Source organism: Strix aluco, chromosome 21 (genome assembly GCF_031877795.1).
Source record: "Strix aluco isolate bStrAlu1 chromosome 21, bStrAlu1.hap1, whole genome shotgun sequence".
Classification (NCBI taxonomy): Eukaryota; Metazoa; Chordata; class Aves; order Strigiformes; family Strigidae; genus Strix; species Strix aluco.
In genome coordinates this window covers 215,517-330,332 of record NC_133951.1, presented here as the reverse complement: position 1 = coordinate 330,332, position 114,816 = coordinate 215,517, and the positions used below count along the sequence as shown (strand labels likewise).

General features: G+C 52.4%; 3 protein-coding genes, 3 long non-coding RNA genes and 1 other non-coding gene across 18 annotated transcripts; 4 read left to right on the top strand and 3 right to left on the bottom strand.

Annotated features, from left to right (window-relative positions):
* The first annotated feature begins 402 nt into the window (after window positions 1-402).
* On the top strand, window positions 403-29,965 carry MXRA7 (matrix remodeling associated 7). Of its 3 annotated transcripts, XM_074846950.1 has the most exons (6): window positions 405-918; window positions 8,223-8,318; window positions 10,661-10,721; window positions 14,765-14,864; window positions 17,369-17,449; window positions 24,160-25,855. In XM_074846950.1, exons 1-5 carry the CDS (start codon window positions 502-504, stop codon window positions 17,400-17,402), a joined length of 708 nt encoding a protein of 235 aa, XP_074703051.1. In that variant the 5' UTR covers window positions 405-501; the 3' UTR covers window positions 17,403-17,449; window positions 24,160-25,855. The 3 variants fall into 3 exon arrangements, with proteins under 3 accessions (XP_074703049.1, XP_074703051.1, XP_074703050.1); XM_074846948.1 differs by lacking the exons at window positions 17,369-17,449; window positions 24,160-25,855 and adding an exon at window positions 28,953-29,965 and having other exon boundaries at window positions 403-918; XM_074846949.1 differs by lacking the exon at window positions 17,369-17,449 and having other exon boundaries at window positions 407-918.
* Window positions 29,966-31,871: 1,906 nt separating this feature from the next.
* On the top strand, window positions 31,872-61,770 carry ST6GALNAC1 (ST6 N-acetylgalactosaminide alpha-2,6-sialyltransferase 1). 8 transcript variants are annotated; one of them, XM_074847468.1, is made up of 13 exons: window positions 32,013-32,122; window positions 40,466-40,566; window positions 41,395-41,597; window positions 45,821-45,948; window positions 48,519-48,554; window positions 51,719-52,529; window positions 56,639-56,807; window positions 57,004-57,175; window positions 57,554-57,692; window positions 58,059-58,162; window positions 58,711-58,800; window positions 60,065-60,164; window positions 60,590-61,770. In XM_074847468.1, the coding sequence occupies exons 4-13, from the start codon at window positions 45,878-45,880 to the stop codon at window positions 60,758-60,760; spliced, it is 1,863 nt and encodes a 620-aa protein (XP_074703569.1). In that variant the 5' UTR covers window positions 32,013-32,122; window positions 40,466-40,566; window positions 41,395-41,597; window positions 45,821-45,877; the 3' UTR covers window positions 60,761-61,770. The 8 variants fall into 8 exon arrangements, with proteins under 8 accessions (XP_074703571.1, XP_074703569.1, XP_074703568.1 ...); XM_074847469.1 differs by having other exon boundaries at window positions 32,034-32,076; XM_074847472.1 differs by lacking the exon at window positions 32,013-32,122 and adding an exon at window positions 40,206-40,359.
* A 7,443-nt stretch (window positions 61,771-69,213) lies between these two features.
* ST6GALNAC2 (ST6 N-acetylgalactosaminide alpha-2,6-sialyltransferase 2) lies at window positions 69,214-80,920 on the top strand. 3 transcript variants are annotated; one of them, XM_074846892.1, is made up of 10 exons: window positions 69,214-69,752; window positions 75,367-75,459; window positions 75,582-75,639; window positions 76,293-76,467; window positions 77,275-77,440; window positions 77,525-77,663; window positions 77,830-77,933; window positions 78,094-78,177; window positions 78,779-78,878; window positions 79,057-80,920. In XM_074846892.1, exons 1-10 carry the CDS (start codon window positions 69,628-69,630, stop codon window positions 79,222-79,224), a joined length of 1,212 nt encoding a protein of 403 aa, XP_074702993.1. In that variant the 5' UTR covers window positions 69,214-69,627; the 3' UTR covers window positions 79,225-80,920. The 3 variants fall into 3 exon arrangements, 2 of the variants coding, with proteins under 2 accessions (XP_074702993.1, XP_074702992.1); XR_012625923.1 differs by lacking the exon at window positions 69,214-69,752 and having other exon boundaries at window positions 74,999-75,459; window positions 79,057-80,200; window positions 80,299-80,920; XM_074846891.1 differs by lacking the exon at window positions 69,214-69,752 and having other exon boundaries at window positions 74,999-75,459.
* Window positions 80,921-82,085: 1,165 nt separating this feature from the next.
* LOC141932791 (uncharacterized) lies at window positions 82,086-85,487 on the bottom strand. Its single transcript, XR_012625924.1, has 6 exons — window positions 85,442-85,487; window positions 84,631-84,728; window positions 83,529-83,618; window positions 82,720-82,790; window positions 82,328-82,445; window positions 82,086-82,165 (listed from the first exon to the last, which is right to left on the bottom strand). It is a non-coding gene; the product is annotated as an uncharacterized LOC141932791 (long non-coding RNA).
* Window positions 84,798-84,872, bottom strand: LOC141933283 (small nucleolar RNA R38). The gene has a single exon (XR_012626053.1). It is a non-coding gene; the product is annotated as a small nucleolar RNA R38 (small nucleolar RNA).
* A 73-nt stretch (window positions 85,488-85,560) lies between the features above and the next one.
* On the top strand, window positions 85,561-90,192 carry LOC141932894 (uncharacterized). The gene is made up of 4 exons (XR_012625954.1): window positions 85,561-85,670; window positions 87,466-87,548; window positions 87,693-87,760; window positions 88,673-90,192. It is a non-coding gene; the product is annotated as an uncharacterized LOC141932894 (long non-coding RNA).
* A 16,263-nt stretch (window positions 90,193-106,455) lies between these two features.
* Window positions 106,456-113,925, bottom strand: LOC141933033 (uncharacterized). Its single transcript, XR_012625980.1, has 4 exons — window positions 113,537-113,925; window positions 107,635-107,718; window positions 107,108-107,163; window positions 106,456-106,819 (listed from the first exon to the last, which is right to left on the bottom strand). It is a non-coding gene; the product is annotated as an uncharacterized LOC141933033 (long non-coding RNA).
* Window positions 113,926-114,816: the final 891 nt, after the last annotated feature.

Sequence of the window (114,816 nt, the reverse complement as noted above, 5' to 3'; positions counted from 1 at the left end):
AAGGCCAGCTGACACCCCAACCTGCACAGAGCTGCAATCCTGCTGAGCTCAGCGAGCTGGGGGCGCCTGTCTGTCCCCGGCGAGCATCCCAGGGGACCGGCGAGGAGACAGAGACCGTCCAAGTCAAAGAGTTACGAATGATGCGTGCGCAGAGCGGTTTGGGAACGGCTTTTGGGGTACAGGGCAGTGTCTAAGGAAGGACCCTCCCGTCCCGAGCCGGGCTGCTTGCAGCGCAAACCTTCCTCGCCCGCTCCCCCCTTGCCCAAATGCCACCCGGGGGCGCGGGGGGGTGCGGGGGGACGGCTCCGGCCGCCGGCTCCGTGCGGGAGGGGGGTGCCGAGGCCGGGGAGGGGGGGCCGGGGCTGTGGGCAGGGCCCAGGCAGATGACGCCGGGTAAAGCCGGCTGAGAGCCTGCCCAGCCCCGCCGCAGGCCGAGCGGGCTGGCCGCGCACCCTCCGCGGCCGCGCAGTCGGGTCGGGCGGGCTCCGGCAGCAGGGCAGGATGGACGTGGCCTTGGACTTGTACCTGGCCGTCCCGCTGCTCTTCACCGTCCTGGCCCTCGTCCTCGCCTCCGTCTTCGTGAGGCTGCGGAGGGGCGAGGGGGAGCGGGCGGCGGAGCGGCCCCGGGAGCCGGCAGCGGCCGAGCCGGCCCGGGAGGGCGGCCCCGGGGCCGAGGCGGCGGCGCCGGAGGGAGCGGGACCGGCCGCGGGCGAGGGGCCGGAGGACGAGGGGGGCCGGGTGCCGGTGGAGGAGGTCGGGGCGGGCGAGGAGGGGAAGGAGGCGGCTGCCGAGCAGCGGGAGGCGGCGGCGGAGCCGGGCCCGGCGGCCGAGCCCAGCCCCGCGGCGGCCGAGAGCATCCCCCGGCAGCCGCCCGCCGAGCGCCGGGAGCCCGAGCAGCGGGAGGATGCGGAGAGCAAGGTAAGGCCGGCTCCCTGCGGAGCGTCTCCCCGTCCCCCGGCACCGCCGGGGTCCCCGCAGCCGCTGTCGTGTCGTGTCCCGCTGCCTCCGTCCCCGCGGGTGGCGGAGCGGGTGCGCAGCGCCCGGGCTTTGCCTCTCGAACAAGAGCGGTCCCGACAAAAGCCGGGCTTATGCCCTCGGGTGGGGACAAGCCCGTTGTCCCCGAGGGCGGGGGGTGTTTCGGGCTCCTTTCCACCGCCGCCCCCTTCAAAATAATCAAGATGGTGCAGATAGAAAGGAAGAGAAGCGTATGGCGGTGTGAGCCTCTCCTGGCTGCACATCCAGCCCCTGTGAGCCTTCTCCTTCCCCCCAGAGCTAATCCAGGTGCTGGGGGGCGGGGGGCAGTGGGGGTGTTTATTCTTCCCGTCTACATCCTTTTTCTGGGGGTTGCAGCAAACTGTCCCCTTGCCAGCGCGGGGTTGCCTTACACTGTCCCCAGCAGCCTGTCCTTGCCTGCTCCGGGGGGGGTTTCCCCCTCCCTCCCAACCCAGCAGGACGCTGGCCCCGAGGTCTGACCACTGGCTGAACTGGGGGGGCTGGTGGGGGCAGCGATGCCTATAAACGCCCAGTAAATCCCCCTCCAGCACCAGATCTTGTTTAGAAATAAAAGGGTGACCCAGCATCCATGGAAAGAGCTTGCTCTGCTCTCTCCTGGCTGGGATGGGACTCGGTGACAAGTCCCTGCGTTGGTGGCTTTCTCCCAGGGCGGCTCCTTGTCCCAATGGGGGGAAGTGAGTAATGGGGTGGCTCAGAAATCCAGGAGCGATGCGTCGTCTGTGTGCAGGCAGCGTGTTTCAGCTGGGGAGCGCAGGCCTGGGGCCCAGGCGCCTGCTGGCTATTATTAGCAGCATTTGTAATCCTCAGCGACTGTATCCAGGCTGCCGGGCAGTGCGCAGACAGCCCTCGCCTTGGAAAGCATCACCACTGACTCACTGGACGGCCTTGGGCAAGTCCCAGGGGGTCGGTTGCGCACTCCCCTCTGTACCATGGTGCTCTGCAACGCCCAGGGGTGAGCCTGGAGCCCCTCCTGGGGCTGGGATGTGGGTCTGCCTCCCTGTGCTCCTCCTCACCTCCCCTTGTTGTTTCTGAGCCTCGGAGCTCTCCCCTTCCCAGCACCCCTTGGCCATGGGTACGGCTCTCGAGCAGCCCCCTCCCTCACCCCAGTGTCCTGGGAGCCACATCTGTCCCTCTGCCATGTGGTTTATTGGTGCCCTTGAGCAGCAGGATCTCTATCAAGCTGGAGAGCCCCTGGGCTGCCGTTAGCCAGCTGGGTCCTGGCTGGGCTAGCTCAGTACCAAAGCTGGCCACCCAGCTGGAGCTTCTGGGGGGCCTGGGGCGCACCCAGTGCTCTCTGATGAAGTGCAGCTCCCCGTCGGGACAGATGGCCGTATGCAGGGCTGCCAGAGCTCACGGGTTCATCTGCTGTCTCACTAGCTTGAGTCTTCTCAGGAATGTTTCTCCTCCCCTCTGGCTGCTCTTCAGTCCGGTTTCTTTGAACAGGCGCTGCTGCAATGCTTGTCGCCTTCAGAGATGGGCTCAGCACCTTAATTCCCACTCAGGCAGAGGTGTGGTAACAGGGTTTTGCGTGCCTGGAAAGAAGCCCTGACTCAAGGCACAGGGAGTCTTGTGTCCTCCAGAAGCCTGTCTGGGCCCTGTGGGACCGGGGTCTCTGTGGCGCCACCCTTACAGCAGAGCAAAGGGGACACCGGGGCTGAGCAGGGTCCTGGCCAGTTTTTCCTCCTGGGAAACTGTCACCACGCTGTAGGAGCAAGGCAGGACAAGTTGCCCTGGACCTGAGCAGCATCTCTTCAGGAAGGACAGGGAGCAGGCGGTGGCTGTGATCTGGGGGGTGGTGGAGAGCAGCGGGAAGGGGGAGGGATGCTTCTCGCTGCTGAGTAAGTGTTTGGGAGCGCTGGCCCGCGTGTGATCTCGCGGCTGCCAGGACTGCTGGGCGCAGGCTGCCTGGCCGGTGCTGGGTGGCACAGCGGAGGGAGGACGTGTGTTTCCAGCAGGCACCGCACACGTGTGAGAGGGGAGCAGCGCCTGGGCTGCTGATCCTGAGGGTGGAGGGGGAGAGACCATCCGCAGCTCTGCAGAGTCTCCCCTGGGTTCCCTGCTTTTGCTCCCTGCGTATATCCTCCAAGTTGCTTCCTCCTCATCTAGCACTGCTTAGGCCAAAGCCCAGCAGACATTACAGGCAGGGATGGGACTGGCCTTGGGCAGAGCAGCAAGTGCTTTGCAGGCGGCTGCTGGGGGGGACGTGCCCTCTCAAACCCCTCTTGGCTCGGCGGGCTGCGCTCCCCTGACGTGACTCAGCAGACGAGGCTCCCCGATGCTGTCCGCTCGGCTGCGGGCTCCCGGTAGCCTCCTGCAGGCTCAGGGCTTCTCGGTACATCAGCAAGCAGAGGGCTGTGCTCGGCACTTGGAGAGCTTTCTTTCTTTCCTTTTTTTTTTTTTTTTCCCCCCTCTCTCTGCCTCCTGTTTGCTCAGCAGGTACTGCGCCAGGCTGGTTCGGATTCACTGCAGCCATTAACCGCTCGACCAAAATGCTGATGGATGAACCCGTTTGGGGACAGCAGCCTTGGTGTGTTTAACGGCTGGCTGGAGCCGTGCACCCCGCTGCCTCCTTCCTTCCCTTCTCCCAGCCTCTGCAAACCAGTATCTGCTGGGGCAGCTGTGTGGCTCAGCCGCCCTGCTGCTCCCACCTCCTGCGAGGGCAGCCTGCAGTGTGAAGCCAGCTGGTAAAATCAGGGTGGGTCGAGGCTTCCCTGCCCCTCTCTGGGAGGAACGGACCGTCACAGCATTGTCCCCACAGTTATAAAATGAAGCAGTGGCAGAGCAGGGAAAGGACCCCAGGAGTCCCTGTCTCCATTAACTGCTGGTAGTGGTTCCCCTTGTCTCTGCTGGCTCCCATCACTGAAAAAAAGTTAATTAGTGTGTCGCTGTCTGTTCTCATCCCCATCCCCAGCTTGTTAATGCATGAGGCAGCGCTGTCAAAGCGATCCCCTAATGAAAAGCTGTTGGTAGGGAACCTCAGCATGCTGGAGCTGCTGAGTCTGGTTCTTGGGAGAAACAGTCAGAAAAATTCAATTCTGTAATGAGTATTTCTGTCTTGGGAATGGCAGGTGGCAGAGACAGGGCAGGGTTTTCCATGGTGGTCCCAAGCCACCACCGGGATGCCATCCTGGCCAGGATGCTCGGGAGATAGGGAGGGTGGGCGGGCAGTGCCAGGCTGTCTGCCAAACATGGCAGCCTGGCTGGTTTGCCAAGGGTTAACCACAGCTGGTGGCTTCAAACAGAGCAGGGTCAAGTGGGTGACAGTGGAGAGAGAGGGGACAGCTTTGGAGGTGACCCCGCAAGGGGAGTCATGCAAACCCTGCCTGACCGTGGCAGCGTGGGGTGCTGTCACTGGGATAGCAAAGGCACGAAGGGGATGTCACCTGCCTCCTCCACAAAGCTCCCAGTGCCTTTCCCCTGCGCCCCCACCCCGCTCTGTGCCTTCCTGGGGGCTCCCAGTGCCTCTGGATGCACCAGGCAGCAGAGGCACAAACCACCCAGCTCCCAGCAGGGACCCTCTTTAAATTTAAGAAGTCAGCATCTCCCCCTCTAATACCTTCTGCTTGCCTTGCCCATGCTGGAGAGGAGAGGGTGCTAATTAGTCTGGCTCTAATTGGCAGCTGTGCAGGCTGGGGCAGGAGCTGTCCCGCGGGGAGGGACGTGGCAATGTGCTACCCCTCATTGCAGCCTTGGCAGCTGTGCAGGCCCCTGCCAGTGGGATGTGGGGCTCTCTGGTCGGACCCATAACTGGTTGGATGTGCCCCAGCTCTCACCCAGTGCAGTCTGTGCCGATAACAAATGCATCATCTCTTGCAGTGGCTGCGAACTGGGAAGTGAGGCAGGACGTGTGTCACCCCCTCCAGGGAGCCTGTGCACGTGTTGTGCCCTCCCCTGCATCCCAGCTGAGGGGTTGGAGCACAGGGCTGGTGCTGGGACGTGCTGTGGGGCACGGTGTGGGGCATGGTGTGGGGCACAGTTGCATCAGGGCTTTACACTGTGTCCCCTACATGGGTCTGGGAGGTCGGGCTGCTGCCCAGTTGCTTCGGGGCTGGGTACAACCCCTGGAGCCTGCCCGGAGCCAGTACGCTGCTGGAGCAGAGGCCACCAGGACTCTTTGCCTCCTGAAGTGGCCACCCATGTGAACAGCCACCGGGTAGGCCTTCGAGGCGAGGGCAGGCCTTGCCTGCCCCTGCTCCCTGCCCAAAGATGCCACTTGGCTCGTCTGTGGCAGCAAGAGCTGTCCCGGTGTTGGTGCCTGTGGTGTTCGCTTGCCAGAGGCTGGAGCAAAAAGGGGAGAAGAGCAGCAGCTGGGTGCGATGCTGGGGGTGCTGCACCCGGGTGTGATGGGGCCTGCAGGGGTGGGTGCTGCTGAGCTGGGACTCCTCACCCCGCCGTGAGATGCGCCGGGTGTTTTCCTCATCAGATCTGGCGCTGCCTGACCCCTCGCCAAGGGCTGGCTGGCACCGGAGCTTCGGCAGAGCTCTGGCTGCTCTGTGGCTCGTCCTTGCCTGCAGCGGTGACAGGGACTAGCGGGAGCAGATGCTCCCCACGCTTTGGTAGGGGGGTCAGACCCACAAAGTGCTGCCTCCGTGTGAGGCACGTCCCCGCTGGGCACCCTGGGGCTGGTAGGACCATCACCTGGGGCAGGAAACTGCTCTCATTCTGTAGCAGCTGCTTCTCTGGCTGGTGGGAGGATGGAGAGCTGAAAGGGAACTGTCGACGTAGCAGCTGCTTTGCTTTGCTAAACTTTGCCCAAAATTATTATTTATTATTTTTTTTTTTTTAAAGGCTTCTTCCTTCCCCTTTTCCTCCTGGCTTTTCTCTTTCTGGCTGGCTGTCTCCTGTCTGCTTTCTTTCCCTCTTGCAATGTCTTGCATCAGGCTTGGAGCAGAAAGTGCAGCCATAAATGGCAACGCGCAGGGCCCAGGAGTTTAATCCAAGACAATTTTGTCCCCCTGCTTTACAGCTTGGGATATTTCCTTTTCCTGGAGCTGGAGTGAGGCGCTCATTTGTTCCCCTCGTACCCATAGACGCCAGGGTTGTCCCTATGACAGGGAGAGGGACACGCCAGCTCCACAGCCTCCTCGTGTCCCTTCTGAGAAGGGAAGCCCATTGCTCAGAGGGGTTTGCGCCAGGGATGGAGGAAGCAGGGAGGAAATGGCCAGAAATGAGCTGAAAACCAGATGATGCTGTGATGGGGAGCCCAACCTCCACCTCCCGTAGGGCTGGGAGAGGGCTCGCGTGATGGCGAAGCCACAAAGGGGGGATTTTGGGGACACGATGCCAAGCTCCTGTGTCTGAGCCATCTTCCCCTGGGAGACTCGGGCTGTCTGTGGTCAGTGCTGCCTGTGCCCAAAATGTCCCTAGAGGTCTCGTCCTTGCTCCTGCTTTGGTCCAAAGCCTCCGCTGCCAGTCAGCTTCAGGCGTGGGCGCCTCGCTCCTTGCCCATGGAAACTAAAGGGCAAAAACAAGTTTGATGATCCAACAAATGCTTCAGCTCTAAAGCCAAGAGCTGCCAAAAGCCAAGACAGATGTATTGCTGCATTGTTATTTAAGGTAAATGACTTGCTGGATTTTAACCCTGCGGTGGCAGGTGCTGGGCTTTCCAGAGCCCCTGGCAAGCTGTGCAGATTCAGACGTAAGCAGGCGCGGGACGTGCCATGGAGTGGGCTGGGTCCGTCCCCCCCGCAAGCAGGAGCAGGCAGGGAGCGTTTCCAGCCCTGCGTGGCCTTGGGACCAGGCAGCTGCCGCCGAGCGCGTCCCCTCGCCGATGCCGGTGGCAATGCGACCTTTGTTTGCCGCAGCAGCTGGCCTGGGCAGCCCGTGTCAAGTCTCCTCCAGATGCTCCCAGATAATAACATGCGTGGTCTCCCTGCAGTGCTTCTTGTTGCCTTTTTTTTTCCTGCGGGGAGGCTTTTTTGGTCAGCATGCAACTGTGGAGAGCTGCTGGCTTGCGGGCTGGTGGCCGGAACACTTGGGTCCCTGCTTCTCCAGCAGCTCCTGCTGCCATCTGGCCCTGGTCCATACTTCCCTCGCTCCCCACTGCTCCAGAGTCTCCTTGCATTGCCCCTGGGCTGTGCTGCTTATAGAAGAGCAGTGCCACAGTGTCCTCGTTGGTTGTCAAACCTCCCAGCGTTGCCCTAACACCTTCCCCCTCCATTTTTTGGCTGCAGGATACTGCCCTCCTCTCGCAGAGCATCCCATGGCCGGGGCACGGCAGCCCCTGGCTCAGCTGCTCTTGCCCCACGGCCGTGAGGGAGCCAGCACAGCAGCACCCACCAGCCCTGGCAGGGCTGAGGAGCCCTGAAATTTGGGGACAGGCTTCCTGGAGGTGTTGGGATGCTCCAGGCAGGGAGGGCTCTTCCCTCCACCCCCGCTGGCAGGGACTGCAGGCACAGCCAGGCTCGGGGTGGGGGTTTTGTTCCTGCTGACAGATTTTCAAGCCAGCCCAGAGGCTGCTCCCAGCCCGGCGCTGGTATTTCACTGCAAGGCCAACGGACGCGATGTCCCTGCTCCCTGCCCACGCGTATCCTCCTCCACATAGTGGGGAAAGGCTCAGCTGGGAACTGTTTGAGCAGGGAGAGGGCAGGGGAAGGGAGGCTTTGCACGGGGGTCGGGGCCATTCTGTGTTCAAAGCGGATGTGGGGCTAAGAAGACAGCGAAGCCCCAGCTCTGAGATTGCAGCGGGGGGATGGGAGGGTTTCAAGGGGGTATTACCTTGCCATGGAGAAGACAGCTGGCAGAGCAGGCCCTGCAAGTGTTAATGAGCTGAGAATATTGTGCTGTTCCTCTCCTCTCCCCTCCTGCTAGCCCCAATCTGCTGCATCAGCATCCCGGGCAGCTGCTTCCAGCCTGGCCAGGACCCCTGGGCAGCCAAGCCCGGTGCTGACCGATCTGCTCCCCCTCGCCGATGGCTCCTTGCAAGGATCCCGGTCCCGCGGGCGGGGGCTGCCGCAGAGGACAGCTCACGAGCTCCAAACCCTGGCTCCAGAGCTGGGCCCTGAAGGTCTCTGGTGTTCCTCGCTCCAGCAGCCGTGCCGTGGCTTGGCGCACGGATCGGAGGCAGCATGGGCTCGGGCACCAGGGCATGGTGGGCTGGTGGTCACAGCTGGAGATTCATCCCCGTGTGCTGATGCTGCCAGGGCTGGTTGGTTGAGCACAGGGAGGGCTCGGGGGCGTTTGTGCTCAAAGCTTTTGCTTCTTTCCAGATACTGCCTTTGGGTGCCTCACCTGGGTCCGGCCTCGGGCACGCGGGACAAGCGGAGGATGGATACGGCCACGCAGCACTTTCCAGCAAGGCAGAGGTGTGTGGGAGGGAGAACCAGCCTGGGGAGAGGGGCACAGCCAGCGGGGTGCTGGTGTCCCTGCATGGTCCCAGGGTAGCGGTGACCATGGTGGGGGTGGGCAGAGTTTGCCTGCTGCGCTCCCCCAAGGGGGTTTGGGTGGGCTTTCAATGGTTTGGTCCATTTAAAGCAAAGAGAAACAGTGCTCCAGGTGCAAATGTGCTTCTTGGATGTGCAGGGAGCGATGTCTGGCTCCTGGCAGGGGCGTCAGCGAGTGGGGTCATGCCAGGGCAGCCGGGGGTGCTCTGGCAGTGGGGCAGTGACGGGTGCGAGGGAGCGAGCAGCCCTGGCGAGGCGGACGGATGGGGATGGTGAGGCTGGGGCCGTTGCATGGGGGAAGGGACGTGTTGGCATCTGCCTCTAAGCCATCCAAGCAGAAAAATATTGTGCTGCAGAGAGCTACTGCCTGCCACAAGCAGGGGGTTCCCAGCACAGCCACGGCGTGTTGCTGTCGCCTGCCAGCCCCGGCTGCTCCCTCTCTGCTCCCATCAAATGTTTCTTCCTCTGCCTTGGAGCAGAGATATTTTCCTTCCTTGGAGGTTTGGCACCCAAATTTCCTTCCACTGTTAAATGCTCAGAAATGAGGCATTTCCCTGACACCTGGGCAGGGAACAGGCTAAAATATCCCTTCTTGTGCTGGCTCCTGGAGTGTTGGGTCTCCCTGGGGCATCCCAGCTCGCAGGGAGAGGCAGATGTGATGGGGAACTGCTGCCCTGGGCCCCTGGCCGAGTCCCCAGGGCGAGGGCTGAGCTTTCCCTCCCTGCACCCTCTCCAAGGCCATTCCTTTGGGTGCTTCCCCGCTCCCAGCTGTCCCCAGGGGAAGCCCAGGTGTCCGGCGGGAAGTGCCCATGTTGGGAAGCCTGGCCCAAAATAGCTGGGGGGGGGGGGGCGGGTCTTGACGGCATGTCCTTCTGGGGAGCCTGAGAGCAGTGTGGCCAGAAGAAGCCAAATGGCTGTGAATAATGCACATTCCTCACCGATGACAAACTAACCTAGTTCAGGGTCGGGGCTGCATACCACACTCCAGCAGTTTATCTAAAGCCCTGCACTGCAAAGCCAGTGCTCGGCTCTGCACAGGTTCCTTCTTGGATCATCTTTGTTTCCCTTGGGTCTCCTTCACCCTGACTTTTTCTGTGTCCCCCTCGATAGCGTGGTGGCTCACCAGGCTCCCTCCATGCTCCCTCCCTGCTCTCCCATGTGCTTTGTCCCTTGCACACCAGCCCTGTTACTTCAGGTGAGATGCACAGGGCTGGGGAGGATGCAGGAGGATGCTCCAGGGCTGGGCTCACAGGGGTTTGCAGCCGGGATGCTGGGTGCTGAGCTCTGCGGGGGGAAGGCACGTATGCAGTGGCATTGCCATTGCCATGTCTCCCTGTCTTATATCCAGAGCTGGAGCACTCCTCTCCCTCCCTGCTTGCAGTTTGCATGACTTTCTGCAAGGGGAAGGAATCTGAGCTTGATAAAGCTTGTCGTAGCTTGTAGGAGGCAACCCCCAAAACTTCCAAAATTGTTTTGTATTTAAAAAAAAAATAAAAGTGCTGTTGCTGCTCCTGTCTGTGCTCCAGAGATGATCTGTGCCATCACAGCATGTGTGGGCAGGCCTGTCCTGGAGGAGCGAGGGGCTGGGGGTCCATGGGTGGGACCCAGCAGTGGTTTTGGGGGCTGCTGCCAGGCGAGACTGGGAGGGATCCCAGTACGAACCCCCCAGTGCTGGCTTTGACCACTGGTCCCAGCTGGTGAGTGCTCCTGTGCTTTGGAGCAGCTGCTGGGCCCGTGGCTGCAAGGTGGCTTTTTGTGGGGACCCACCTTTTCCTAGCGCTGGGACAGTCTGCCCAAGCCAGGCCTGGGCGCATACAGGAGAAGTCCCTGCGACTTGTGGCTCAGTCTCCTGCACATCCCTGGGCAGGGTGGGGAGTGCAGGGGGTGCTGGCGGAGGGGTGCCAGCCCAGGAGGGTGCTCAGGCACAAGGCTGTGCCTGGGGACACTGAGATCGCAGGTTCTTCTTAAAAACCTTAATATCCCCTCAGTTATGGGGAGGCACTTGCAGTTCGCAGCCTTTGGGTGGGACTGCAGTAAGCAAGGCCAAATCCCCCCACGCTGACTAGCGAGAGGAAAGCAGACTAACGACCCTTGCTCATGAGCGAGTATCCTTTTGGCCTCTTCTGTGAAGGAGGCAGGGAAGGGGTACCCAGCCCTCGCCACAGGAGCTCCGGTCTCTGCTGCCCTGCCCTGCAGGCTCTGCCACCCCAGTCATTCGGCACAGCACCTTCTCCTCACAGCTTCTCTGTTTTTAACTCCTCCAGGAGGAAGATCCGGACTCAGAAAACGAGAAGCTGGTGGTGAGAGAGCCAGAGGATGAGGATGGTGAGTGCCAAGCAAGCCAGCAGCCTGCGGGGAGGGGTCTGAGGCGCTGAAGCCCTGAGTGCTTGGGGGTGGTCTCCTTCCTCCAGGAAATGTAGAGGAAATTCCTACTGCCCCTGTTTGCTTCCCCAGATGCCCTTGGGCTGTTTGCCACAGGGTAGCTTTGTGATGCAGCTGCTCCAAAAGCTCCTTGCTCACATCCAGGACAATCTCCAAGGGCTTTAGTTAGAGCCATGTTTAACTGATTAACCAATTAGTTGATTGGAAAATGATTAATTGACTAATTGGGGTGACAACTGCTGTGGTGGTAAGAAAATGAAACAGATGGTACCAAGGAAGAGTGTGTGTGTGTGTGTGTGTGTGTGAAGGGGACTCTGCACTCCTGAGCAGCCCTGGAGATGCTGGGATGTCCCCAGGAGCCCCTGCCCAGGGTGGCTGGGGGCAGCAGGAGAGCTTGGGGTGTTCCCCCTTCCCTGCCCCACTTTCTGCTTGCCCTTTTTAAGGCGCTGTGTGGCAATCCGCCGGCTCGGGAGGATTACGCCTAATGCCACAGAGAATCAAATTTTAATCCTGGTGCTGTGCCCGCAAGGTGGGGGAAGTGCCTTTGGAGATGGGGTTCCCAAAAGACACTTATTCCACCCTGTTAGGCTTCCTCGCAGCACTGGTGGTCAGAGATGTTACCCTGCGGGAGACCTGGTTTGAGGAATGGTGGATGTATCCTGCCAAATGGATGCTCAGTTACACTGCTCTGCCAGGGTCTCTCTCCTTCAGTTCAGCTCGGTTTCAGGGCTGCTCTGGCACCACTGTGCATCACCCCGAAGTGGTTGTGGCTTGGGATCAGAAGGCAATGACAGTCCCTGGCTGTGAGTCATGGCTAGCCCAGCATTCTACCTAAGCATCTCCTGCAGACAGCCACCGACTCCGCTCCTGAATTATTTACTCCATTTCTGAAATATTTTATAACGGGACTGGGTAGAGTGATGGCTCAGCCTGGTGATGAGGCAGGTGGAGCGCAGCTGGGGATAACGGCAGTGCCCTGGCTTTGCTGGGGAGCAACCTCGCTCCTTCCTTCACCGTCTCTCCTGCGCATCGCTTTGTCCTGGCCCAACTCAAGCTGCTGAGCTGCTGCCTGGCAAGCCTGCCAGCAGAGATTCCCCTTGGGCCTGTGGGGATCGTGCAGGCAGTCTGTCACCAGCCCGGGATGCTGCCGCAGTGGCCAAAACCACCAGAGCAGCCATCTCCCCGCTTCGGGCAGCGAGGGGCGCAGGGAGCACACGCGGAGCGCGCCAGAGCGAGCCTGTTAGGGGGAGAGGTGTGCTCTTGGGGCTGCTTTCACCCTGCCAGCCCAGGGTCACGGCTCTGGCAACGCAAGGACATGGAGATGAAAGACAAATGTTTTCTTTGATACAAACTTGTGGAGGCTCTGAGTAAGTAGGTCACCTCATATTTCTGTAGTGTTTTTGCTGTTCATGTGAAAACCCAGCCTCCCCTTTTCTGTGTGTTTCCTGAAGTTTGTTTTCGGTCTGCAAAGAAAGTTCCTCAGCTCAGAAAACAGCCGGTGGTTTCCAAAAGCCACACGCTGGCTCCTTTTTAAACCACAACATGTGGGCAGGGAGATGGTTAGCTTCCTCGCCTCCCTCTTTCCTTATTCTTTTCTGGCAGGGTGGCAATTAAACTGCCCTTTTTGGGAGAGGCAAAATCCCAAATCTCAATTTACTTGGCAGAAAACCACATGAGGGAAATGATATTAATTGTCCTTGAAATCAGGCGAGCTATACAAAGGTAATGAAACAGCTCCTGCTCTGCATCAGGGTAAGAAACAGGATGTTACACCCTCTTTATTTTTTTTCTTTCTCTTGATATCTCCCAAAGCAGCAGCCAGCTGAATTTTCTTTCCATGCACTTCTATGGCCACCTGAAGGGCTGATAAGCTGTTACTGCTTGTTTCCAGCTGGCCAGACTTGTTTGCCCGTTCAGAGGGTTTTCCTACTGAGAGAAGTGGGATGTAGCCAAGCTGAATGTTTGGGGCTGTGGGACCGGAGCATCGGGTGCTTGTGTTTGGACATTTGTGAAGATGCTAGGGAAAGGGTTTGCCTCGTGGTTTCCCCGAGAACCCCGATGGTGTTTTGGGGTTAGGGAAACACTCTGTATCAGTAACTGCGCAGTAATCCACCAGGACTTTCCAGGGAAGCTCCCCAGGATCAGGGACGTGGAGATGTAGAGATGGGAAGAAACGTAAATATCTGCAGGGAGGAGGTTTCTGCCAAATTCCCAGCCCACCGCCACCGCTCCAGGCACGCTCCCTACGCTAGCGGCAGTGACCTCGCGGTGGTCAGCACGCTCGGTCCTGTACCTGCCTGCGCAGCCTTGCACAGCTTGTTTTTGAGATTTCAGGTTTCTCCATCTACAAAATAAGGCTCTGTCTTGTCTTTTGCTTGGGGGTCCCTGAGGTCTGCGAGAGCTCTGGCAGCGGCTGAGTGTGTGCGTGAGCTTGGGCTTGGAGAAATCGCTAAATCAAGCAGCTGACCTTGAACACAGGGAGAAAATCCTTAAGGGCAGTATTGACTGGAAAATAGAGGGAAGCTGCTGATGCTGAATCCTTCCGGGTGTGAGGAAGGGAAGAGAGGAGCTGTGGTGTGTTTTTAATTTGGGCAGGCGGAGGAGGAGAGATTTTCATGAATGTGGTGCCTGCAATAGCAGCAGCGAGGATTGGAAGGAGCTTCCTAGGTGGCTGGGGACAGCGGATGGGTCCATGGGTTATATACAAGTTGGGGATTTCTGTCCTGCCACAGAAGTTGGGGGAGTTTCACCACTTTTGGGGTCTTGCTGGTGCCAGGAGGTATCATCCTGCATATTTCATTTGTGGATAATATGCAAATGTTCAGGGACTTGCTGATGACATAATAACATCTTCCTTTTGTGGACCCCTAAGAAGTATCCCCAGGGCTCTGAGGGTCAGTGGAAGCAGCAGATGTTTCTGGGTGGATGTGGAAACAGCAATGCTGGATGGCTTGACGTGAAGCAGCAGAGTCCTGCAGTCCTTGGGAGATAAAGGCTCGCAGATAAACAGCCCACAGACTAACCAATAAAGGCAACTACCCAAAGCAGCCACTCTTCCTGGGCTGCCCTTTGGATTGACCTCCACTCCTGTTGTTTTCTCCCATCTGTAGGAAGATAAAGCAAGGGAGAGGTTTTTAAAAGCAAATAGTGCTCGAACAAAATCCGATTGAAAAAGGATCGGCTTTGGCTCAGAGTCCGTGAGCTTCGGTGCTCTAATTAGCACAGGGCTGAGGCCGCTGAGCGGGTAGGAGAGCACAGGCCTGGAGAAGGAGCCTTCACTTTCCTGTTCAGGTCTGTTGGCTGGTGACAGAGGGACTTGGACCCAGCTGTGCTGGTGCTCCTGGGGCCGCCTTGGCTCAGCTCCAGGATTTGCAGTGTGGCACCTCCTTTTTTCACAGGCTTTGTCGAGGGCTGCAGGAGAGCTGCTGGGCTGTGTGGCCTGGGACAGCTCTGCTTGTGGCACTGTCCCTGAACCCCAAGCATGGGAAAGGGCCCCTGGACGAGGAGAGCGAGGGAGGAGGAATGCAGGTCTGGAGAGGAGAAATGGAAAATGCTGTGAGCTAATCAGGGCAGGATTAGCATGTCTTGATAAGCCAAGATGGGGCTGCAAGGCTTTGAATCCAGGGAGAGCAATAGCATATGGTTCCTGTGCTGTAGGATTTACTTGTATCTGCTGCCAAGCAGGGCTGCTCGCTTGCAGCATTCCCTGCTGTTTCCAGAGCTAGCTGCAGCTGCCCTCTGGCCAGCAAAACCTTGGCTCTCCACTGCAACCCACACAGCTTCCCTGACACTGCCCAGGCCTTCTGGAGACGAGCTGACTGAGGAAGAGTGTTTTGGGGTGGCCACAGTGTTTGGGGTTTGTGTGCAGGAGCAGGGGTCAGCAAGCATCTCAAGGGAACAAGCCCACTGCTGTTGACTGTTGTTCTTGGGAGGTCTCTGCCTCACGTGACCTCTTGCTCTTTGTCTCTCCCTCTCCCACTCTCCAGCTGCAGATGAGACGTTCTCTTTTAAATATAGTCCTGGAAAGCTGAGGGGGAACCAGTACAAGTCAATGATGACCAAAGAAGAACTCGAGGAAGAACAAAGGTAAGTTGAGTTTCCTTTTTCTTCTTGCCCAAAGCTATCTGGTTGGCATCCTCTTGAAGCAAGCTGGGTGTGTTCAACATCTCATTGCCCCGTGGTCCAGATCCCTCCCGCCTGGGAAGACATGAGAATAAATAAAGTCATGCTGATTTGGGAGATGGAGACCCTGTGGCCGTATGTACCTTTGGAGCTGTTCAAGCTCCTTCTCTGGATGCTTAGACCAAGTTTTCCAGCTGATGCAAGCTGGTGTAGTTCCCCTGATCCCATTAGCACCATGTCGATCTACATCTGTTGAAGACCTGATCTCTAGCTACTTCCCCTCCCTTTACCCTGTGGGTGGCCTCCAAAATGAGGACATGGGCATAGCCTAGAAATCATGGAGCAAAGCGAGCGAGTGTGGAGCTTTAGAGTTCCCTGTGATGGGGCTGAGACTGGAAACATCCATACCCAGGGCTGGCTCCTCCACTGCCATGTAGTGGGCCTGGTAGAGATGGAGAGTTGTCCATCTTGCACTTTTTGCTAAAGTTTCCTCCTGAGCCTGAGCCCTGCATGAAGAAAGCAAGAGCCTGTCCTGTTACTGAAAATGAGCTTTCTAGCTCAAGATTTCCCAGCCTATGCAAGGGAAATAAACCCCAACCTTGCACCTCGAGTTGCAAAATCCTATCCAAAGCCAGTCTGTGCTGTCAGTGTGAAGTCCCTGTCCACATGCAGAGGGAGTTCTTCAGCCTACGGGCACACAGAGCCCATGCTAAACCAGAGATGTCAAACCCCATAGCCAAGGGCTTTGCCCTACAAGCAGGCTCCGTGGCAGGCTGCTTCCTCAGATGTGTGCAGCTCATACCCCTTCCCTCTTGGGTGAGCTGCAGGGAACTGATTTCTCAGTGGTGGCTCAACGAGCCTGGGAGATGTTGTTCTCTCCATTGCTGTCCCAAGGGCTGTGGGACCCAATTCTCCACCTAGGGTGTGCACCTCCTAGAATGATTTGGGGGAATTTGTCACCCCTTGCCTGTGATGCTGTGGTCTAAGTACCACCACAACTGGCATGGTGTAAAGGCCTGACACAGGCCAAGTGGAAACTTGAGCGCAGCAGAGAAGGCAAAGATGGAAGGATCGCACCTTGCCCCTGGGTCAGGCGTGCTCCCTTCCTCGAGGCCCTTGGCCAATGTCTTTATGTTGCCAGTGACTGGACTGGCTGAGGTTTGTCTCCATGACGTGAGCAGGGCACTATGGTAGGCAGAGTAAGTCCAAAGACCTGCCCAAGGGCTGGCACTGACACACTCACTCTGGTCCTGGGAAAGACTCAGGTGGTGCACGGGGCTCTTGTACCTTCACTAGCCAAGCCTGCAGCCATTCTTTCCACATCAAACCCAACCTTCCCAACAAGAGATGTCTTCCCTTTCTCTCCTGGCTTCTGGGCTCCCAGTTGTCCTCAGATCTTGGGCTCTACCTGCCTTATGGCACTGCCAGAAGCTAAGATCTGCAAGGGCTCTGAGCTCTGGGGTCAGCAACAGAAATAAACTCCAGTTTCCTCTAGCATGAGATTGATTCTGCGTTGGTGGCATCAGGAAAAATGTCGTTTGCTTTCTTCCTTTTGTTATATCTTTATTGTGCCTGAAGCCCTCAACCTGAAAATGTTAAGCAGGTCTGTTAGTGTCACTGTTTTTTTCATTTGGGGAGGGTGGTGGTGGAAAGAACTGAGTGAATGTGAGAGAAACCCGTGGGGCTTAATGGGAATTGCTATTCAGGATCCTGCTAAGCACCAATGCAAAAATCTACCTGCAGCAGGCAAATGCAAACCCTTTTCACCAGCAGCTCCATCCAAACGAGCTGAGCAATAGCTGCTCAGGTTTTCAGGGCCAGGAGTCCTACAGGGCCTTGGGCTGGTTCCTCTGTGGCAACAAATGCTCCTGCTGTCACCTGGGGACACTGAGGGGTCATTGCCTACAGACAGCAGTGGCATGGAGGTTTTGTACTCAGGACTGTAGACGAGGCTCCAGGGGGTGATGGACCTTCCCAGGGCATGTGGGACCTCCCAGGCATTGCTGCTCACGTCCGTCTGGAGCAGTCCCAGGGCAGGACAGTGCTCCTAGAACTGATGGACAGTGCCTGGGCAGCAGCTCTCTTGGAGGCTCTCAGCAGCCTTCCACACTGAGAGCCATCGGCAGATGTGTTTTTCCTACTGCTCCTTTATTTTCTTCTCTTCCATATTTGTGTTGTTCATTTCCTTAAGGCAGCTTTGTGAAAATTTTTGTCTTGCTTTGTTGCTGGCTTACTTTCCCCCCACCCCAAATCTTCACTGCGGCATCAGCAGCTTTTCATTTCAGGCCTCGCAGGTGGTGTGAGGGGGCAGGGCTGCTGCCAGGTAAGCTCCTGGGCGAGCTGGGCGCAGCGCTCAGCCCAGTCCTGCATCCTTCTCCCTCGGCAGTCCCATTCCTCTCCCTGACTCCATGCACCCCAACCATGCTGCTGATCTGCTGTGACCCAGGTTTGCCACCTTTATGTTGCAGGATTGAGCTGACCTCTGATCTCACATCTCTGTAGCAAGTACCTTAGGTCCTCGGCCACAAACATTCTTGCAAATCTTTTTGGTAAGGACGCACTGTTTCTTAGAAGTAGTGGTACCACTGATAACATCTGCTAATGTGGGTTTTTTTACTTTTGGGTCTCATTTTCTGGGAGAGGGTTTGTTTCTTGAGTTGCAGTTGACTGCCTGTCCCACCTCCCTCCCCACTTCCCTCCCCCTTCCCTCCTCATAACAGATTAATGAGTCCACTCCCCTCTACCTCCATCTCGATTTCCATGAGTGCTCCAGGGGGGATGAGGGCTCTCACGTTTGGATGCTCACCTCTTCTGTCCTGGATGCCTGAAGCTGGACATCCCACAACCACTTCTGTTTACCAATTTGGAAAATTAGGGCTGCTGAGTGAGTGGGTAGTTAGTCCTAAGGTGTGTTGCCAAAGCTGAGACAGGCTTAGTCTTTGCTTTTAGCCCTGTCACTCCTACAGTTTTCCCATGGACCAACAGGTTCCCATGTGAAGCAGCTTGTAAGCAACATCCCAAAAATGCAAGTGGGTCCCCCAGACCCCCCTGAGGCTACTTGTTGTGTTGATCACTAGTCCGAGTCTTAATTTAGGAACCCCTCATTTTGGATGTGCCATTGAAAGAATTACTTGCCTTTTCCAGGAAGAGCTATAGGACTGCAGACAGGAGAGGACAGGCATGCAGTAGATTGGGTTATTTAACCAAAAACCCACTTCTGCTCTAACCTGCATCACTCCAGAAGTTGTGGTTGTCTTGCCTAGTATTCACTTGAGTTTTGTGGCTTCAAACTGGTGCTAAATCTAGACTAAAAGGGGAAGGAATGTGACCTTTACTGAGTGATGCAACTTCCTGCTTCTTGTTACTTCAGTCCTAAGAAAATAGAGGGACTGTTCAGTGAGGGAGGAGGACAGTAAATCTAGTTGGCAAATACATCTGCGGGTGGTGTCTGTGTGTGATCACACCTGATGGGTCACTAGTACTTCTAGAACAGAAACACGTAGCATTCTCTCCCCTGGGGGGGAAAAATAGGAAGGGGAAGAGAGCAGGGGAAGGATGCAGCCCTTAATCAAGCCAACACAGTGTATTTCCCAAATCCTTCTCTTCTGCACCCGAGGCTTTTGGCCGTCTATTGCCAGTTGTAGCTGCCATGGTGCAAAGCACTAGTTCAGGCTGAGAAATATTACTCGTAGCTGTGCAGCTTGCCCCCTGGGCTTTTGTGTAGGCATGAGACACAGCCCACAAGGGCTGACTGGTAGGTGTTGCTATCTTGGCTGGACACCTCGTGCAGACAAGGGAGGAAGAGGAAGGGCTCCCCAGTGTGCCTTCAGGGCCTGGCTCGCATGGATGGATTGAATTGGTCTCTGCCAGCTGCTCTTCAAACCGCCCTTGAGGTTGAAAGAGGTTAGTGGGTTTTTTTTTCCAGTTAGAAAGGAGTATGATCAGGACTCTAAGCATTGAGAGCTGCAACAAGGCTCCACTCATAATAAAGGAGAAAACAATCAGGACAAACAACTCCCTTGGGTCTTTGCTTTCAGTTCTCTCTTTCCATGAGGCAGAGCAGGTCCCAGCCAAGTCTTGGTTGGCCTCGGTGATGCTGAGGGGATTGAGCTGTCTGTGCTCTGTCCTTTCCACTCTTTGCTAGGTGTGTTGGCTGGAGAAGGGAGAGCAGATGCCATCTGACAGGCCATGGAAAGGTCTCTCCTCTCTGTCCTCTCTCTTGTTTCTGGGTTTTAGGAAGAGGTGGGGGTGGAGAGCCAGAAGCTGCCCAAGGGGGGCCCTCTGCTAAGGCACCCTTGCAGGCTCCTTGAGCAGGGTCCAAGTGAATGGCACCAAACTGCTCAGACACACTCTGCTGTCTGCAGGTGCACTCAGGGATGGAGCAGGTGACACCCCAGACCACAGTCCAGTCTCTGTAAGACTGAGGAGAAGGTAGGGATGGCTGCCCAGTTTCCCTGGCTAATGGGCTCAGTTCCCATAGCCAGGTGACCCATTCTAGGAGCAAATTCTTCTCTGAATAACACTGGGCTTGGACCCCGAAGTTTCAGCAAGGCAGGATGCCCTGGATGTGCACCCTGGCTCTAGGGAATGGCAGAGAGGAGAGACCTTTCCCTGCTCTGCCAGACACCCCGGATCAAAGTGGGGATGCAGCTGTGGCTTGAGGGAGAACTGTGCCAAATTTTGGTTTTGAACGAGACAATGCTTGTGATGACAACTCTGGAGCACATAAGGGCAGGAAGCAGCTGCAGGGGCTTAATGACTGTGTTGACAGACCTTGACCTATTTCGAACATCTCCACTACTGCCCCTCCAAAAATAAGTGGGTGGACTGGGCTGGGGGAGGTTGCATTTCAGGAGAGCTCTCCATTGACATCTGTCCCTGTTCACCCCCTGCATTGCCATCACACAGCCCTGCCTTGCTTGCTTGCTCCCACTCTGTATAGCATGGGATCTGGGCCTCTTTCTCCGCCCTTCTCTTTTGCCAACCTTCACCCCCAACCCAGTGGCTTTGCTGTCCTGTCCTGTCCAGCATGGTGCTTCTTTTGGATGAGGGAAGCTGGTAAGTTTGGGCTTTCTTTGGGGTTTTATTATTTGTTTACTTTTCATCTTCTGCAGCACGATAGTCGTCCTGGGCTGAGGGAGGAGGAGTAGCAGCAGGAGGAGTTTGCAGCAGGACTGCAAAGCCTGGGGCCATGGGACTGTTCAGGGCAGGCGGGTCACTGGCACCAACCATGGGCAAGGCTGCTTTCAGCCACAAAACACCCAGCATATGAGGCACGTTTCCTTCCTACCTGCCCCTTGTAGAAAAGGGGCACTGGGTGTCTGGGGGTCCCTGCTGAGCTCCTCCTGCTCTGATATTCCCTCTGTAGGTGCCAGACTCTGCTTGTATGAGGAGGGAGTCTCGTGGTGGCTCAGTGCTGATCCCTGCCTCCACCATATCCCCGGGGAAAATGTCCTTTGACCTATGAGATGTCAGTGGACTTAAGCTCCGGCCCTATTTATAGAGCATCTGGTTGAGTCATGAGTCCCCAGCAGCTTTAAAAACTGAGCAACTCAGGATGCCTCCCTCAGAAGCCCAGAGAAGGGGAGGCCAGGAAGCCCCTTCCCCGTCTCCTCCTCTCCTGTCCCAGAGAGGAAACTTTTGCAAGCTCCCCCGTAGCCTTTGCAGGGTGTGAGTCTCTGACCCTGCCCTGACGTGAGATTTCAGATCAGACAGAAACTCTGCTTGAGCTCCTGGGTTTTTTCTTTTGGCTCAGGTCCTGAATTGTCCTAGCTTGTGGCTGCTTCTCCGTGTCTCCCTCACCCAATGCTCACAACTTGTCTTCATCTGCTTTTGCTTAATCCTGCGTGGCACGGGCAGCTTGCCGTTCTCTATCTCCTAACACTCTGGGAGCCTGGCTCTGCCTCTCCTGTGGCTCCCCTGCGGCCGGGGGAGACCGAGGGCTGCGGGGAATTGGGGCATCACACCAGGCTGGGTGCAAATTCGTAGACAGCAAGCTGGAACAACAAACACTGAGTGATGGAGGAAAGCACAGGCTGGCCCATCCAGCTTTCCCCACTGCTGTGGCGTTGGCTGGGGGGGTCAGGAGCATTGCAAGGGGATGGGGAGATGACTGCAGGAGGCGATTGTGGCCTCTCAGCTTGAGCCACCTTCCTGGCTGGGCTCTGACCTTTTTGGTTGTTGCTGCTGTGGCTAGGAAACATGGGAGGCTTCCGCCTTGAAACAGCAGTGGGCAAGGTCCGCTCAGGGGTGACACAGTCCCCGACCCCACCGACTCCTCACCGGCCCCTGTCCTAAAGGCAGTGGGACTTGTGCTCCCTGGTCGCGCAGGCTTCAGCAGCCTCCACTGCTTTCCTGGTGTTCCTGAGGAGCAGTAGGTATTTCCTGAGGTCGAGTGCACCTTTCAACTTTTCTGTCCCACTGGAGGAATTTCAGATTTGTGTTGATAGAAGTTCCCTTTGGTACCTCTCACTCTGCTGCCCTTCTCTTTTCTAAGCACTGACTGTCTCTCTCTGTTCTGTGTTTTACCTATTGGCTGAAGCAACTGGCCCACACTTTTGAGACCACTGAGAAAGCTAAGATTTAGTATGTCATTCTTCATATTCTTCCTGCGATACCCCAGTCCTGGACAAGACTACGTTATGGTCACTACCAAAAATGAGATGATAGCTGTCCCCACGGTAAAGAAATGGGAAGCAGTGCTGATGGGACCATCCCCAGCAGTGAGATGGGAGGGAACTGCCTGGGGAGTGCTCGACCACTCATTGCCAGATCTGCCCAGGGCCCTCCTTCACTGCTTTTGATCCTCAAGGGGATCCTAGCCTGTCTGGAGTGAGGAGAGTCTGGAGCCAGATTGCTATCTGCCCTTCTTGCCAGGATTTCAGACCAGAGGACTGTTGGTCCCAACAAGGCAAGCACCTTCTCCCTCTTCCAGGAAAAGGAGCTGGGAATGCTCTGCATTTCTGAAAATCAGCTTTCTGAATGAAAGTATTCCTGAAAAAGGCACAAGCAATTATCAGAGGTGGTTACAGCAAGATGCTCTGAGATTTCCTTAGAGTGGGTCAGGACTCCTTTGGATGGGCTACAGGATTTCCTGACCTGCTGCAGATTTTGCACACATGAGGGATAAACGCTCATGGGACTGCCACCAGCCCACCCCGTTTGTCAGTGCTGGGATCCTGTCTGCTCTCAAAGGCAAGAAGCCTTGTGCCAATGCCATGGCTGAGTTGGAGTGAGGGGAATGCTTCTGAGGCCACCAGAAGGACACCCAGTTTCCATGCTTCAGGAGAAGAATAGTCTTTTGAGTACCTGAGCCTCCCTCATAATCCAGGACTTGCTCTTGTCTGAGCTCCTTGTTCTCCAGGTGTTCCTTGCACAGAACCATGTCCAGCTGACAAATCATACCATTCACTGACTTGGCCCGCAACTTGGGCGAGAGCAGAGATATTTGGATAACCTATATCTGAAGAAAGGACACAGGCTTCCAGCAAAAGAAGACCCTAACCTGTTTTGATTGATGTGCTGCTGGGGGACAGCGTGCTGATCAGGTTGATTTCGTCATCCAAGGTGAATGGAGAGGAGGGAGGAGCCAAGGATAAGCAGTGGCTCAAAGCTGTCAGCCTCCACCCCCATCTAATTAAGTCTTTCCGGCTCCATGGCAGCAATGCCAGAGCTTCTCAGCCTTTATATGGTTATATGGTCCTGAAGTCCCCAGAGTTAGACTGCCTCATGCTCTTTAGTCTAATCCCCCTCACAGCTTGCTCCAGGTATCCCCGTTGTGCAGATGGGGAATTTATGGCTCTGACAGACATCCTCCATTAAGTTCATGCTTAATTTAAGATCTTTGCACCCCAGCTATTGGCCTCGCCCTGTCCTGGAGGTGAGTAACCCTGTGAGGGGCTGCAGGCTGCACCTGAGCCTCATCCACCCTCCCTGACATACTCCATCCCTTGTTGCTCCAACTGTGGCATGCTGGAGGGGGCCTCTTCTTCTGGGCCCCTGTGGCAACAAGCTTATGCCCTCACGCGTGAAATCTGATTATGCTTGCGTGACTTGAGCAGGATGATCCGATTCTCAGCACTGTGAATCCCACAGAGCGATTATCCACTCCGGAGAATTTCTTTTCTTTGTCCTAATGGGTTGGCCACTGAGCCTCCACAGCATTGCTTGAGTAACCCGGGTCCCACGTGATGCTTCACGCTGCATCTCCCATCCGGGATCTGGGTCACCAGCTGCACTTGTGAAGCCGCTGGAGAAGGCGACCTTTGGCAGAAGAGTGGGGAAGAGATGAGGCTGTAACTTGCCTTCATGCTGTGGCTGGCAGGAGCAGGGGACTTTCAAATGGGGTTCAGGTGTTACGGACAGTGAACCCTGGTGAATTCAGGAGGAATTAGGCTGAGGTGCATCTGCGTGTGTTTGTAAGTGCCCATATAACATGTGTTATGACTTCCCTCTAGCTTAGTGCAGGTCTCTGTGCCTCGGCAGCTGCCCAGCCCTCTGCCAGGTGTTTCCCACGGTGGATGGTGAGCCATGGGAGGTGCTGGGGCAGTAAGGGCAGAGTGTCTGAAGGGGTCAAGCTGAGAACAAGGGACCACACAGTTCAGCCCTGGCTCTGCTAACAACATGCTGCAAGACCTCAGGGAATGCCTGGATGTCCCTACCCATAAAACACCTAATCATCTCACCCTCTTTCCTCAGGACACTGGGAGAGCTTCCCATCAAAAGGAAGCCCTGTGACCTGCAGAAAGTCTTGGGTTTTTTTTCTCCTTCCCTTGAACAGAAACATCTGTAGGAAGATTGAGAAAGGTCAACCTGTTCAGGCACACTGCCCTGTGAAACTGGTACTTGTTCCCAGCTCACCTGGCTGCAGGTGGGAAGAGGGATCCGGGTTGGACCAGGGTGCCAGCAGCCCAGGGAGGCTCTGCACAGGACAGTGAGGCAGTAACCCCTGGAGCTAACAAAGGCCTCCAATTAGCTGGGCTTCTCCTGGGGTTGTAACTTAGATTGGTGCCAGACGAGAGATTTACACTTCTGATTGCTGATTTCAACTATCCTGCTGCAGGTGATGAAGCAATGTGCCTCCTTCTTAGAAGTGTGAGGTTTGCAAACAGCAGCTTGTTCTGCCCTGAGGTGGGAAGTTGCCTTGCCTTCCCCACAACACGCACACTGAGTTTTCCCCCTGCTCGTTTATGTGAATAATAATGAACCACCTGAGGGGTGAAATGACTGAAATGATTTCTCTCCCTGTTTCTCTTTGCAGAACTGAAGACTATATGAAGTTGTCCCTAGCCTCCTCCTAAAGGCATCCCTTGGCATCTTTAAAGGCTTGAGAGAAATACCAAAACCAACCAAACACACCCATAAGAGAAATCCATAAACCCTCAAAACTTGGGATCCCCTTTTGGTCTGAAGTTGAGTTCTTCAAAAACTCCTGTGGTGTGAAGTTTGAGGAGATCCTGTTGTGTGGCTCCATGGACTGGGGCTCGGCCCAAGCAGTGACTTGAGTTGTGTTTGGGGGGCTGGGATGAACCTTCCTCCCTCTCCCTCAAACAGAACCCAAATTGGACACTAAATATGCAGCAAGTCTACTAGTTGTGTTCATTACCATGTATTAGGCCTGCCATGAAATCTGTGTTGTTCCTTTACTGGGGTGGGTGAACCATAGCTCTTCTCCCAGACCAGCCTGGACTATCAAGTTGTTTCTTCTTGGGGCCAAACTCCTCTTTCCTGCTGGGGGCTGGGAACTGCCTGTGATTTCAAATGTTGTACAACGCTGCTTTATTCTGAGGGGTGGAGGGACAAAGTGGGGTCCAAGTGAGGAATGGCAGATGGTAGCTGGACTGACTCAAATCTTGCTTCTGTAGTTATTTTAGCAGAGAGCTGATTCTGTAGGTAGACAGAAGACTCAAGAGGTGACAAAGATTGATAGTTTAGCTGTTCTGCTTGTGGTGGAGGTTTAGGAGACCACACTTCAGCTGCTGTTGATATCTGAATTCTCACTTCCCCCTAATCCAGTTCCCAAGAGGAGAGACCCAAGGAGGTAGCTATGGCATCAGAGATTCCCTCTGGCTCAGGATGAGATTAATGGGGGTCCTGGAAGAGACACCCTCCCCATTCCTCTGCCTGCTTGCTGTTCCAGTGCCCTCTTCTCTTGGTAGCCCTGTGGCTTGTCCACTGGAGCCAGAGTTGGGTGTGTGTACCTGCTTGAGACATAGCAGGTTTCAAATCAAACCCAGCTGGTTTGTGAGAGTGAGAAGAGGGTCCGAGTCCTCTAGCGATGTTGTAGAAGCACCAGGCTGGGTGGCGATGTGTCCTTCAAAGTTTTGCTTTCACTGCCGACAACTGCCTCTTGGCTAACGCTGCAAACATATCAGAAACACAACAGGCTGCTTTTTTCCCCCCTCCTTTTAATTCCTATGCAGACAATACTTGAAACCTTGTACACAGTTGTCCTTTCCAGCGCCTGGGGTCGGCAAACTCTTAATAAAAGGGCTCATTTAAGGAACAGCAGGAGGCTTCAGCTTTAGAAGAGGCTGGGCTGCCCCTTCCCAGCCGACAACTGCAAGTGTGTTCAGTGGTTTGCATATGAATTTAGGCACATCTGGACCCTCTGCTTCAACACCCGCTGGTACAGCCGCTGTCTCCCCTCGGTGCTGGCTGGCTGACTGTGTCCCAAGCACCCAACTATGCAAAGAATGCCTTATATACATTGTGTTTAAGTTACATGGCAATATGTACATCGAGCAAAGTCTATAGTTGAGTCCAGATTTTTGCTAGTGGCAGCGAGTCAAACTATTTCTTCAACTCAAATGGCTGTCTGGGTATTTTTTACTTTTGTCTGTTTTGTTTGTTTGTTTTGTATCTGATGGTGGCTCTTAATCAAAGGACTGTAATTCTAGTGGCTTGAATCTGTAAAAATTGCCTTTGTTTGGTCCAATAAACCTTTGAATAGTTTATTTGGTTTGTGCTTGTCCTCCCTGCCTCCAGCAGCTTGTAACTTCTTTCTCAAGAGATTTGTGTTGAAAATCTGGATTTTAGGTTAGAGGTACATTCTGCCCTCCTATGCCTTTTACTCCATAAATGATTCCACTGGCTTCCTTAACGATAGTCAGACCAGTGGCAAAAGTCAGGGATTTTCCCTTATTTCTGCTGAAGCAACACAGTGTCGCAGCAGGATCCTGGTCTTGTTTGGCTGCAGAGCAATTAGCAACATTCCCAAGGCAGAGCTCTGCCCAGGATTTCAGCCGCTGTGAACACGGGTGCGTAGCAGTCCCTGAAACCGAGATCTCCTTTAACATACCTATGGCTCACTGCCTCAAACCTCCAGTTAACTGTAAAAGTCTTGGACTGCAATGTCTAAAAAGAGCCTAAGGGAGTTAAGTATGCAAATTCAATTGCCTATCAAGAAGAATTAGGCTGCTTTGAAAACCCTTAATTAATCTATTTTGTCAGCAATAAGTAAAATCCTGTTTGACCTGCTGAATCCAAATAGTTTTGAGGACAGCACTTATGGGTTGAGAGAATGATTTTACTTGTGAATGGGGTAGGTTTGATCTGAAATCATCAAAAACAACTCAACTTGGAGCACTACAAAGTTGTTTTGCAAGGTCGCCTTTGATAGGAGAAGCTCCTTTTTGAAATCAGTTTCGTATTTTTGATGCCTTACTCTTCCTTCCCAGACTCTTTTCTCTCTTTATCTTTGTTTTGCTCTCCCTTTGTTGTAGATCATGTAGTGCAAAGAAGTAACTGCAGTAACAGCTCTTTTTTATTTCTGTTTTTCAAATGCACAGTCATATTTAAAGTTGAGGGGAGAGCTAAAATGCATTGATGTTGCACTAAAAAAAATAGAGTGAATATTGTCTGTGATCTTGATTTTGGAGGTTTGGAGACAAGGAAACAGGCCTTTGGGGAGGTTTCAGCAGTGTTAATGTCTGTGAAATAACGAGCGAGGGATGCAGACCTGTGTGGAGCACTCCCAGCTGGCATGCATTTCTGACATGTGAGGCAAAGCTGTGTATTGAATTTCTCCACACCAGACTGGAAATATGCCCTCTGGTGCTCAGTGGTGATCTAAAATAAAATATTGATCACTAACGACTGTGCTTTCCTTCCTCTCCTCTGGAAAGGGCAGTTGGATGCTATTCATCTGAGCACAAAAAATTACAGAAGAGACAGACAGATCCAGGCGCTTGACAGCCTGTGGCCAGAGCTTTCATAACCAAAAGATCCCACATCATTATTGGGTTCTGTTTGGCCTTGGGACAATTGCATTTTAATTGCAATAGAAAAGAATTGGCAAATGAGCTTTCTTTTGCCAGGATCTGCTTTTTTCCTGCCCTGCCTGTTGCAGTGGTGCTGGGAGGACAGCCTGCTGCTCCTGCTTCTGCTGGGGCTTAGTCCAGGAGACAGGAAAATGCAGAGCCTGACTCGGGAGGAGCTCAGCATGCAAAGGCTCCTCTGCTCATTCCTGTCTGTCTCCTTCCATTGATCTTGTCCTTGGTGAGGTTGCTTCTGGCATCCTCTCTTCTTTCAAGCAAAGATTGTGTCCTGGTTTTGCATGTCAAGAGGTATTTCTACCCCTCTTGTTACTGGGACAGCTAATAGCTTGTCCACACAGGACTTGCAGGAAGACTACCCTACCTTAACTAATGGCGTGCATTTAAATGGATTAATTACAGTGTAATTAATCCAGTGTATTAAAACCCTGTGCAGAAAGCTGGCTGTAATGGGGACAGAGGACTCTTGACAGGGTGACTATGTGGAAGCAAAGGCCAGAGTCTGTCTTTCTAGCGCACGGGAGGTCTAAGGATGCTAAACAACCAGGAGGAGCTGGGATTGCGGCAGCTCTGTGCTCTGAGCTGCTGAGCGGTCGCTGAATTCTGGCTCCACGGTCACATAGGGGCAAAATGAGCCTTGAAGTAATGGAAACTGCATCTCCACAACCTCATTAGTTCTTTTAATCTCACACAGGAGTCAGGCATGGGGTGTGCTAGGCAATACTGCAATCTGATCCCAGTCAGGTAGGAGTCTGGCAATGAGAATGCACCAGCCCACAGCCAGCCCTGACTGGAGCCAACGTGCACATTCGTTTTGCCCTAAAAGAGGATTTTGTAGACAGTTGCAGCAGTTCATGAGCTACTTGTGAACAAATGACACTCCTGTGCTGCCCACCCTTCTCTAGCCCTGAGTGATGATCAGTAGATGTATGATGAATATAAGCCCTCCTATAAAGGTTCCTCAAATAAAGCCTTGTGACAGATACAAATCTTTGTGCTGCAGGACATACAACAATGGTTAACTGCTTCAGGTCAGGGAAAAATCAGGATATCATCTGTTATGTGCAGAAAGGTGTTGATCACCTACTATGGGACTTTCTAGGGATGGAAATCTGAGCTAGGTGGTCCACTGGTCAGTCTCTGCCCGCACAGGGATCACCTTGCTGCTGGACTGGCTACACGAGTCCATCTCACCATCTGACATCGTTGGCAAACAAACCCTCAAATCAAAGCAGATTTCTGTCTGTGATCTTATCTTCCAGTAGCTGATTAAAGTCACGTCCACACTGGAAGGTAGCCTGGTCTCTAGTTTTAAGGTAGGGTGTGCATTTAAAATTTAATCGCTATTCCTGAATTACTCTGTATCTACATACTGTCATTACAGAATGAAAGGACACTGGGCTGATGAAGCTTAATCCGGTTTCATTATGGACTCTGCTAAACTGGGACATGTTGGTCTTACGAAATTCCGCATGTCGAGTTATCTTGAAACTCTGAGCATAGATAGGCCCTAAGGAACTCCAAAGCTAGTGTTAAAGCAGTCTGTTTTATCTCCATATTTAAAGAACTGCAGAGACGTGCAGGATGATTGGATGGATGGGAAGGTGGAGGAAGGAGAACCAGAGGCTATCTCTTTCTTATCTCACATAGGCAGATTTCCTAGTAAGTCTTGTAAAATGACCTGCATTTGGCTTCATGTTTCGTTTGACCATGGTGTTCTTGCTCAAAGTGTCTTCTGGGGACTGGCTATTCCTACTTCTCCTTTTCTTCTTGACAGGGTTCAGAGAGAGCAGCTGGCTGCCATCTTCAGGCTCATGAAGGAAAAAAGTGACACATTTGGAGAGATGTCCGAAGGAGACATGAAGGAGCAGCTTAGACTGTATGATATATAACCTTGCAGCCAGTGGAGACTCTGCCCAAAAGTCATCTTGGCCCTTATTATGCAGGACACTGGAGGCTGTAGTGCTATAAACATGTTTCAGTAGTTATTTTGCAGTTCCAGTTTGTTTTGCAAACACATATAGGCCTGTGATATGCATTTCAAAAGACTGGTAATTTCTCACCCTTTTTACTGTTTTTCCTTGAAGAGCTATCACGTTTTTTTCACCTTGTACAGAGATTTTTACCTCTTTCTGGCTGGGTCGTATGTCTCAGTCATACAAAGCAGTTAAACTCGCAACATTTTTCTGGCCATGCTTTATAAAAATGAGCTTTCAAGCCTAGTCTTTAACAGTTTGATATCTGAAGAAAGCCAAAGATGATAGATGTAAAATGGATGAAAATAATAAAATCATAGAATAACTCAGGTTGGAAGGGACATAAGGAGTTCTGTAGGCCAACCTCCTGCTCAAAGCAGTATCAGCTATGAGACCAAGCCGGGTTACTCAGGGCTTTATCCTGTTGGGTCTTGAAAACCTCCAAAGATGGAGACTGTACAACCTCTCTTGGCAGAGAAGCTTCCAATCCTACAGCTGGAAAACGAATAGCCAAAGGCAAGGCATTAGTGCTCCAATTAGAGGTGAGTTGCTGTTCTCATCTCCTTGGAAGGAACACTTCATCCTCCTTCACGCTGGCTTTTTGAAACAAATCCAAGTCGGTTCCCGCTGACCTCGTTGAGCTCATCTTCACGCCTGAGAAAACAGCAGCTAACTTCAACCTGGACACACAAACATCTCTTCGACTCTTGACATGGGTAAAAGTAGTACAGAAAGGTGGCTGGCTTTTTTACAAGGATGACTGTGTCCAACTCAGTTCCTGTTCTCCTAATATAAAAATTATGTGGGAAACTATATACTTAGGAAATCTCTGTGAATTTATCAAGTATTTTGAACAGTCTTGACCAACCCTTAGTGGTTTGGATAATCAATGAGCATTCCTAATTTTAACTGAATGTCTTCTGGTGTACTTATCTCTCCTATGAAATCCTGTTAAATGCTTTCTTATCAGGGAGGATTTTCGCAGTTTTAATAACTGGTGACAAAGGGAGGCAACATTTTCTGACCCAGTTTTAGGGAATGATCTCTTAAAAGATTAGGTTTGCTTTATTTTGTACAATCCTTTTGAGTCTGGGAAAACAAATATCTCATTATCTGGTCACTGTTTTCCACTACAGTATATTCTATAACACCCTACTATTTCTATTTGACTTTTAAGAGTCATTTTATCTTCTAATTGTTTTCGCTTGGGTGAAGGCATGTTTATTATGAGATCAAGCTGGTTTTACTACCAGTCATGACTTAATCTAAATTCAATGTCTGAAAATTACCTCTTCTTATTCAACATGAAGGAATTAAGTGGGAAAAGGAGTCTCATGATGTGAAACATCATGCTAGCTTGCTGTGTCCCTAGGTCACAATTTCCTTTGTCAAGCTGTGAAAAGAGAGAAATGTAGAAAATTTGTATATGGGACTTCTCTGTAGTTCAAAACTGAAAGCAGGATCTTTTCCAAAGCTCTTCTTGAAAGCAAGCAAAGGAGAGTTAAAGTTTAGTTGATTTTTAGTCTTTGTCTTGTACACTTTACAGTTTATTTCCAAAATATTTTTATATTTCTTCTTTTACATTTGGGCCTTCCTTCTCTGAATAGGAACATTTGTGGGAAAAAAAATATTCCTCAAACTCCTCAGCTTTACAGTATGCCAGCAAAGATAAAGCTGAGTAAGGCAGAGCATCTGGCATTAAACCTGTCCTGCCCATGTCAACTCTGAGCAGTGTCACCAAAATGTTAAGATGCTGTTGATGACAGAACAGTCGTAAAGATCTGTCATTTACTAGGCCCAAATTTAAGAAAGAAATGAAGCGAAGTAAAAAAGCCTCTGCCCGAGACATGAGACAAAGGGATGTCTAGATGTAAAACCCGTGGGTTTTAAATGGAACGTTTTCTCTGTGTGCAGCTTCCAGGCTGTAATAAAGAGGAGCCCACTGGACACGTCTCTGTGCGCCTGTGCTCGGCAGTGGGGAGGTGGCATTCGGAGACCGCCTTCAAAGCCACGGGCTGCCGCCGGGACCTGCAGCGATGGAGTACATCCCAACTTGGCCGGCCAGCTTCTAATTTCCTTTTCCTTCTGGGCTCATCAATATTTATACAGGAAATTTCACCAGTTGCTATGGCAGGATCTCCGCTTCTGGCTATTGTCCTTTAAATAACACCGGCTGCTTTTCCTCAGCCTCATGCAGGGCTGTAGGGTATGAAGTGGCTGTATGAACACACCGCAGGTCGTGGGGCAGGTGAAACACCGTGAGGGCCCTTGGGGAGACATTTCTCCCCTTTGACAAGCTCTGGGGCCACAAACACGGGCGGGAAGATCCGGAGTTGGCGCTGAGGGGCCTGTCACGGCCCTACATAACATGGAGGCCTGGTCTGCTGTGAGCCCCGGCCTCGGTGATGTCTGGCCGCCCCGGGACAGCTCCTGCCCACGGCTGTCACAGATACTTCAGGAAGGTGGCCGGGGCACTAGGGGACCCCAGTCCCGGCGCGACAGGTCCCCATGGCTGCGAGGGCCGCGGCCCTGGTGGAGCCTGGGCAGGGCCCAGCGAGGGGGCCCGCTGCTATAGCAACCAGCGCCGGGCCTCTCGCCATTGGACACACATGTCCCCACTCGGCACCCGTACGGCAACGCGGAATGGGATTGGTTTGTCTGTAACCGGCCGCCGTAACCCGCTACGGCAGAGGCGGGGCAGCCCGGGCCCGCGTCCCGGTGCGCATGCGCGGGCCTCGCGCACTGCGAGTGACGGATCCTAGCGCCTGCCTGTGGCGGGGCCGAGCGCGCGTGCGCGGGGCGGAGCCGCTCCTCACCCCTCCCGTAAGATGGCGGCGGTCGCAGCCGGGCCTGAGGGCGGCTGTCGGCGGGGCGCGGCCGGAGCGGGCCCGGCCGAGGGGCTGAGGCCTGACTTATCGGGGGGCGGTGTGTGTCTGTGCGGGAGCGCCCCTGGCCGCTCGGTGCCTGTGAGGTGGGCTGCCCTGTGCGGGAGCGGGGGGGGTTAGACCTTACCTGCCACCCCTGCACCAGCCGACAGGCAGCACGCCGGGCACCGGCTGTCTGAGGCATCCGGATGAGCCCGCGTGTGCTCTGACAGTTTTCACCGGGTGTTTAGCCTGACCCAAAGTCCACTGAAGTTGTCAGGACGTTAGTTTCAGTGGGTTTGGAGTGGAAATGCAGTGAGATAAGTCGAGGTGACCATGGTTTAAGCATAAGTAAGTCCATGTTCGGTGATGATCTTGGGATCTGCCTGTGCTGGCACCTTGGGAAATGAATCTTCTGTCCCTCTAAAAGTGCCCAAAGCAATGTGAAGGGTGTGCTGCTGCCCTCATTGGCATGCTTGGCAAGAACAGTTCATCCTAGATCTTCGCCAGATATTTTGTAGCAACGTTTTTTCAGTTGCTCTTATTTGTGTTCCTGACATCCCACTAAGCATGCTTTTGTGTAATCTAATGTGACTCTATCCTGCAGATAAGGAGTAGGTTGTGTTGTCTTGATGTAATCTTGGGTAGATCAGAGAATGAGAGTGTTTTATTCTGCATCCTCAGTGTTCTTGGGTGTGGTTCTTATTTCTGATTCAAGCTCAGGCAGTCTTTGAGCACCAAATGAAATCCAGGTTTAAAAAAATTCTGGAATTATTTAATTAAGGATTTAGTAGGTGGGGCAGGTGAAGGCAGGAGGAGGAGAAAGTGAACAGAATTCCTCTCCCCCCATCCCCGGCTCTGTAGGCAGCTTTGCTAGGGATTTCTGGAGACCTTTTACAGATCATTTAAATAAGCTTTTTTGCATAGATTGCCCCTGGAATTGGTACACCTTGCACTTCATGATGTGATAGCATCTGCTTTACACTCTAGAGCTGGGGTAAGTTACGTAAATTGGGCTCAGCCCAGTGCATGAGCAGTGTAGACAAAGTGGATGGCTGTGCCAATAGCGTGAGGAATTGTGCCAGTGAACTTGTCAAGTGTATCTGATTGTGAAGAGGTGGGTTTCCACTGCCCTTTCCTTTGAAGGAAATGGTAATAGTTATAGATAGGAAAGAGTGTGGCCCCATACCCACCATAAACACCTACAAGGTTATTTTCCATCTTATGTTGCCTTCAGCGCTGTTCAGGGGAGCTACAGGATTTTTTGTAAACTATGTCAAATATTTTCAGTAAATTCCTCAGGGCATTCCTCATAGTGAATCAAAGGCAAAAGTCCTCATTAATATCCACCAGAGGAGAACAAGTAGGAGTTTCCAGACCAGCTTTGGAGTTATCATAAGACTTAAAAAAACCCCACTCCTTCCTGCTCCCCCACCCCAGTCCCTCGTGTCTCTTAATCACTGTATCCAGGCTACACGCATTTGACAGGGAATTAAATACCCAGTCTCTGAATTTATAATAGACTGGGTTTATTCCCCTAAGAATGGTGGGACAAAGTTTAAAAATCATGTTGTAGATAACAATCCATTTTAAAGAATATAATTTCCTGTTAGAAGTGCAATAACTAGTCCTGAAACTTGCAGTAACTGGTGACTATAGGGAATTTGTGTAGTAATCAAGCAGTGAATGTGTGGCTTAAGCATCTCCTGCTTTAAGAAGGCAGCTTCACCTTTATTACCACCCACACTTTTGTTGGTGAATCACATTTTGATATAAGGACTTTATAAAAAGTGCCAAAGAGACATATCTCTATAGACCCCTTGATATTGTAGCCTTTTCTACCTGTGTTTCTCTGGAAGTTGTCTGATCTCAGAGGTGGTGGGAAATGTGCAGTGGTGTCTGCTACCTTCTGTTTGTGGCAAGTGCATGGTACTTTGTTCTAGTCTTCTTTCTCCATAATATGACTAAAGCTTTTCTCACAAAGGTGAGTTTTTATAGGGATTTTGACATGTTCCAGGAATGTGATCTTTCTTGTGAGTCCTCTCTAAACGTCAAGTGAAGCAGCAGAGATTCTGATCTGTGAGTACTGAGTGTTCAGACTGAGTTACGGAAGCAGCACTAGATGGTAGGAATTCATAAAGATAAGCTCAGGAGGTGGGGATGGAGTGCTAGTACCAGCGTTTTGAACCTGGCTTTCTACTTGGATGGGAACAGTAAAACATGGAAGTCCTTGTGATTATTTTTTTTTAAAACTTTGAATAGATGTATTGTGCATCAAACAGATCCAATCGCTGGATCCCAGCCAACAGCTCCAGAATAGCTGTGGGACACTCCTTTTTCCAAAGGGGAAAATCTCTTGTCTGAAATGCTTTCTTAATTCCCAAAGTAGGTCAGGAATGCAGTTGTTGAGATACGTATGTGTAGTGAGTCATGGGAATGCTGTGTGCTGCTTGCATTTGTTAACTGCTAAATTGCTTTGGGAACAATAAACTATCAAAGAGGAGGTATTACATAGTTTGTTTCATCTGCATTTGTCTCAAAGAAAGGGGATGATTGATCTTGTTTTCCATGAGAGGGTAGTGTCAAACCTACAGTTGGGATTGCAGCAATTTTCCAGTGTTAAGCCAAATTATTAGGAATGCTGCTATAGAAAGAGATGAAAGAGCCAACCACCATTGTCCTGGGGAATCCCAAGCAGTCCCAACACATCTCCAAAATTGGCAGTGTGAACTGGGCCGTGTGCGGCGGGGGAGGCTGTGTGCCTTCTCCTGTGGTCACATGTGGCCTCACTGTGGTGCGTCTGGCTGCAAAGTTGTTCCCAGTGGCTCAACCCACAGGTGAGGTATGATAAGCCCTTACCTCCACTGGGGTCCATTTTCCCTCCTCTGCAGTGGTTAAGAGATGGCAGCCCTGGTGCAAGGGAAGGTAACACTTGGGTAATTTGCTGCTGGCAGAGCTGCCTGGCAGTAGAAAATGTGGTTGTTTTTGGAGCTGTTTTTTTACCACTCTCCTGAAATGGCTCACACGTTCTTACCCAAGGCTAATGTACATACAGCTCTAAAGTGCTCACAATTGGAAGAAAGTTTTTATACTGCATATTCTGTAGATAATTGTAGGTAAATGCGAGGTGGTAGGAGAGGAAAAGCGAGCACCATTTACCCACTGGATGGTGCTGTTGTTTTATGCAAACAGCAGAGGGGTCCTGCATAGCTCCGGCTGAAGACTTCAAGCACTGTTTTGTTTCAGAGAGAATTAAGAAGGATTTGCACAGCCCTTTTCTCCTCAGCCAGTCTCTCACAAATCCTGCGTGTTGTGATCCGCCGGTTATCCAGCATTCCTGAGACTGGCTAAACTTAGCTAATGACTATGAATGGGAAAACACGTATTTTCTGAGCAATTCCTCCCAATCAGGACCAGAATTTTTCTAAAAAATCTCATTTAAAACTTCCCTCAGTCCCTCAACCCCCAAGAGTTTGTTTCACCTGCAGGATGAGTATCTGTGGGATCAGCTAGGAGTTACTGGAGGAAATGCTTGTTTTCAGAGTCTGTGGTTATACTTCACTGGGGGGAAAGAGAAGACACATTCCTCTGATGAAACCACCTTTCCAGAGGCCAGGACTTGAGTTTGAATGTTGTTTGCCTGCTGTAGCATCAGATAGGAGCTGAAATAGGTATTTGTGACTTACGTGACATTATTCTAATGTCCTTGTAACTTTTTATTGTGTTGTTTTATAACTCTCTCTTAAAGATATAACTGTGATCCTTACAAAGGAGAGGATTTTGTGGATCATTGCCTCTTTAATTTGTCTTCCTTGTCAACACTGTTACAGCTTTTTATTGGAAAGGAAACAAAGAATAGTAGCCCGGGTGGTGTAAGAAATTGTTTCGCAAGCTCTGCCTATGACTCAGTAGTTGGAATTCTGCTACTGTTAATTGATGGAAGTAGAAATTAACTCAAGATGCTGGTTTTAAAGAAATGGAAGGGTGGGAAAGGAAATGGTGAAAGTGTTTAGTTTGTAGTGATTCAAGGTGGCTGCATTGGTTCAGTAACTCTTCTGAAAGGTGATAGTTTGAATTTTTAGTGCCTTCCAGCATCAGAGGACTGGTCGTCAGCTGCTTCCAGTTTCCAGATACCCCGAATTCTGGTAGCAGAGGAGAACTTTGCAGAGAAAACTGCTGGCAGTAGCTGTTTCTAGCAACCATTGCTAGTCTGTGGAGTCCAGGTAGAAACCCGCTGTGTGATGGCACTGGTTCAGCGCAGGGCGTTGTGTTCTGTCTCCCTGGCAAGGCTTTCGCTGGTACCCGTGTTCCTGCAGCGGTCGTGTCTGAGGTAATCGAGAGCTGGTCTGGTGGGAGGCATGTGTGGGTGTCACTGACCAGTGTCTAGAGACTGACTGGCAAATCTGGGGGGAAAGCAGAGCTCAGAAAAGAGAGTATCTTATTTTGGGGATGCCAGTGGTTCATACGTGAAGCAAGTCCTGACTCCAGATGAATAACAGCATCAGATTCATGCCTTAATTTCTCATTTTATTGTAAGCTGTTTGGGCTCACAGTAGTGATTCCCCAGCACAGGATCTTTCTAATCCCTCCTGTCACCCTCAATTCCCTTTAGCTGCCACTCCATTTGTGTGCAGTGTGTCCTTTCATGCCAGCAAGGACCATTTAAAAATCCAGCTGTTTCCTTTTGGAGGAGAAATATTATAGCCCAGAAGCTAATGAAGGTGACTGTGACCTATGGAGGGAAGAGGGACTTGCTGAAAATGTGACTGGATGGATAAAACAGGACTGCCTGGGGAAACAGATTTGCCGGGAGGTGGAATGACTGACTGCCTAGCCTCATCCAAGCATCTGACATTTGTACTCAGAGCTCTGTCTTTTGCAAAATGGAGGAGTTAAGAGTTTCTGGATACCTCTAAGATGTGGTCTATGTGTGGTCAGAATGACCGGGAGAGAGACACACACCTGATCTCTGAACTTTCTGTTTGTTTTGGCTTTTTGTTAAAAGATCTCTGTGTGTGTTTATGCACTTCAGTTTTGATTGACCTGGGTAGATGTTGTCTGTTCCTCTTCCATGGTGTTTGTTTTGTTTGTTTTTCCACTGTAGTGTGAAGCTATTGGATGAGTTACACAGGGTGTTACCTGGATATTAGCAATAGAAAGATCAGTTGAAACCGGATGAAGAAAATAGAAAACCCAGCTTTTCTCTGTATAGACTATGCTGAAATTTTCACACCCACACACTTACATCAACTTTGTAGCGGTGAAGTTTGACTTTTGGCATGAGCAAAAAGGCTTCTATTTCAGGCAGCGCTGCGTCAAAATTGTAGGTTGGGTATCGCCAATTCTTTCTCCTCTGTGGGCTGTGTTTCTTTGTCCTGCAATAAAGGATTCCTGTGTCTCATCCGCTGTCCTTGCGGCAGGATAGAGCTGTGTGACCTTAGTCAAGAAGGGGAGTACCACCATGTATGAACCCAGCAGCCTTGAGATAGGAGCAGAAGCATTCTGAAAACTTGTTTTTAGGGGAGGGTTATCTTCCAGCTATTTTCAAGCTGCCCGTTAACACCCAGGAGTGTTGGGTCTCAGTTCTTTACTTTTGTGTGTAGGCCATGACAGTTTCAACATCACTACAATTGCACTGTTAAATTGACAGGGCTGTGAGTGGGTTGAGGAGATGGTTTCCTAAAATGTCCCAAGGAAATTGCACACTGTCCTACACACCTTCTTTGTTTTTTAAAAACTGCCGTCAGCACAGTTGAGGTGGGAAGTTTTCTGTCTGGCTGTTTAACGTGTCATTTGGGCAACTGGAAGATCCAGCAGTCCTTTGTGCTGCCCCTGAGATCTGCGAGGGACTCTGGTCCCAAGCTTTCCTTTATCCCCTGTTCTCACAGATGAACATCGCCATCAGAGAGCAGAACTAGGGGAGAAAATCTGATGTTAATGTAACTGGGAATATAACTTATTGCAGCAGAGAGGAATTCCTGTGTGATACAAAGGCTTCAAAAGAAAACCCTGCACCAGTGGCTCTTGGAGCTGTGTGTTGATCTTGAGGAAATGACTCCTGGGAAGCTTTCACCGCTGAAATGTTCTGCCTGGGACACTGCAGTCATGGCTGTGAAGATCCTGCTAACTGTGGTGTTAGCAAGTGGTTTCCTGTTCTGAGAGCTGAGAACTTGTGCAGACAAAATTTGGGATGGTCCCTCTCCCCTTGCACTTTGCCGTCTGACCTGCAGCTCAGCAATCACCTCAGCAGAGATGCTGCAGGTTTATGAAAAGCCCCTTAAGCCGTGCTAGGCTGCTAGTGGAACTGCTCTGCTGCTGGTACTCGTGGGGAGGGTGTCTTTATCACTGCAGAGCTTCGGGTGTACAGGCAGAGATGATGGACCTGCACTCAGTACCTTTATACTGGTTTCCAGCAGAAGTGCTGCCTTGGGAGGCCCCTCCACTCCCAGGCTCCTTCCTGACAAAGGTCTGTCTTTGCAGCCGAGCGACGCTGCCTGTCCCATGGAGCTGCGGGAGCATCACCTGCTCTCTCTGGCTCCCACCATCCTTTTTGCCAGCTTCTCCTACAGCCATTTGTGGCAATGGTTTCTTAGTAAAGGGTGGATTATCCTTGTTTGTACATGGATATTCTGTACCCAGGAATGATCTGCATCATGCATGACAGTTTGTTAATATTTATACTGGCAAGCCCGTGCTGATGGTGTTGATGTTCCTGCTCACCTTCTGCCACAAGAGATAAAGTGGACACCTCTTGCTAAGCGTATCAAAAAATGGTGAGCTTTATCCTGCCCTCACCAGTCATAGCGGCTGACTCAGCTGAGAAAAAGTGGCTGTCTCAATGTCTGTGGGGGCACACACATGCAGACACTTGGGGTTAGGATCTAGGAGTCCAAGACTGATCCACCATGTTGTCCTAAGGTGGGAGAGCATGTGGAGGTGGTAGTGGCAGGGTTCTGTCCCCCCAACCTAGGGAGTCATCAGCACACGGTGGGATAGCAGAGCTGTGATCCGAGACCCCCTCATATAAACCTTCTCTCTCTAAACAAATCTACCAGAGGACAGGACAGTGCATTAGCTGCGTGCCTCGTGTTCTCAATTCTTTTCCTTCTTTATGAGCACAAAATATGACAAAACAGCCATGTGTACAGCTACTTTTGGAGAAAGGGGTGGCTGGGGTACTGAGAGTGTGCTCCTCCGGTGACATAGCTGACGGTGTTGACAGGTATGTTATGTAAAGTCATGTTTAGGTGCATGTAGGGAGGGATGGTGTAAGGATGGTCTGTAGTTTGCCAGTTCTGCTCATCTCCATGCATCAATTCCACTTGCTGATGCACAGATTTCACTTTGTTGAGACAAAGTTTGATCACCTGGACTCTGCTCTGAGTCAAACCAGGTTAATAAAACTGGTGACCAAGGGTTCGCAGGCATGAGTGTGACTCGATTTGGCCTGCAGGAAAACCCTGGCGATGTTGGTGACCACCAAGCCTGTCTTGATTTGGGGATTTCAGGTGCAGTTAGCAGAGCGTGGAGGTAGAACAGGTATCTGACCGAGCATATCTAACCAAGAGTCGCCAGCACAAGATCAGGCAGCCTTAAGATCCCATTTTTGTTGGCTTTCCAGACCGGTGGTGCACTTCAGACTTTGTAGTAGATAAACTTGCGCCTGGGGTGTGTGCAGCAAATGGCCTTTTTAGTGAAGCATGCACTATTTATTTATGCATAAATGGAACTGCAGTCTTCTGGTTTAAGTGAGGTTGTAAGGCCAGACCTTGTCCAGTGCTGATACGAAGAGAAGCGAGAGGCCGGCTGAATACAGCGCTCCACAGGGAACAGTAAACGACTGAAGGAACTGGCCTTCCAGAAAAACAGTCTTGCAATTCGGCTGCAATCCCTAGGCAATAAATTGTTTTACAGGATAACAGAGAACCCAAAGACTAACCACATGACAAGATGGGAGTTTTTTTTTTTTTTTCCTGGATAGATTAGATAGCAAACCATGTGAAATTCCACAAGTAAAATGCCACCTATTTATCTTGAAAGAGAAAGAGACAATGTGCGTTTTGTAGACGTGAGTTACGAGTGAAATAAAGCTAATTCTCAAATCAAATTGTATTTTAGGGAGGACCTGCACTTCCATCCATGAAACAATGTACTTATTTTAATGTGTTTGTGGGGCACTTGACATATCCAACTGTTTTTAATAGACTGACCTCCTGAACAACAGTGAAATACTTTGGCAATGGCAAAACAAATAGCCCATCTTGGCTGCCAGAGCATTGTGGCTTCAGCCATCTGGGTTCTGAGGAGATTGTGGTGGAGCCACCAGTATCTAGAAAACAAAAAGGTATCCATGTAACTCTGGACAAAAGCAGACTGTTGGCACCATTGTGGTTAAATTCTCATGTGATTAGCTGCCTTTTACTGCTCTGTCTCCTTTCTCTTTATTTCAGAAACCTTCTGTCTGGAAAAGTGTGGGGTGCTGTAGCATGGCTTCTCATATTCCTCTCAGCAATGACTGCATTTCAGTAGCAACTAAGGGAAACACAGTAAGGTAATTTGCAAGTTCTTTAGGGTAAATTGCATAAAGTTTATGAAACCAAGGGCTTGTTATTTGCTCTTGGATTCTCAGAGTGCTTTACTATATGGTTTCACAGAATAGCACACATAGTTAAACAACCAGAAGAGTAATTTTCCACAATCCTTATTTTTCTGTGGAGCTCTCAGTGTCCTCTGCTCTTGATTGTTTTGTGCATTTAGTCTTTAGGATGTTAATTATTCCAGTTAACTGGGCTTGTGTTTGCTTATGGTTACAGTATCAAGGGGTAAATATGAACTCAAACATTGACCAAGCTGAAAGGTGAGGTGGGGCAAAGGGGATGCCCTGGGTGACAGTCATTGGAGTATGACGCAGCGGTGTGAATTGCTTAGGGAGAGGGAGGAAAACCTTACGCGCTGAAAGGTGGACAAGCCCCAGCTGCCATCTCCTTAGAGACACAGGAGTGGTTTAGATACCACTGAAGCTTGGAGCTGCATGAGATGACCTTTCAAGATGTCTCTTCCAGCCTTTGTTGCTGTGACTCTGCAGTGTAACTCGTTCTAGATGAATGGGTAGTGTCTCAGTGAGTGCAAAATGCCCACTACAGAGAAGAGAGCTCTGAGGGCAGGCTAGTGGAGATTAGCACAAGGGCTGGACACCACCTGAATTTTATATCATCCTGTTAACAGCACAGCTTAGACGGTTCTTGTTGTAAGCCTGATCATTCTCATTTGGTAACTAAAAATGGGGACACAAGGCTTGAGATGCAAGCTGCAGAGCTAGGAACACACACACTCAGTGTATGTCCTCCCTGACTTCTCCATGCCATGCTTTTCACTACAGTGACACCCATCTTTAGGAAGTGCAGCTCATGGGAGGCGATGAATAATGTCCTTCCCGCAGCATTATTAGAAACAGACTGGCTGATCCTCTTGGCCCTGGCAGAGAATGTGCAACAGGAGTGTCCTTCTTGGAGATCTAAGGCCTGTGAAACAAACCCCAATTGAACAGATTCTAAGCAGCTCCCAAGGAACCAGGAGAGAAAGGTATGCCCTTCCTGAGCACAAGGATCTCACATTTCCACTACAGTAGCACAGTGTGCTGCTCTCCTGCGCAGCAATTACTGTGCCTGGGGGTTTCCCAGTATGAAGTTGATAGATGTTGCACAACTAGGGTGGCAAGGAATTACCTTCTCCCCATGGCTGGCAAAAGCCTCTGTCAAGTTAATAGGAGGAGGATGGAGATAAGTAGCATAGGACCCTCTAGGTATCTAAATAAAGCAGAAGAACTGTTAAATAGATGACAATAGACAAAAGAGAGAGAAGGGAAGAGAAACGTGGTTTCCAGCAGTAAAACCATCTTGCTTCACACAGGACCCTGTGGCTGTGCTACTCTTGCAACTAAAAATGTGACTGCACTTTTCTGATGCATCTGTCAGTCAGGAACAGAGAGGGGGGCACTTTCTTCCAGAGAAGAGGCCATGTTTTTCCAAGCGTAAGTCAGGGACACAATCATTTACACCACTCAAGAAGCAGGCTTGCATCTTGCATTCCTGTAACAGTTTTCACCCCAAAGGATGCCAAATGGCACATTTGTCCTGCCAGATGTCAAGATGGATGGGTTCGGATGTTAAGTCAGTGGGAAGAGTATGGGAAGGACCTTTAGCAAGAAATATTTCACTTCTGGCTCTAAAATTAGTAGACCCCCCCACAGATACGTTTCTATAATACATATCTGTGCAGGGCCTGATTTGTGCAGCTGGATGTGAAGTGTGGAGATAATATACCTGCATTTTTTGCCAGGGGTACAGAGAAGGATTTGAGCTTTGTGATTCTTGTGTTTCTCTCTCTGGAGCAGTGGAAAGTCCTGGAACGCTCCTACTCCTGGCAGCTGTCAGGGACAGGAGCTGGAGAGGCTGCTTTTGTGATGGGAGGCCAGCTAGCCATGAGTTTAATAAATTACCTCCTCACCTGTCTGCAGTACTGCCCTGTTCCTTGGGGGAACAGCTCTCTGAGAGATTCCGAGTCCAGCAACAGAACATTTTCTTCCTTTTCATCAATAGATTTTAAAGGGGGGGAAAAAAACCCACACCCCATATCAGCCCTGAAGTGGTGTCAGTTTTGTCTCTCTGTCTGTCAGCTCTCAGGTGAAGTGCTGGGCTTCCTGCTGGGATGGCACAGACAAAAGGCTGTTGAGGGAGGCATTTGGATAAAGGATCCCTGGTTCTTTCCAGCCTGTGCAACTCCAGCTGACGTTTCCAGCCATTGTTGCTTGGAGTGTATTTTTCTGGTTTTTGTTTTTTGTTTTTTTTTAATTCTCTCAAATGAAGTGGCTCATTAGTCTTCTCAGCTTTGTGTAGATGAGAAAATGCTGGGACCAGAGCCATTTCAGTGTTGCAGCTTAAGTGGGATGGGGTGAATGGTGAAGAGCTCAAGAAGCAGAAAAGCTGTGTGATGGAAGACTTGGTCTGCTTCACTTGATACGGAGAGGTTAACACCCACAGCTGTGGCCACAGGGAATGTGCTCAATAGCTGAGTAGTCATTGTGCTTGTAGAAAGAACTAAAACGAGTTCCAGTGACCAGAGGCTGTAATATGGCCAAATTCAGAGCACTTACACCCCATCTCCCAGTGATTGCTCCAGGCAAGGACTTTCCCTGGTGCGTGGGAGCTGGCTGGAGGAGCCTGCCTGTGGCCCATTACTGTGGGGGAGAGGGGCAAATATTCCAGCCTGGACCCATATCATCTGCTGTCACAACATAGATTCAAGGCAGTTTCTTTACTGGGGCATTAGCTGGGTGGGGCTGGATACCAACCAGACAAAACAACTCTAATAAAAAAACGACAAGTTTTGCCTACTCTGCTGTGTGGCCACTGAGGAGGCGCTTGCTAGTGTTCCACCATGAAAGCCGCTGTCTCTCCTGGGGCATTTCAGCCCTTGAAGAACACAGACCAGTTGGCTCACCAAGCGGTTCCCCACCTCCTGGTGCAGTTCTCTGAGGCTTTGCTCTGTGACAAAACTGTGGGTATTCTTGGAAGTGCAGCAGTAGGAGACGCAAGGGCTTTGCCTTGGTAAATGCTGTTGTCTCTGGTTGGTTGTTCAGTGGTTTTGCAAGGTTTGGTGCAGAAGGGAAGGGACTTGCTGGAAAATGGCCAGTGAGTGTGCAATTGAGGCAAGCTTTGAAGTTTTTGGGCCATCAGTTTTGTTGGGTGAAAGCAAGACAAATAACTGTGCAGAGTTTGTTCTTGTAATTTCTTCCCTCCCCTGGATTCCCACCCTGAAAGCATGTGCTTCTGAAGATGAGTACTGAACTGGGAGGGGAAAACAAGAACCTAATATTTCCAAGCCCAAGCCTTTGCTAGCTTAGGCTTTGCAAACCCCCAGGCATGACTACTGAGCAGTCGCATGCTGCAGGCAATGTAATTCTTTTTCTCTCCCAGTTATAACTCAGTTCTTTATCATCAGGTAATACTGTGAGCAGGTCCAAACACCCCCAGCTTCTTTAGCAGCTCCTTATTCCACAGGCTTCGAGTCAAGTACTGGGTTTGGTATGATGTGGACATCACTGAAAGACAAGTTTGTCCTACAGTGAAGCCTGATGAATTTGTAGAACAGCTCTGTTCTTAAAGCACATCTTGTGATGCCCTGTTCCCTTGATCAGCGCCATGGGAATGTGGAAAGCACAAAGGGCACAGGCAAGTAAATATGATTTGATACACAGCCCTCTGGAGAACATGCACACAGATAAATTATTGGCATAGTTGAGACTAGCCAATAGCCGACACCCAGAGCACACACAGTTCAAGACCTAATGGAGATAAAGTTTGCTTATGAAAAAAAAAAAAAAAAAACAACAGAATGGCAAATCTGCCTTTTATCTGTCCAGGATGTAGCTAAGGATGTAGTTAAGTGGATGTAGAATTAAATGGTCTGTTGGAGATGGAAAAGGGCTAACAGATAACCATCTTCGCTTGATGGTACAAGGTGCAGTTTGCTGAGTTTGCTTAAAAAAAAAAAAAGGTCTTGTTTTCAAGCACTAAAGAATAGAAGAACTTCTCGTGTGGGCATTAATGTTGGTAGCTGGACACACTGAACATGGAGCAGCAGTGCTGGGCTCGGAGTCTCTCCCCACGAGAGAAGCAGCATCTCCTGGGATTGCTGGTGGGACTGCCAGAGAAACATGCAAATCCTCTTGTTTGGAAAAGGAGACTGGCATCTGGCCTGTGGCCTTTGAGAGGCTGCCAGCCCCTGTGTTAGGTGCAGTCTTCGCTTATTATCTTCCTGCCTGTGGGCTGGGAGCCCTGTGTATCCCAGGAATTACAGTTACAGAGCTTTATAAGGGAGCAGCTCTGCTCTTGGCCTCAGTCTTCACCAGGCCATCCCTGAGGAGTTACAATACATCCCCATTTCCCAGTCTGACCTCACGTTTGAGCTAACCAGCCTGGCTGCCTGCGCTCTGACAGAATGATTTCAGCAGTAGGGGTGGAGGTTGGTGAAATAATATGAAAGCCAGTACTCTGATAGTTTGGGGTTTTTTTACGTTTTCTTTTCTTACACCAAGAAGGTGAAAAGCTGTGTGCTTTGCATAGCAGGCCTGCTTTTGACTAATGTTCTTGCCAGAGCTTTGGATATTCCCCCAAGCAGAGTCTTTCCTGAACGTAGAGTACTACAGACATGTTCTCCACAATTGCCAGTCCAGTTCCTTAAAAGCAAAGAAAGCTGTCTTTTTCTGGATGTAGGAATCTTGCTATCCCTTGTGGCTCTTGGTTTCACAGTCATGTTATATGGAGGAGGTTGAAGGAAAATGTTTGGTGCCTCCAGAATTTCCCTTTGGGACCCTATTAACAAAAAAAGCCTTGTAGACAAGCAGCTGCTTCCTGAAGGTGCATAGGGCTTGAAAGAGGAAGGCTAAAATGAAGCTGTCACTATGTATGCTGCATATCAGTGCTTCAGGACTGGTACTTGTTCCTGTAAGAATGTCCTGTTGGAGATCTTGTGGGCACAGAGTTGCCACTTGCCTGCTGCACACCCAGACCTGTAGCCCACCTCTCTAGAATTGCCTGGAGCTAACAAGGGCTGCCCAGGAATATGGCAGTACTTTGGCTGATCCCTTTCTCAGTGCCTGTAATTGTTCAGCAGATCTCCTTTGAGCAATAGTGACATGTTTTGCTGTAAGTGGAGGCAGGATTGTACCCTGGACTAACAACCTTCCCCGTGTTTCTTTCAAGGGCTTTTCAAATATGTGTTATTTTTTCATTTTTCTTTCCTAGGTCCTCTGATAACCCATGTCTTGCACTTAAATCCAGGAGAGTAACTTGTCAGGAAGTATGGATAATAAAGAAGTGCAGCTACTGCTGAGTCTTGCAGCTTTTTGCTGTGATGTGTGGAGGGGTACAAGGTAGGTGTGAAACCTGTTCACTGGCTTTCCTGTAACTTAAAGCAAACATCTTCAGTTCTCTGTGTATTCAGCAACAGTACGTGTGCTAGCTTCCGAGATTTGTGATATTGTCAACAAAAGCTTTTTTATATCTGAGCTTAATTTTTGATAAGAGCTATGCAAAAGCAGCCTGTGTCGTAAGAAGCAGTATGGCCATCTCCCCTTGGGACTGTCAGGGTTAATATTTAACAGCTCCCCATGAGTTAAAAGAGTCCTTTGCTGTAGCACGTAAAACTACATCTCTGCTAGAGGTAAGCATTTCTCTGGCTCTGGTGTTCATCTCTGCTAATCTTTCCCTCAGCTGGCAGGGAAATGTGTTCTGGACTGCCAAAGATCCATCTCCAGGCAGACCACTGATTTTCATGAAGAGGAGAGGATGAGATACGTATTGTGGAACTTGGAATGGGGTGAGATTGTCAGGTGCTACTTATCAATCAGAGGCAACATATCCCAGGTCTGAATATGCTCATGGCTCAAATGAAGTGTAGTGCAAACCCCTAGGCTTGTGGCAGGGATTCATTACCCCTGGAGCATTTTGTGTGCACGTGGCATTAGTGAAGCTTTGTTTTAACTGACACTGTTGATGAACAAAGCTTGGTTGTACTGTACAAAACCCAAATGACCAGGGTCCCACCAAGGGCAGTAGTGTAGAAGGTGGTCTGTCTGTCCATGATGGCGTGAGTCACAGATATGAGAAACTTGAGATTTATTTTGGTGTTATGTGGAATAAAAATTCAGATGAGCCCTTGAAATTAGATGATCCCCTGAAACCAACTGAATTTCAAGGGGCTGTACTGTGGGGGTCTCCAGGGTGATCTAGTTCTTTTAAATTCTTCAACTAGCCACAGACTCAAATCCATCCAGGTCCTATCTTAGGGGTGAACTGACATAGATATCATTTCATGGTCACTGAGTGATTCCCGTGAAATTGTTATAAGTAAATTCTCAAATTGATGTGAGACAGGGCCAATAAAAATTCCAATTGTTTATTTAGCAAGCGGCAACAAGCAAAACAGCGCTGGTGGCCGGGGAGTCCTTGCTCCACCAACGGCGCGCACCCACTTCCCGAGGGTCCGTCTTTTTTATATCCTCCGCCTTCCGGTATCGGGTCTCTCTGAGAGGCGTACTCTGCGTCTGCGCACTTTGCAGCTAAGGGGTCGCTCCATCTGGGTCTTCCTCGCGTCACCAATTCCTCGTATTTCCTGCTTTCCTGAGAGTGGCTCACAAAGCTTTTGTTTATATCTTACAGAGTACAGACACTTCCCCTTTGTCCTTCTCCGCTTTGTCCTTCTCCGCTTTGTCCTTCTTCCCTTCTCCCTCCTTTCAGTCTTTTGCACAATAGGAGTCCTTGCTTCAGCATTTCAACTTAGATAAGCACTTGCAGTCAGTTAGTCGTTATACAATGTAATAGTTAAGATTAAGCTTAGGTCTACATAGTTTATGGAATAACATGTCACGAGCTCCCAGTATCTTTAATGGAATTTGATCAACAAACAGTTTACTGTCTATCACAAAATGACGGGATGGTTCAAAAGCCAAAAGTAAAAGGTCGGTCCTAGTGTTGGTACTGGAAGCAGCTTGACTGCACAAAAAGGAGAGCAGCTGAAGAGTGTGTATCTATGCTGTCTGTACAAGCAGCTCAGAGCTGAAGTGGCAAACTCTGATTCAGGTTGGGACAGGCCTGTGTAACAAGTGTGTCAGCAGTATTGCAGTTAAATTGTGATGGAGTTGGCACCTTTCAGACAGTGAAATGCTGGATTGAAGTTTTTCCTGTTGCCCTAAGGGCAGGTCAACTTTATTAGAGAGGGAGGGGACTGTAGCCCTGTCCTCCAATGCTTTACTCAAGCACTAATCTGCCTTTAAACACAAACTCCTCTGTTCTGTGGTGAGTTTGCAAGGAGCCTGACTTACTTCAAAGCAATCACAAAGTAAAACGGATGTGTATCTAGCCATCAGCTTTTGGGGACAGGTATTGCTTCTGTATTGGAGCTACAGGCAATTACTGCATGAAGAAGAAAATAAAGATCTATTTATGGTTATGCCTAGAGCCCTTGGGCAGGTGGTGGTCTGAAAGCTAATTTCTTTGTAACTATGGCTACTCCCATAATTCACACAAATGTTCCCAGTGATACTTCCACCAGATTAGGGGTAAAGGGTTTCCTTCTTACACAGGACTGACCTCATTAAGGAAAATACAGGAAACTTCCATTGTTTGCAGTAAAAGGTGTTTCTTTCCCCACTGTGTGTTGCAATAAGCTTAGGGTGCAAAGCTGCTGTCTTGCCTGAGAAATGTTGGGAGAGAGGGTGTGCATGTTCCTGTAGGGAAATGCAGAGAGAAGACCAGCCCACTCATTCAACACACCTTTGGAAAGCACTGCCTAGCAAGCACCTTTGGGCAGCAGCAGCAGAGCCTCTGTCATTCTCAGGCATCTCACCATGTGGTTTTTCAGGAGAAGGCTTCCTAAAATTCCCAGAGCCTTCATTTGGCTCATTGTTTTAATACACTTTTGCATCTTCATTGCTAATTTCAGCTCCTTGTTTGACCTGTCGAAGACAAGGATTTACAGGTAAGAGACCTGCTTCCTTGTGATATGCACTGTCTGGGTAGAGTGCTTGTGCTCACTTTCTCTCTCTCTGTCTCTGTCTTTTTACCCTGAAACTTGCACTTCTGATCTGAGTTAGATGAGCACTTTGCTTTAGCAGACCACATTGTGTACAAGCAGAGCATGGTGTTGGAAGATCCACAGTCAAAAGCTTCTGCTGGATCATTAGTTTCCAGTGTTTCCTTGTGTAGCTGTTTAAGAAAGCAGATTTTGCTTTACTAATACTACCTGTTTTCATACTTGAGCACTACATAGTATTTGCTTTTCCTGGTGGCTCCCAGAAGGACCTCATTCAGCTCTAGTCCAGATTGCATTGCTGGGCACTGAATTTGGTGAGATACCTTCGAATTTATAGCAAGTTCCACATCTGATTCCTAATACAAATACACCGCATACTGGGAGAGCAATGTCATGCAGACATGATCAATATATGTATTATTTTTTATATAAATGGTCAAGTAAATCCTACAGGAATGGGTATGGAGGGAATTGCAGTGTAGACTGCAGTAAAATGTCTCCAGCATCGTTGGCAGGAAGCACCATTCCTTGCATGAGCACAGCAGATACCTGAGCCTTTCCTACTACAAGTATGGCTCGCTTAGTGTTGGTGCCCTGTGCGGTGTAGAGGAAGCACCACTCCCCAGCCTCCCCACCAGCCCTCATATGGTCCCAGCTCTCCCAGTGAGCTCCTCTGGCTCGTCTCGGTGGGGTTAGTTTCCAGCTGGACCTCTCAGGACTGATGCCTTGGGGGCAGGCAGGAGAGGTAAGGCTGGGAGCACCTGCATCTCTTCTGGAGGTGGCATGAGTTTAGCTCAGATCCAGTGACTTGAGACCACACCTTGAGGACAGCTGTCAATTTGGAGAGGTTGGAATCTGCACAAGGGAGGCAGGGGGAAGGACAGAAGGAGGAGGTGTAGAAAAGTGAAGTGAGTTTTTCCTTGATCACAGAGCCCATCAGTGGCAGAGCTGGGACAACAACTGACTCTCCATGCCCAGTTGCTTCAAACCATTTCATTCTGCTGTAGTTTCAGATAATGGAAATGTCCGTATTTTTGCAACTTAAGTAAAACACATGAGCTGTATGTGGTTATCTGTGTGTCAGTTCTATTTCCGTACCTTTATATGTAACGTAAAATACACAAAGCAGCGTTTTCATGGCTTTATCCTCTATTTGTCCTAGGGCTTTGTAAATGGAGAGGAAAATGACAGTAAATGTCATTGAGCTTCTGCAGTTGTTTGCCAGCTGGACTCTAGAGCCTGAAATTTGATGAGCTGCTTTGACCATTTGTCTGGATTTAAAAAGCTGGTCAGGAGAGCAGGGTCCTGTGTAGGCACAAGTGCCTGGCTGTGTGGGTCTGACTGCAGGGAGCAAAGTTTTGAATGTGAAGGGCCCTCGGTTTTACATTTTGGTCCCTGTATGTTTGGCACAATATTTGAAATTAAAGTGTAATAGAGCTGGGATGGAATCTGTGTCCTGCAAGATACCACCTATGGAAAGTCTGGGGTGGGGGTTGGTTTGTCATACTGCCCTGTTTCATTTGTTCTCAGCACTTTAATTTCAAAATCTTAAATCTTAAAATCTTTAAAATCTTAAAAATACAACAGAAAATCATTCAGGGATTTAAGATCTTCCTGAGCTACCTTACTAAATTTCTCTTTTCTTAGAGTGTATATATAAAATCTTTCCTCTTATTAGGCAGTAAACGGTAACACGAGTTTATACATGATGCACTCTGATAGAAAGCAACTGCTGCATACTTAGTTGAAACTGGCTAATGATTATGAGGGGAGGTAGAGGAAGAGCTGTTAGGCCATTTACCACAACCTCTTTTGCTTAGAAATAGCATTGGAAATGTTCAAGTATTTATCTGATACAAAATGATTTTTGAAAGCCTTCTTAGCTGATAATTTTGTAATCACTTTAATGAATGCCATACCACTCTGAAGCTTCAGCAGCAATTGAACTGTTATCTACAGCCTGCTATCTGCAGAGGTGCTTTTTTTCCCATTTATCACCTCGGAAGCAATCCACAGCTCTCTGAAAGAAATGTGTCATGCAAAGGGTGAACATGAGTGTGAAATCAGACTGCCACAACTATGCTGGTTTATCCTGAAAAGCCTTGCTGTGCATAAAAGCTCAGCTGCAGAATTTTTCACCTTCCCATTTCCTGTTCCACCCTCCAGCCATGTGCAGATAAGAATGAATGTTTGGGACAAAAACCCACCACTTCTGCCTTGCTTTTTTTGCTGGGTTTCAGCCCAGTCTTGTTGCAGGTGGCTCTTCTGCTGTTGGCAGCTGTATCCTCCTGTGATATCCTTGTACCTGCCTGTGCCTCTGAATTGGGCAACAGAGCAGCTGCAATATTAGAGGCGATTGCTGAAAATGCAGAGATTTTACATTTTTAGGCCTCAGAGTATATTTTAATAGATTCAAAGTGCTTGTCTTAAGACATATGTACCAGGTAAGTGCTGTGTGATAGCATTGCATTAGCTGGCTGAGGAGATGAAAAAGTGCCCTGTGGCCCCAAATGCTCAAGAAGTGATATATGGTAAAAAGTGAGTTTTACTTCTTATTAGACTTCCCTTACTGAATTCTGGAAGATGTTACATGCTCTGTCGCTGAAGCACTTGGCTCTGCTGGCAAAGAAGAGAGCCAGATGGCTGCCTTCACGGTGTGTGCTGTGTCCTGAACTCAGGGTCTCCAAAACAATCCTGCAGTGCTCTGGGGACATTGCCAGAGGTCCTGCCCACTGCAGGGCAAAGCTGTTCTGTGCTGGTTTGCATTTACTGCCAGTGTGGATGTTTCATGAGCCAAATGCTGAAGAGGAGTGTGTAGCCTCTGGGATTTGCGTAGTGGGGAGATAAGTGGTATTCAGGCCAGAATGGTGTGGGAAGTTGAATAACACTTTGGTGGCAAAGTGGAAAATGAAATTGAATTCATACAGCATCCTGCAGAAACTCAGTGGCAGTTGCCAAGGCAAGTCCTCTGAGGATGGTGGCCATATGCAGTGACTGCTCTGAATCACAGAGAGGGGCTCAAAGTCAAGAGCACTAGAAATGGGTTGGAAAGTGTTCAATGTTAAGTGGAAAGTGTGTGATGTGTCTGCTTTTGCTTTGATTGCATTCAGGCATTTGAGCATTTTCCAGCGTGCCCCAGATATGCCTCAAGCGGACACCCAAGAGCAACAGGGTTTAAACTATTCCGATAATGGGAACTCAAGGAGCTTTTTAAAGTTGACTTTGGGGAGAGACATCACAAAGCTCGAAAAAGATATGGTCGAGAGGACACCAAGATGGGAAGGAAAGGAGGAACAGAAGAAAATGCCGAAACCAGTTGCCAGGGTGGAGGAAGCCAAGGAGAACATGACTGTGAAACTACCCCCTGGGTTGGAGGCAATCAAGAATACAACAATGAAAACAGGCCCTGAGGTGCAGGGAAACAAGGAGAAAACAACAGCGAGACCAGCCCCAGGAGTGGAGGGAATCAAGAAGTCAACAATGAAAACAGGCCCTAAGGTGCATGGAAACAGGGAGAAAACAACAGAGAGACCAGCCCCAGGGGTGGAGGGAATCAAGAAGACAACAATGAAAACAGGCCCTAAGGTGCATGGAAACAGGGAGAAAACAACAGAGACACCAGCCCCAGGGGTGGAAGAAGCCAAGGAAAAGTCAATAGTGAAACCACTTCCCAGGGTAAAGGGAGCCAAGGAGAAGGCAACAGTGAAACCATCCTCTGGGGTGCAGGGAGCTCATGAAAACAACACATCCAAAGACCAAACAAAGCCAAAAGAGTCTCCTGCACCAGCGAAAACTGTAAGACCTGTTCCTCAGGCAGCTGCAGTGACAGAAAAGAAGAAACTGAGGGCTGCTGACTTCAAGTCTGAACCACAGTGGGATTTTGAGGACAAGTACCTGCTGGACAACTCATCTCCACCATCGGTAGGTGTGATGGCCACATGTGTTTTCCAAGAATGATGCTTTCCTGTTGACCTCCTTGTCTGCTGTCCCCTGGGCCTGTGTCCCCTTTGCAGTCAAGGATGATCTCCAAGCTGGTGGGTCAACTCGTATATGCAGATGCTGCTGGGACCCAGAGAGGGAGACCTGTATGTGAGACTCAATTAGCCTGACCAGTCCCTCCGCCGTGCTCCAGTGGGGGAACTTCCTGCAAATTCACACATTTCCATGGGTTCCTTTGAAAGTCAGCCTGAGCTGCCCTTTCTGGAGCTCAGGTGCATCAGAAGATGGGGAAAATCTCTCTCCTTCTAGATGTGCTACAAGTTGGTCCCACTCTTAGGTGCCTTGATACATTGCACAGGGGACTTAGGCACACAATGCAGCGTATATGTTCCATGTGACGTGGCACCCCAAGGTAAGTTGGGTCACATCTAGTCTTGTGACTGGGACTAGGTGTCACTCTTCATACTGGCATCCCATTTCTCACCCGATCTCTTTGCAAACTGAACATCTGCATTCCTATGAAGACTCAGGATTACAATCCTCAGATTTGCCTTAATCTTTGTTTTATGGAGAAAGAAAAGAGAGTCATGGTGAGGGAACAGGAATAGGAACACCTCCGTGTGCCTGTTCACCCAAGCACATACGTACCAAAGCAAGTCGAAAGCTTTGGCAGCAGTGGGGCAGCAGTGACGCTTGAGCTGTGCTAGGCTGTGAGGAATGACGCTGGCAGTGATGGGGAGGAGGGTCTCAGTGCACAGGAACAGAAGCTTTGTTTGTTGCTGTATTAAAGTCAAAATAAGGTCAAAAAAAAGGGTTAGATGAGGATTGATAAGCATGTACCTGCCTGCTTTAGAGACAGTAGGGTGGGGACTGTTCCCATTTTTAAGGTTTTCTGTCAATATTGGCAAAAATTCAACTATGCATATGTGTGCCCCATTGGAGAAATGATGGTTAAAAAGTAACTTTTTTTACTGTTCTTGTGGTTTATTATCAACAAAAGGAGAGTCTTTCCCAGGTGTTGCCAATTCACCTTTTTCACCCTGCGTGTAGACGCCCATAGTGAGCAAGCAGATTCTTTACCCATTCAGGGCTCCACGACTCAGATGGTTCCAGCATGCTGGGTTGCTATCTAGGATTTTTTTTGCATTCTTCATCAAAGCAGAGCAAGTAATTCATAACAGAGCTGGCATTCAGCAAGTCTTGCTTTGTTCCTCTTTGTTAAATAGGAACAACTGTAGACCTGGTCAGGACGTGTAAAGTAGAGGTGGAGATGAGAATCTCAAATGATACAGTTGTACCTGTCAGGGCAGTAGCACTTGCACAGCTACAGCTTCAAAGTTTTCTTACAGATCCTGTTTGTTGGGAGTGTTGTTTTGTAGGTTAGTTCTCGTGATCACCTCTGCCTGTGTAGGTCAAATTACTGATGTGATCTTCCAAAACAGTAAGTCTGGTGCCCACCATCAGGTTGTCTTAACAGCCATGGAATTGAAAGCCTGTCTTTTCTGCTTTGTACTGAACTCTTCTTCTGACCATGTTTTTCACCTTTGTAGCTGTGAGGGTTTGGAACTAATTTAAAATGAAATTTGACCACCTCATAATTACTCAAGTCCAGGACCAGGGCCATTAAGGAAGTTGTAAACTATAGGAAAGTTCTCAGCAAGCAAATGGAGCAGGTTATAGTGCACAGTACTGTCTCTGTCCCCCATCTTATGCTGATAACTCTCTATAAAGCTTACCCAGAGCAGTTTTCCCTTGTTGCTGGAAGGCTTGGAGAGGTGGGTAAGCCTCTCTAGAGTGAGGAAGGTCTTTATACATGGGTGTAAGTGGCCTTTATGCACTGCTCATATGCTCAGGGAGGAGGGAGGGTGTAGGCAGGTGAGCAGAGGACAGGAGCACCTCTTCCAGTTCAGTGCTCTTAGATGAGCCATTTGCCTATTTAAAGTCTCAGTGCCACAATCTTCCACCATTGCCATGTGTCATTTTGGTGGCATTAGGGGGAGTGTCGATGTTGCTCCAGGGAACTGTCAGGGCTGCAGGCACCATGTTGTTCTGCTCAGACCTCTCCCGGTGGAGCAGGGGCTACTCTTGAAAACTTTAATCCCATTCCCCAACCGCAGGGTGCCCAGGATTCCCTGGGAGACATGCAGAGAGCAGAGGTAGATGAACTGGGATGGTAAAAAATCCTAGGATGAGTTTTACTGTATTGATGATTTATTTTTGAGCTCTCTCTCCCTTGTGGTATTTTGATGTTTTTCCCTGTTGCCCCTTTTGGCAGTGCGAGCCATTCTTTTGCTGATGGGATGTGCTCTTCAGTGTGGCATTGAGCTGCTTGAGAGGAGCAGCTGGCCCCAAAGATACCTCTGTAATCCAAAGATCTGTGACTATTAAATGTGGAATTTGGCTGTTAAACACTTGAGCTCATGTGCTGGCCCAGCCTTACTGAGTCACAGCAGAAGGGCCTGGCAGATGATCCAGTTTTATGCAGGATGTGCATCCTTCTTCCTGGGCTCCCTATGGTCTTGAGGCACCCAGAATACAAATGGGAGTGGGCGAATTACATGGTTAAGAGTGTGTATGCCCCATGAGACAGTACCTCACCCCTCCTGCCCAGTGTTACCGCCTGTAGACACAGTGAGGTTAGGTCACCAGGACCCTGCTCGTCAACTGCCAGATGCTCTCATCTCATCTGATGAGCTGCAGAGCACGTGCAGCCATCTCAGAAGTGCAGAGCAGGAGCTGGCAGAGGAATGTGAGACAACAGTTCACAGCAGAAAGCTGGGGACATCCGCCACTGTAACTGAGGCTGCAGAGCATCTGGGTGTGCAGAACAACTGAGAGAGTGGGGAAAACCCTTCCTCAGTACAGAAAAGAGGAGAAAATGCACACAGAAGGGTCTTCAGTGAAGACGTGGATCCAGACATCACATGTTGGGTCTTGCTCCCAAACCTGATCTCTTATTCTGCAGACGGACTGACTAGAAGCGTTCCCACCTCCTTCATTTCCTACATGATCAGACTTTTCCCTAGTTCTGCTGGTATTGATCCAGTCTAGCTGTGGAGGCACAAGAAGTACCAAGCCTTGGACAGTACAAAGTACAGCTTGAGCAGGAAGGGAATGTCCCTGTCTCTGGACATGAAATATGCTGCAAGTGAAATGATGCCAACATGAAACCCTTCACAGTGTTGTTCTTGTTGCACTCCTGTTGTGACAGGCAGAATGTGGGCTGTCTCCTCAGGCTGTGACCAGATTGTCATCCTTGCCCATAGCAGAGAGCTGTGGAGCACACAGCAAGGCTTTGGCCATGCAGCCTGGTCATTGCTGGGGTTTTGAGCCGGGCATGTGGGTCCACTTGGTCTCCTGTTTTGTCTTTCAGTAGGTATTGCAGGAGGTGTTTGGGGAAGATGTCTAAGAAAGTAGACCCCAAATTGACTGAGTGGAAAATCCAGAGCAGTGGAGTTGTTTGCTCTCCATCTGCACACACAGCCTAACTCTTGCCAGCTGCAATGATACCCCTCTTGTCAGAGAGGATAAGCTGGCTTGGATTCCCTCCTCAGCCGCACACTTCTTTTGTGATTCATTTATGACGTTGAACAAGTTGTTTGCACACTTTTTCTTATCTTTGAAGGGAGTGATAATGGTGATCTTGTATGACATGTTCCTCAGTGTGTTTGCTCATGTGCACCCTGAGTCCAGGACCTTGTGAGGCACGTTGCCAGTGGGGACTGCTAGCCTTATTTGGTACGTTTAGGTTAGACCTATTACAGATATTAATTTGCACCAGTTAATGAGGCCCAAAGCCAGTAAAATGTGATCATCGCAGGCCTGTTGTTCTGAAGATGAAAGTCCCAGAGACCTGGAGTCACTCTGGCTTCCTTGTAGGTGACTTTACACCAGGTAGTTATTGATGTAGTGCTGAAATGATGCCTCATGGTCATGATGATGGGAACACTGAGGGGAATGGATGATGTACCACTGGAGTTTCTGTGCTTCTTTCTGATACTCTCACACACAGGCACGCAAGCACTGGCACTCAGTCAGGTTTATCAGCTCCCTGCTAATCAGTCCTTATTGTTTTCTTTTTGTTTTTCAAGACCTGCTCTGAATCAGTGAAGGCCAAAGCTGCCAAGTCTGACTGGCTGCGAGGTCTTTTCCTGCCCAACATCATGCTCTTCACAGACAAGAGATACTTCAATGACAGTGAGTGGGAGCGCCTGGAGCATTTTGCACCTCCGTATGGCTTCATGGAGCTGGATTATTCATGTGAGTCCCTCAGGGCATGTCAGGATGGGACCATCAAACTCCCAACAGGAACCTTATGCCAAGTAGCTGGAGGTTTGCAGCATCTCCTTGTCAAAGGCATCAGGCTAGGTGGATCTCATGGTGGAAACCGTGGTGGTTTCACTGCGTCCATCCCGAAGGCTCTTGATGCTAACTCTCCACCATGTTTGCTTCACAGTGGTGAAGGAGGTCATGTCTCTGCTGCCTCCGAACCCCCACCAGCAGCTGCTCCTGGCCAACAGCAACAGCAGCATGCCGACGTGCATCAGCTGTGCTGTCGTGGGGAATGGAGGAATATTGAATAACTCTGGGATGGGCCAGGAGATTGACTCCCATGACTACGTCTTCCGGTAAGGCAGGCTTCCTTCTTAGGAGATACACAGCTAGCTTATTCTGGCCAGCAGATAATTCTGTCTGGATAACTTCACCTCTTCTAGTATTGCACTGATTCCCAAGTGCCAAAATGACTGATGGCAGGAGGAGATGAAAAACCAAAAACAGAATTAGAAAGTTACTAAACACACAGGAAGAGCCTGGGTTCTCAGATGAGCCATGAAGAGCTGTCTCCAAAGCAGGGGCTCTCCTGCAGATCAAGAGCTGTAATTCAAAATAGGCTTAATCCTCCTTTTCTCCAGAATAACACTGTCTTTTCCTGTTATAAACATGGATGCAAGGGTTTTCAATGATCACCTGCTGACTCTCCTCCTCTGTTTAATTTCCTTGGACAGGGTGAGCGGGGCTGTAATCAAAGGTTACGAAAAAGATGTGGGAACAAAAACCTCCTTTTATGGATTCACAGCCTACTCCCTAGTGTCCTCTCTCCAGATCTTGGGACACAGAGGGTTCGGAAACATCCCACGGGGCAAAGTAAGTCAGGTCTATGCTGTATGCATGCACAGCTTTGATGGGATGCTTGTTAGTCTGTGGCCTTCAGTTCTGATCTTACCAGGCATGAGGAGCAACGGGACTGAGCTAACACTTTACCCTTTCTGAGGGGACCTGCATTGGCTTGGCTCGGAGTGAGTATTTGCAGTGGCAAGCTGCAGCCTTTTGGCTTGTAGAAGTAGCTGCACATCAGATGTTACCTCCATTTTCCTTCTGTGGGATAGTTAAAAGCTACAGACTGACGATGTGTGTCTGAGAAACTCAGTGAGCCTAGATGCCTGCTTGCTTTTTATTTTTAAAGAACATGTCTCTCTGGTGCTGTTCGTTAATGCTCACTTGTTTTCTTAGCATGTCAGGTACATTCACTTCCTGGAGGGAGCTAGAGACTATGAGTGGCTGAAGGCTCTTCTGTTGAACAAGGACATCAGAAAAGGATTCTTGAATGCCTATGGGTAAGACAAACTGGCCCCACCTCTACACCCTTCAGAGCAGAGCTCTCTGTTGTGCCCTTTTCCTCTCCGCAGTGCTCAGCCCTGCTGAGGTGCAGGCCAGGGCAAAGCCTGACAGATTTGTCTGGAGAAATATCTTATTTCCTCCACAGCTTTGAGCACTGCTGTAACCAATACACTTCCTTCCCAGTGATGTGTGACCAGACCTTGGAGAAAGCTCTGTGGTCCTCTGGGATGAACACATGCCATTGTCTGGACTGGTGGCTGTACATGGTGGCCTACTCATGGGTGAAGGCCTGGTCTCACCAATTCTTGTCTCTACACACACATGCTTTTGATACGCCTCTCTCGTGTTGCTGCCTCTCCTTCCTGATCTCTTCATCTGCAATGCACACAGGTTATGGAGGCTTTGTCATAATCTGGGAAATATTGCAGAATAACTTAACAGTGTTTGTGGTTCTCCTCTTATCACTGAGAGCATCAGGGCTGATGCTTTCTAGCTGTGATGAAATACAGGAGCTTGTCCTGAGTCTCCCCATTCCTGTCCTTAGGCAGAGGCCCCGGGAGAGATTTGATGAAGATTTCACAATGGACAAATACCTGGTGGTTCACCCTGATTTACTCAGATACATGAAAAACAGGTGAGCTGGGGGTTATGTGCTTTAATGGGCTTAATTTTTCTGGCCAGCACCATCTCTGTCTGTCTCTGAGCTCTCTCCTCCCAGCTCACTCCCTTGAAACTGCAGTTTAGCCACACCAGCAGATTGGGGGTAAGATTTGTCAGTGTGCAGTCAGTTAAAATTCTCTGTGGTTCTGCAGAGAGATGTTACTGGTCAGTAGATGTCCAGCATCTGTGAGATGGAGAAGCAACAGCCATCGGACAGTTTGGCTTTCTGCATCCAGAAGAGGTCCTGGGCAAATGGCAACTTTAGATGTGGGAGGAGTGTTGCTAAAGTGCCAGAATAGTTGATCTAGTTCAGGACCAGCCTTTCATGTTCCCCTTTTCTTGGAGGAGGGGTCTGTAACAGTCCTTCTCTCCCGAGATCCCTCCTTGACTCGGGAAGTTGTGCCCTCAAACATGGTAATAGGCACTTCTTCAGCATCATGTTTGCCTGGCCTGGCTGCTGCTCCCTGCCTCCCTAATCCTTTTCACAAGCCTGCTGGACGCTCTCAATGTAAGATCTGCCAATCGTGGGCCACACGTGACCAGGAGGTGTAGGAAGAGCAGCTCCTGTTGTGCCGTGCTTTGGCTGCCTTTACCCTTTGGTCTCCTTGAGAGCTGAGTTATGCCTTCTCTGAGAGAAGGCAAATGCAGTGCCAGATGGCTTGCACCTCCCGGCTCATTCTGCTATCTCCCCTCGGACTTGGGTCCTTTCCAAGGCCAAAAGGGCTTGAATGCTATTTTTTCCTGGTGTAGACTCCTACCTTCCTAACAACTCCTGGCGTAAAACACTGCAGCTCCTAGCAGGTTTTGTGACACTCCTCTGCACCTTTCCTATGTCTCATTTCACTGCTAAATGTGGATGGGGAGCAGGATATACCAGGGAACTTCAAAGCCATTTCTGCACTGCAAGGCAAAGGACAGATTTAAGAGTGGGCTTTAACATGCTTGATCCTTTAATCCATCCCCCCTGCCTCAAGACCTACCACTTGCATAAAGCTGGGGCAGAGCTGGGCTTAGGTTGCAGTGCAGGTGAGGGAGCATTCTGGGCTGGCCTTGTGCTTTACTGAGCACGCAGTGATACCCACACATGTGGGCATACTCATGGCTTCTCTGAAATGTCTCCTATGGCCACAAACTGCTGCAAGGAGGGAAGATGCCACACAGGCCACGGGAACAAGGTGTGTCCGGCTTGAACCACCACACCCAGCAACTGCTCTTTGCTTTCTGCTCTCCTGCTGCAGGTTTTTAAAATCTAAAAATCTGGAAAAACCCTACTGGCGGCTGTACAGACCCACAACAGGGGCTTTCCTGCTGCTGACTGCCCTCCATCTCTGTGACCGGGTAAGGGCACGATGATTCTTGCACACAGCGCTGTCTGGAAGCGGGGAAAGGATAACAGGGTAGAGCAGGGGTTGCTCCAACCCTGCCTACCATCTGCTGTGAGGGTATTTGGGTTCTTGTCAGCTGTGGAGAAGCGGATTGAAGACAAGAGAAACAACCCCGAAATAGTTTACGTAGAGGTTGTGAAGCTGCTGTGGCCTGAGAGCCATCCTGCCTCCCGTGGAGGCCATGAGAGGACAGCAGGCTCTCTGGAGCCAGTGTTCATGGTCTGGTCCTTCTGGACCCCCATGCAGGGTCACCCGGAGGAGGAGCCCTGACTGGCATCCCTGTCCTGTGATCCCTCCCCGTTTGGGAACTGTCCTGTATGTAACTTAGCTCCCTCCGTCCTTGGTACCTCTCCCCAGTGAGCCCTCGGTCTTTTCCAGGTGAGTGCCTATGGCTACATCACAGAGGGTCATGAGAAATACTCGGATCACTACTATGACAAGGACTGGAAGCGTCTGATTTTTTACCTTAACCACGACTTCAACCTGGAGAAGCAGGTGTGGAAAAAGCTTCACGACGAGAATATCATGAAGCTTTACCAGAGATCCTGATTGTGTGGGAAGGGCCATTGCCTGGGAAATCCCAACACTACCTCCCTGGGAACGGAAGAGGACCACCAGAGCCAAGGTTAGCTGTGGACTTCCAGGCACATTTCATCCCCACAAAGATACTTCCCTCCTTCTCACAACATTTCTATGAATGTGCAAATGCTACAGACCAGGAGAAGAAGAGCAAGAAAATGCAGCATGCTAACAAAGAAGTCCCATCTGGCTGTGCTGCAAGACTGTTGCTGATGGTTGTAGGCACTGGTGTTGGGGGAGAAGAATCCAGGATGGATCTGGGTAGCATGTGGTCCAGTGTCCTGCATCTTTATCCAGGTTTTCTCTCTGTGCAAGGAGATGCTCCTCAGGCTGGGGCTACATCTGTTCTGTGTGGATCTTCTCCATCAGTGGTGCCCATCTTGGAGCTGGATGTATTGTCTAAGCAAGCTCCCTCAGCAGCCAGTGGATGGAGGTGGACACGCAGGTCCTGTCTCAGGTTAATTCCTGGAGGTGCTGCTTTCACTCTGCTCCCTGCAGATAAAAAGGATGGCCTGGACTCTTCCAGGTGACTAATTTGAGAGGGGATGAGTCTCACTTCTGCTTCCAGTGTGGCCTCATCATGACACCTCCGAAGGAGCACCGCCATCAGCTGGAGGGCAGGTGAATGCTCTCCATGGTGTGGCAGGCATGCCCGACGTGGTGCCTCTTGCTCTGGAGCTCCCCTGGCTGCAGGACATGTGAATGCTGTGTCGTGGTCCTGGTGTGCCAAGTCCTTGCTTAGCTGGGCTTTGGCACGCTTGGCTCCTGGCTGTGCCGGGAGCACTGTTTGCCCTCTTGCCAGGGAAGGTGGGAGCTTGCCAAGTCGAGGGATGGACGCTGTCCGTCCTTGCTGCTGGCTGGAGTGCCTGTCCGCCGTCGCGCTGAGAGGAGCCCGGTCGCAGCCAGCAAGCCTGCAGCATACTGCCCTTCTGAAAGGGGTTTTGCAAGCAAAATAAATGGCATTACTTTGGCCAAGCTGATTTTTCATTGCAGCCCTGTGGGTTGTGGTTATTTAGTGTGCGTCCAAAGCAGTTGCTTAAAGGCTGAGATAGCAGTTGGTGAAGCCAGGAAAGAACAAGACTGTTAATGAGAATACCTCCATATGCAGGTGCTCTGCAGCTTGTGTGCACATACCTGAGCATTCCCCACTTGCTATCGCAGGACAGGGATCCGGGCTGGCCAAACACCTCCCTGAGGAAGTGGATAAACACCTGGCGAGTTTGTTTTTGTCCCAGCAGCTGCTCTTCAAGCATATCAAGTGCTGGAGACAAATGCGTGAAGGGCTGGATGTTTCCCCGTGACACCATGCAGGCGAAAAGCCACTTCCAGTGTCCAGGCACGTCCAGTGCATCTCCCCGGGCTCATCAGGCTCTGGACTGGGGCCCAGCTGCACACTGACTGCTCCCAGTGGAGCTGCTCTCGCTGGGAGCAGTTTTCCTTTTGAGCAGCATTTCTGTTGGGGGCAGCAGCATCTCCAGGGTCCCCCAGTCTCCGAGGGAGGCATTTCAGCGTGGATTTTCAGCAGGGTTTGTGAGGCCTGATTTCCTTTGTCTCTTTTTGCCTTGTGCTGCAGAGAAGCCAAGCAGTTTCTCATGTCTCACTAAGCTCATTTGCAAAGGACAACCCCCCACATTGATAATCTAAATGAAGAACTCAGCTTATCTGGGAGAGGGTGCAGCCTGCGTTTGGCTGCTCTGCCCATACAAGCGCCGCCGTGTCCATGGGAGCCAGGAGTTATCCGGATGCCCTGTGCCTCTGCTGGGAATGATGTATGTAGCCCCGCATTAATGCCAGGCCCAAGGTGGGCCACAGGCTTTGGAGCAGACCAGAAGCAAACGGCCTCCCCATGGAGGAGGAGCCCAATGGAGGCTTGTTACCCTCCAGAGCTGTCCGACGACAAACTCCCGCAGCACCCAGGGGCTCTGGACCCTGCTGGGTGTCTCAGCCCCTCGCGGTGGCTGTGCACGGCTGGTGTCCCCTGTCCCCAGGCTCTCCCTGCCCAGCACTTGCTTGGCTGGGCATCGAGGCAGCTTTGTCCTTGCCCGTGCGTCGGGCCGTACCAAATTGCTGTGGGTTGCTTAGTGACCAGCTCTGCATGGGTATTCTTCCTGCCTGAATAGGGCTTTTCTCTTCCTAAGAAGTTGGAAGAAGTTTCGCTTATACCCTTCCCTTCCCCCTCCTCCTCTTTTGTTTCCCTCTCCTCTGGGAAGTGGGATGGGGCTGAGTCCCACCAAGCAAGGGGATCATGGTGGGCAAGGAGGCTTTTGGGGATGGGCTGGCAGCCCCCAGCCCGTGCTTTCCCCCAGTGCAGCTGAGGCTTCCCAGAGTCAAGGGAAGGAAACTTCCCAGGAGGCTTTCCCCACCAACAGAGCCTGTTCCCTCCAGGCTTTCCTCTCAACAGAGCTGGCATAGTTTGATGTTATCAGGGATAACCTTGGCTGGAGAAGGGCCTTGCTGTTGTCTGGAGTTTCCTAGCAAGCTCAAACCCACATCTGGGGTTTGACCTGGCTGCCCTCTTCACCTCCTGGCTTTGCTCCTGTCCCCCCTGCACCCAGACGTCCCGTCCCACCGTGGGCTGGCCGCGGTGCACAAGCCCAGCTGCACCTCACCAGAGCCACCAGACCTTGCGGCTCTGGGTCTGGAGCGGCCATGGGAAGTCGAGGGGGTTTGGAGGTGGCATTTCCTAGCCGGTTTCCAGCACAAAGCAGCGTAGCAGAAGCTGTGGGGGGCAGCTACAGCTGGAGCACCCTGGGCGAGAGCCAGGATTCGGGGTTTGGGCGAGTCCCCTGGCTGTGTGTGTGTCCCGGGGCGAAAGCGGCAATGCCGGGCTGTGCCAGAGTAGCCCCAACCTCCTCATTGCGGCTGAACGCAGCCAGTACCATGGCACAGTGTCGCCCCACATGTCCCCATCCAGGTCCTCGCGGCCATCAGGATTGTCCCAGTGCCACCAGGTGGCAGCTCCTGGTCAGGGACCTGCCAACATCGTGCTGTGGCTGGCACATCCAGGTTTGGTCCAGGCCGTGTCCGAGGGCCCTGCCCAGCCCTGCAGCTGCCCACACTCCATCAGAATATTGTCCCCCGGTGTCCATCACTTTATAACACCCACCTGCCCGAAGGATTTATGGCTCGGGAGCTCCTTGGGGTACGCAGGGATATGCATAGAGGAGGTTTGGTACCTGCGAGTGCCACTCTTGCATCTACAAAGTGTGTGCAAAGGTGCAGCCTCGGCTTGTGCAAGGTGGCCTGGCACTGAGGGCAGCACAAACGGAGGGACCAGCGCCAGGATCGGGTCTAACGTCCTGAGAGATGCCTCAGACACAGCAACTCCTCCTCGTGCATGGATACCCAGGGCCAGCGACCAGCAGCATCTTTCCCCACTGCCAGCCAGGAGCTCCAGGGTCTGCTGGATTTAAACAAAGACATCTGATTTGGGGAAGAAATACACAACTGTGCTTTAGCGTGTCTGGAAGCTGCTGTCACGTCAGCCCTGCTTTTTGGGGAAGCTGTTGGTGAGTACCATGAGCCATTGCTACAGCCGCGCCCAACTGCTCCTGGGGTTCCCCAGGAGTTAACCACATCTAAATATTCCCTGCCAGGTCGTGGGAAACAAATCCCACTTGTCGTCCAGGAGCTCTCATGGTGTCACCTTCCTGGCAGAGCTTCGAATCTTTTGTTTGGTTTCCACCTCTTCCCTTTTTGCGGTGTGACTGCTTTCCTGTCTTGCAGAAGCAGGGGCATGTTCACATGCACGTAGCTCCTCAGCTGGGGCTGGGGCCGAAGCAGGAGGAAGCAGATGGGCACTTGGGGACAAGTGGGCGTGTAGAGCCCATCTCCCTCTCCTTGGGTCAGCCCAACCCCTCTCTCCGGAGCCTGGCTCTGTGTCCCAGGGGTGTGGGGTGCCTGCCAGTACTGGCGACCAAGACCAAACCCAACCAGGTGCCAGAGAGAGCCACTGCGTATGCCACACACGGCTCCAAGGCAGCCTGGTGCCATGGTGGCACATCCAGATTGTCACTCCTTGTCTCTCTTGTTCCCAGGCAAGAAATGGAGGCAGAGAGCAGCCAGAACTGGACACCAGTGCCCAGCTTCCCACCGTGGAGCAGGTGATCCCTCTGGATGCATCGCTCTCAAGCTGACCAGGCACCGTGGGAGTGCAGCAGAGGTGTGTGTCAGCTCCAGGTCAGCACAAAAACTTCTGTGCTGGTGACTTACCAGATGCTATTTCTGTTTCCCAAGCAGAGAGAGGTTTGGGGCAGGCCCTCAGGGCGCAGGGGTGGGGGGTTCACCCTCCTCACCTCTGCTGTTGGACCTTCTCCCTTTGTTGGGGATGTGGCAGCAGGGAAATCCAGTCAGACCAGAAAAACTATTGATAATAGGGCAGGGAGAACAAGATAAAGGAGCAGCCCATGGCTTTCTTGTGCAAAAAGTACCAGGTGACTTCCAAGCACCTGCCCTGCAGCGAGCCCTCGTCTCCAGGTGCCAGGGCAGGGCCCTGCAGGCAAACAGCTCCTGGGCATGCAGCAGCCCCTGCTCCCCACACCAAGGGGCTGGGGCACTCTGGGCTCCTCTGCCAGGCTGAGCAGCAAGACCCTGGGCGCTGCAGGGCTTTCCCAGCTTGGCCTGACCCAGCCCTCAGGGTGGTAAATCCTGGAAAGACACTTGCTAAGTCCTGAGGACATCCCAAGGTTCCCTCCACCCCTCCCACAGCAGCCACGCAGCATCAGGATGGCACAGGTGGACAAGGGGCAGGCGCTCACCCACACTCGGAGGTGACGTCCCCTCTCCCCAGCTCTGTGCTTTGGGGACAGAGCCTGGCCCAACCTCTGGGCCATGTGGCTTTGAGGCTCCCATGTTTCAGCAGACCTCAGGGACTCTTTATGCTGCTAAGAATAGGGCAGGATCAGTCCACATCTGCTCTGCCTGGTCCTCAGCTCACAAGAAAGGGGAAGGCAGCAGTTTGCGTTGTCACCCTCATTTCTCAAAGGTGTTTCCCAGCTCTGCACCCCTCCAGGGCACAATCCAGAGCCTCACAGGTTGCGTCATGCCCGGTGGAGAGGAGATGGCCTTCGGACTGTGTGTTTGGCTTATCTCGGCCCCGGTCAGATGGTCCAGGGCTGACCAACAGCTCTGCCATGCGCAGCTGACTCTGCGATAAGAGCCGGGCTGGGCCCCGGCAGCGCCGAGGGGAGTGAGCCAAGGTAAGCGATGTGCTGCCACTGCATCTGAGGTCCCAACCTGTCACCTCAGCCCATGGCTTGCCCCATCCTGCCACATCGGCACAAATATGGGGCCCATCAGCTCAGTTTCGCTGCAGAGCTGCGTCCCCGAGCCCCTTTCCCTACCCTCAGCGGGGGATTGTATGCAAGGCAGGAGGGCAGAGCCCACCGCTCGGAGCTGTGGTTGCTGCGGGGTGATGCTGAGCACGGCCCTGAGTGTCTCCTGTCCCACAGCAGAGCTGTCCCCGCGCTGCTGCCACGGGGGTGCCGGGGTCCCCACGTCCGAGCAGCCTCCGAGTGCTCGCTTCCCTCTCACCTGGTTGCAGTGACACCTAAGAATCCAAGCACAGACCGTCAGGCAGCATTAGTGCAGGCAGGGGCACTGCCTGACCCCCTCTCTGCAGGGAACCTGGCGAGAGGGGGCTTGGCCCAGGCGCTCCCGCTGCTCTCCCCGCCCCGTCGGGAAGGGGCTGTGCGTCAGCCTCCCCAGACATCTGCTGATGAATTCTTCGTGATGCGGTGGCCTTGCCTCCCCAGGCAGCCATATGGCCCCACGTTCTCCAGCGGGGCTGACACAGCAACGCGTTCCTAGGGCCAGACTTTGCATTTCAGGGAAATTTCCTATGAGCAGATTTTTGGCACTTTTTTAAATGCACCTCTGACCTGTGCTGAGCAAATTGGGATATATAAATCCACCAGGAGATTTTTGGAGATCTCTTTCTCCCAGATGGACAATTCATCACGGCAAAGACCACAAGACTTCCCTCCACCGACCCATGGCCAACAGCTAGCTGGTGCAAAATGTGCTTATTTTCATCTTGCTTTCTCTAGCCAGGTGGAAGGCTTGGGTTTTGTTTCCAAGAAGTAATCACTGGAATAAAAAGCCCAGGCTAAAAATGATACTTGCTGGCTTTCATTGTAATTTCTTTTGTGTTCTTTTCCTAATCTTTATTTGGCAACTATCATCCTAAAAGGTTTTCACACTTATGTAACTTCTAAATAAGCACCACTTAATTTTGGGGCATGGGCCAAAATGCATTGTAGCACAAAACAAGTAGAGCAGATGAAGAGCTGTGCATCTCATTTTCACCCCTTTGAAAAAAATCCCAACAGTAGAAAACCATATATCATGGAAACAGAGAGATGAGAGCGGTGTGAAGAAACCAGCTCCTCCCTCCCTCTGGGCACCAAAGCTGCCACTCACCAGCATTTGCATAATAGGGCCATAAATGTCTCCAAATGGCAAATTCCTGACTTTCTGCAGGCCGCTCGCCCCAGACTGATGTCCACCTCCAGGGCCAAGCCTTGCTGTGTCCCTTGTGACTTACTGGAACAGTTGGTAATAATTAGCCGTGATTAACAAAGGGCCAGTCAAGAGCACATGAGCTGAGGCGCTGGGTCGCAGGGGGAAAATCCACGGGGTCAGAGCAAACAAGGACAATCCCTGAGTGACAGCGGGTGGGGACAGGCTCCAGGCTGGGGGACTTCCGAGCAGGACCCCAGACTCTCGTCCCTCCTCTGCTGGCCCTGAGTCTTCTAGACAACGCCGGTACCCCTGGGGGCTGGGAGCTGGCTTTACTGCTGGAGGCAAAAAGCATCAAATTCTTCCATCAGTGCACCCACATTTCTCTGCGCTGCCCATTTGCTACCAGGATACACGTTAACTCCCCCTTCCTGCCCTTCCTTTTGTAGTTTTAGCTCCAGCTGAGCTTTAAACCCAATTTCACCTCTGTGTCCAAGCAGTGATGGTCTGCCCTGTCCTTCCTTCTTGCCTGCTCTCTCCTTCCCCAAGACGCCCTGTGCCCAGCCAAGCCCGCCCGCCGCAGCTCCCCAGCCCCTGCGCAACAGCGCGGCTTGTTCCCTCTAAATTTTCTTTAAAATTGTCCTGGCTGCCATCCGCTCGTGGTGACCCAGGTCCAATGTCCACTCTTCCAGGGCGACAAGGCCAGCGCTGCCCCCGCTGCCAGCCTTGGCTCGCAGACCTGCCCCTGTGTTTGTGCCAGGGCACGGCCACCAGCGCAACCTGGGCACTTCGCGGGGGCCGGGCGCTGCCATCCCCGCACAGCCAAAATTCCCAGAGGCCAGCAACGGGAAGACCTGCAGAAATACAAGCAAACAGAGACTGGAACAAACTCCTATGGAAGGATTTCTTGCGTTTATCCTTCTTTGAACAAGCAGCATCATTGGAAACAATGTCTGCGCAGGAGGAATGGGAGTGGGGGGTGGTTGGATCTGGGGGGATGAGCTTTGGGGAAAATGGAGCCGTGAATACACTGTCCTGGGGGTGTGCGGGTGGGAGCAGGGATGGGGTTTGGCCCCCGCGTTTCTGGGTCTGAATAACGACAGCGGGTATTTGGGGAGGGGCTGGAGGTGGGGGACACCCTGAGGTGACATGTTGTGGGTGCTTGGGGAGCTGCGGGCGCAGGGCAGAGGGTTTGGATGGAGCAGGGTTCACCGTGCTGCCGCTCCCCAAGGCTGGTGGGTTCCTAAAAATCCAACCCCTCCCAAAATCACTGCAGATCAACTGAAAACCCTTGTTTTCCTTGCTGAGTCCCTTCCCCCGCTGTAACAAACATTTTGGTATGCATATCCTTTAGTTCGCAGGGCTGTTTTCTTTTTTTAGATGAGTTTAACTAAAGTAATGTCAAAATATTCTTTCAAAAAAGAAACCGAAGCACTTCCCTTCCAAAAACATCAAAATGCTTCATTTGGATTTCCCAAAAAACCCCTCAAACCCGTTTTTCCTTTCCCCCAGCCCAAACTATTTGTCGAACTCGGCACAAAGCCCTGAACGGTTTTGTTTGCTGCAAAACCGCATTGTGGGGGGAGCGATCTGTTGAGCCAGAGAGCAGCCGGGGACCCAGAGGCAGCACCCCACCAGCATCCCCCCCCCTTCTCCCCTTTTGCACTGGATTTGCTCCCGCAGCGGCGGGTTTGCCTGCGAGCAGCTCGGGGCGGGTGTGTGCTGGGGTGCTGCCATGGGGCACCCCAGGGCCAGAGCTCGGCTTTACTTCGGAGCGTGGAGTTTCTGATAAACTTAAAACAAAGAGCGGACACCTCCGGCCCCGCTCGGCGGTGGCTGCGCCGTGGGGTCGCCGGGTGTTGGCGTGGGCTGTACGTGCTGCCGGTTGTGAAGCAGCCGGTGGTGAAAGCACATGTTTTAGTCGAACAAGAAAGTTACAGAAAGGGGGACCCTCCCTGCTTTGTGAACTGTAGGTAGGTGGGTGGCATGAAAAGGAGGCAAAAAAAGCGCATTTCCCTGCTGGTCTGAGTAAATGTTTAATCCCCAGCTCGGAGAAAAAGCAGCTCAAAAGTGCTTTTTTTCTCAGCAAGTCTGAACCAGTCAGCCTGGTGCCTCCTCCCTCCGGCTCACACCCTCCCTCCCACCGCTTCGGAGGAATATCCCAGCCTGCTCCAAGGTGCAGCTGGGCACCCAGGGCAGGACGGAGCCAGGCCAGAGCGGGGTCTGCACCCACTGGGCTGGGAGAGGAGAGGAGAGGGGCTGGGAAGTTTGCAGGGCCCCACGCAGGCAGCGGCGGGACGGCGGTGTGCCCGGTGCCGGCAACGCGGGCTCCCACACTCCCGCTTGCCTGCGCTGCTCCAGCGGTTGCGGTGCCCGGGATGGGGTCCCCACACTGGAAACGGCTCTGCCTTTTGCTCGTGGCAGGTTTAACATCCTCCCTGCTCCTCTACGGTCACTACTACGCTACGGTGGAGTCGACCACCAGCCAGAGGATCATAGCCAGGTGAGGAGGGGACGGGGAGGGGGGTGGGAGGCAAGGATGTGCAAATCCAGCATGAGGTACCGTGCACTGGGGTGGGGAGGGGGAACTGGGGTGCCGCTGTGGGCTCCTCAGTGCAGGTTATCCCAGCTGTGCCCCTGGTTGTTGGCTGGTTTGAGAAATGTGCTCTGCCCCCGCCCCCACCCCCCCCCCAAGGTGTCCTGGGCATCGGGTCCTGCCCACGGCCACCAGCCAAGCCCAGGGGTGCCCAGAGTGGGACCCCGGGGCCGTGGGGGGCTGCAGGGGTCCCTGCATGGGTTCAGCCCATCACAGTGCGAAGAAACCATTGCTGGGTCCAGGGATGGCTGAGGCTCAGGGTGCTCAGCCCCCAGCAGGATCAAACCCCCCCTTCAGCAGCCAGCCAGACCCTCTGCGAGCCCCATGTGTCCCCGCTGGGCTGATTTAGGATCGGAGCTGACTGATTGCGCTGGGGAGGAGGTTTGGCCCCCGTGGAGCTGCACTGATCCCCCCACTGCAGGGATCAGCTGGGATCCCCAGGACTGCCCCCCTGCCCCCCACCCCCGGCTTGTAAACTCCTGGGGGCTGCAGCATTTCCCAAACTCCAGCAATTTGCATCTCCCCCTTCGTGGTCACGTCTGCCTTCCCTGCATCCTCCAATCTCCCCAAGCCCCTTCCTGACTCCCCCCGGTGCCAGGCAGGCAAGGGTGCTGGGGTCCCCCAGGGAGCCTGGGGAGTGCTGGGGAGCAGGGCTGAGCGGGCAGGGTGTGCGGGAGCCTGCACAGCACTTGGCCTGCAGGACCAGCCACCCTCCTCTCCTGCGAGCATCAGGTAAGGTGCCAGGAGAGTGCTACGGGTGCCCCTCGCCTCCACGCTGGGTGCTCTTGGGTGCTGCCAGTGCGACAGAACCCAGCTGCCTGGGTACTGCCCGGGAATGGAGGATGCTGTGGGGACTAGAGCTGGTCCCGCACGGGGTGAGCTGAGTGCAGCCAGCTTTGCACTGGGTGGTGCTGGGGATGCAGCTGGCTGGGCTGCCCTGGGCTCCAGACACTCTCTCTTCCCCAGCTGGAAGCCAGGGGCTCTCCTTGCCCCCTCCTGTCCTGCCCAGGGCAGAGATCCCCTCTCCTGCTGGGCTTGTGGAGCAGAGACATCCCCAGCAGCCCGGGCAGTTTGGCTGTTTCCACCCTCGGCCGTGCCGGGTGGGCAGCGGTGCCGGTGGCAGCAGCATTAGCCCATACCACAGGGTGCTCGGGGCAGGGCACGGCTGTGGAGCAGCTCCCCGCAAAGAGCTTGATGTCCATGAGAGGGGAAACTGAGGCCCATGAAGGCAGCAGGACGTGCCCAAGGACCACGCTGGAGCTGGGAATAGAAACCAGCCATGCCCTGGCACAGAGTCCGTGCCCATTCCCGGAGCAGGATGTGGAGGAGACCCATGGGAGGGGAGCTGGGAGTGGGTTTCCCCCACCATGTCAGGCTGCAGGTAGCTCAGCCACTGCCTAACCCTGCCTGGACCTGCCCCAGCCCCGGGTCCCCCCGCTGCAGAGCCAGCCTGGGCCCCTGCCCCGCGACCGATGGGACCGAGGCTCAGCTTGTCCGGCCCCAGAGAGGAGCCCAGGGCGAGGTAACGGAGCTAACCTGCGCTCCCAAGCTCTCCCGGACTTTTCCTCTTGGCTTTAATCCATCCGCTAAAGCTAGACCCAAACCAGAGTGAGTCCTGCTCGCTCTGATTCCCTGTGTTTACAAACACACCGCCCCGTGATCGCTGCTTGTCCAGCCTGACCCACACACCCAGAGGAATCGGCACTGCCCTGCCGACAGCTGTGGGGCTGAGCCCGGAGGTGAAACCGGGACAGCCAGCGTTTGGCACAGCTGACACGCCGTCACAGAGCGTTTCCCACTCTGCCTGCTGTCGGGGCAGAAAGGGAGGGTCAGGGTGCTCACGCCTTGGTGCAGGCAGCCATGTTTCGGTGGGGAGGTTTGTGTGAGCAGTGTCTCCATGCAGGTGTATGGGGGGATGAAGGGGGTTGGGGGGAAGCTGACCCCCCGATTGATGCTGGCTGCTGCCAGAACCAAACCACCCTTGGGCCAGGTAGCCATGGCAGTGCTGAGTTCCCCTCCAGTTCAGTGCAAAGCTGGTGACAGCATGGAGGACCCTACAGGGATGGGTGAAATGCCCCTGTCCCTGCAGAGAGCCGGCTGCCCTGCAGTCAGCGGGGCTGCAGGGAGCCGAATCCCTGGAGCCCCCGGGGTTTGACTGGGCACAGCCCTGTCCCACTCCCTGCCCGGCCATCTCTCTGAAACCCCACCGGCGAGCTGCTGGCACCGCTTGTGCCTTTATTATTAGGCAGACGGATGAGTGTGGAGCTCGGCCCAGCCTCGCTGTGCCGCTCTGGCTCTGCGCGGGGGAAAGATGCTTCCTGGAGCTCGGCACTTTGCGGTGGGATGGAGCAAATACCTTCCTAGAGTGGTTTTGTTCTGCTGCTTCGGCTCCCTCAAATGGCTCTGCAGGGCCCTGGGAGTGTTTGCTGAAGATAAGGCCGGAGCGTGTGCTCACAACACTTGTACACAGTGTTATCATCCGGAAACGGGGGGTGGCCACGGACCAGAGACGTCATATTTGTGAATGCCACGGTGGTGAGAGAGCGCACCCAGGCTTGGCTGGCTCTGCTGCCGTGGCTGGTGCCGGGGCAGCCATGGGCCACTCCTTCCCCAGAGCCCTATTGTGCATCAGCCGGTCCTGGGGAGGGTTGTCATCTTCTGAGTCAACCAAGCATCACGAGGTGCTTCACCACATCCTGGCAGGTGACGTCAAAGCGTTCGGCTCCCCAACGCGCTGCTGAGCTGCCATCTGGCAGGGGGGGCCCTGCCGCCCCACGCCCTCCCCAGCAGGGTTTGGGCAGCGGCCGCAGCCAGGATGGCTGCGGCGATGCTGGGGAGCTGCCTCCAGCACCCACAGCTGGGATGTGAGCGCAGGGAGGTGCTGACACGGGGATTGAGTTTATCAGGTCGGCACAAGGTCTGGAAGAAGCGATGAGCGAGTGCCACGCACCATGTCTGGCCACGGGTGGAGGTGGGAGCCGACCCGCTGGGCTGCCTGCGCCCACCTCCTTCCAGCCAGCCTGAGCACGGCTGGGTCTGAGCCCCCCGCGCTGCCCCCGGCGCTCCCGCAGCACGCCTAGCAGCTCAGAATGTAGCCCAGCACCCTCTCGCTGCCGGTGCTGGGCTCTTTGCCTTGTCCTGCAGGCACTGGGACGGGAGGGGGAAGCGTCTGTACCAAGAAACAAGAGCGGGAGAGCTTGGAGGGCTGAGGAGCAGCTGGGTGGGCAGAGATGTGCAGCTGGGGCTTGTGAGCCTGACGGGGAAGGGCTGGGAGAAGTGGGTTTTGTGCAGCTCCTGGGCAGCAAGACCCTGAGCATGGTGTGTGAGGGGAACGGCGTTTGGTGCTGGGCTGTGCCTCTGCGGCCACAAAAAGGGTGGGTGGCCAACTGGGGGGCTTTGCGTGCAGCAGGGTTTGCTGCTGCTGGGAATTCAGTGCTTTGTAGGAGCTGGCTCTGGCTCTGGAGCAGGGAGGTTTCTTCAGTCCCTGGTCTGTTGTTTGGGTGCTGGTAACCTCGATAAGCTCCTGCCGGCGAGGCATGTGGGCCAGGGATCCCCCACGTCGTGAGGTGGAGGAAGCAGGCAGGGCTGGGGCGGCTGAGGGTGAGCTCCTGGGGATCCCCCGGCTGCTGGCTGCGGCTGAGCTGACTCAGCATGTGGAGCTCTCCTTGGAGCTGTTGCGAGGCCCTTGCACCGGTGAGCTTTGCTCTGACCAGGGTGTGCTGCCTGTACCTCGCAGAGATGGGCTGAAAGAGCCGCCTCCAGCGTAACCACGAGGTCTCGCACAGCCTTTGGATGGCCTTTCCCAGCCGGTGCCTTGCTGTGCACAGACCCTGCCAGGGCAGCTCCGCTCCTGTCCGCAAGCCGAGGGAACAGGCAAGTTTGGTCAGGCTGGGTTTATTTAGCTGCTCACAGTGATAACACCAGAAAGGCCCTGCAGAAAGCTGCAGCTCCAGCATCTCCCTGGGACGGTTCAGTCCCACCTTGGTGGACCCTCCCCGGGATTTGTCCTCCCTGCTCTCTGCCAGCTCCGGTGCTCCTGGGATGAGCCTCAGGGTTGAGCTGGTGGCTGCAAGGGGAGGTGGGCGCAGCGCCGTGCCCAACCCCTCTCCTGGCTCTGGTGCCAGCGCTCCTGCACTGTACGCAGCAGGATGGTGCTTTGCAGGCGTTCGGGGGCAGAACGTGGCCACGGGGCAGGGCTAAGCCAGGCACCTTGTCCCTGGGCTGGAGTGAATGGTGGGGGCTCTTCAGGGCAGCAGGTCTTGCTGGGGAGCTGCCTTTTTGTGGGACACCGAGGCACTGGCTTGATTAAAAAGCTGCCCTGCTCCGCTAGCAGTGCTCAGCCCCCTGCGCAGGGAGGACACCTTTGCCCTCAGCATCCCCTGCCCAGAGCTGGCGGTGCTGGGCCGGTGCAAGGAGGGAGCTGAGACTGAAGCCCCCTTGGCCCTGACTCCCAGTCCACGCCTGGGGAAATGCTGCAGCTCCCGGTGCCAGCACCCAGGCAAGGTGCTGGGCTGTCCCCCCTGTGTCGTGCCATACCCCTGGGGTGGCACAGAGCGGGGTTTAGGTGACAAACGGGTCTGGATCCACTCCCGGGCAGGGCTGAGGGTGCTGCTGGTGTTGACAGGGGCCATGGTGGGGACAGAAACCCAATGCCTGTCACGCTGGCAGGGGCCGGGGGGGAGGCAGAGCTTCGCTCCCCACCTGCCTCTACCTGTCCCTGGGCTCCCAAGCAGAGATCCCGTAACAAGGGGGCCCTTGTCTCCTCCACAATACCCTGCTTCTGGCCTGAGCACCTGCCGGCTGGGCTGGAGGCGGTGCCGGGGGGGCTCTGAAGGGCCCTTCTGTGCAGGGATGAATGGGAGCCTGTTCCCCACCTCCTGCTTGCCAGGCTGCGACCCTGCCCACCCCAGCCCCCAGCCCCACACCCCCCCTGGGAGGCTGGGGCTGCTCTGCCAGGCCCCATGGGGCTCAGGGCACCCCACGATGCTCGGGGTGGGAAGCCTCTGTCCCCCGGCACTAAATGAAGGATCAGGGCATGCCCCAGCTGGCCCCATGGCAGAGCAGGGTCCCAAACACCCCAAGAACCTCCAGATCCCAGTTGCCGATTGCTTCTCCAGTGTAGCAACTAAACGTGTCCTGCTGGCCTGCCCGGCATGTCCCAGCCCCGTCCCCCTCAGGCTTGGGAAGGGTGGGATGGTGGGAAGACCAGGGAGGTCTTGGCAGGGTCTTCCCCAAGGCTGCAGGCTGGGCTGGGTGCGGTTTTTGGTATGTGGGGGTCCTGGAGGTGGGACCTGCCAGGAGTAGGTGGCTGCTTTCTGCATAAACTCAGTGTTTTGCAAATCCATGGCTCTCCGCTTGCAGAAACAGGCACAGACAGGGGGGCGGGTGGGCAGGGGCAGCGGTGGAGGGGAGCTGAGCAGAGGTGGTGTCCTGCCCCGTGGCTCTCACAGGTGGTGGGTGTTGGGGTGCAGTGGCTCAGTGTTACCTCCCCAGCTGAGCCCCTACCGGCTTCTCCTCCCAGCCTGCTGCAGCCAGAGCCGCTGGTCCTGGCTCCGCTGGGGACATTGCGCCGAGCCACCAGCCGCAGATGGGCCCTTGAAGGCGGCTTGGAGAGGTAAGGGGGGAAGGTGTGTGCAGCCATCCTGGCATGAGCTGGGAGGCCCCTGCCTACCCTGCAGTTCCCCAGTGCCCCACTGAGGGATTTTTTTACTCTGCTATATGTTTCCCCCTTTCCAGTGGGAAGTCCTTCAAGTCTTCTGCTGAGCTGGAGGAGCCCAAGCCCAGCAGAAAGCAGGTAACCATTAGCACAGTATGGTGAGTGTCCCTGGTGCCCCTCCTCGCTGGGTTTTGTTGGGTGAAGGTCTGTGTGGGGAAGCTGAGGAGGAGCAGCTTTGTCTGGGATGGGTTTTGTGTGTGTGTGTGTGCAGAGGAGCAACCTCCTCCATCCGTGCATGTGGGTCTCCTCAGGCCTCCCTGCTGCTGTTGCAACACCTCCCCAAGTTCCCCAATGTGGAGGTTGGAGTCAACATCACCCCCTCCCTCCAATTCCATGACACCTGGGCCACCAGCCCTGGCTGGAGACTTGTGAGGATGGATCCAGGCTCTGGGAGGGATCAGTCCTGGGCACTGGGGCTGTTCTTGTACAGCAACGGCCTTTAGCAGGACTCCCTCACTAGAAGGTGCTGAATCTTTCCCAGGGCTCATGCTCTCAGGTGACTCTGTAAGCCCTGGGCCTCCCAGCCCTGGTGAGCTGGGTACCAAAGGGAGTTTTACAGCAGTAAACCAAGGCATGAGGCAGTGCCCTGCCTGGGTGACCCAGCAGGATGTGTGATGGACAAGGAGCATTTCTGTCCCTGGGTTTGTCCTCTTCTTGGTGCCTGCTGAGGGATGGAGGTGTCGGAGGGAAGGTAGACCTGAGATGGAGACTGAGGTCCTGCTCCCTCCCAGCCAAGCATGTGCCTCCACTCGGTGATGGCCAGAGCAAAGGCAGACCCCAAGTTTGGGGAGATCTTCCGCTTCGACACCCCTGTGCTGATGTGGGACCAGCACTTCACCCCGGAGACCTGGGACAGGCTGAAGACACGACACGTCCCCTACGGCTGGCAAGGATTGTCCCAGGCAGGTACGGACCCAACTGGGATGGGGGTGACAGCAAATGGGGCAAGGGGGGTGATGGGAGGGCTCGGGGCAGCTCGAGGGGCCTGGAGAGCCCAGCAGAAGGGACTTGAAGACACGGGGCAGGCAGAGAAGCCCTGCAGAGGAGCCAGGGACGTTGATCTCTTCCCAGTCTGCCTCCTGGGGTGTGGGGCAGAGGGGAACGGCTTTATAAATGCCGCTTGCTGCATCTTGTGACATTTTCCCTGAATAAAAGCTCCAGTGTGTGCATGATTATTAACTGGGGCCGGAGAAGCTTGGACAACCCGCTCCATTGCTGTGGATGGAGATTGTTTCCCTTCCTACCCCAAACCCACTCTCTGCTCTCCCAAGCAGCCGCTGGCTTCAATCCCTGGGCTGGGAAGTGCTGGGGGCAGCAGGGGGGAGTGAACCGGTGGCAGTTGCAAGGAGGCATTGTCCGGAGGGGACATGGCCAGCACGGACAGCAGCATCCGCAGGGCTGGGGCTGGAGATGTCCGGATGCATCCCCATGCCTTGCACGGCCTCAGGTGGCCACTATTGGGAGCAGGCTGTGGGGGGCTGTGAGGGGGTGACACCAAGCCTGGGAGAGGAGGGGCTGGCTGGTGTCCCCCCATCCCACTTGTAGACCCCTCTCCCACACAAGGATGGCATGAGCTTTCTTGTGTGTGGCTCCTGGATGTGCTCTTGCACAAGCCTGTCTGCGCGCGCTGTTGCATGCTTAAGCGCGCATGTGCTCCCGCGGGCTGACACACACCTTTTCCCCGCTGACCGGACCCATCCTGCTCTGTTCCAGTGGTGGGCAGCACCCTCCGGCTCCTCAACGCCTCCGCCAACAGGCACCTCTTCGACAGGGATGCCTTCCCCGGGGGCTGCGTCCGCTGCGCCGTGGTGGGCAACGGCGGCATCCTCAACGGCTCGCGGCAGGGCAAGGCGATTGATGCGCACGACCTGGTCTTCAGGTGCGGACGGGTCCCGGGCAGGATGGAGCTGTGGGTGCTGGGGCAAGGCCAGCCCTGGACACATGTCCTGCGCTTTTCCCGCAGGCTTAACGGTGCCGTGATCAAAGGCTTCGAGGAAGACGTGGGGACCAAGATCTCTTTCTACGGCTTCACAGTGAACACCATGAAGAACTCCCTCATTGCCTACGAGGAGTATGGCTTCACCCAGATCCCCCAGGCCAAGGTGAGACCCCGAGGGCTTGTTGGGGAGGTGACCCCAAATTGTCATTTGAGGCTGGGCTTGCCCCTCCAAACTTCTCCCCATCTCAGGAGCCCTCAGTCCTCGCTGTGCTGGTGTAGGCAGTTCCCCAAAGCCCCCCCCAAGCACTGTGTCTGTGCCCCCACTGCAGGACCTGAGGTACATCTTCATCCCCTCGGATTTCCGTGACTACGTCATGCTGAAGTCAGCCATCCAGGGCAGCCCAGTCCCCGAGGGCTCAGACAAGGGGGATGAGTGAGTAGCACCCCAAAATTCCCCCAGCACCTTTGGTGATGCACTGGAGGGCACGTGACTTCCCTGCCCTCACCCCACATCTGTCCCTGGTGGGATAAACCCCAAGTAGCTCCAGGACTCCTGTGACGTGAATTCTGCCCTTCTCCTCGCCCCTCTGCAGCCCACAGAAGTATTTTGGACCGGAGGCATCTGCAGAGAAGTTCAAGCTGCTGCACCCAGATTTCTTGCAGTACCTGACAGCGAGGTGAGAATGATGAGGACCACGGCTGCTGCCCAGCTCTGCTCTGGGCTGGGCTCAGACTACCTGCGTCCTGCCGTTGCTCTCTCCGGTACAGACCAGTGGCTGCCCAGCATCAAAGTGCAGTCCCAGCCCTCCCCAGGCACTGGAACTCCCTCTGCCCTGCTCTCTGCAGACAAGCCAGAGGCATCTCTCCCCTGCCATTCCTATTCACTGCAGCACAGCTCACATCCCCTCCTACAGCTCACTGTGCTCACCTTGCCTCCCATTTCCCAAAATAAATTAAATTTTAACCTAGTCTAACAGGAACAAAGGGAAGGCCCAAAGGGATTGTCTTTTCCTACCTTTCACGAAAGCAGGTCCTGGGTTGGGGTGATTTCAAATGGTGCTGAGGTGCCTTTTAGCAACCTGCAGCAAATGAGCTGAACCGTAGTAGCAGCCATTGGAGAATCCACATTTCACTCGGTGCTCCTGCCTTACCGGGCTCTGGCATCACCGAGCGCATGGTGGGGGCTGGACGGGCGCTGGGTGCTGCTGGGTCTGGTGCTGGGGGCCGCGGTGCCGTGCCAGCTGTGAGCCCCCCCCGACCCGCTGTGCCCACCGGCAGGTTCCTGCGGTCGGAGCTGCTGAACACGCAGTACGGCTCGCTCTACATGCCCAGCACCGGCGCCCTCATGCTCCTCACCGCGCTCCACACCTGCGACCAGGTAGGAGGCCATGGGGCCACCTTCCCTCTGGGGACAAGGACATCCCCCCCCCTTTGGCTGCTATAAGGCTCCTGGTGGGGACCAGCGTGTCCCGGTGGCTGTCCTGCATGTGCCACCCCCCGTACCGGAGGTGGAGCCCTGACCCTGTCCTTTGTCTGTCTCACCTCCCTCCCCGCAGGTCAGCGCCTACGGGTTCATCACTGCCAACTACGAGCAGTTCTCAGACCACTACTACGAGGTGGAGAAGAAACCGCTGGTGTTTTATGCCAACCACGACATGATGCTGGAGGCGGCGCTGTGGAGGAGCCTGCACCGAGCGGGGATCATGACCCTCTACCAGCGGTGAGGCCAGGCCATCGCCCACGGGGGCAAGTCCAAGGACTCCTGTGGCTCTTCTCTTTCCCGAAGGCCACCTTCTCCTTCCCGAGGGCTCTCCCCAGCCAGCCAGCCCAAGGAGCAGACCCGCTGCACCACAGCCGGCGGTGGTGTGACGGTAAGGGGCGAGCCAAAGCTGGTAGAGGAACGTTGCATTTCCTCGGAGATCTCCGGCAACGTTTCGTGGCTCAGTGTGATTGAACGTGGCCTTTGGGGCACCAAGAAGCACCACGGCGTGTGGCTGTGACCTCCCGGCCCCACAAACGTGGCTGTGGGGCAGCAGCGGCCGCTGTGAAGCACTGGAGGGGCAGGGTGATGCTGGAGCCGTGTACATGTGGCAGCCTCTGGCTGGAAAACGCCCTTCACCTTGTTGTCACCCGCCAGCTCCAACACTTGGCACCGTGCTGGGAGCACAGCAGGCACGGTGAACCCTTGGGCTGGAGACTACATCACCCAGCTAGCAGGAGGGGGCTGTGCTTGGACAACACCTCCCTCCCGCACTGCAGAAAGTCCCAAACTCCAGCCAGCTCTGGGTTGGCATGTGCTGCTTCCAGAAGGATCCGTTTGCCTCCATGATCACTGGGAAAGACAGCAGCCTGCTGCTCTCTCCCATGACTCTCTGTCATGTTTTCACAGAATCCCAGAATCATTCAGGTTGGAAAAGACCCTTGGGATCATCGAGTCCAACCATCAGCCCTACTCTACAAGTTCTCCCCTACACTGTATCCCCCAACATCCCATCCAAACGACCCTTAAACACATCCAGGGATGGTGACTCCACCCCCTCCCTGGGCAGCCCATTCCACTCTCTGACCACTCTATGAAAATTTTTTCCTCATGTCCAGTCTGAACCTCCCCTGTTGCAGTTTAAAGCCGTTCCCTCTTGTTCTATCGCTAATTCCCCGTGAGGAGAGACCAGCACCAACCTCTCTACAATGTCCTTTCAGGTAGTTGTAGAGAGTGATGAGGTCTCCCCTCACCTTCTCCTCCTCACACTGAACAGTCCCAGCTCCTTCAATCGCTCCTCATAGGATTTGTTCTCCAGGCCCTTCCCCAGCCTCGTTGCCCTCCTCTGCACTCGCTCCAGCCCCTCGAGATCTCTCTCGTATTGAGGTGCCCAAAACTGGACACAACACTCCAGGTGTGGTCTCACCAGTGCAGAGTACAGAGGGACTATCACCTCCCTGCTTCTGCTGGTCACACTGTTTTCAAACAAGGAAGATCTTAAAAGCCATCAGCTGAGTAGGGTTACTGCAGCTCAGCTGGGACGTCAGAAGCACGGGCGGCCTCTGAGCATCCTGGAGTTGAGGGCCCTGCAGCTCCCGTGTGTGCTCATGGGTTGGTTGGGTTTTTCTTGCATGGAGACCGTGTCCTGTGCGTGCTTTGGGAAGGCAGCCCCACACCAGGTGGGTTAGCAACCTGCTAGCTCCTTGGGGGAGTCTAAATGATCATCAGTCTTTTTTTTTTCCTCCCCAAAAAAATCCAAGGGAGGTGAACGTCTTGAACCCCTCAGCCACCCTGTGTAAGCCAGCGCTGCTCAGGAAGACCCGCTGGGGAGGCTGCTGCAGCTGGTGGTGGCTGGAGGGTTGACCCAGCACAACAGTGTAATCTGAGACACCTTCCCACTTTGTGTAATTACATAAATGTTGAATGATTGTTTTCTTTTATGCCCGTTTCTGTTGTTTTGACGAACCGGGTGGGGGTGACACCCCCTACCTCCTGCAGCAGAGGAGCTGTAGCACACAGCAGAGTGAGACTTCCACTGGGAAACAGCCCCAGAGGGATGGGAGCAGGGTTAAACCCAGGAGACCTGGGCTGGAGCTGAGGAGCGGCTCTGAGCTCAGCCTTGTTCCACCTGGGATGTTATCTAGTGAATGTCAGCTGGGGAGGAACGATTTACTGCGGAGACAGCAAGAGATACCCGGGCCATGGGCCAGGGAACCTCCAACCCCCTCAAGCTCACAGCAGGCTCCTGCCAGCCAGTTCCAAGCAGCATTACAGAAGGTTAGTCTGTAAACCCGTTCCAGATGTAATCTCTAGCGTGGAGCCCATCGTGTGTTCCAGGTCTCAAATTAACATTTGTTCGCATCAGAGCCACCTTACAATGGCACAAGGCAGCCTGTTAGGCCTGTTTTTTATTCACAAGCGCTCAGCAAAACCTCTTTCATGACAAGAACGAGCCTGATCCTCACATCACCTGACCAAAACAGCACCAAAACCTCTTCTAACCAGCTCTGGCCGAGCCTCAGCACAGCCCACGCAAGTGACCTTGAACATGGCAGTCAGCAGCACCTCGACACACTGGGCAAAAGGATTTTAAAACGAGTGCTGTCACGGGGCGGCATCCTGCCAGGAATCCCATCCAGCTCCTGGGCAGAGCTGTTTGTGCCCATCGGGAACTACCACACCCACCCTTCATTCCTGTTTCAAAAAAGGAGGTTTTCTAGCCAAGGGTGGCGCCCAGCCCTGCAGTTAAACACACTCCATTTCAAGGGCTTATCAGACAAGGAACCTGATGGCTGCACTACTGCCTCTCTCTTCTCCCTTATCTTTGAGCTTCGAAGCTGACCACAAGAACCTTCTCTGCCACCAGTCCTAGCTTAGCCATAAGCAGTTTTGTCACAGTCACCATGAATTGCTTTTCTTCAGCTTTCAGCATCTGCAGACACTGAAGTCTCTAGGTATTGGGGAGGAGCAGGTTTTGCTATGAAGGGTAAGCTCACAACTGCCTGAATTTCAGGAAGTGTTTTAACCCCAAATCCTTTCTACCTGCTCAAAATCATTTCTGTTCAAGTAGATAACCTTTACAAAAAACCCAACTTCAACTCCCAATATTTTCTATAACTTATTTTATTCTGGAACAGAAGACTGCAGGGAACCACTTTTTCCTCCAGCTAGCTGTAGACCAGGTCCTAGGGGAAAAAAGACAGTGTCAGAGCAAAGCAACTGTCAGCTGAAAAGTTCCTGATCTGTACTATTTAATCCAGAGTACAGGTCTCAGGAGACAAACTCTTGCTCCCCACAAGCCACTGGCACTAGTACCCAAATCCTCTTTGGCTTTACTGGGAACTTACCCAGGATGCAGCTGCAGCAGCCACCCAGCAGCGAGGAGGAGCTGCGGTTACAGACATGTGGCCATTTTACACGGTTGGGAAGGGCCCCCACTCCCGAACAATCTTCCTTGCTTTGCTTCTAAAGTTGGGAGACACCACAAAGCAACACTGTAACTGCTTTCCTAAAAAAGTCTGTTCTGAAACAATTCCTGCCCCCCTCTACTCTCAAAGCACTGAGCAGCTTTCACTTTTCCTATTTATCATCAGGCTGCCCCTTCAGTTTTTTCCCCTTATTCCTTGGAAGCCGAAAGCCCCACGTGCTCTCCCCTGTGACTGGAACACAGCAGTACTGACAGAGCAACCCATCTGGCTGCTGCTTTGTAGTACCATTTCCTCCCCTTTTGCATACCAACCTTGATTTCTTAAGAAGTCCACTGTCATCAAATTTGCCAGTTCAGCCTGTCAGCGAATGTTTATTGATCTTCTGCAAACAAATACAAATCCTGTTAAATAAAGCATGAAATTATTTAGCAGAATGCAGCTGTCAGCTACCTCGAGACAAAGTGCTGCCGCAGCCTGTGTATTCAATGACTGTACATCAGGTCAAATAAAAAGGCATTTCGTATCTGCCCTTCAACCTGCAGCTGTGCCTCACTGTTTGGATCAGCAACTTAAAAGCCCTTTACAGATCTAAACGGTGCTATGACAGCAGCAGGCAGCACTTACAGCCCCTGTATCTGGGCTCTGGAAAGCTGGTGGCCGGACAGCCAGTGGGAGTGGGACTGGGCTTGTGCTGCAGTCACTCATCGCAAGGGCAGGAGGAAAGGGGAGACGCTGCTTTTGCCCTCCTGGTGCCACTCGTGTCAGCTGAGTCTTTGCAAGGCGTAAGAGACCCACTAAGGGAAATATATAAGCCTCAGTGTACAGTTGTTTCTCCCTCACAGCTGAGTTGTCAGACAGGGATAACAGCACATCACAGGCTCAGTTTCTCTCCCGCCCTTGGCTATATAAACTCCTCAAGTTCTACAAAATTACATACAGCAAAGACACCCAGATGCCAACATGCTGATGACCAGCGTTCTTCCTGATGACTGGTATTTTTTCTGGTAAGCGTTCAAAGACTAGATATTCTGCTCAGCAGATGAGTCACGCAGCGTACAGATCTGACATATAATTAATAAATTAAAAATGAGCAGCATGCAATACTGAAGCATTCTCTTACCAGCTTGAAGCTCAGCTCAGCAGCTGCCCTCTTGCCAAAGCTGTCTTCAGGCAACAGTACAACCCCAGGATTCTGCAGGACGATTTCCTCCTAAATACAAGTTGCATTGAACACCGTTAGCAACAAATAAAGTTTGTCCTCCACTCATTTCTTCTCCACCCCTTCTGAAAAAAACAAGAGCAAGTCAGGAACTTTTCCGTTCAGAGGCAGGCAAATTTGTCTCACAAACTTAGCACAGCAGAAACCTGTCCCTCGGGGACAAAGGATCATGCCTGCCTGTGAGTTGTCTCACTCAGAGATAAGAAATTTTGGGAAGTGGATGCTATTTAAATCATTGCTTAGAAAAAAACCCACCAGCTCGAGACTTTGGTGGTTTAGACCCTTTTTAGCTGTTTGAAGCAGACACCCTCCTCATCATCATACAGAAACATCTCAGTCCAACTCCCTCCTTGCACACAAGAATAATCAATTCATCCAGGATGTAAACTGTCTATGGGCCTATCTTGAGAAATGCATTCAAACAGACCTAAAACAAACACCTCCCTTCTGGGGAAGGATTCAGGGTGTGTCCTTTCTAGGATGACCCTGTGGTGTACATGAACTGCACCTCCCCACCCCCAGCAACCTGATCCAAGTTTGCAACTGCCCCAGTGCACCTCCGGCAGGCAAACAGAACAATTATTCTTTCACTAGGTCTATTTCTGTGACAAATACAGTTATGAGATGGGCTGTGTCAAGTGTCTCTATAATGGGCTGTCATCCAATCCCTCCGACTTCTAATCCTGCTCATCTTTGACCACGCTGACAAGCAGGTGCTCTGCTGGGCACCAACAACAGTAAATTTCCCATTCATTTTGTGCTGCCTTTCAACTTGTGCTCCATGGCAGCAAAGGGCTGCACACTCAGGTGGCAGCTGCAACAAAGCTACAGCCTTGATTGGCTTAATTACATTAATCAAGCCATTGGGCTTTTATATTTCCTCCCAGTAGCCTCAGGAACACAGGAGGATATCATCTGACACAGCACAATGACTCTTATTTCCATAGCTCAGCAAGAGGTGAGAAAACTAGACTATGACAAGAGAGATGCTGATGTTTCTCACCATTGTGCAGCTGGTGCAGGTTTACTGTCAGTCTGGTGAAGGAATCGGCTTCCCTGGCAGGTGAGTGTTTTCACCCTTGCTTGACACCACGCCATGCTCTGAAACAGAAAGGGGACGGAGTGTCAGTTCATGTAACAGACCCTTCTTTTACCTTTGTGTCTTTAGTGCTGAGCCTCAGAGTTGTGCTTCCACAGGGGAAAGATCAATTTCAGACAGGGATAACCTTATCATCACTAGCTCAGCTTCCAGAGCAGCCAAACCTGGGCCAGGTGGGGCCATCCCAACAACTGAAACCTGTTCCCGGCTCCGGGGTCAGCGTGCTCCTCGCCCGGGCAGCAACGGCACCCGCTGGCTAGGACTCGCCCCAGGGCCCTCTCTCTGCGTGGGTACTCGATCGAGGGGACGGGTCATGCGGGCTCAGCCCGGCAGAGCGCTCAGAGAAGCCCCGGCACCGCGCTGATGGCAACGCTCAGGCTGAGCTACGGCAGCTACCGTATTAAACACCCTCCCACAGGCGCTGCTGGGGAAGAACCGCTACAAGCGTAGACAAAACCAGTGCTGCCAGGCGCATCCCGTCCAGGCGGCGAGCAGGAGCCATGGGGCCCAGCGCAGCCCGGCCTTGCCTACCGCCATGGCGGAAGGGGGGGGGGGCAACATTACGTCCCCACAGGCAGACATCGAGGCCTCGCCGCACCCCTACAGGCAGCCGCGGCGACGCGCAAAACTGCTGCGCTCCCCCTCCCGCTGTCCCCGCGCCCCTCGGGGCCGCCGTGCCCGCGGATGCCTGGCGATGGCAGCGCGCCCTACTCACCCCGCGCGGCCCAGCCGCCATGTCGACGCGGAGACGGAAGTGGGGGGGGAGGGGGGGCTGCGCGCGCCCGCCAAGCCTCGCGAGAGGCGCGGGGGCTCATGGGAAGGGCAGTCCCGCCCCTCCGCAGCCGCCATCGCTGGGCAGGCCCGGCCCGGCCCTGTCGCCGCCGTAGGGCCCGGGCACCGCCCGAGGCACCGCGACCTCGGGGCTGGCCCCCGGGAGCGTGGGGGTGAGCTGGGATAGGGGGTGTCTGGGGGACAGGAGCTGTGAGCAGGGCTGGGGCCCGCGCTCCATCCGCTGTCTGCCAGGGTGGAGAAATAGGAGACAGGCAAAGACCGAAGTGTGTGTAACTCATCACTAGGGTGAGGGTCGGCTCCTCCAGAGGCCACTTCTACAGCTGTAACCTTGGCCAAGGGCTCAGCAGCTGATGCACGGAAGCATGGAGGTGGAGGGGGTCAGCCTCGGTGATACAGGCACATGCACTTGGAGCTGGGCCTGGGCTCCATACGCAGAGCTCTTGCACTGTCACGGTGCTCACTAACGGCGTTTATTCATTCTTCATGTGCCCTGTTTACTGGGGAGACACGCGTGATTGTATTTAGCACGCTAAATGCTTCAAAAGGCTGAACAAGCTTTAGCTCATGTAGGAAGGGGGCACACTTCAAAAAGGCTAACTAGCTGGAGATTGGGGATTAGTCAGAGATTAGTAAATTTATGTGCCGTGCTTTGAATATGTGATGCTTCCAGTGTGTACTATGATTGGCCTTCGCTGTTAAAACCTGCCATGAAATCTATAGGGTCCTCTTTAGCTTATAAATAATAACGAAGTGTAAATAGAACCAAGGGGAGGAAAAATAAGAATATCTAATACCCACTTTCTCCCTCCAAAACTTTATCCATCCTTGTGATGAAAAGCTCCAGTGACTGGAAATGGAAAGCAGACAAACATGAGTCTGAAAGTGGAGACGTCTTGAGTACAGATGAAAGCCCTGTATTTAACGGAAATGTCTGAGTGCCAAAGTGGGGGATTCGCAGGCCCTTGAGACGTTGGAATCAAAGATGTGCTTGCGGAACGTTGCCCAGTTCCCCAGAGCGATAGCAAGAGTAAGCTTCCTACATGGGCGTTGTACTGTTACCGTAAAAGCCTGTCACAGGAACTCTAAGACTCGTTTTGGAGTTTTAGAAAGCAGGCGTTCTTTACTGCAGCGCTGGATGCACGGGGGTTCGTTCTACCTAATGTGCACATGCTAAAACAAAAGTTCATCCTTTATATACCTTAAATACATGAATATTCATACATTTTCCAAGAAGTCTCCACCTTTCTGCTTATCTATTACATGTACATAATGCTGGCATTGCAAAACTACACCACGCATGCACGGGGGTCTTGGGTGGTGGTCAGTGGTCGTTTGGGGCGTTAGCCCCCTACTGCTTTTTCCCTTTTATGGTCACAAGTCTTTTTTGAGGCCAGTTTCTTCTCCTTGGATGTTTCCCAACTCTGTTGTCCAGCCAATCTGTTCTCTCTTACCTGCCTTGTTTGAGCATTTCTGCCAGGATGTATCTATTCTCATGGTTAGAATATTTTCTCTGTACATTTTAATCACTCAAGCCTTGTTAAATACAAAGTTAAACATTGTTTGGTAAAAGAATTTCTGAATATTTAAGGTATAATGGAATGTTTTTCTTATCACTAATTGTTACAGGCCTCAACTTGCTGGCACCAACTGCTCACAGGCATCAACTCCCCCCCTTTGAGACTTATAGGATAATGTAATATCCTGTAAGTCTCATTCTATATCAGTTTCCTATATTTGATTCTAAAGCATAATTGTGAGCAGCAGCTACAACACTGAATCATGATACGTGCTAGAACACCGATACCGATTATCATTGTGATCATTACAAACAAATTTTTCAACCATGTCCAATTCAGTAGCCAAGAGGTGAGTTTGTGCTGCAATTCTTCAAAGCCCCAGGATGTATTGTCCTTGGTGACCTGAGGCAGGACCTCTGTCTGTTCCCAGATTTCTGCCAAATCCGTGGAAACTATACCATTCTGATCTACATATACACAACAGCTTGTGTTAATCACCTTGTGAAGCCAATTGTAAGTCAAGGGCCATTTGATTTTGTAATACTACCTGAGATAAACTGGGCACTTCAATTTGTAATGCTTGTCTGGTGTCCATAGTTCTGTTTTCTGTGTTCTCAATTACGGTGAAGATATTTACGATTGTCTTTTCCAATTCAGTTACTCTGAGCCAAGGGAGAAACCATCTAACAAAACTGGAATGCATAAGGACGATCTGCTATAGCACTGTGAGTCTTTCTGGTTTGTCCTCACCCATCCACTCTGTTCATGCAGCTTATTAACTACTGTTATATTTGGGACTAGGGCTCCCAGGGTGCACACCCCTTTCCATCCTAGGGGTAGTATTTTCTGAGCTCAGTTACCACACAGCCAATACCATCCTCTTCCTTATGTTTGGGGTACGGGCCACCCAATTGAGGGTTTGGTTTTGTTTCATTTAAATCTAAGAGGGCTAGATCAAATTGGCCATTTACATACCCCATGTAACTGTTACACCCCTTGCTTAGTCCTGCATCTATAGTATTGGTTTTTTTACAGTATGGAGTTGTTGCATCATTTAAATGACATCGCTGTATACAATGATAGTTACAGGATACTTGTGGTTCTTCTATTTGGATTTCTTGTTGATTAGTCATGTTAGCACTGCCTCACTGAAAGGCTGCGCTCATTGTCATCTGTCCATAGCTCTGGCCTTGAGTAATGTGATATTATTGTGTAAGAGGGTATTGTCAGGGATTGGAATTGTACTTTGGTGTTCCTAAAGAGTGTTCTGGTAAATGTGTACAGACCCAACAATCATTTCTATGCAGTATCCGAGTAATTTGTTGTGTTAAAATTAAATGGAGATTCTGATTCCATTTTGGTTCTGGCCAAACTTGACCCATGGCTATTGTAATTGTCACAGACCAAACATAAAAGTCAATCGTGGTCTCCTTAATTTCAACGTAAGAGGAGACTGCTGCTCCGCTACCTATGGGGTGGGAGAGGTAGATATGGCAAAAATCATTGGTAACTTGTATTGGAATTGAAACAACAGAACCATAAGGCAGGAAAAATCCATGAGGAGAGTACCCAGGCCCAAACCACACATGCGCTCTGGGCTGGGGGCGTGGAAATCCATTTTCTTGCTGTGTACGCAGATCCCAACTCCGGCAGACCAGGGCTGCAATCAACAACCATGACCAGAACCCTGGGAATAACTCAGAGAAGGCACTCTCATCTCATGATAGAGACACCATCTGTGAATTGATACCACCAGAAGAGTCACAAGAGGAGAAGACAAAATGTATACAATTCTGTTACTTTGTATTGGGGCACTTATTCTGTTAGCTATTGCTCTAATTATTCTTTTAATATATGTTTGCCTTGCGATTGTCATGGTAGACAATCAACTCCTGATCCCCCAGAGCTGTAAGCAAGTCCTCAAACTCGGCCTGGGACACATTTTGATTTTGTAAAATCAGTTAGATTGAAATATGTTATGGTTAAAATATGTTATTAATTAGCATAGCTACCGTGCGATGCATGATTACATGTACTGTCACTTCTATTTCTTCTGTACTTCCTTCTAACTGTTCTGTGCATATCACCCCCGTGGACAAGGGCTACGAGGACTTCAGGAAATGGTACCAATCAATGTTTAAGCTATGGGCTGGTGTGGTGGATGCATGCGCAGACATTTGCCTTAAACGTTTTTTGGTGCAGAGAAAGCCACAAGCAAGAACGAGACGCCGGTTTCTGGACTGAACAATACGTTCAGTGGAGTCGAACTAGGCAAGAACCTGTGGTTTTGATGCCTGTCAACAGCTAACTGCACAGGCGTAGGGTGCTAGGTTGTTGACTTTGAGGAAGGGTCTTGCAGGCATCAGTACGGCGTGGCCAGCTTATCTGTTGCCTGACCTGGCTGCCCGGACTGCCCAGTCTGTGAAAACCTCGTGTTATCCTAAAGAGCTGAGTCCCATGAGCTGGCTGTGCTAATGAGGAGCTTGGTGTCTCTGCTCCTGGATTCCCTCCGATGGCTGGGAGACGGCTCCGTGCTGCTGCCCACACCAGCCGGCCCCTCTCCCGGCGAGACAGTCAAGTTCCCAGGGAAAGGCAGTGTGACTTCATGTTTATTTTTAGTGCCTGAATCTTCCTGGCCTTGTTCCTGTTTTAGAACCTGATTTATTATTTTTTTTCTAGAGCATAGATTTAACCCAACTCGTGAGTCCTTTGCTTTCCAGAATAGCCCATGTTGTTTCTTAAAAGTCAACAGACTGCAAGAGGCACTTTTTTTTTTTACAATGGTGCAAGAAGGCTGTAAAGAGATGCCAACATGCTGTTAAAAATAAGCTGCTTCCAACACAAGTGGCTGACTACGAGGTGTTCCCCAGCCCTCTGTGCCCTCTGCTAGCTGCAGAAAGTCTAGCAGGCTGCCCTGGGAGCTGGGAGGCAGCAGCCTGCAGCGAGTCTTGTGCTCTGGCATGAGGGCATGAGAGCTTCAGCGCCTTCCTGCACCACAGGAGCCTGGTGCACGAGTGTTTGGCCTGGTGGGAAGGTGGATGATGTTACAGAACAGCAGTAATTAATGCAGCCTTTATTGCAGCGGCCTTTGCTCTGTGAAGATGTGACTGGCAATCTGCCTGACTACTTTTAGCTTTCCAAATAAGCAAATACATCAAACCCCACAACTAGAATTAGCCCTTTAAGTCCCCAAGGGACATAAGGGTTTTGGGTTTTTTTAAGTAAAATAAAACAACTAAAATCCTCCCTTGTGCAGAATTTGGATCCTGGAAGGAGGGAAGACATACACTTGATTTTTGGGTGGAAGCTGCTTGGACCATAGACTAACTAACTGTCTGCTTGTGCCTACAAATGGGTAAGCTCTGCCAGGTACCAAGTAAGGAACTGGCTCGACAATGTAAAGCTCAGAACGGCATGAGCTAAGTGTGCAGTGGGTTGACTGTAATTACTCATGGTTGCAGCGCACAGATAATGTTTCCAAGCATATTTTAGAGGCAGAACAAAGACTCTGGATGAAGAGATACGGTCATTGCCTCGCCCATGCCCACGCTCTCTTAAATCTCTGCAATTTCTCCTGTGTGGGACTTAATCTCAGCTCTTCCCTTTAGAGGGCGTCCATGTCACACACATCTTCAGCGCGCAAACTTCACCCGGGAGCTGCAGTACAAGGCGAAGCCTCCCAGAGGTCAGCAGAACATGGTGGCTCTTCTGGAGTCTGTGAACCTTCCTAGGGATGCGAAGGAACTTAGAGTCTGGCCTGAACAGTTCTGGTTGAACAAATTCTCCTTCCTCAGGCAGTCGCAGTGCTGCTCCCAAAGGCAATTTGGACATAATTTTGATAGACTTCCTGTGGCCAATCTCCATCAGTTACGGTATTTTCTTGCTCCAGTCTCTGAAAGGTTGAGCAAGTAAAGAAGGCTATTAAAAGGCCATGGAGATCTACATGTGAACATTTTGGGGCTGCTCTCAACTTCCCAGCAGAGGATCTGGAGGGGATTGCTTCCTCCAGCAAATCGTATGCTACATTAAGCCCCTGTCTTTTGGCTTTCTCAAGGCACTTCGGCATCTGTCCTGCAAAGTCACAGCATTCCCCTTTACAAGGAAGTGGCAGCTCTGCTGTAGGGTGTGTGGTTATCCCTAGAGCAGATAACAGAGAATGGGCAGAATATGTGACAGAGAAGGGAAAGGCAGAAACACAAACAGAAATCAATGACAGAACCTCTTCAACTTCAGCTGGGCTTTGATCCCACGCTTAAATTGAAGGACAAGGTCCCCACCCATTTCCCCTCTTGGCTGCCTGTAAGTCCCTCCAGGGAGAAACTCTCCATGCTTACTGATAGCAATTTGATTTCCTCTTGATTTCCCCCCCCCTGCTTCTCCTGGTCCCACCTTGCAGACAGGGTTCCACAAAGCCTGGAGAAACAAAGCATCTGTTTATTCAGAGATGCCCTGCTGTGGTGATCATCTTCCACATATGGCTGGGGGAAGCAACCAGGGTATTTGAACACATTAAAAAGCTAGTCCCCCATGGCTAATTGCGTCTGGCAGGCACCAGCCCCCTGCATGGCTTGAGTGTACAAAGCATGAGGAGACGTCGAGGTGCAGGGGGTAGCTAGATTGATGCTTGCCTCTCTTACATATGCTGTGTGCACAGCAGTGCACAAAGAACAGTCCCTTGGGGTACGGCTGGAGATTGCTTGCTGGTATTTCAGGTGCCAGACTTGGGAGAGAAAAGATCTGTAGTGTTAAAAAAAAAAAAAAAAAGCCTGCCATGAGGTCCCAGATCCTGGTGTCTGCTGCTTCAAATCAGTCCCAAGAAATACCAGAAAGGCTCTTTGGAGCTCAGTAGCAGACAGCAGCAGCATCTTCCCACACAGGACAAGGCACGCTGCAAACAAAACGTTCTTCCCTTCTCCCAGTGGCAAGCTCTTAAGCCTCCATTTAATGTTAAATACACGCTTAAACCCATTCCTCCTCAGCAAGTCCTGTGTGCTTACGTGGAATTTTAGCAGGCTCAGAAATGCTCTGCTGTAACTGGGGCCTATCTAAAGGCTGACCCTTGTACACTGAATAACAGGAGCTTTATCTTTACAGAATATCTGTGCAGCGAAGGGATGGCTTTTCTGGGAGCATGGTGGTATCTGCAGGTGCCATGATATGGATTCCTGCAGGTGAAGAACAGAAAAGGCTCCCCTTTCTCCTCCCGACGGTGCTAAACAGCAGAAGAAATGTCAACTTCAGCCACTCAGCTGTTCCTCCCACTTCTTCCCTATTTCCTCAACTGAGTTTTGGGCACGGTGCACCAAAACCTGTCTTAAGGTACCATCCTCAAGTGCAAGAGGGAATGGAGCTTGAGGAGATGATGTCAGGGGAACAGAGACAAACTGATCCGCTGACTTGATCACCTCAGGTCTGATGTCCCAGCCAGGCAAAGTGACCATCTTGTCAGAGCTAGCCAGATTGCGTTCACAGCTTCGTTCCTTGGAGGAGCTGATCAGAACAGAGAGCACACAACAAATTGTTCCGATTGCGGTGTGTGCATAGATAATCCCTGGGGCCAGACATATGCACTTGTTGAACAACAGCAGTAGGAATCCAGCTTCTTCATGGATGAATATGTTTAATTAAAATATATATCATCAGAGCATACCCAGAGATGGAAGATGTGTACAGCTACACAAATGCACTCAAAGATAGTAGGAAAAATGTTAACACTGTAAAGCTAGTGAAACCAGGCGTAAGATTTCCATCACTGAAGGTCTTTAAGGCCCAGCTAGATAAGCAGTTACCAGGAGAGGAGAGTTGACCTTGCTTTGAGCACAGAGATGGATCCTCTCCATTTTCTGTGTCAGCCTGAGAGATTAAAAGCACGGTAAGCAGAAAAGGAGTGAGTTGGTATAAAAATATCTAGGCAATATTAATGAGTAACTTCTCAGGTCCTCTTTTATTGCAAACAGTTTTTCTGTTTGCTTGGATTGCTTGGCCAACCAGCCGTTGATTCAGTCAACCCAATCTGCACTGTCATATAAGCAATATTTCATCTATCAAGCTTAGATACAAGAAATATGCTAGGCACGCACGGAGCCAACAAGCATATTCTTGCAAGTAATTAGCATAAGCTGCACTGAGGTCAAGCGGTTGTGTCAAAGCACAATACAAATCACCAACATTTCTTCCTACTGAAGACTGAAAATGGAGAATTGTAAATGCCATATCTCTGGCTTACCTCTTGCTTCCCATCGTTTATACCAGAGGAAGGAGATAATTGTTTTGAGGTACTTTTGAGAATAGCATCTCTGCTGCTTTCATTGCTTTGTGGAAAAGAACATCTTTAAATGATGAAAGGGCACATTATTTCAGGACCCGTTAGGTCATTTTTCTTGCCCTTATGCAGGGAAAGCAGGCCAAATGCCTAGTTTGACCAAGTCCATAGTGGTAAACTGAGGTCTCACTAGATTAGAGGGCAGTTGGGTAAAGCCCTGCAGTTAACTCCTGCTGTCTGTAAGAAGATCTGCTGAGGGCAGCCTCTGGGTGACATCTCCTTGAAGGAACCCTGCTGCAGAGCATCAGGCCGAGGGCCATCCAGACTAACATCATTTTTCCAAGAGAGGTCCAAAATGGTTGCCTAGGGAAGTACAAGAGCAGGGTGATTACATATAGTACATCTCCCAGTACCTTCCCAGCCACCAACCATTTGAGGGGTGTGAACTTTGAGAGCCAGATGTCAGTTCAGTGCCTCCACTAACAGGTTTTCTCTGGAACAGAGATTTCAATTATTTTATTTTCCATGAACTTGCCCAGTCCCCCTGTCAACCTGTAACAGCCATTCCCTCCTGCAGGGAGGACTTGCACAGGTCAGTCCGTGCTGTGAGAAGGACCAGCTTCCTTTCGTTTGTTCTGTGTCTGGCTCCTGTTAGTTTTGTTTGATGGCCCATGAATGATCCTTCCTACCCACCCCGCCTGTGTGGGCAGAACTTATGGATCTGCTTATCCTTCCCTTCTCTTCAGGCTCCCAAGTCTGATCTCTTTAGAAGAGATCAAAGAGTGAGGGTAGTATTGTTTTAAACCACTGGTTTCCTACAGAATATGATCTATCCATTTGCAGATGGCTTTTATGGTCTCCAAAGCCTCCCATGGATTAGTCCATGGTTGACTGTATAAACATTTTCTCTATCCCACATCCTGCTTCCACAGCATGTCTCATACACATTTCTCTGTCCTTTCACTCAGTCCAAACATCCTGCAAAAAGCCTCCAGCTCCCCTCAACAGCCTTCCTCACTCCCTTTCCCCCCGGCCTCTGCCAGGTTGCAAATAAAACTCAATCAGCCCAAGACAACCCCCGAATTCTTGGAGACCTGCCCACGAGGGAGAGACTCACGTGCCTTTCTTTCTGATTTAACTACCAACACATGTACTGCTGCTTTGTTGTTGACCTAATGCTTCTGCTGTTGCATAAAGGTCGGTCTGTCTTCAGCCGTCTCTCCCCCTGCACATTTCAAGTGCTCTCCTTTCTCCCCTCAGCTGTCATCTCAAGCAGCCTTGCTGCCGATGGAGGTGGGCGGGAGAACACGCACCACGGGAGATGGCTGATCTTCCGTAGCACTTGTGCTCAGGGATGGGAGAACTCAGCCGCGGCGGCATCCTCCTCCACCTCTCCTCGCCACGTCAGGGGGAGAAAGCCCCACCACGGCTGCCCGCCACATATGGGTGCACCATCACTGGTGTGTGAGCTTGGGGAGTGCTGCTGGGGGGGGCTGTGTGGTGGGAGCTGGACATGCACCCCTTTATCTAGCAAACCAGGGGCTGCCCTTGCCGGCACTCCTCTGGCACAGGCACACAGCAGAGCCTGCAGAGGAGAGGGAGCTGCTGCAGCTCGCCAGTCTCAGGGTAACCCCCTTCCCCGGCAGCTGGTGGGGGCATGACTCAGGCTTAGGGGGGTCGTGGGGGTTCCTTCTGCCAGACCAGGTGTGGGACAGGCAAACTGAGGCAGGAGTAACCAGGACAGCGTGGGTGGTACTGTCTCAAAGCACAGCACCTGATTTACCAGAAGTTGTGTGTGAAGCGCTGCTGACTTGGAGCAGCTGGCAAAAAAGTGAAAACAATCCCCGCCCCCCCCATCATTATTTAAACAGTATAAAGGTCTCTGTAAATGTTTGAAACAACAACATGGTTGGGAGGGGAAGGAGGAAAGACAAACAAGTTTGCTGTTTCAGCTTCACAGAAACAGATCTTAATTTTTGGCAGGGCTTTATTCATCCAGAGGATCCAGCTGCTAACGGGCTTTGGGAGGCTCCAAATTCATAATCGCTTCCCTAACATTTTTCTCCAAGAGGCTGCAGTTTGGCACGGACACCACCTTTGATGTCTGCACTTGGCCAGCACCTTGTGCTGTAGGATCCCAGTTCAGGGCCGGGGCATCTATGCTAGGAGTCAGTGGCTGTGAGTGCTCCCAATGATGTTTTTCCTTCCTAGACCTGAGGTTCACGGTGGTCAGAGCTCAGCAGGAGCCAGGGAGCTCAAAGGAGGCAGGTGCTGCAGGCTGGGGTACCCTGCCTGTATGTGAGCAGGATTCAGGAGCCCCTCTTTCCCCTGAGCACCTCTCTCAGGAGATGGGGGGTCCCAGCTCCTGGCCCACTGCCCCTCCTTCCTCATCTGCCTTGGTAGCACTACCAGCACCTGGTGCACAACCACAGCAGGAACCCTGTGTAATTCCTGTTTAAATACACAGCTGGCAACACGACTTTAACTAATTCAGTTTTTTTGTGTTGAAGAGCTGGAGCTGTACCCTGGTTTGGCTGAGAGGGACTTGATCTGAAGCCCTGGGTGTTGCAGGCTGCTGGAGACCGTTGGCTACTCTCCAGCCTCCATGCAGATCTGGTGCTCTGGATCCCACATCCCAAGTCCTGGAGCATCTGCCCTAGAGCAGGATCATCATCTGTGTGGGATCTCAGGGGAAGGGACATCCTTCTCAGCGGGGGGGAGACTTTGGGCTGGGAAAATGAGGGTGCATCTATGAGGAGGACATATGAGAACAATGTCCCTGGGGAGCAGAGGAGGGCTGTACTCCCCACCAACCTGCCTGAGGTCTCAGCTGGTCACCACCCTGAGCTGGGGCTAGTTTCTGCCCACTCCCATCTGCTCTGCTCCTGCCCAACCAGGGAAAGGGCTTGTGCTCCTGCCCAGTCTTGTGTTCGCCCCGGTCTTCTCCTGGCCCAATCCTGCTCGGCCCCATGCCTTGCTTTGGGGTATATATCACCTCAGCATCCATAGCTGAGAGATGTCTCTGCTGTGAGTTGCTTTGGCTGGTGTGTGCAACCTGTATTGCTATAGAAATGTGCTCTGATCTGCCGTGTTTGCTCTAGTCTCTAGAATGATGTTCCTGCTTCAGCTGCTCAGTCTGACAATGGTACTGAGCTGTGACCTGAAGATGCTGTTTCCAGAGAAGCTCCAATACCTGTTGGGTGGCTTAAGGAGCTGACCTTGCTGCTGCTGACTTGTGTGTGGCTGCACCTCTGTGCAGATTCGGAGGGAAGGCGTATGCAGATGTATGTAGTCCCAGCTTGGCTGTTGCTGCTTCTGTTGCTGGAGTGACCTAATCCAAAGCAGAAAGACCAAGCTCAGCTGGGCTGGCTTAACTCTTGAGCCCCTCTTGGTGGGGGAAAACCATAATACTACTTTCAACCAAAGCCTGAAGAGTGATGTGAGGAACTGGCCTGTTTGTGTGCTGTCCTGACTCTCTGAAGCCCTGTTCTAGTCAAATCAGTAACTGCCCACAGACAGCACCAGGAAAAGCTGTTGCTGGGGTCTCTGCTTTTCTAACTTCAGCCAGCTCCTGTGCAGAACCTACACTGAGATAAAAGAGACTGACACAGTGTGAAACCTTCCTCCTCTTCAGCAGATGGTGTTTGTGACAGTGGACTTTGCTTGTGTTGTTATAACAGAACGGCCTGGTCTAGCCAAGAAATGGAAGGAGAAGCTGCAGTCTAGTCTTGCTGAGACTGGCTTGCTATGTAAACAGGGCCTGAAAGCCCTGATCACAAATGAACTCTTGCTTTTTCAAGGATCAGACTTTTCTGCCATCTTCAGCATACAAGGTAAAGTAACTTGCCTGCAGTCGGTAGCTCCAGTCCCTCTGCAGCATTCACAGCAATCTCCCGGGGCTCTCGATGGCTGAGGATGTGATGCGTGTTGCAATGTGAACTTCATGTCACCTTCACAGAAAACTTAAATGCATCTTAACTGGGGTTAACCTGGTGCCACTGCCTTAGGCTTTAGCAGATCAGTGCTGCATCTGTCCTAGCTGTGAACTCTACCTGCTTCATGCCGAAGAATCCTCACAGTTGGAGAAACAGTGCCCTTACTTGAGTGAACCACTGAGCTGGTGTGAGTTACTGGCTGGTACTGCTGACTGAGCCTGTCCCCGCATATCCTGCTAAAGGGGTGCACTGGGAAGGTGAAGCTGAACCTCCATCAGGCCCATTGCTATCAGACTGAGACTGCTGAGCACTAACTGCAGTGAGTACTTTCAAGATAAACCTCAGTCTCATACAGGGTGGAGAAGAAAAAGCATATTGCCCTGATATTGTCTGAAAGCAGCCTTCTGCATCATGACTGAGGGTGGAACCTGGTTACCAGCAAAAACCAGGTGTCATTTGGGATAATCCCTCCAAGAAACTGGGTTACCGATATTTCTGACCTTATTCTATCTATTGCATTCAAGATGTGATCAAACACTGAGCAAGTGTTGTTCCTTCAGCTGGAAGGGCCAAGAAACCATGTGCTCTGAGGCTGCTTGTGTGTCTCAGCTGGTCCCAGGCCTCCAGAAAGTCTTTCTTCTATTCCCTTCTGGGTATCTCTGACCATCTCCCTGTACCGAGTAATGCTGCTGCTCCCGAAGCATTGCGGGAGCTCTGCCTGACTGAATCAGCTACCTGAGCTGCTCTGCTCCTTACTCCTCCCGGTAGCCAGAGATCCTGTACCTCAGTCTTTAGCCTCCACTGAAAACCCTGCTGAGCCACAGCATTCTGAGAAGAGTGTGGCAGAGAGACTATTGCAGGCTCTGTTCCACGTTTGGTTAATACCTGGGGGAGATATTAACCTTCATGGGGAAAGGGGTTATGTACATCTGTCAGCTCTGCTATTCAAGCATGCAGCAATCCCATGGATGTTGACACCTCCACCTGAAATCTGAGAGCCAGCTCAGCCCATGCAAGCCCTATGTGCATCCCCCCTTGCTAGTCTGCCTCCGATAGCACCAGGCTTTCTCACAGCTCTTGGGAACAAACCTCACTTAGCCCTGACAAGCCTCAAAAGCTCTTTCACAGCAAGCCATGTGTGAACACAGCGTGTCCCATATCAGCATCATCTACCTGCCTCTATCCTGCCGGGTTACAATAGGCACAACAGGCCTGGACAGGTAGGAGGGCACTGGGCAGAGTTGATCTTAGGTGCTGGGGCGGGGGGTTCAGCCAGAGTGCACTCTTTCCCACAGTGCTCTGCCTTCCGCTAAAGAAAAGATCTCTCTTTAGTTCCTTTTTCACTCAAAGCTTTCAAAGAGGTACCGTATGGATGCTATCATGATGTTCATTAGTCTCTGTCTGAGCCCCCTCGTGCTGCAAAAATCCCTGGAGGGGATGGGCTGGAGTGGGATGGGTTTTGCTGCAGCTGAGCTCTGGTAGTTTTTCCCCTGAGGTTTCAAGAAGTTTCGTTCCACCCATGAGAAGTGCCAGGCATCAGGGGAAGATTTGTTTCTTGGCAGCTGTTCCCGTTTTGCTGTAGAAAACGGATGCTGTGCTAGGAATGCACCGTGACTAAAATTCCTCTGGGCTGCTCAGGTCAAATAGCAAATAGCAGCAATAGGGGAAGCAGGGGGCAGGAGAGCAGTTTCGCTCAGCAGAGAGCAAACAGGAGGGCCGAGCCCTTTTCTTTCCCTTTCATCTTCCCCCGAGCCAAAAAGCAGGAGCTGAGCAGTTTGAGGGAGAGGAGGGAGCTGGGGGTTAGCAGGCTGACTGCCTGCCTCCCACCTCTGGCAGCCACATAGTGCAGGCATGCATGCTTGGCTCTGCCTGTACCTGCTCTGGGGAGCTCTGGCATTGTCAGCCTCGTTGCTTTTGAGGTGGTGTCTAATCCCCTTGGAGAACAGACCACGTTCTCTCCATTTGTTTTGCAGAGGGCTCAGGGAAGCTTTCAGGATCAGAGGTTTAAACAAGGGGTGTGATGAGCAGTGACAGTTTGGGAAAAACACAAGCAGCAAAAGGTTTTGATACTGTCAGAGAACATGACAGGCAAGTTCACAGCCCCTGCAGGCCTTTGGCTTCTTGTTTTCTTTTGCCAAACAGGGAAAGCAACCCTGTGTGGCAACAGAGTCACAGGCAGTGACCCTGTGGCAGGCAGGGCAGAGCTGGAGATGCTGAGAGCAAAGCAGAAAGCCTAGGCAGGGGCTGGGAGAGGCGGGGATATGGCCTGCAGGGGCTAGGGAAGCTGGGCACCTCTTTTTTTGGGAGGATGCTGTGAGAAATCTGGAAACTCAGCTCCTCCAATGTGCTCAGCTCCGTCCACTGCACCCTGGATGCTGAAGTTGCTCTCAAGGCATCTCTTCCTGCTGCTCAGGGGCTGCCAGGGCTGCCAGGACCTCTGGGACTGGAGAGTGAGGGGTGAGAGGTGCAGGCAGCCCAAAACCTGCCTCCCTGCCCTGCGCTGGCTGAAGGTGCCAGGACCAAGGATCGGGCCGTGGGTGGGTCAGGAGCACGGTGTGGACATAGCCCTAATGCTGCAGCCCCTCGACACCACTGCAAAATGGGTCACCCCATAAAAACAGACCTTGCCTTGTTCCCAGACTAAAAGAAGGGGTTGTGTGATAAAAAGCTGCAGCTGGTCTCTCTAATCTCCTACCAGCGTCTGCATTAATTGAAAAGACAGTGACTTCCTTGATGCTGGGCAATTTTTTTCTGTGCACGCATCCAGCTAATCAATTAAGTTTCTCAGCAGCTTCCTCCAGCATTCAGGCTTGGAGGGTGGAAGGAATTTGTTATTCTAGGCACTGTTGGAGAGGCATGAACTGTACTAAAAGCAAATTGGTTGCGCTTTCCAAGCACTGACACTCTTCACTCACAGCTCGGCTTTCTGGTCCTCCTCCCTCAACCTCCTCCCTGCTCTCCTGAGCACCTCCTGAGCAGCCCTGGTGCCTCCACCCTGAGCAGCCCTGGTCCAACGGGCTCTGACAGATCTGGCCTGAGGCGCATCAGCTCCGCACTACGCTGCACCCTGCGGTGGTGGGGCTGGGTGCTGGGGATGCTCTGAGTCCCAGGCAAAGGCACAGTTGTTTTCTTTGGGGTAGGTTCTTTGTACGGCAGGTCAGTTTGGCTGTACAAGGGCCCGATCCTGCTGGATGGCTTCTCACCTGCTTTCCCAGCTGTAGCTAGTACAAACTGGCAAGGCTGGGTGCCACACTGCAGTCATGGGGACATGCCAGCATATGTTGGTTTGTCCCTTAGCTTATCCCTCTGCTAAAAATATATTCTCTCTTGATGCTTTTTTTCCTTTTCCCATCTTGTTTTCCTCCTTCTTCCTTGTTGTTCCTTGCCCTGCCCAGGCGTGGTCCTCCACATATGGGAGGGAGAAGCTGATGGATGTGTTCACATCCATCCCAGTGACCTTGGGCTTTGAGGAGCTGAGCACTGGACTGAGAAACGGAAGTGGAAGGGTTCAGCGGGGTGGGTGGAGGCACCAAGAAATATGGGGTATTTGGGGTGATCTCAGGAAGATTTATGGATGGTTGAGAGGAACAGCATCTCCTGCCAGCTCGGCTACACCCTGGTTCTCTGCTAGTGGGAATGGGGATATTTTTTCTGCATGTTTAGCAATGCAGTGGCTTAAGCATGAGAGCAGCAGGATTGCCGGAGTCAGGAGGGCCGCAGAGGTTTGTTAGGAGCTCAGCCAGTTGTGTAAAACTCCTTACTCCCCACACTTTGGCCTGTCAGGATAGACTCACGCATCTTCCCAGGCCAAGGAAAACTTGGCCCAAGCAGAGCAGAGCCGCTGTTGTGCTGCTGGCCGGGTGGCTGGTGCATAGAGATGGCCACAGCTTGAATCCAGCCTGGCCTGGAGGTAATCGAGGTCTTTTCCATTGGGTGCTGCCTGGCAGCATCAGTGATGCCAGCTCAAAGCCTTCCTGTGGGCTTCTTGCCTTGTTGCCCCAACGTGTCATCCTGCTTAGAAATCTCAGCAGAGGACAAGAAGGAACGGGTGGAGAAAATGACCCATGAGGGTTGTCTTTATCAGCAAGAGGATTTCAGCCACCTCTAGTCCTGTTCTCTATAGCAAAATAACCTGGTGCTAATGGCATTGCTTCTGTAGGATAATTCCCATAGATGTTCTGCTTGGGAAGTAATTTGGTGAACCAGGAAAGAGAACCCAGGATGCCTGCTACCAATCTTCTTTCCAAGCTGTTACACAATTCTACTCTGGGGTTAAACTAAAAACATCTGGGAATAATCAAAGCTATTTAGGCTCTGGGAAAGCATGGCTGGAGAAAGTTTGAAGGAAGCATCTTGAAAGCTCAGCATTGTTAAAAACAGTCTGGAAGCCCTGGAAATTAAAACTAGGGTAACATCTACAAAGAGTGAGGAAGTATCAAAAGAAGGATCTAATATCCTCTGAGGAACAGAGAGGAGCCAGAATGAATTGTAATGCTCGAGCCTCTGCTAAGCTACAGGGCATTAAAAATTGCTTTGGAACAAACAGATCTGCCTTTCCTGCGGTTTCCACTGGCAGGGAAGCAGAGGGAAAGACCAGGGGTCTGTCTTAAAAACAGCCTGGAGGGTGGAAGTAAGATTTAATGACACATAATCACAATCCTCCAAAAGCCCAGTAAGGCCGATGCAGAGCCTGCAGTGAGCGGTACCTGCCAGGGCTGGCTCAGGGAGGATGCAGGGCACGCAGTGGAGGTTTGAGGCCAAACTGCATCCCTGGCAGGGTGCCACCAGCCAGAGTACAGCTGTGGCAGGGAGGAATGTAACCCACAGGCTTTGCTTCCCAAGTGATGGGATGCATGCTTGGGCTGGCCGATGGCATCTCCACGGGAAGGGGAACGGGAGGGATCGTGGTTTCCGAGCCGTGTTCCCCATGGAGGGTGACAGTGCCTTGCTGCCTCCCACCGTGGGGAGCGTGCTCAGGCCTCCTCTGGGGTGGCAGCAAAAATGACCGTAGGATCAGCTTCTGAGCCTGGTGGATAACCCAGGGCTGGCAGCTGGAAACACTGTCCATGGGGGTGTCTGGCTGGCAGCAGGGACCGTGGCACTCCGTGTGCTTGCTGAGCTACCTGCAGCGCTGACCCTCCTCCTTTTGCAGGAGCCGGGGGGGCTGCTTGCCTGGAGTGACTCAGAGAAAGGCCACAGAGCCTCATCAGTGGAAATCCCTTTTAGCATCACTAGGAAGGCAAGTCTGTTGCTGGGAAATCTCACTGCTGCTGATTTATAGGAGCTTTAATCTTGAAAGGCCTCTCTCAGTGCTTTCTGTTCCCTCTTCTACCACTCTACATCTCCTCGTGTCTGGGGTACAAGCCCCCAACATCTCCAAGAGATGGAAAAGCAGCCTGGGCATGGGGAGTGTGGACACACTGGAGAAAGGACAACAGGACAACCAGCCACCGCAGGAGCCAGGGAAATGGTTAAAGATTTGGGGAGTCCAGATCTGCCGCATCCTCCATGACAATCTGGCCTCCCCAGCATCCTTGTAAATGAGAAACCGCATAAGCCTCACACTCTATTATTGCTACAGAGCATTAGAGTCTCTCATTTAGGATAAACATTCTCATCTCCAGCAGAGCATGAATAACATTAAATGAGATAGTTAAAATGTTTCAGGCCAATTATAGCCCTGGTGTAACTTCAGCAGAGTTACACCAGGGATTAATTTGATCCGGAGAGCTCTGCCTCCTGTTCTGAACTGGGATTCCAGCATGGGTAATTACATCCTGCCTCTCTGCACTTCCTCTGGAGTTTTAATTGGGTTGAATGGACCAAATCCGCAGCAAGTGTAAATCAGTGTAATTGAGCTCTCTCTGGAGAGGAACCCTGCTGATTTACACCCTCAAATCTGGGCCAGCCTCTAGCCTCTAGCCAGCGAAGGGCAGCATGGGCTGGGGTTGGTGCAAGGAAACTGTCCCGACCCAGCACCAGTCTCCCTGCAAAGGACTACTCAACTGCTGCCACCAAATTTCCAATCTCCTACTAAGAGCCGCGAGAGCTCTGCCCTCTCTCTCTGCCATGTCAGTGCAGGTCAGGTCTGCTCTGGGGTACAGGTGGTCCAGCGTGGGTGCACAGCAGCCTGCACCCCGCTGTACCTTCTGCCGGTAAACCCACCACTCCAATCATGGTGGGGGGACTGGCCCTCACCTCCCAGCCTGGATCCCAGACCAGGCTCCCTGTGCACTGAGACAGGCAGCTGGACAGTCTCCCTCTTCCACTTCCCAGCCCTCTCAGTAAATCAGCGTTAATGAGGGACATTTGACCCTCTCTTTCCCTGAACAGCCTTAAAAAGCATTTTTGTTCCATGAGATAGTTAAGAAACTTGAAGCAATTTCCTCCCCGTGCTTCTACTGTCGTTTTTTGGTTGATTTTTTTTTTTGAGAAAAGCAAAAGTTATAGGGTACAAGCAGCCTTTAGGATGCCTCAGAAGTGGGAGCAGAGGAGAGACAGCAGTGTCTGATATGGAGGGGGTGGAGCAGACAGGCCAGTCAAGATGGGGTGACCCCAGCACTGGTCCACTTGGTCTGTCAGAGCGACGATGTGTGCAACCGAGGCAGGAAAGTCAGAGCTGGGAAAGTGCACTCGCTGGCTGTAATTAGGAATTTAATTGTGAGGCGTTATCTCACTGAGTTGGAGCCTATACCGAGCCATACATCCTCCATAGCCAATTGTATACAGGGGCGACATTGGAGGGAAGGGTGCTGGGAACGGTCTCCCTCACAGATTTCCAGGGCTTTCTGCTGCTGTGTGGTCCCTTTCCCTTCTCACAGAGAAATGATGGAAACAGACAGTCAGATAAACCCCAGGGAGCTGGGCCTAGCAAGGCCCCACAGCTTTGCCCCCTCCTCCAGGCTGCATGGGACTGCTGGTCCCACACCACCTCCACCACCCCCCAGCTGGGTTAGCCCACTCGATGTTTCATTTCCCTTTTGTTTTTTCCCAAAGTGTATTTTCGTGAGGACAGAGATGGAAAGAAGAAGAGCAGAGATGTCACAATCCTTCCTTCCTCCTCAAACAAATGGCATCTCCTCAGCGGGACCACGATGGTGGGACCATGTCCTTCAGCCTCCTGACCCCGAGGAGACCATCAGCATCCCACCCCTCAGAGAGCCACCGGTGACACCGCACCTGGTCTGTGAGGGCTGTCACTACCAATTCTGTGTTTCTTGTAAAGCAGAGGGTGGTTTTGGCCGGCAGAGAGGACGCAGTTAATGAGGTTAAGCAAATTCCCACTCCCACCCACCAAGGGCCTTCTGGGACCATCACAAATCTCAGCACAGACAGCAAACACCTCATCTCAGCCAGCAGCCCTCAGGCAGCCACTCGCTGCAGGCAGGCTCACCCGCTCTTAGCTCAGCTGCTGGCTGCGGCTGATTGAGTAAATAAAGAACATTTCTCATGAAATACACCCTCTCAGAGGTCCCCAGGCGGAGAGCTGGCCTTTCCATGGCTCAGGAAACCTTTATCCCCCAAATCTACACCACCCCCATGCAGTCGATTTAGCAAGCGATGTTTGCACACCCAGGTTTGCAGTGCGCTGACCCCGTTCCCAGCAGCTCCATGACATTTGCAGGCGCCATTTCCAGCTGGCCCATGTTGCCCTTTCTGGGATTTTTTGTTTGCTAGTTTGGAGGGGGAGAAAGGTCAGAGTTACTGATGGTAAGGTCCAGACTGAAATCTGGATTTTCCCTAAGTTCAGGATGACTGTGCCTGGGCTAACTCTGGAAATTTGGGCTCCAGTTGGCTACCCTCAGCGGGTTACATGAGGCTCTGCTCCTAGTCTTTAGGGCTATCACAGCTGCACCATTTGCACATCTTTCTTGGGGCTCCTCTCCATCCTGTTTCTGACCTTGTAGATCCTCCCTGTTGCTCATCCCTGCCCACCCAGAGCCGAACAGCCTCAGCCCTGATGCCTCCTCTGCAGCTAAGCCCCTGACCTTTATTTTCCCTTAAATCAATAGAAAAAAGCCGTGCTACAGCAATACCAGCATGTCAGGGGAGTCCAGGTGATTTATATCATCTAAGGAGCTGATTCTGCTTTTGAGGCTTCAATCCTGATAAGCTTTCATCTTTCCAGCCCCCAATCTCTTCTGCACTGCCTTCGGTGCATGTACATTTTATTCATCCCCTGACCTTCCTGGCATTATTGACTCTCCATCTTGCTTTTAGTCTGCTATAAAATGAAGGCAGCTCCAGGTGAAACAGCAGTTTTATCCTTCCTGATCATAATATTTCCTTTACCAAAAAGAAGAAAAAAACCATTTAAAGTGAGTTGAGGTTGTAAAGGCTTAATTAAAAAGCTTCAGGGGAAAAAAAAATCTATTAGGAAAACTCTATAGGCTCTTGTGAAATTCTCACCGTGGAGAACCAAGCTGCTGGGAGCTCTTGTCTGTATGTCTGACCTTACCTCGGTGGCGGGGAGGTGACCCTACAGCCCCAGGATGGGGAGAAGGTGCTGCCATCAGCCAGGAGCATCCTGGTCAGGAGCCACATCCCAGGCTTCTTCCCCACCATCACTGGTCAGCTGCTCTCCTTCCCCCGTTGCTGTGTCCTGCTCGTGGCCACCAGTGGTGGTCAGCTCCCAGAAAGGAGCAAACAGCCTGTTCTGGGTGCAAAGGGGGTGTATTTGGCACTGAAAATTCATGCCAGCTGCAGTGAGGCTGGAGCAACTGTGCCCGCAGAAAGGATTCTGCTGTGTGACGACTTCACTCACCAAAAAAGCAAAGACCTGTCTCCTTCTGCCTTGTATGTATTCGCAAAAGCTTTGGGAGCTGCTTTTTCAGTTAGCTTGAAGCTGATGTTTGCAAGTCCACCGCTCCCAATGACTGATCAATCCACACTGATAGACTTTTCCCATCAGAACATTTTTTTTTTCCAATAGGACACCGAGTTCTCAAACAAATGAAGGCTTGCACAAGAAATCGTCTGCCTCAGTTTGGCAGCAAACAGAAAACAGGAATATTTTTCTTTATTCTAAACCCAAATTTTTGTGGCTAAATAGAGCCAAAAATATATTCCCCCCCCCCACCCCCCCCACTTCTCCCAGACACGAGACATCTCTGAATTCTGAAAGCAACTCTTCCCCACCACAAATGGACCAAATAAACCCAGCACGAGACTGGTGCTTAGTAGAAACAGATGCGCCTCTAATGCTGTCATCTACAGCAAGCTGTGTCTGCAAACTGATCTTTTATTAACGTATTTATATAGATGGGAAAGCTGCAGAGGGTGTGTGAACCCCACCGCCGGGAGCAGGACACTTGCTCGCCCCATGCTCGCAGGCTGCGTTTTGGCTTGCAGAGGGCATTGCCATGGGGCTGCTGGCCACCCCCCAGGGCTCAGCCTTAAAGACAGGCAAATTTCTTTTCTGTGCCAGCATTTAACCCAGTGCCTGGTCCTCCTTGAGCTGCGGGAGGGGAGCTGGGGTGATGTGGGTTTGTCGGTGTGCAGGTTGGCTTTGTGGGTTGTGTTGCTGGGGATTTCGGCATGTGCCAAGGCTGGGATGTGCTGGGTGCTGGCTGCAGGGTGCAGGGAAGCTGCAGGAGGAGAAGGAGTCACTGTTAATCATTTGCTGAGCTTGGACAGACTAGGTTATGAGCCTTGGGGGATCTGCCAAAGGGAAGGCAGGGCAAGGTGAGTCCCTGAGCTGCCCACGGGAGCCCATTCAGGAGGGCCTTGTAGGCTGGGGGGGATTAGAAAAGACAGTCCTGGCCTCAATTCCCCCCTGAACCCCACACACATGCCCCAGCCCAGGCCAGGGTCCCCTCACCCTGGACACCAAAGGTTTCCGCCCGGGGCCAAGACAGCGGTGTGAGTTGCCCTACCTTTGCTGGGAGCCGCAGACCGACAGCCTGGAGCCAGCCCTCACTCCCTGGGGTCACTGTGCAGGACACAAAGCCACATCAGTCCCAAATCCCCACATCACATGCACCCCATGCTCCCCCCAGCTGGTCCACCACCGGCTCTGCTGTCTTTTCTGTCCCTACGAGGTGCTCCTGGCATCCAGGCAGCAGGCAGGAGGCCACCAAGGAAGGGCTGGATGTGCCCTCACCTGGGAACTGAGCTGCTATTGAAAGTGTTGGAAAAATGGGCTTTTCCCTTCCAATCTGGCTGTTTGAGGCTCTAATTTCCTTCCCCCAGAGTGAGCCACTTTTCTAGAGGCTTCACAGCCTCACCAGTAGGCAGAGACCTATAAATCCTGGATGAAACAGAAGGAAACCATCACTAAAATGCCTGAGGGGTCTGTGAGCAGGACAGAAAGGCAAAGACCAGGCTTTTTACCCCAAGCTAACACTTTCTTCCCACAATTTCCCCAAAGCTACATCTATCTCAAATAACTACTACATCCCACCTGGGTTTTGCTCCGAAGCGGTGTTACGTGGTATGAGGGTCAGAGCCAGCCTCTCTCCTGGTCTCTTCTTCTCCCTCAGGATGCCTGGGGACAGAGGAGATGGGGTGAGCTGTGGGCAGCGGTGCTGACTGCAGCCCTTTCTAAATTAAAGCAAAAACTTGCTGCAAGAAAGGGTGGCTTTGTATCGTAGGAGCTGAGCCCTCGGTAACATCAAAAACCTCATTTTCCCCATGTCCCCCCGGCTCTGCAAAGCACCGTGCAGCAGCAGGGGTGAACGGCCCTTAGAGCGGGACCAAGCACCTCAGTTTAAGTCCCACGAGGAATTGCTGGAGCACAGTTTAGCCTGGAATAAGCTGATTTTATCCAACAATTTTTTTCTTTTTTGCCAGGAAATAAATAAATCATACAAGTTCTCCATCACTCACTCTCTCCAACCAGCTGTCCCTTTATCACGACCCATCCTTCCCCTGGGCTTTGGAACTGGGTCAGTGAAAGACATCCGGCAGCGGTTGCTTCCCACTGAAATTCGTAGAAAGCAGATATGACCCCTGGGTGCTTCTGAGTGCCCCAACTTTGCGTTTTCGACACCCATCTTAGTCTGGAGCAGGGTGGCTGGAGGAGCAGGCAATGCCCAAGCAGAACCCTCAAAGAGACCCGGGGCTCAGCCAGCCGGTGCTCATGGCTTTGCATCTTTGCTACCTGGTAGGGCCTGAATGTCTCAGAACATCTATCCCCTGTCAAACCTGGCTGAAATAAGCCAGCAGGCTCAGAAGCCGTTTGGGGAGCAGTCACACGCGTGTGTGCGTGTACACACACACACAGAGCGATCGCACAGCACTTATTGCCTGTGGAAACCAGGCAAAAGAGGGAGCAGCTTGATCCTCACCCTTGCTCTGCTTTCAGTATTATTCTCTGCCAGGTTACACCTGATGGTAAAAGGGAATTTGCGCTCGATGTGTTGGGGACCAGGTCTTGGGACAGAGCTCGTCTCACCCTGAACTTGGCTGAAACAAGCCCAGGAACCTCCTTAAGCCGCTGAAGGAGCCCTGCAGAGACCAGAGAGGTGGGTAAAACCCATCCCCACTTCCAGATACCCAGCTGGCTTTTCCACTTCTGAAGCACAGCTCCTTTCCAGTGCTAGAATTTGGGGTCACTTTCAATAACTCGCTCAAAAATCAGAAGAAAAAGCCGGAGATGCTCTCTGAGTCACTGGCATGTTGTTACCAAGGACACTAAGGTTCTTGATTTTGAAGAAGAGATTAATTACATTCTACAAATAGACATTTTATCTGCATTGAAGAGCAGCAAGAGCTAGTTCTTTTAGTGTAGCTCATTATGTATCAGCAGGTAGTATTGTGACAGATGTAGGAATCCAGTCGTATTGTCACTTGGGTTTAATCATCAGAAAGCTGTCTTCCCCCGGTCAGCTTCTAGTGAGGATTTGTAATATTTACATAGCACTTGGGGCTGGCTTCTTTATTGCTGGAGTCTGTATTCACTCGTCAGTATCTCATTATGCATGTGCCAGTATTAATTGCATTTAGAAATGAGATTCTAAAGGAGAAGTGAGAGCTATTTAGACCTCCATTCAGCTTGAAAGACAGCAGCTTTCTGTGTGACAGCTCTCGAGATGTTCTTTGCTCGGCTTTCTCTCCAGCTGAAAAGCAGGTGTTGGAGAGAGTTGGTGTCGGAGCCACTGTATCAGCACTGCCTTTTGTGCATGCCCAGACATTTATATAACCGTCAGTATAATGACTCCGCAGAAGTGGCACAGAATTGACCCTTCTGGTACTGGATTCAAGCACAGCAAGGTAGAGAGTGGATCTGCTCAGTTGCTATACAGATATAAGGGGAAAGTGATGTTAAGTCTTGTCTCCTGTGGAAAAAAGGGGATTATTTTCTTGCTGGTGGGTTTGGGGGTTATTTGTCAGCTTGGCTGTGCCTGCAGCACTTTGGAGCTGTGTTTGTGGCCTTGCTAATGTATTTAAAGTCATACAGAAATTCAGCTGACACTTGTCTGTGCATGCCTGCTGCGCGCTGATTGCTCCAGCCCGGAGATGCAGAGCTGTGTGCCGCTGCTGCCGGCTGCCAGCCATGCCTGGGCGGTGGAAATGAGGAGGTCACGTCCTGCTTCCCAGAGGGGACTAAGCTGGAAGGTTAAATCCAGATGATGCCAAGCTACTGGCTCTGTTTTCTCCAGCCTGAGGTGCAGAGGGTCTGTTCTCGCCTTGCAGCACGGTGTGTGGGGTGCTATGAGGGTGTCCTCGTGGGGGGAGATCGGCACAGGCACCAAACGCTCCCTGTCTCCATGGCCCTGGCTCCCACTCCTAGGAAAATCACCTTTCCAGGTCTCTGGGGAATCTTGTCCAGCCTGTTGTGAGGGGGCTGAGAAAGCAGCAGTAAAAGCAAATCCACATTTCACTTCCCCAAAAAGCCTCCTTTGCTTTGCCATAGTCCGGCCCTGCCCCACCAAGTCCCTGACTTGATCCCTCTCCAGGAGCTCTCCATGGGGGTCGTCTCCTCTCACAGACCCGGTTCTTCTTCCCAGCAGGCTCCTTGGGGTGCTCCTGTACTCCCTTGGGTGCTCACTGCCCTGCATTCTGCCACGCTGGACCAGCACAGAGACCAAACCCCGGGCTTGGGGTCAGCAGCATCTCTACCTCCCCAAACCCACACACTGCTCAGGAGCAGGCAGTGAGCAGCTCCTGCTGGGGGGGAACGGAGGGGAGGAACATGAGAAAGGCAAACAGAGCAGACATCTGTAACCAGTCCTGGCCCCTGGCCAGGGCCTTCTCATTAAATATCGAATAAAACAAAGAATAAATCACTGCTTGTTGAGGAAACCCAAGCACTGAAGCCCAAGGAGTCCCCCTTGACCTTCCTGTCCCTTGACGGGGAGGTTAGCCCAAGGTAGCATTTCAGTTTGCTTTTCACCTCCAGCGAGGGGGGGATAGCAGACCCCAGGGCTGGGCTGATAGGAGGAAACCCTTCAAACCTCTCCTGTCGAGACAGTGGCAGCCAGCTCCAGGGGCCAACCCTAACCCCAGGGACCCACAGCTGAGCCCCCCAGCCCTGCAAGTGGGGGCCAAGGACAACCCGTGCTGTCCCTGGCAGCCCCAAGGCATATAAATAGAAGATGGGACGTGAAGGAGGTCAAGTGAGCAGGGGATTTCACATAATCTGATCTTGCCTGTGCTGTTCATTTGTGTCCTTTGCCCAGGACACATGCTCTGCTTCCCACACAGGGACGTCAGAGCCAGAGGGATGTTCCTGCACTGAGACAGCTTTATCCCATGGAACATGCGGACTCCTGTCTTTTTCTTCACTGTGTTCTGGTTTTCAGGGTTATCTTTAATCCAGGAGTCATCCAGACCAGTACACATGGAAAATCCTGGTCTTTGTTGCTGTATAGGGTCCTGGTGCCTGCCCAGCCTGGTCCTCTAACTCACCAAAATCCAGTTGGATCAAAACTGGATTGGGGCTCTGGTGCCTTGGTCTGGACGATGCTGTCTGCCCTCCACCGTACCCATCCAACGCCTCAGTCCTTCTGCCCTGGTCACCTGTACCGCTCCTCCCCCGTCCCTGGCCAGCAGCACTTCTTTCTCTTGCTTCTGCTCCTTCTCTTTTCCAAACTACGAATGGCTGGAGACAAATCCTCTCCTGGTATAAAGCTGTCAGTGGAACTGCACTGATTTATGTCAGTGCAGAGTGAGGTGGAGAGGTAGGAGTCCGAAATGGAGCAAGTAGAAAACCTGTTAATAGCCACTGGTCTTTAATGGTGAGAGCAATTAATCACCAAAAGAACTAATCTAGTGGCGTACGGCTTCTCTATTGGCTGGTGACTGCATCCAGACAAGGTGCCTGTCTGAAAGCCGCAGCGGGGCTCAGAGGAAGCTTCTCCTGGCCATCCAGCCGTGAGTCTCCCTCGTGCTCCCTGGGGCCCCGCACCATGCCGGGCAGCCCTCGTGCCTAGTCCAGCCTTGAGCTGCCTTGAGCTGCCGGTGCCAGCCACGCTCCCTCCTGGCGCTGCGTTGCTGTCTCCCTGGCCATGTGTTGATGATGATGGTGGTGATGATGGCAGTCAGGTGCAAGGTCTGACCAGGCTGCAGGGCCCCTGTTTAGACGTGGTGGAAAGGGTGCTGACCCTGTCATGACTGGAGATAGCCAGGGCAGCCCCTCTTTCCCTCCCAACCCCAGATTTTTCAGGTCCAGTCTCCATCCTACCTCCTCCTGTAAAGTTTTGTGCTTTCCCACTGCTCAGTCCTAACAGCAAGGACACGGTAGCTGAGCCACAAAACAGTCCTGCATCCGTGACACCTTCTCCCACACCTGCACACTTTGCTTGCTCCTAACAGGGTGCTGAGCCAGCCACAAAGCTGCCCCCACACCCCTGCCCCGGCCACCCTGATGGCAGCTCACCCCTGCTCCCACAAGCAGGGCTTGTGCTGCACCTGGATCTGCCTCCCCAGGGCCAGGGTCCTGGTCTGCCCGCGTGCTGCCAGAGCCAGTGCCATCACTGCAGGTGGCCTGTCCTCCCACCACGTACCTGTCCTGTGTGCGGGCAGTGCTGCCTGCTCACCCTGCAGCTTCCCAAGAGATGGACCTGCAGGCTGCCAGCCCTGCCAGCCTCGCCAGCCGCCCCCGTACCCCCTGCCCAGAGACAGCACCCACCTCTGCAGTGAGCACATGTTTGCTCAGGCACTTAATGAGTCTTTAATTTAGCTGCTGCTACAGGTAGCACCGGGAGGGCCCAGGGCACGCAGGCCGGGAGATGCCTTCCCTGCTTCCAGTCTTGTTTCTCCCTCCCCTGACTTAATTGACTCATTAAGTGCCAATTTCACCTCCCCATTTTCAGATGTCTCCAGTCTCCACTGGTAAATAGATTTGTGCGTCTCCAGCGGAAACCTCCTCGAGCTGAGCCTGGCATTGGAGCAAGTGGCTGCACAGCAGACGAGGGCGATGCTCAGCTCTGCCAGGAGCGTGGCCCCGCTGCTGCTGAGCTGAAGCCAAGTGAGTGCTGAATGGGAACAAAACTCCCTCCCGAAAGACACCGGGGAGCTGCAGGTAGTGGAAGCCGCAGCCGCCGGCACCGTGCCTGTGGCGCAGTGGGGATGCACCGAGCAGGAGGTGACCCTGCGCTCCGGTCGCGGCTTTGTCATTGCCTTGATGTGGGACTGCAGCAAGTCCCTTCCCATCTGCTCCCTGCCATTGCCTCGGAGCCAGGACATGTGTGAGTGTGTGTGCGTGCGTGGGCCCGGAGCACAGCGCAACAGGGCCACGGCTTCAGGGTGGTGGCTGCTGGCTCATCTGAGAGCCAACATTTAGCTGATGCTCTCAAGCACCCTCCATACCCAGACCCTCATCCAACCTCCCAGCACCCCAGGGGTGGAGCGGGACCTCCTCAGGCTATTTCAGCCAGCTGGGCGCTGCTGGGTGTCATTGGCAGCCTGGTGATGTCCCCATGGCCGAGAGTACTGCTTGGTCTCCTCCCCAGCCGAGCCATGAAGACAAACAGGGAGCCAGGCTGCTTGTCTGGATGGGTAGCAGGGTGCTGGACTGTTCCATTTAGGAAACACCTTGATGGTGCATGTAAAAGCATCCCAGGAGTTCAGCCCTGTCCCTTTACACCAGAAACACAGGGACCAATCCTGCGTTTCCTCCTTGCTCGCACTGGTGCAGCAGGGGGGAGGTGAGATCACATCACAGAAGGCTCCCCTCTGCCCAGCTCAAGGGAATGTCTCCTGCTGTCACCCAGAGGACTGAAACTAGAAGGACAGCAAGTATCTCCAAGGATGGGCCTTAGGCTGAGTAGCAAGATCCTGCACCCCAAGGCCACCCCTCACGCTCCCATCCACAGCCGCAGGGCCCCGAGGGGACAGGAAGGGGACGGGAGAGGACTTACGGTTCGACTTTGTTGAAGAAGCGGCGCCGCAGCATCATGACCAGCGTGCCAAGGAGCAGGAGGGTGGTGCACATGGTGTTTCCTCCATCACCACGCAGCGCCGCCGGCCCCTCGCATCCCTCCCGGAGGCACCACTCGGTCCAGGGCTGTCACCCGTGCCTGACTGGCCCGTTACCCTGGCTGGCGGGCACCTCTCCCCAGTAGCCACCTGAAGGCTCTCAGGACTGGTTTTAGGAGGAATTAGGGCAGGATCAGATGTAATTAAGAGACAACAAATGAGGACGCTCTCCTCTGACCTTCGGATGGGAGCCGAGTGGCTGGTCTGTGACCCACTGAGCACTTAATTGGTTTCACATGTGGTGCTTCCACCCCAGCTGGCCCCTGGCCCTGCACCTCAGCCAGGCAGCCTCCGGGGTGACGTGTGAGGGACCAAACCCATTCTCACCCCATCCACCTCAGGGCTCCCCCAGCCTGTCTCCCTGCCCCCACCAGCCCCATCACCACCAGGGCTGAGTGCTCCCCTCTGCTCCCCTCTTTCCCGTGTGCCACCTTGCCCCCCTCTCCTCCTTTTCCCTCCAGCTCCTGTATCCTTCCTTCTGCCAGACCTGCCTCAACCTGCTCCCCCCTTCCCGGCTCCGGTAATCTGACAGGCTCAGACCTGCCTGTAATTCCCCGTGGACGCGTCTCAGCCAGCTGATCCTGAGACCTTGTCTGCATCCTCCCATTGCCCGGGCTGGGTTTGCCTCCTTCCTGCTCTCCCACCGCTCAGCAGCATGCACACCCCACGGCACAGCTCTGGCCCCATGGTCTCCCCGCAGACCTCTGTGCCTGTCCCATGGCCAGGGAAGCCTTTCCCTCCCCTATAAGCTTCTTGGGTGTCCCGGTCCAGGGCAGTGAGATGCCTTCACACACCTTGTCCCAGCTCACCCCTTTGCAACGCAAAACACGTCTTCTGGAGTCGAGTGACTTTGTGGGTTTAGGTTAAAGAGAACAACTGGGAAAGAAACCTCTGTAAGAGGGAGGGCGAGGGGAAGACAGCTGTGTGTGTGCATGCACTCCTGTAGGGTTTAACAGTGCATGAGGGTCCTGACCTGGAGAAGAGTCTTGGAGCAGGCAGGGAGCCGTGGACACTGGCTTCCCGGGCAGCCATGGATCATTCCCCCTGTGGGTTTTTGTCCCCATGTGGATTTTTGCCCCCAGTGGGGCTTTGCTGTGAGGGTCCTCAGGTGAATGCTCTCTGCTGCCCACACCCCCAGCGTTACCTGCCCCACACCGACACC

Excerpts from the sequence above, each read along its gene's own strand:
- MXRA7 (XM_074846948.1), top strand. The coding sequence starts at position 502 with ATGGACGTGGCCTTGGACTTGTACCTGGCCGTCCCGCTGCTCTTCACC. Across the intron at positions 919-8,222 it reads GGGAGGATGCGGAGAGCAAG|ATACTGCCTTTGGGTGCCTC; the intron begins GTAAGGCCGGCT and ends GCTTCTTTCCAG. Across the intron at positions 8,319-10,660 it reads CACTTTCCAGCAAGGCAGAG|GAGGAAGATCCGGACTCAGA; the intron begins GTGTGTGGGAGG and ends TAACTCCTCCAG.
- ST6GALNAC1 (XM_074847466.1), top strand. The coding sequence starts at position 48,424 with ATGTGGTTTTTCAGGAGAAGGCTTCCTAAAATTCCCAGAGCCTTCATT. Across the intron at positions 58,163-58,710 it reads GGATTCTTGAATGCCTATGG|GCAGAGGCCCCGGGAGAGAT; the intron begins GTAAGACAAACT and ends TCCTGTCCTTAG. Across the intron at positions 60,165-60,589 it reads CCCTCCATCTCTGTGACCGG|GTGAGTGCCTATGGCTACAT; the intron begins GTAAGGGCACGA and ends GGTCTTTTCCAG.
- ST6GALNAC2 (XM_074846891.1), top strand. The coding sequence starts at position 74,999 with ATGTCCCAGCCCCGTCCCCCTCAGGCTTGGGAAGGGTGGGATGGTGGG. Across the intron at positions 77,441-77,524 it reads GCGCACGACCTGGTCTTCAG|GCTTAACGGTGCCGTGATCA; the intron begins GTGCGGACGGGT and ends CTTTTCCCGCAG. Across the intron at positions 77,934-78,093 it reads GGCTCAGACAAGGGGGATGA|CCCACAGAAGTATTTTGGAC; the intron begins GTGAGTAGCACC and ends GCCCCTCTGCAG.